The sequence below is a fragment of the Chiloscyllium punctatum genome, chromosome 9, assembly GCF_047496795.1.
Source record: "Chiloscyllium punctatum isolate Juve2018m chromosome 9, sChiPun1.3, whole genome shotgun sequence".
Classification (NCBI taxonomy): Eukaryota; Metazoa; Chordata; class Chondrichthyes; order Orectolobiformes; family Hemiscylliidae; genus Chiloscyllium; species Chiloscyllium punctatum.
This window is the reverse complement of record NC_092747.1, coordinates 16,389,852-16,534,030: the sequence shown is the minus strand read 5'-3', so window position 1 is coordinate 16,534,030 and position 144,179 is coordinate 16,389,852. Positions and strand designations below refer to the sequence as shown.

Genomic DNA, 144,179 nt, shown 5'->3' with positions numbered 1-144,179 from the left:
TTTTAAAATTGATTACACATTTCATGATAGTTATTTGTGTCCTCACCTTCTGCATCTTCTTCAACTTATTCCATAATTCCTTGACATTGTTTGCCAGATTTTCCTCTCAGTTCATAGAAACAGAATAAACATTTTGATTCCAACGTGTCTCTTCTTCAGAGCTGGACTGATATTTGATGCAATACTCTAACATTGTTTCTTTATCCAAAGGATTCTGCCAAAGCAACTGAGTTTCTCCAATCCTTTTGCTTTTGTTTGCTGTCCATTCAGCTTTGCTTCACAATCATCCTTCATGCCCCCATCCTCAAGGTGATAAGCAATTTTCCCATTGTGCTCCACATGGCCACATTTGAACTACTCTCTCTCTCAAACTGATCAATTTATATAAACATAGATTCTACTGTGCCACTTGGTTAACATCAATAGTAGACAAGCAGGAGGCTTGAAAAGCACAACAAGCCAGGCCACATCAGGAGGTGGAGAAGTCAATGTTTCAGGTCCACCCTCCGAAATGTCGACTTCTCAACCTCCTGATACTGCCTGTCCACTTTGGATTCCAGCATTTGCAGTTTTTTTGTCTCTAACTTGGTTAACATCAGCGTTTGTCATCTCAATGGCAGAGATTACATCAGGTTTCATGCTGTGAAATCTTTCAGAAGCTCTCCAATCTGGCTGCTATTTCAAAAGTGCAATCTAATGTTAAGTCCCCTTCTCTTGCCAGTAACTTATGCCTCAACTTTACAGACCTGCAATGTTGGACCACACAATCGAAACTTACAGAATGCTCAGAGGCCTGGATAGAGAAAATGTGGAGAAGGTGTTTTCTCCAATAGGAGAGACTAGGACTCGTGGGCACAATCTTAGACTGAAGGATGACCCTTTAGCACTGAGATGAGGAGGAATTTCTTCAGTCAAAGTCTATGGAATTCATTGTCGCAGAGTGTGTTTAAGACAGAGATAGATAGGTTCTTGATTCATAAAGGGTTGAAGGGTAATGGGGATAAAGCAGGAGAATGGGGTTGAGAAATATGTCAGCCAATGAGCAGTCTTGATGGGCTGAATGGTCTAATTCTGTTCCTATAGCCATCTTCCAGTGGTAATCAGGAACTAAGACAGGAGACTCCTCAGCTCTTTCTACATCTCATGGCCTTATGGTCTTATGGCCATATCTGGTTATTCAGCTTTCTCACAATATGATTACATCCACCTGCCCCCTGCCTCAAATGCGTCACAAACTGAGTTACTGCTTCCCCTTCTTTTCGTTTCATCTGAATGAAAATATGCCTTTGGAGCACATTGTCTCGTATCACTACATAATTGTCCCTTCAAAGCTGTCATTGCACATCTATAATCTTCCTTTCCTGCTCCCTCAGGCAACATTTTGAAAGCCTATTTCAACAACATTATGAAAGCCTATTGGACAGTTATAGGCCCATTGCTGTAGTCTCCGCATCGTTGTCGCCCCCATACTGAAAGCACATCATGGCTATCAGCACACGCTTCAAACTCTCCAAATCACACTTCCCATTTCACACCGACTCTACAGGTATTGCCCAACAAACCCCTGGATCAGCAAACCTCTGACCTCCAGCAAAGGCCAGGGCATAATATTTACCTCAATATTTCCATCTGCATTCTTTTTCTTCACATCTTGAAACAACATTTGACGTCAAAAATTTAACAAATTTTTAAAGAAGATCAATTCTGTGTATTTAAGACTGAGATTGATGAGCTTTCGATCTGTAGAGGAATCAAGGGTGACAGAGAAAAGTTATGAAAGTGGACGTGAAGAATGTTGGATGAGCCGTTATCCTACAGAATTGTGGAGCAGGCTCAAGAGATTGTTGGATGTACTCCTTTTCCTATTTTTTATAGTCTTATGGTCCTCTCATTCTACTTCCATGTGCTGGGTACCTTCTGTGTAACTACCTGAGATTAGAGGACTTCTTATGATGTAGATGAGGGAGATTAGTGTGTTGTAGGAGCTGGTTGGAAGAGGATCTTAGGTTTCCACGTGTTTTTATCAAAAAGTCCATTTGTTCTTTTATGCTTTGGAGAAGTTGACAACAAGTGAAACTTAACTTCTGAATGCAGCTTCAACAATCTTCACAAGAACCTTGATATCTTGCAGGATCAATGTTGCTTGGTCACTGAAGAAGTTAACTCTACTTTCTCTCCACAGATGCTGAGTTTTTTTCCAGCAATTTATGTTTCTGGCTGATCAGTACCCCAATTTAAACACTCCTTCTCCACCACCAGTACACCATGGCAGCAGGATGTACTCGCTAAAATATGCACGAAGTAATTCAGGCTCCATCAACTGCACTTTCCAAACCCACAACCTTTATCACCATAGAGGACAAGGGCAGTAGATACATGAGACACCATACTTTGAAGTCCCCCTCCAAGCCACTCACCATCCTGGCTCAGAAATATATAGTCATTCTCTCAGCTTCACTAGGTCAACATCATGGACCTCCCTCCCTAACAGCACTGCATGTGTATCTAACCCAATAGTTCAATAAGGTGACTAAAAGTTACATTAAGGGTAATTAGAGATGGGCAATAAATGCCCACTTCACTAGCAATGCTCACGTGAACAAATATAAAAATAAACACTTGTTATTGTTAGGAGCGTCCTAGCTGAGTGACGATCACATGTTACTTCACCCTCCTGATACAGCATGAATGGGGTTATTTCTGTAATGGGGAAATCCTCATTACAATAAACTCGATGAGAAAGGCGATCGACTGAAGCATAAACAACATATAAACTGTGCACGTAAGGCATTTCCTGACCTGTAGCACCACTGGGTTTTCTGTATTGCAGTTCTGTCTCAGTTTTACACTGACATACATTGCTGAATATTATAGAGTCATAAAGATGCACAGCACAGTAACAGACCCTTTGGTCCAACTCGTCCATACCATCCAGAAATCCCAAGCTAATCTAGTCCCATTTGCCAGCACATGGCCCAGACTCTTCTAAACTCTTTCTATTCATATATCCATCTAGATGCCTTTTAAATGTTGTAATTGTACCAGCCACCACCACTTCCTCTGGCAGCTCATTCCATAAACACACCACCTTTTTCATGAAAAAGTTGCCCCTCCCTCGCTAAACCTATGACCTCTAGTTCTGGACTCCCCCACCCCAGGGAAAAGACTTTGTCTATTTATCCTATCCATGCCCTTCATGATTTGATAAACCTCTAGAAGGTCACCCCTCAGCCTCTGAAACTCCAGGGAAAACAGCCCCAGCCTATTCAGTCTCTCACTCTCACTCAAACCCTTCAGCCCTGGCAACATACTTGTAAATATTTTCTGAACCCTTTTAAGTTTCACAACATTCTTCCTATAGGAGTTGTGTGATAGGCTGGTGTGGTTTGGAAACTGTGGGAGATGGAGACAAAGTGTTGCCAACTGCCTGGTGAGCAGGTACAGAAAACCTGGTAAACACAGTGGTCAACTGTGTTGCAATGGCTGACCCACAGTTGTCTCCTGGTGGTGAGCAGGGACTGAGACAGAAGTCTCATCAGTGCTCACTCCACACAAACTTTGTTTGAGACAACTTTGTGACGACGCCATCAGTATATCATTTGCAGAGTTGCACTCCACTGCATGAGAAGTCTTTCAGCCCAGCAGCAGACCTTGGGGCTATTGGAGTGAGAGGCAGGAAAGGCAACTTGTGCTGACAAGTGACAGGTAACATTCGTGCTTCACAAATGCCAAACAATGACCATTTCTAATAAGAATCTTTAATAACCACTGACCCTTGACATTCAATGGTGTTACCATTGCTATATTCTCCACTATCAATAACTTGGGGATCACTATTGACCAGAAACACAACTGGACTTGCCACATAAATGCAGTGGTACTGAGAGCAGGTCAGAGACTAGGGATCCAGCAGTGAGTAATTCATTTCATGACTTCCCAGAACCTGTCAACCACCTACAAGGCACAAGTCAGGAGTGTGATGGAATACTCCTACCATCCTGACTGAGTTCAGTACCAATTACCCTCAAGAAGCTTGACACCATGCAGGACAAAGCAAGCCACTTGATTGACACCATATCCACAAGTATCCACTCCTTCCACAGCGATGTTCAATAGCAGCCGTGTTTACTATCGACAAGATGCATGGCAGAAATTCACCAAAAGTCCTTAGACAACACTTTCTAAGTCCACAACCACTTCCATTCAGAAGGACCAGGCAGCTCCCCATCACCTTCCTGAGGATGATTAGAGATAAGCAATAAAAATGTTAGCTTCATCAGAGAGATCCAAATCTCCTGAATGATCTTTTTAAAAAATCTTCTTCATGTTCAGATTGTTATCACGTCAGGGCAGGACATTTGTTGATTCTTCTGTCTCCACCTCATTCTGACCCATTTTAGGGTCCATGACCCAACGTTTGAAATACCTAAGCTGCCTTTTCAACATGAGAAACTTTGTGCTTGTCATACAAACGTAAGAGAAAGTGAGGACTGCAGATGCTGGAGATCAGAGCTGAAAAATGTATTGCTGGAAAAGCGCAGCAGGTCAGGCAGCATCCAAGGAGCAGGAGGATTGATGTTTCGGGCATAAGCCCTTCTTCAGGAAGAAGGGTTTATGCCCGAAACGCCGATTCTCCTGCTCCTTGGATGCTGCCTGACCTGCTGCGCTTTTCCAACAACACATTTTTCAGCTCATACAAACGTAAGCTCTGTTTCTTGGGAATCCATACAAAAGTGTGACATTCCAAAAGATATTTGGGAAATTATGGCTGATCTGTGGCCTAACTGCTTTGACCAGTCTTCAGCCCATATCCCTTAATACCTTTGTTTAATGAAAATGTATCCATCTCAGATTTAAGATTAACAAAAACTGAAAGAACTGCCGATGCTGGAAATCAGAAACAAAAATGAAAAGTGACGAAGGGTCACTGGACCCGAAGTGTTAATTCTGATTTCTGTCCGCAGATGCTACCAGACCTGGTGAGCTTTTCCAGCAATTTCTGTTTATGTTTACGATTAACAACTGATCTTCTTCTCCCTTCAAATGCATCATTCATTTCTTGAGGTGTTTCATCCACATCATTTCGGAATACCTTGTTCTGACCTCACAGGGTAGCAATGTAATGGCTCCTTTGTCTATCCACCCCTGCTGGTTCCAATGCATGGCAGGGTACCTATTACAGACCAAAAGGAAGGGCATTCTCTAGCCTAAGTCATGATCCTTCCAGTATGGAAGCAAAGACAATACGTTAGAAGGGCACTATGAAAATTAGTTAACTGAATTCATTATGAAACTATTCAATAGAAGTATCTTCCCAGCCAACAGTGGGGAACATTTCTGGACTACCCCAGCAGTATAGTGAATGATCTACATCATTCTGGGGCACACTAACCCAAAACATCTCAGGAATGATTCTTGATTTGAAACGCAGATAGCAACTGGATAGCAAATTGTTGAGGCTAAAATAACAAGTCAGAGACTGGGAATTCCCTGGTGAGTAATCCCCCTGACTTCCTGTCGACCCATCCATGCCACATGTCTGCACGAGTGCAGCTCTAACAACACTCAAGAAGCTCAACACTGCTCCAGACAAAGCAGTCTGTTTGTTTGAAACCATGTCCACCCCAATAATCCTTCATCCCTTCTCCGCTCTGTGGTAGCAATGAGTAGTATCCACAAGATGCACTATGGCAACTTGTCCATGATCCTTCAGTAATGTGTTACAAATTTCAACATTATTACGTGGAATCTAGGACTCAGGCAGCAAACACATAGAAAGGCATCATCTGCAAGTTCCTCTCTAAAGGCTACACCATTTTAGCCTGGAGCTACATTGTTGTTTCCTTAGTATCTCTGGATCAAAATCCTGGAACTCCTTCTCTCACCGCATTATACCTGCACTGGATGGACAGCAAGAAGGCTCCTCATCATTACCTTCTTAAGGGCAACCATGAACAGGCCCACATCCCACAAATAAATAAAAATGCACAATTGGATCTTAGACCTTTATCAAATAGAGAGTAGTCAAGCAGGAAAGTTCTTTCTGGATTAGTGGTGCTGGAAGAGCACAGCAGTTCAGGCAGCATCCAAGTAGCTTCAAAATCGACGTTTCGGGCAAAAGCCCTTCATCAGGAATAAAAGTTCTTTGTCAATCTCTGGGCAGCAAACGTTCTCCACCTGAGTGTGAACATTTGCAAAGATCAAGGTGACCTGAGGGGTCACAAAGGAATTACCCTAAGTCTTTTTTACCCTCTTCATGCGGAATATTTCTGCCTTTTTTTTAATTTGCGCATCCAGAAATCTACAGTGGTTGGAAGTGGGGTTTATGGGACAGGAGGGAGGGGTGTAGGGATGTATTGTGTAGGGAGTGTTAGAACTAGAGAAAATAGGAACAGGAGTAGGCCATTCAGCCCTTTGAACCAGCTCTGCCAATCAACATGATCATGACTGATCATCCTACTCAGTATCTTGTTCCCATTTTTGCCCCAAACCTTCTGATCCCTTTTCCCTAAAAAAAAACTATATCTAGTCTTCTTGAAAACACTCTTTGTTTTGGCCTCAACCACGTTTTGTGACAGAGGGTTCCGCAGATTCAACACACTCTGGGTGAAAAAATTTATCCTCATCTCAGTCCTAAATGGCTGAACCTCATAAACCTAGACTGCGACCCCCGCGTTTTGGACTCCTTGGTCATCAGGAACATCCTTATTTGCTTTGATTATCTGAATCTAGCTATTTTAGATCAGACTAAACTATCTCTCTCTTCTCACTGGGATTTCAGCCTTGATGCATCTACTGGTTTTTTTCCTCACCGTAATTTCTGTGTGTTAAAGTTGGACATGCAGCTTTAATGCATTTCACAGTTGAATATTGTGTGCACACAGACTGCCGTGGGTTCATTGCTAACAAAAAACTCTTCAGGGAAGGCTCTGAGGGCTGGGTTTTGGTGCATAGTTGCCTAATCAACAGAAATCTGTGTGGGCAGGACAGCTGCGGAGAAAGGAAGAGCATAAATATCAAAAATCTGTCATACTCCCACTTCAGGCCCAACCTGAAACTTTCCATAAGGAGTAAAGCCATGTGATTTGCTCAAAAGGAGGAAAAGACATCAAGAATTGTTGCTTTCTCCTAACACTTGTCGCAAAGGTTGGATCAGTTCTGATGGGGTGGGTGGGTGACTTGTTGCCTGGTAACCCAGTTCCCATTGAATCATTTTCCACTGTAATGTACCACACTGGAATTCTTTTCTTCAAACACTTCACCTCCCAACTAATGTTGCTTTTAGTTGCTTTTCAAAGTTTTCAATAATCAATGCTTGTTTGGCTCAGTGGTCAAATTTTGATTAATAGCACCCTTCAGAAGCAAGCGCACCACAGTGGCTCAGTGGTTAGCACTACTGCCTCACAGTGCTAGGGACCCAGGTTCGATCCCACCTTCGGGCGAATGTCTGCATGGCTTTCTCCAGGTGCTCTGGTTTGGTGGGTTGGCTATGCTAAATTACCAGGAGAAAATGAGAGTCAGAGTAGATGCTTGTAAAGGTACATCATGAGAAGGGTCATGCCTGAATCAATGACTCTTGCTCCTCGGATGCTGCCTGACCTGCTGTGCCTTTTCCAGCACAACACTTTTCCTACTTATGTCAAATTACCCTGTAGTGTCCAGGGATGTGTAGTTTAGATGTGTTAGCCATGGGAAATGCAGGGTTACAGGTATAGGGTAGATGGATGGCCCTGGGTGGGATGCTCTTCAGAGAGTCAGTGTGGGCTGAATGGCCTGTGTCCACACTGTAGGGATTCTGTAAAAAGAAGTGTTGGGATGCTTTGTGGCCTTGAGGGTGCTACACAAATTCACTAATTGTTGTAATGTAGAAATTAATGCAGGAATCAAGTCAACAGCAATTATTTCAGTAGTGAAGGGATTATTATCTGACCTTTGGTTTTTATAGCAGTAACTGGTTATTTCTGACGTTTCCTATCCTTTTTGTAGCTGAAGGAGAACTGCTATGTTTGAACACCCACTACCTCAGCTGGACATGCTTTCCTCAATTTAGTGTTTTAGCTTGGCACTAAAAGAATGTCAGATTATCATTTATTTCCTGAGCACTACCTTTATCTCATTATCTTTACAAAGAGGAAAATGTTAGGCTGAATAATATCACATGTTGGGAAGGGTAATTTTTAACAAGTTTCATGAAGGGTTTCTCTCTCCAACACCCAGCACGATTGTCCCAAACCCACCTCTTTAATATCTGACCTCACCTCTGAGATGCCCATCATGTCTGATGCCAGCTTGCTTCTATACTTACCAGAGCTGGAACCTCTTGCCAGTCCTGGAATACCCAGAATAGACCGTCCATGGTGGAGGTGCCATTTTTAAAACACTGCAGTCCACCAGGACTGACTCTGACACTCCAGTGCTGTCCTGCACAGCTTGTGACAATTGATCTGGAATTGGCAGAGAAGAGGCATATGACATCCTGTTTCAGGGTCAGGGACCTGGTGGTCCTGCTGGATGGGACAAGTCAGAGGGAGACCATCCTATTCCCCAGGACTGGCACAAGAGGAATAGGACCACACCCTGTCAGCCTGCTCCAGGATAGCACTTTCCACCCCACTCCAGGTTAGTGCAGACTTGGCCATCTGAGGGACATTCAGCATTACTACAGGAAGTCGATGACCCTCCCCACTGTGCCACCAACTTGTTTCTGCTACCTCACATGCAGCTTCTCTACTACTGCACCCACCTCCCACCAAACTACACACTCTACCATTCTCATTATTTCATGCAACATCTTCCCTCACCCGCTTTCTGCCACCCAATCCCCCAACACTGTGATTCATGCTTGGCCTCAGTGCTGCCTACTCACTCACCTGACATCCCCCACCACTTTTTGACTAATGGCAGCTGCATTAATGGCTGTGTCAGTCATTTTCATCTCAAACAACCCTCCCTTTGTCTCAATCTGGAAAATGCTGGTGTATAAAAGGGCAGATCATAGAATCCCTACAGTGTGGAAATGGACCGCCTGGCCCAACAAGTCCACACTGACCCTCCAAAGAGTAACCCACCAAGATCCACTCCTCCACCCCATTATTCTATATTTACCCCTGACTAATGCACTTAACCTACACACCCTGAACACTCTGGACAATTTAGCTTGGCCAATTCACCCAAGCTGCACATCTTTTGACAGTGGGAGGAAACTGGAGCACCTGGAGGCAACCCACACAGGCACAGGGAGAATGTGCAAACTCCACACAGACATTCACCCGAGGCTGGAATTGAACCCGGGACACTGGCGCTGTGAGGCAGCAGTGCTAACCACTGAGTAACCATGCCACCCATATATAGCCAAGTGGATATGCCCAATTTGTGGTTCCTCATCCTATATGAGAAGGTCTGACTCTGACTATCTTCCTGACTGCCCTAAGATAGCATGTGTCCCAAGTCCCAGGGTTTATATGGCAGTCTGCCAGTGACTTACTGTGCTGGGACCCCCTGACTATAGGATGTCTTTCTGAATGTGACTGAGCACTACTTCCATCCAACTTGTAGACATGGCCATTTGGTTGAAGCAGTGTCCCTGCCTCAGCAGCTACTGCAGCATAGTGCAGGTATAACACTGAAGTAACCTGGTGGCTTCCAGCAGTATGTCCACTGTTGACTGATGACTGCTGACAATGCTGACAAGCTGCCTGACTTTGAGTCTGGGCTAAAAGACAATGGGAGGACAAGGCAGAGATGATGTGAGCATGCGAGTAAACACAAGGTGAGTGAGCACTGGGAGAGCAAGCAATCTGCCCTGAGACGCAGCCAGGTCTAACCCATGAGCATATCCATGTTCATATACCATTCTGTCAGTAGCATTACAATGAGAGGTGCCAGTGTGATCCACAGTTATGATTTAGATTTCAAGTGTCATTCACTCCAGGTCATTGAGCACAGGCTTGTGTGATCACTGTCCTAGCAACTAGTGGTATGGTGGCTCAGTGGTTAACACTGCTGCCTCACAGTGCCTGGGGCTCGTGTACAATTCCAGCCTTCCAGTAACTGTATGAAGTTTGCATGTTCTCCCCATGTGTGTATGAGTTTCATTTAGGTGCTCCAGTTTCCTCCCACAGTCCAAAGGTATGCAGATCAGGTGGATTGGCCATGCCCAAGTGTTCAGGGATATATAGGTTAGGTAGGTTTAGTAAGCTAAAATTTGGGGTTACAGGGATATAGTGTGGGGAGTGTGGTATGCCCTTCAGAGGGTCAGTACAGAACCAATGGGCCAAATGGCCTTTATTTACACTGTAGAGAGTATATGAATGCCCTGAGATGTTAGTGCTGGGTGTCCAGACGGTGGTCCAGAAGATGGGATGGACCACTAGGTTCCCACTTTAACTTTCAGGCCAGGAGCTTTCAGTGTCTAATTCCCATCTGGTCTGTGCTATCAGTGGAATCACATATTAATGAGGCAAGGTTTGGTGTCAGTAAGAGTGATATTGTTCTTCCAATGATTTTGACAGACCTGGTCACCAGATTGTCATGATTTGGTTTGATGTTTTGTTTACACAGATGTCCTTGATGCAATTGTTGCAGTACACTCACGTCGAAGGCTCTTCAGAAAGACAAATATCTCATGATCAATTGGTAAATATTCTACTATAATGAGGTGTCCTCTTTGTTTTCATATCGTCTGAAAATGGAATTGTGTGGCACATACGTTGGCCATCAATTCCTGATCCTTCTCACTGAAAGCAGTCTAAAGCTATCCTACCAGCTGTAAAATCCTCCAAATCCAAACAAGAGCCCATTTTACTCCAGGAAGTGTTATTTATACTGGCTTACAAACAATATCATCTCTTCAGAAATACTGTTGCATTAATCATTAAACACCTTCATATAGACAGACCAAAACCCACAAGCTGCTAATCAAAGCTGGAATTTTAAAAATATAGAAATATCAGACACTTTATATTACAGTAAATGTATTTTTACTAATTTGAGGATGATGTGGCTTTAGGAGGTGTATTTTGGCCTGGCTTCTTTTAAGAGAGAAATTGAACGAGAGATGTTGAGCAGTCTGTGGTAACGTAAACAGCCTGTGAGGCCTTGGGATGTTTTTAAAAACTGGAACAATAGAAGCAGCCTGGATGGTTGTAGCTAGTTCTCACAGACCAGGATCATTAGTCTTTTTTTAGCTGTTAGATTTAGCAGAAGCTGCTGGAGTTCTGAAGAAGCAGTAAACATTCTTCTGCCTCTTTTGGTTACAGATAGAAGCTGGGGTTTCTCTTCCCACTGCTTGCATTGATGGAAGAAAATCTGATTTGTGAATTTGTCTTTTTGCCAAGAGGTGTGTTCATGGGATGTTACTACATTGGGACTGTTAATTAATAATAGGTACTATATCTATTATTCTGTTATGTTTTCTAATAAAGTTGTTATTCTAAGCTGTTCATTCTTTTATTATATTTTAACTATAGTGTTTGAATAAATTGTGTTTTGCTTAACATTGAGTTGTTTGACCAGTTGCATCACATCTGGAATATCCACTTCACATCTGCCTTTAAAATAAGAAAATATTAGTGTCTAGGCTACGTTCTTAAAATATTTTTAGGGGGTCTGGTCTGGTCCATAACACTAACTCCTTAGAATTCTAACTGAGTAGATCCATGTGATGTAGGAGTCCATTCAACCCTAGGATTCTGACATTGTCCTCTGTAATTTTTCTGGTATTGATGTGAGGTGGAGGACAATCTGTTGAAATAAAATCTTCCAGATTGTTTTGTGAAGTTTGGGAACAACATCAACTCTTCATCAAGGGATGGTTGTCAAAACCAATACTTGAGACTAGCTTTGTGAAGTTGCGATTCGTTCCTAGTTTTACTTGAATCTCATCAACAGACAACATAGGATGAACTGCATATTCAACTGCTTAATAGTTATACAAAATCAGTTGGGATTTTATACTGGGCCCATACTGAATTTCTGTCACAGCTAATATAATCCCTTTCTTCAATATCAAGTTAACTTCCACCCTTACCTTTGGCAACAGTGAGAAGCAACATTTCTGGGGACGTAAATAGACACACAGGTTTCATTTCAGGATTTGGAGTGATGTGATTTGCTGTTTTCAGTGCTCCACTTCCTGCAGACTGCTGCTGCAGTGCAGCTTTAAAGCATTTAAAGCTCTTTTCTCAGCTTTCTAGTTCTGTGACGGTAAAAAACAGATGTGAGTGAGTACAAGTTTTATTACCTCAGAATGAACAACTCTACTTCTGTAACATACATGTTTTCAGTGATTTTTCTCTCTATATATTGAATATTTGACCTTAAGGTCCTTTGACCTTGAGTTCCATACCTTCTGATCCATGTAGCTTTATATATGATGATTGAAAAGAGCTTCTTTACACCATGGTGAAAGAACTAAAATGGTGCATCTGTGTCCAGCCCAAAGCATGCCTTCTTTCCCTCCACTGAGTCATTAGCACTCCAGTACCTTGTTTCCTCTTATCAAGAAAAGATATCTGCACATTGTACTTCAACGTTGCCATCATTTCAGGGTTTCTCTATTGGTTCAGTCCATGATATTCTTTCCATGTTTGGAAGTGGCCCTTCTTTTCCCAACATTAGCATTCAGTGTCTTTAGTGGGAAGCTTAATTGATGAGATAACTTTCCCACATTTATTTTTACCACCACATTGATAATAGCTGGAGAGGTTGATACACAGTCTTCCTGCATCACTCTGTGACTAGAAAAATATACTCTGATTTGAAACTTAACATAGTTACTGAGTCATCAATGACCTTCCCTCCAACATGAAGTCAGGACTGCGAATGTTCGCTAATGATCGCACAATGTTCAGCACCACTCGGGATTCCTCAGATTGTGAAGCAGTTCATATTCAAATTCAATCAGGTTTAGACAATATCCAGGCTTGGGTTGACAAGTGGCAAGTTACATTCATGACATATAAATGCCAGACAATGACCATCTCCAATAACAGACAATCTAATCACCATGCATTGATATTTAATGGCATTACCGTCACTGAATCTTCCATTATCAACTTCCTGTGGGTGACCATTGACCAAAAATTCAGTTGGACTCACCTCATAACACTGTGGCTACAAGAGTAGGTCAGAGACCAGGAATACTGTGTTGAGTAACTCCCTGACTTCCCAAAGCCTGTCCACCATCTACAAGACATGTCAGGGGTATGATGAAACATTCCCCACTTGCCTGTGTGAGTTCAGCTCCAACTACCCTCATGAAGCTTCACATCATCTAGAACAAAGCAGCCCGTTTGAGTGACACTACGTCGACAAGTCAGGGATGTGACAGTATTCTCCCCAGTTACTTGAATGGGTGCAGCTCCAACAACCCTCAAGAAGTTTGATACTCTGTCATTCATGACTGAGTAACCTGCTTGATTTGCAATATTTCCACAAGCATCCACTTCCTCCAACACCAACACTCAGTAGCAGCAGTGTGTGCTATCTACAAGATGCACTGAAGACATTCACCAAAGATCCTCAGACATCACCTTCCAAACCTACGATGCTTTCCAGCTAGAAGGACAAGGGCAGCAGCCTTTGTGGGAGGCACCACCTGTAGGATTCCTCTGACCACTAACCATCTTGACTTGGAAATATATTGTTCTTCTTTTATTGTTGCTGGATCAAAATCCCGGGAATTCTCTCCCTAAGGGCCTTATGGGCCTACCTATTGAACATGGACTAAAGCATTGAAGAAGGCAGCTCACCACCACCTTGTCGGTGCCAACTAGGGATGGGCAATAACTGATGGCCAGGCAGCGAAGCCCACATCCCTTGAGTGAATAAACAAAACAGGTGGGTCATTTTTGAGATGTGGCTCTTCCCAGTACTCAAAAACATCAATCAGCATTACTTCCTGATCTCAGTTCATCACTCAGTTGAATTATCTTTCTTGATGCTAAGTCATCCCTCAACTTCAAGTATTTAGACAAACCTTCGTCCAAGCCCCTGAGGTAATTTACTTCCTAATTCGGTTTTCTGTTTTTTTATTCCTGATGAAGGGCTTTTGCCCGAAACGTCGATTTCGAAGCTACTTGGATGCTGCCTGAACTGCTGTGCTCTTCCAGCACCACTAATCCAGAATCTGGTTTCCAGCATCTGCAGTCATTGTTTTTACCTCAGTACACTACATATTAATCGGTCACTGATTAAAATAAAACAATACTTTTCTATTATTGAATAATAAATTTAGCCTTCTCAACAAAGGTATATTGCTCACAAGTTGAAGTTGGCATCAAGTGCATTTTTAGCTGTATAGCCTTTTCTTCTTTCAACCAACACCTGTCTAGGTATTGTCTACTTAGCCACTCGTTGCATACAATGACAAAGTGAGCAGCTCACATTTAGCTTCACAGTGCAGCCAAATGAAATGCCAATCTCTTGTAAATCCTTGGCACAAATGTTGCCTCATTGGGATGTGGAACTTGGTCAAGGTTTTCAGTAATAGCAGAGACTTTTCCAAATTCTTTCTTTGCTTGTAGCCATCATAGAATGTTATTGGTGGCATAATACTGCTAAAGAACATTGAGATTTGGCTGTCGTAAGAAGATGTGGAGATGCTGGTGTTGGACTGGAGTGGGCAAAGTCAGAAATTGCTTGACATTAGGGTATAGTTCAACAGGTTTTTTTTTAAACCACAAGATTTCAGAGCATTGCATTACCTGGCAAAGGAACCACATTCTGAAAGCTTGTGATTAACTTGTTGGACTATTATGTGGTGTCATGTGACTTCTAATGTAGTAAGAGAAAACATTTGCTTTATTTAGGAAATGTCTGACTGTCGTTTAATCTTGCTACCAGGCTGCAATAGAGACACAGAGAGAGAAAGATTATGTGACATTGCTTCGCTTACTGTAACGGTGTATACTGCACCTCAATAGCATATCAGATACTATCAGATTTGACTCCTATTACTACAAATACCAGTCGTAATTTAGCAATTCTGAGAAAGTGGTTTACTTACATGCTAAATATGTTTCAAATCTATTTTTAACACTTTCGGTTCTCCCCTAATCTCAGTTTGTTGATCTGTGTCGATGTCAGTCATTGTCATTTCTTGATTGCTTGTGATTTTGTGTAGAAATGCTGTGGAGGTGTCAGTATTGGACGAGGGTAGACAAAGTAAAAAAAAAATTCACATGATGCTAGGTAATAGCTAGGTGCCTGAGGAAGGAGTGGGGCTCGAAAAGCTGGACTGTAACCTGCTGTCGTATGATTTTTAAATTGAATTGAATTTATCGCCATGTGTGCTGAGGCACAGTGAAAAGCTTTGACTCTCTGCAGAGGCATTGCCTTATTGGCAAAGTCAAGTTAATTTGCTGTTTCCAAATTCTTGCAAGTGACCTCTTAATCCTTTCATGACATTATTTCAGCTCAGAAATTCCTCACTCGCCCATTTTCTACCTTTTGCTTGCTAACCTACAATGGTTTCTGGTCTGCATGATTCAAAGTTCTTACAATTTTTTTCAGAACGTCTGTTGCTGCAGTTCACATTCACAGTGTACCTCCTTAAACTATGAATAGCTGTGACACTTCAGCATTCCTCCAATTCTCAACCTTGCTCTTTACCAATATTGCCCAAACCAGCATTTTTGCCTTTACCTGCCTCTGGGACCAAAGTTTTGTAAATTATGTCTCAAAACATCTCCAGTTCACTGTTTCATTTTCCTCATTTCAAGTACTCCTCCAAATTATCCCTTTGACAAACATTTGGGTCATTTTTTTCCAAAGGTGGTTTGGTGTCATATTTGTATTGCCATGCCTCAGTGCAGAGCCTTGAAACAGTTTAATTCAAGAAAGGTGCTAAACAAATGCAAGTTACTGTAACTGTCAGGAAGCATGAGGGGTGAAAATCAAAATGAACAAGGCAACACAACAGAAGGGATTGTGTTTGTCTCTTACTCTACGACAGGCCTGATATTCAGTTTTCCTGTAATATTCTAACAACAGGTCCACAGATCCCTAAAGGTGGCAACATAGGTGGATAAGATGGTCAAGAGGCATACAGCATGCTTGCCTTCATCAGCCAGGGCATCGGACATGAAAGTCAGCAAGCTATGTTAAAGCTGTACAAACCTTTAGGCTACTTTTGGAGTACTTCATACAGTTCTGGTCACCACATTACCAGAAGGATGTGGCTGCTTTGGAAAGGGTGCAGAGAAGATTTACCAGGATGTTTGCCCAGTCTGGAAGGTTTTAGTCATGAGGAGAGGCTGGATAAACTTGGATTGATTTCACAGGAGAGAGCTGGAGAGAGTGATCTGTTAGAAGTCTACAAAATTATGAGAGGCATAGATGGAATGGATAGTCAGAAGGGTGGAAAGATCAACTACGAGAGGGCACAGGTTCAAGGTGAGAGAGGGATGTTTGGGGTAAAAACACAGGGAAAACATTTCACACAGAGGGTTGTGGGTGCCTGAAGAGCTCAGCCAGGGGAGGTGTTGGAAGCAAACAGGTTCGAAACATTTAAAGTATATCTTGATAGATACATGAACAGAAGACAAACAGAGGGTTAGGAACCACACATGGGCAATAAGCAGGCGCTTAAGTAAGGATTAGAATCAGCTAAGGTGTGATGGAGCGAAGGGCTTGTCCCTGTGTTGTGTTGAATTGTATTGTATTGTACTGTATTGGATGCAGTGCAGTGTATGTGAGACAATGCATATCAAACCACCTGCATTCATTGTTAATTGATAAGAAGTGAGGAGAATAATGTGCCAGTTTGAATAGAGAGTGCAGAGGGTTGAGATCAGTATTAACAGATAGTCAGTGAGAATGGGAAAGCGCCAAAATTATCTGATAGAGAGTGAGGAGGGTCGAGGGTTAGTGTTATTTGTTTGGAAGTGTGGAAGGTCATGAACCAGTATGACCAAGGATGTCAATGATGGAGCAGCAAGAACTTAAAGTGTGGCACAGGTCGAATTCAGAAACTTCAGTAAGTTTGAGGGAAAAGACTGTGAGTCTGGATTGATGACAGATAAACATGGTATTAGATGGGAGGACTGACCAGAACAGTGGAGTAAGTTTACAGCTTGCCAATAAGGTGTGAAGCCAGCATTGTCGATCTGTACTTTTTATGGAAAGTACAATTGAATTGCCACTGGAAATGCTGAACTCAAAGCTGCCTTACCAATGTACAAACACATCCCGATAAAACAGACTATGAATATCACCAAAAAGAAGGGCAAATTTCTGGTCTTGAGCTCACCATTATTCCTGTTTGTCCTGGCGAGTGCAAGATTAAAAGCTGTAGCTCCATTGCCCTTTCCTACTATTTTTCCCATTCATCTCATTAATAACCAGTATACTCTGTTGGCACGGTGGCTCAGTAATTAGCACTGCTGCCTTACAGTGCCAAGGATATGGGTTTAATTCTAAGCCCTGGGTGACTGTCTATGTGGGGTTTGCATGTTTTCACTATGTCTGCTTGGGTTGCTTCCCACAGTCCAAAGATGTGCATTATAGGTGGATTGGTCATGCTAAATTGCTCATAGTATCCAGGGATATGCAGGATAGGTGGATTAGCCATGGAGAATGCAGAGTAACAGGGATCAGGTGGGGTGGGGATGCTCTTTGGAGGGTTGGCATAGACTTCATGGGCCAAATGGACTATTTCCACGTTACAGAGAATCTAGGATACTAGTTGGTTCCTGAATTATTCTGTCACCATCTAGTCCATTGGGTTGCTCCTGTTGACCTGAGCAGATTACAATGGCTTTAGTCCCCAGTATTAAGTCTCCGGTATCCTTTGTCAACTTTCTCCTATTGACCTTGCCTTAAATATTATGAACTAAGTCCAAAACTGAAATTTTACCAATTGATGTGGACAAAGCAATAGAAATGTACTGTTTCATAACTTGACATGTCCATTTCTGGCCCTTTGTTACTTATTTAAAATTAAAAGTTACTGAAACGAAACATACCATTTCAATCAGCTGATCTCGGCTGTACCTGTATTCTGTTCCACTTGACTGGACTCCAACCCAATCAATACCTCTTTCTATTTGTTTTTCTCTCGTGTTGAACTAGCTTCTTCTTACACGAATAGCTCCGGTAATGAGAAATAGCAATTATAAGGTTAGATTGTAGACTTTGGGACTACTCCCCTGGGAGAGAGGGAGCCTAAAAAGAGAGCTGATAAAAATGTTAAATTCATGACAGAGCTGGACACGGTGGATAAGGAAGAATTAAAGGAGCAAGAACCAGATGACGCAGATTGATTGTGATTTTCGAAAGAGGCAAATGTGGTGTGGTGTGAGAAAAAAATGTTTTCACACAACAAGTTGTTCAGATCTGGAATGCACTTCCTGGAAGGCAGGCTCAGTTGAAGAATTCTAAAGAATATTGGATAGAAACAATGTGCAAGGATGTGAGGGAAAGGCGGAGAAAGGGCATTAAGCCATGATTAAGCTGGTGCAGACACAATGAGCTGAATGGCCTCTTTCTGTGCTGTATTACTCTGACTATGTGGTTCTGTGAAATGTGTTCTGCCTGTAGGCTCTTCACCTCAAATATTCCATGCCGCAGAGACCTCTGAAATCCATTCAATGCCTGGATCTTTTTCATGAGTTCAATATTGGATTTGATTTGATTTGATTTACTGCCACGTGTCCCGAAGTACAGTGAAAAGCTTTGTTTGTGAGCAGTATGACAGTAAGCAAGGATATACTGATTATGGGTGAAATAAAATGGACAGAGTAAAGCACACAGGTTACACCACACAGGACGTACGTGAGGCAAGATCAACATTAACAAGATCAGCATTATTTGAAGCTAAAGAGTCCATTCATCAGTCTAATAATGGCAGGGCATTTATCAGTGGCCATCTTATACCTCTGTCCTGAGAAGCATGTCAATATTATACTCTGTGTTTTTGCTCATAAAAGCAAAGGTAGTTTATGTGAAATGATAGAAAAACCAGGGGCAGATCAATAAGAAACAAATCGACAGACATTTAAAAGGATTTTTTTTTAGAATCCCAGAACAAGCATATTCCTGTTGTCAAGAAACATTTTGAAGAGGGGACCCACCATCCATGGCTAGCTAAAGAAATTATCAAAAATATCAAACTTGAGGAGAAAGCATGTAACTATGTTAAGGTGAGTGAGGCTAATATCTCCGTCATCAAGTCACTCTTTATTTATGCATGAAGAGTCCTTGACATTGGCTTGGCTTCCTCAGAGCCAGCTCTCAGAGTGAACAGAACCTCTGACAATCCTGTTTATATCTGTCAGCCAGGGCTCTCTGATTGGACAGCCTCAATCAGGGAACTCATATTCTATGATGTCCACCTGGCTGACCCCGTTACAATCAATGCAGTGAGTGACAAGGTCAAAGCATATAAAGGATGGCAGACATTGCCAGAAGATTTATCAGGACAAATACAATTATAATATGGGAAGAAGCTACATATAAGTATAAAAACAGATGGCAAGAGCTTCTGTAGACGCCTAAATAGGAAAATTGTGACTGAAGTGACTGTAGTGAGTGAGCATGAGAACTCGGGGTGGGGGTGTAATAATCGTAGGTAACAGGAAATGGTGGATGAAACAAAAAGATATTTTGTTCCTGTTTTCACCATGGATGTTACAATAGAAGTTCTAGTAATAGCTGCAAATCAGGAGTTGATAGAAGGGAGGAGCAGAGTAAAAATACAATCAGGATGAAAGTGCTACTTGGCAAACTGATGGAACTATGGACTTACAACACTCTGGGTCTAGACAGACCTCACCCTCCAGTCTTAAAGGAGCTGGCTAATGAGGCATTGGATGTGAGTGCTAAATTTCCAAAACTCCCCAGATACAAGAACTGTTCCACCGGACTGGAAAGTAGCAGATATAACCTTTTATTCCGGAGGGGAGGGAGGCAGAAAATAGGAAACCAAAGGGCACTTGGTGAGATGTTTATAGCTGCACACATTGAACAAGTCAAAGTAATCAGGAAGATTTCATGAAAGGGAAGTCATGTTTAACTAACATGTTATGCTTCTTTGAAGTAGTAGCATGTAGAATCATAGAGTCATATAAATCTGCACCATAGCAAAGGCCCTTTGGTCCATCATGCCCATCCTGGTCAAAAGCCACCTCCAAACTATTCTAATTCCATTTCCCAGCACTTGGCCTATTTTCACCTTCCCATCTAATTACTTTCGAAATCTCATAAGGTTTTCTGCTTCTGCCTGTATGCTGTGAATGAAGGCAAGTCAGTAGACATTTTATATTTAGATTTCCACAAGGGCATTTTATGAGATGCCACGTTAAAGGATGTTGCAGGAAATAAAAAACTCCTGGTGTAGGGATTACATATTGTACAGATCGAAGATTGTCTGGCTGACAGAAAACAGAGGGTATATATAAATGTGTGTTTGTCTGATTGGCTAGCTTTGAAGTTTGGGGTCCTGCAGGGATCTATGTATGGGCCTTAATTTTAATCATTGATAATAATGGTGTAAATGAAGGGAGCAAAGGCATTGTAGCTAAGTCTTCGGGCAGCTCAAAGTTAGGTAGGAAAGTATATCATGAAAAAGACATAAGGCGATTGCAGTCATATATCGAAGGATTGAGTTGTGGAGAAAATTCTGGCAAATGAAGCATAATGTGGAAAAATGTGAATGTTTTCACTTTGAAAAGATGAATGAAAGAGTAGGGCATCACTCAGACACAGAATTGCTGCAGAAATCCAGGATTTTGGTATCATGGTGCATGAATCACAGAAAGTTACAATACAAGTACAATCAGAAGGCTATTGGAATGATATCTTATATAATGAGAGATATTGAACATAAAAGTAAGGATACTATGCTCCAGTTATACACAGCGTTGGCAAGACCACATCTCAACTACTGTGTGCAATTTTGGTCTCCTTGTTTAATATAAATATATTGGAGACAGTTCAAGGATTGGCTTGGAATGAGTAGGTTGTTTATAAGGTTAGGCTGGACAGGCTAGATTTGATTCCACTGGAGTTAAGAAAAGTGATTATTGCATGTTTATCAGATCTTGAATGGTGTTGTAAAAGTAGGTGTAGAAATAATATTTCATTCTTGTAGGTCAGTCAAGAACTCAGAGGCACTGGTTTAAGAAGATGAGGAATTTCTTTTCCCCTTGAGGATTTTGTGACTGTGAAATTCTCTGCCCCATAAAAAGTTGTAAGTTGGATCATTGGTTATTTTCAAAACATGTGTGGCTAGATTCTTATTAGGCAGGGCATTCAAGAGTTAATGAGGGGAGATGGGAATGTGGAATTCAAGAAAGAAATAGTTGGCTGTGATCTTATCGTCTGGCATGGCAAGGACTAAGAGGCCAAATGGTCTACTTCTGCTCCTGTCATATATTCTTGTATGCAACAGTGTCAGTTTAAAGACCTCTACTAGATGTGCAGGTTAGGGGGATTGGCCATGATAGATTGCCTCCTAATGTTCAGGCATGTGCAGGCTGGGTCGATTAGCCATGGGAAATGTGGAGTTACAGGGGTCTTGGTCTGGGTGGGATGATTTTTGGAGGTGCATATTCAATGGGTCAAATGGCCTTTTTCCACATTGTTGGGATTCTTTGATTCCAAGATTTGCCATATTTTCTCCTGATAGATATGTCCCAACCATATACTGCATTAGTGGTGCTGGAAGAGCACAGCAGTTCAGGCAGCATCCAACGAGCAGCGAAATCAACGTTTCAGGCAAAAGCCCTTCATCAGGAATAAAGGCCAACCATAGCAGAGCAAATGGCCAGAGGAAATAGTAGCAGCCCTATCACATGCTGTGAATGGTCAATGGGTCATGACTGGAGGTTGGCAAACATGGTGCCACTGTTTAAGAAGGGCGGTAAAGACAAGCCAGGGAACTATAGACCAGTGAGCCTGACCTCAGTGGTGGGCAAGTTGTTGGAGGGAATCCTGAAGATCAGGATGTACATGCATTTGGAAAGGCAAGGACTGATTCGGGATAGTCAACATGGCTTTGTGCGTGGGAAATCATGTCTCACAAACTTGATTGAGTTTTTTGAAGAAGTAACAAAGAAGATTGAAGAAGGCAGAGCAGTAGATGTGATCTATATGGACTTCAGTAAGGTATTCGACAAGGTTCCACATGGGAGACTGATTAGCAAGGTTAGATCTCATGGAATACAGGGAGAACTAGCCATTTGGATACAGAACTGGCTCAAAGGTAGAAGACAGAGGGTGGTGGTGGAGGGTTGTTTTTCAGACTGGAGGCCTGTGACCAGTGGTATGCCACAAGGATCGGTGCTGGGCCCTCTACTTTTTGTTACTCACATAAATGATTTGGATGCGAGCTTGAGGTAAAGTTAGTAAATTTGCAGATGACACCAAAATTGGAGGTGTAGTGGACAGCGAAGAGGGTTAACTCAGATTACAACAGGATCTGGATCAGATGGCCAATGGGCTGACAAGTGGCAGATGGAGTTTAATTCAGATAAATGCGAAGTGCTGCATTTTGGGAAAGCAAATCTTAGCAGGACTTATACACTTAATGGTAAGATCCTAGGGAGTGTTGCTGAACAAAGAGACCTTGGAGTGCAGGTTCATAGCTCCTTGAAAGTGGAGTCACAGATAGATAGATTAGTGAAGAAGGCATTTAGTATGCTTTCCTTTATTGGTCAGAGTATTGAGTACAGGAGTTGGGAGGCCATGTTGTGGCTGTACAGGACATTGGTTAGGCCACTGTTGGAATATTGCTTGCAATTCTGGTCTCCTTCCTATTGGAAAGTTGTTGTGAAACTTGAAACGGTTCAGAAAATATTTACAAGGATGTTGCCAGGGTTTGAGGCTGTGGCTGTTTTCCCTGGAGCGTCGGAGGCTGAGGGGTGACCTTATAGACGTTTACAAAATTATGAGGGGCATGGATAGGGTAAATAGACAAAGTCTTTTCTCTGGGGTCAGGGAGTCCAGAACTAGGGGGAATAGGTTTAGGGTGAGAGGGGAAAGATATAAAAGAGACCTAAGGGGCAACTTTTTCACGCAGAGGGTGGCACGTGTATGGAATGAGCTGGCAGAGGAAGTGGTGGAGGCTGGTACAATTACAACATTTAAGAGGCATTTGGATGGGTATATGAATTGGAAGGGTTTGGAGGGATATGGGCTGGGTGCTGGCAGGTGGGACTAGATTGGGTTGAGATATCTGGTCGGCATGGATGGGTTGGACCGAAGGGTCTGTTTCCGTGCTGTACATCTCTGTGACTCTATGACTCTATGTCGTTTGATATGGCTTACCACTTGTTGGGAATGTACAGCTGATATACCTGGTATCACACCAGCACTGAAATGCATGTTCCACATTATTCGTTTGTGTGGTAGGCAAAATGGTCTTTTTTTGGCTTGACAGCTTAATCCTGTTTGTCGAGAAAACCACTCATGAGTTTATTGCAAAGTAGTAGGGTAAGGCAGTTAGCTTCACCCTGTGTTCAAATTTTCAAGGTTCTGCTCTCTTCTAGGGCACTCTGAGGTACACTGGGCACTGTCCGGGCCGGAAGTGGTGAAGGTAGGTCCTTTTCTGAGTCTTTGCAATGATCAGCAGTGATATTACAATCAGGTTAACTATTATCAAGGGTTAAGGGGATCAAGAGTTACTGGGAGAAGGTGGGAGACTGGGGTTGAGAAACTTATTAATCATGATTGAATGGTGGAGCAGACTCGATGGGCTGAATGGCCTAACTTGTGCTCCTATGTTTTAGTATTATGCAGGAAAGTCTTGCTATGCCCCGTCTCAGCACCGAGCTTCCATGGAAAGCAGATGACCAGACCCTGTAAGGTCCATGATTTACTTTAAAATAGTGTTATGGGATAATTTGCATCCACCTGAGAGGACAGACAAGGGCTCAGTTTACAACCTCATTCAAAAGGCAGTAACTCCAACAGTGCCACACTCCTTCAGTACTGCACTGGGTTGTCAACTTTGATTTTTGTGCTCGAGACCTGAAGTAGGATGACCAGTAGTGATTCCCTTCCTGGGCCTGTGGGGACATCTAGGAAGCACTGGACAGAGGCAATGTCAAATGGAAATTGTACCAATGTCCCATTCTTCTAGATTAATGCATTCATTCAACTCTTATATATTTTCAACAGGAGTGGAGACTAATTAAATTGATGTCTGCTTGAAAATTCCAACAGATAGGCTTCTGACAATATGTTGCCATTTGTTTGCTTATTATACTTTCAACCCATAATTGTCGTGTCCATGACATAAGATAGCCGAAAGGGATAAAGAAATTGGCCATACTCGCATTTTTAAACTTGCCTCAGGGGCCAGATTTTCCTTCCCAGTCGTTATTTACTTCCAAGGAGTGTAGGAGCTTATTCAGAAGATAGAATATTCAAAACACTGCCTCATCACTGGGGAAGCAGCTGCAGCAAAGGTCATGGCCACTCTGTGCCAGAAGCAAGATTTATGAAATGTTTTGGTTTCGTTGTTATTACGATCAGTCTCAATCTCTCCATGAATTTTGGACATGATTTCTTAAGCTGGGGGATGCAAGAATTGTTTCGAGCCAGCATTGCGAGACAGTGGGCTGTCGTTTAGAAATCTCCAAGATGCTTGATGCCTGATTTGCAATGATCTATCAGTTTGACTTACAATCGGTGAGCATTACTTTGAAAGAGATAGTTCATTGTGGTGTTTGCAATGATGACAATCTTGGCTTCATTGTTGGTGAAGATGATGCTATGGAGAATGTAACAGGAATCTGTCACCCTGCCATGTTTTTTTGTTAAAAGGATCGCAGTTGCAATTTTTACTTGCAATTCTTTTCTTTTTACTTCAATGCAAGGTCCAAGCATGAACATCTTTTAGGAGCCTAGAGATATCAGTCAGGGGTTTGATCTCAATCAAAGGATGAGCAAACGCCTGGTAACACCATTGCCCCCATCTTTGAAAACCCCACAATGATTTACTTCTATCAAAATAATGCTTACTGATTGCAAGTCAAGCTAATAGACCATTACAAATCAGGCAACAAACCAAGTTAATTCTTTGTCTTGGAAGCAAAATGGAGGACAAGGGGTTAAACATTGAAAATAAGCCTGAGAGGTATAGCTATCATATAATGTAAATTGGAAACTGTCTGTCTAACTAGGTGAAATTATTAAAAATGTTCTCTTTAACGTGATAACACTGATTGCCATATCATTGTAATCACTGGTTCATTTCAGAAATTTGTCAAAGAAGACACCAAAGTCATGAGTCTTTCACAAAACCAGAGAACACAAGGAAGATCCAGGCCTAAGGCATAGAGTCCTGAAGGGGTCATTCACAGAGGATAAACCTATCGGGAATGAGATATCACAGGGCTAACCTAATACTTTAGATCTCTAGAATAATGGAAGGTCGTAGTATGGTGAACATAATGAAGATGTTTCTGTTTCTTGGAATTAAAGGTGACAGAGTCAATAATAAACTCAATTGGAAATTTGGGAGAAACTCACAGTGAAAGGAATCTAAGGGTAATTTTGACAAAGAATGGATGTGACAAAGAGTGTACGTGACAAATGCATTAAAGAAGATAGAAAAGTACATGAGGAAGAATAAAGGGATATATTGATCATGTTGGAGAAGCATCATGTGGAAGAAGCAGTGAAAAGATCAGATGAGTCAAATGTTGTATTTCTCTACAGTAAATTGTTTAACACAATTGTAAGTAACAAAGGGACCAGAATTAAGGGACAGTGCAAATGGTAAAATTTCAGTTTCGAAAGTAGTTCATAATATTCAGAGTCATAAGAAAGGGAAGATGGACAAAAGATACAGGAGGCATAACACTGGGGTCCCAAGCCAAAGCAGCTGGAATCTACTCAGAACAACAGGAGCAATACAGTGCACTGGATGGTGGTAGATGGTGGATGATTCACTGAGTGCACAAGATATTAATGGGATCAGTAAGGAAAATAGTGGAAAAGGGAATTGCTGCCAAAGCTTATCATCTATCTCTCACCAAGACAAACACAGGAATGATGAAGCTTCAGCAACCTGTCAGTTCAGCGATATTTATTTCATTATTTATTTCATTAGGATGTGTTTGTATGTTGATAATGCAGTTTTGGATTCAGTATTTGCAATGCAAATTAAAACTGTATTTTCGATAATGAGTACAGATCTAAAGTGGCAATTTCTTAAACTATTTCCCTGTTTTGGCTACAACTCCCATTTCATTCCGGTGTTTTATGTTTATGCATCATGAATTCAAGCTCAGTCTTTTTTCCCACGAACCTATTGAACTTTCACAGTCCCACTCATTCAAACAGATCATCTCCACCCGCCCCAGTCCCATAAACATGTCACATTTGTATTGCTGCTCTTTGTTCATCAACACTTTGCTTCCTTATGCTGGCTCACTACCTTTCTGGCCTCCACGTTCTTGTCACTTAATACTGAGTTGATATCTTTCCGTCTGTCTCCTGTTATTTACATGAAACTTCTTATATATAGTGCCTATCATTGTTTGGAATATATATAGTGCATAGTTCCAGTGTGGAAGCAGGCCATTCACCCCATCAAGTCTGCACTGACTTGCTGAACAGCATCCCAACCAGACCTACCCCACCCCCATAACCCTGCGTTTCCCAAGGCTAATCCACTGAGCATGCACATTCTTGGAAACCATGGGCAATTTCCCATGGCTAATGCATCTAACCTGCACATCTTTGAACTGTGGGAGGAAACTGGAGCATATGAAGGAAACCCACACAGACCATAAGACCATAGAGCAGAAATTAGGCCATTCAACCCATAGAGTCTGTTCCACCATTCAATCATGGCTGATAAATTTCTCAACCCCATTCTCCAGCTTTCTTCCCATTCTCTTGATACTCGTGATAGTCATGACCCTATCTATCTCAGTCTTAAATATACTCAATGACCTGGCCTCCACAGCCTTCTGTGGCAATGAATTCCACAGATTCACCACTCTCTGGCTGAAGGAATTTTTCCTTATCTCCATTCTAAAAGGTCTTCACTTTGCTCTAAGTTGGTGCCCTCAGGTCCGAGTCGCTCAGACATGGGAAGAATGTGCTAACTCCACACAAACAGTCGCCAAGGTTAGAATTGAACCCAGGTCCTTGATACTGTGAGGCAGCACTGCTCACTACTGAGCCACTGTGCTGCCTATGCACCAACATAATGCAATAACATATCCTGAGATCCTCCATATCAAAAGTCAACAAGATCCTGAGCCAGAACAGGAAAAATGACCAAACTGTAGTTCAAGGCATGGGTTTAGAGAAACATCTCAAAGGAAGACATGAGATAAGGCAGTGATGAACTGAGCCAGTGATTACAATGAAATGACAACCAGCGCTATCACATTAAAAAGAAAATTTTAGTGAGAGAACTCCTGAAAGTTGGGTCTTACAGGTGCCAGCACCAAATTGACCAAAAAATGAAAGAGTGCAATAGGTTGCATTTGATGGCATGCAGAGATCACAGAAGCTGGTACAGCTGGAGGAAATCACAGCGATAAGAAAGGGTTAGAAGGCCCTACCTGCAAAGATGAGAATTTTAATAGCATTGTGATTCCAGAAATTAAAATAGGTCAGCCAAATCTGTGACAGGGACAAAGGGGTGAAACAATGTCCTGGAAGAGTCAGGACCTCATTTGCAAGAATCCAGGGAAACAGGAAGTTAGCTTCATTTGGCTAATGAAAGAGTGTTAATGCAGAGATGCACAAACAATTGATCAGCTATAATGACGGACATCTGCACAAAAGAACGAATGGAAAATAGAAGGGAACTGAAAGTGTTAAAAATGGATCTGAAAGCAGCATTCAATGTGTAAATAAAGAATTACTAAATTATAATTGACACTCAGGGGATGGTAATCTGACAGAGGCAGAAGCTCTCAGTGCCAAAAACAACAGGAAGTCAAATTTAGCAAAGGTAATTCCTGCTTGGGCAGAGGGCTATAAATACAAAGAGTTCCCCATCAGCAACAACATCGTACAGAAATGCACAAAATTATAGGCACATAGGAACAGGAATAGGCTATTCAGTCCATCAAATCATTCATAAGTCCTCATTTTTTTCAAATTTGAGTAAATCCTATCCCTAAGGATCTTCTCCAACAATTTCCCTACTATTGACTTCAGGCTCACCACCCTGTAATTTCCCAGGTTATCCCTGTTGTCCTTCTTCAACAAAGGAATAACGTTGGCCTATTCAATGTGATCATGGCTGGTCTGTGGCCTAACTCTGTACACCTGCCTTCGGCTCGGATCCCTTAACACCTTTGCTAAACAACAAATTTATATCTATTTCAGATTTAAACAATAATTGATGCAGCATCCACTGCCATCTGTGGGAGAGAGTTCCAAACATCTACCAGCGTGTAGAAGTGCTTTCTAGCATCTCTCCTGAATGGTCTGACCTGAATTCTCAGACTATGACGCCTACTTTGAGAATCCTCAACTCGTTTATCCTTACCTACCCTGTCTTCTCATGTTAATACCTTGAAGACTTCAATGAGATAAGCCTTAACATTCTAAATTCCAGGGAAAACAGGCCTAATTTGTGTAACCTCTTCTCATATCTTGAAATCCTGGCATCATTCTTGTAACACTGTGTTGTATTCCCTCCAAGGTCAACATATTCATCCTAAGGTGTGGTGCCTAGATCTGTACACAGTACGCCAAGTGAGAGCTAACCATGATTTTGTATAACTGCAGCTTAACGTCTGCAATCTTATACGCCAGTTCTCGAGATTTAGAGGTCAGCATTCCATTAGCTTTCCTGATTATTTTCTATAGAAACTATCCAGAGTTAATCCTTGATTACACAGACTCAAGCATAGTTAACCAGTAACTGGCACAAGCACGCTTATCTGAACAAAAACTACAAGTCAATCTGAAGGGCATCAGAGACATCAGGTATCAATCCCTCCACCTCTGAAACCAAGACTATGGACACTCCTGAGGGGGTAAATAATTCTTGTATCAATTCCTGCATTATAACTAGACTTGAATTTATAATGCTATTATCATTTCAAAGCACTGTAAAATGCCTCACGGTGTCGTCATATTGTACAATGCTCGCCCAAGCCACATACCTCTTTGTCAAAAAGATAAAAGAGCAATAAGTAGGGTTTAGGAAACTGACAACAGAGAGAGCCCTCGAAGAATACAATGTTAGCAGGGAAGAACTCTGGGTGGCACGGTGGCACAGTGGTTAGCACTGCTGCCTCACAGCGCCAGAGACCCGGGTTCAATTCCCGCCTCAGGCGACTGACTGTGTGGAGTTTGCACATTCTCCCCGTGTCTGCGTGGGTTTCCTCCGGGTGCTCCGGTTTCCACCCACACTCCAAAGATGTGCAGGTCAGGTGAATTGGCCATGCTAAATTGCCCGTAGCGTGAGGTAAGGGGTAGATGTAGGGGTATGGGTGGGTTGCGCTTCGGCAGGGCAGTGTGGACTTGTTGGGCCGAAGGGCCTGTTTCCACACTGTAAGTAATCTAATCTAAAACTCAAACAAGGAATTAGGAGGGCTAAAAGGGCCCATGAAATGTCTTTGGCAAACAGGGTTAAGGAAAATCCCAACGTGTTTTATATATAAGGAGCAAGAAGGTAGCTAGCGAGAGTTTAGGTCCACTCAAGGACAAAGGGGGGAATTTATAAATGGAATCAGAGGAAGTGGGTGAGGTCTTTAATAAATACTTTGCATCAGTATTCACGAAGGAGATGGGCATGGTGGATAGTGAGTCTTGGAAGAGTGTTTTTCCAACAGGAGATCTGTGAGCAGTGGTGTTCTGCAGGGATCTGTGCTGGGAGCCCTGTGGTTTGGAATATATATAAATGATTTGGAGGAGAATATAGATGGCCTGAGTAGTAAGTTTGTGATGATCTCAAATGTTGGAGGAGCTGCAGATAGTGAGGAGGATTGCCAGAGGATAGAGCAGGATATAGGTAGGCTAGAGACTTGGGCAGAGATAAGACAGATGGAATTTACTGTGGACAAATGTGAGGTGGTACATTTTGGAAGATCTAATGCAGGAGGGAAGTATACAGTAAATGGCATAACTCTTTTAACCTTCAACATACAGAGGGATCTAGGTTTACAGATCTACCCATTCGCTGAAATTGGCAAAACAAGAGGACAAGGTGGTCAAGAAGACATGCAACATGCTTACCTTCATCAGTTGGTGCATAGCATATAAAAATTGGCAAGGCATATTGCAATTGCATAGAACTTTCATTAGGTCATATTTGAAATATTGTATGCAGTTCTGATCACCATTCTACCAGAAAGCATGTGGAGAACTTGAAGAGGGTGCAGAAATAGTTTAGCAGGATGTTTTCTGGTTTGGAGAGTATTAGCTATGAGGAAAGATTGGACAAACTTGGTTTGTTTTCACTTGAACAAAGACTGAGGGGTGACCTGATAGAAGTTTACAAAATTCCTGAGAGGCATGGATAGTTGAAGACCATTTCCGAGGGTAGAAATATCAATTTCTAGGCGACATGGGCGTAAGATAAAAGGGGGCAAGTGTAATGGAGATATGAGAGGCACAGAGGGCGATAGATGCCTGAAATGTGCTGCCAGAGGAGGTGGTGGAAGCAGATACAATAGCAATGTTTAAGAGGCATCTTGACAGATGTAGGAATAGGTAGGGAGCAGAGGGATATGGACTGTGTTGGAGCAAAAGATTTTTAGTTTAGAAAGACATCATGTGTCAGCACAGTCTTGGTGATCTGTAAGGCTTGTTACACTGCCTTATTGTTCTTCTTTCTTTGATTTGAAATTGTATCACTCTTCCTTCACTGTTGCTGGTGCCAAAATTTTAGAAATCCCTCCTGAACTGCTCTATGTGTGCATATATTGTCCATGAATTGCAGCAATTCAAGAAGGCAGCTTGTCGCCATCTTCAAAAGGGTACTTTATCTTGTGCCACTACAGCTGCAGCACATTGAGACATTGGTCTGGATCTTCTCAGGTGTCTGCATATGCATTTTCTCTGAGGCTGCTTGCTTTCAATTTTCAAGTAAGGCCCTTAAACGTCTTATAGGATGTAAGCAGAAGTAGGAGATTTGGACTCTTGAGCCATGTGCCTTTCAATGAGTACATGGTTGATCAGATAATCTTCAACCCCATTTTCCTTTATTTTTCTTATAACCCTCGATACATTTACTCATTATAAATCTATTTATCTCAGCCTTAAGTATACTTAACAACCTGGCCTTTACAGTCTCTGGAAAATACAGCAATGCCTTTACTTCCTCAGGACGGTAAGGAAATTTGGCATGTCCATAAGAACTCTTACAAATTTTTATTGGTACACCTTAGAAAGCATCCTATCTGGGTGCATCACAGCTTGGTATGGCAACTGCTCTGCCTAAGACCACAGGTAACTACAGAGAGCCCAGTCCATCATGCAGACCAGCTTCCTATCCATTTGCTTCATCTATAAATCCAGCTGCTTTGGTTATACTCTCTTCTACCCCCTTCTGTCAGGCAGACATTTTAAGGGTTTACATACATGTATGAACAGATTCAAGAATATTTTCTTCCCAGCTGTTATCAGACTTTTGAATGGACCTTTTTAATGTTAATGGTGATCTCTCACGGCACCTTCTCGGCAGCTGTAACATTACATGCTGCACTCTATTCTGTTACCCTGATGCACTCATGTAGTACAACCTGCCTGCAAAGTACGTGAGACGCCACTTTTCACAGTACCTCAGTGCACGTGACAATCATAAATCAAATCGTTGACGAAATCATTGGCTCATTCGGCTGTTACTTGTTTGGCATGACAAAATGTAACCCTGTCTGTCTTTTGAAATGCCAGCCATCACACTGATTATTGTGCTCTTGTTTTGCACTTTCTGATACCTAGATGTCCCTCAGGGAATTTCTGTAGGATTCTCATTCTACAGTCATACACCTACTGTTTGCAGTACCTATTTAGCTTTAGGCCTGCTGGAATATATTCCAATCACTTTTGCAGATAGAGTTTTCTGAGCTTTCTGTCCTCTTTGTCAATTTTTTGCACAACTTTGCCTGAGATTGCCCTCAGTTGCCAGTGAAGTGCTAATTATTGCCACACAGTTAAGATTATACTTTAACAAGAATAAATCTTCGTCCTGTATGCTGAGTTCACTGCTGCTGTTGAGAGTGCATCAACAGTTACTTACCCTACTTTCCTGGAACAAGGACTATTCCAGAGTCAAATCTTATCAGTCTATTTTTGAGATTTCTTTTGATCCCAGTACAATTACTAAAGGCTTGTGGTCGGTCTTGCCTAGAATTTCAGTCCCATGAGATAGTCTGAAAACCATGGGACTATCACATTTACTTCCCTATGGTTGCCTATATCTGTCCAGTCTCTGTCAAAGTTCTTATCATAAAGTCAACCTGTTTTTGTAATCCGTCAGTTTGCACTTCAGTAAGGACTCCTCTTAATCCTGTAGATGATGCATCTGCAATTATTTTAGTGAGTTAGCCTGGATTGTAATATGCTACAAAATCAATAGAAAGTGACTTCTCTTTAATCCTTTCAAAAGCTGAAATCTATATCCGTTAGCATTATTGCTCTTCCTACAAACTCACTTATGGGCTGACTAACACTAATTAGGTTGGGGATAAATTTTCCCACTTGATTCCCCATGTCTGAGGAACACCATACATTATTTACACACTTCAGCAGCAAACAATTTCTGCTGGCTCTTGTCTTCCTTAGATCCACTGTGGTCCTCTGGAGGACAAAAGGTGTTATTGTTAGACCATTCGTCCAGAGACCCAGTTAATGTTCTGGGGATCAGGGTCTTAATCCCCCTGCATGGCCGATGGTGAAATTTGAATTTAATAAAAATCTGGAATCAAACATAAAATGATAATCATTGTTGCCAATTATTGGGGAAAAGCCCACCTATTTCCAATATCTCCTTTAGGGAAGGTAACTGTCTGATATTCATATCACTGTGGATCCATGGGATTGACTCTCAGATTGTCCTCTGGGTAATTAGGGAAGGACAATAAATGTTGGCTTGGCCAATGACATCCACATTCCATTTGTGCATTTTTTACGAAATGCCCTTGTTACTGGATACTGTACCATCATTCTAGACAATTGACATTTCTCATTGAATATAAGGTCTATGTTCTGTACTGCTTTTAACATTTCCCTAGCCCTGTGATCCATTTATTCCTTTTTCCATATGCAAGGATGTCTTTTCTATTGCAAATATTTTCAAGCTTCCAATCCAGGATTCTAGACATTGCCATATGGGACATCTCTGGCATTGAGAAGGTCGTAAGAAGTAGTCTGTTGATACAATACCAGATGAATAGTGTAATAAGGGCAGTCAGTGGTTTTGTCTTTTAGTCTGAGTCAATAGTTCAGAAATAATTGTTTATAAGTGGTTTTGTGAAAAATTTGGTCGTTGACAATTTTATCAAACTACTTTAAACTGATGAATCTTACTCCAAACTCCTTTGTTTAACTGAGTGAAATCCAGAAACAAACTTGCTTCTCCATTGGATTGGGATCAATTACTAGCTCCACTGTAATGATTTGGAGATGCCGGTGTTGGACTGTGGTGTACAAAGTTAAAAATCACACCACACCAGGTTATAGTCCTACAGGTTTAATTGGCAGCACTAGTTTTTGGAGTGCTGCTCCTTCATCAAGTAGTTGTGAAGTATAAAATTGTAAGACACTAAGGTTTATGATCTTATAATCCAAAACCACCTGATGAAGGAGCAGCACTTCGAAAGCTAATGCTTCCAAATAAGCCTGTTGGACTATAACCTGGTGTTGTGTGATTTTTAAACTAGCTCTGCTATCTCAGTTCTGTCACTATAACCCTGATGTCATTTACACCGTCAAACTCAAATTTTCTTCTCTCATCACAGGCAGAGCAATTTTCCTGAGAATGTACAGGAAGATGGAATTAGCATATTGTGACAGAATAATGCCGCACTTTAAGTAAACCTTTGGATAGCATTAGAGATTCATGCCAATGTTGGTCCTTCTCCATTCTGAAGCAATGTATCCACTCCCTCTCTAAGAAACCGAAACAAATACATTCATTCCTGCTCAACAAGGAGTTTAAAACCAGAAACTACTGGAGAAACTCAGGTCTGGTAACATCTGTGGAAAGAGAAACAGAATAATAGTTTAGAGTCTAATTATTCTTCAGAACTTAGATTTCCAGGTGTTGGCAAACGTACTCAGTTACTCCAGCACTTTACAGTTTTATTTCAGATTTTCAGCAGTGAGACTATAAGACCATAACAATTAAGAACAGTAGGCCATTCGGTCCCTTGAGCCAGTTCCACCATTCAGTAGGACTGTGGCTGATCCAACATTCCTTACATCCACTTTTATGCTTATAGTGATTATAACATGGTCAGGCAGGTGGACATCATAGAATATGAGTTTGCTGATTGGAGCTATTAATCTGGTCCAATCACGGAGCACTGGCTGACAGATAGAAATAGCAATGTTAACCTTCTCCTGTGCTTTTGGTTGCACTTCAGTCCCACGCTCCTGATCTTTGGGCACCCGGTACGGAGGAGGGAGGGCAGGTCTGAAGACCTCCTCGTGGGTCTGCTCCTGGGCCTGGCCAAACTGGCCATCAACAGGTCCAGGCAGCGGGCCGTGGAGGGGGTCGTTAGGGCCGACTGCCTGCCCCTCTTCCGGGGTTACATTAGAGCCCGGGTGTCCTTGGAGAAGGAGCACGCGGTGTCCACCAACACCCTGGAGTCGTTCAGGGAGAGGTGGGCGCCGCAGGGAGTGGAGTGCATCATTTCTCCCTCCAACTCTGTTTCGATTTAGTCCCTACCCTCCCCTTCACTGTCTTGATCACACAGCATTGCCCTGTGGTTTGAAGGGCAGTGCTTGTCACTGGCCACCCGGGTGTTTTTCCTATCTTCCTGGTGGTGGAAATTGAATAAAGATTTGTGCACTTTGTGTCTTTCACTGTGTCTCACATCTACGCGCACACACACACCATGGGTGCTGGGGAAAAAAAAAAGCACTACCGCACTTAGGCGGTAGTGTGGGGGTTAAATAAAAAAAAAAAGAAATAGCAATGTTAACCTTCTCCTCTGCTTTTGGTTGCACTTCAGTCCCACGCTCCTGATCTTTGGGCACCCGGTACGGAGGAGGGAGGGCAGGTCTGAAGACCTCCTCGTGGGTCTGCTCCTGGGCCTGGCCAAACTGGCCATCAACAGGTCCAGGCAGCGGGCCGTGGAGGGGGTCGTTAGGGCCGACTGCCTGCCCCTCTTCCGCGGTTACGTTAGGGCCCGGGTGTCCTTGGAGAAGGAGCACGCGGTGTCCACCAACACCCTGGAGTCTTTCAGGGAGAGGTGGGCACCACAGGGAGTGGAGTGCATCATTTCTCCCTCCAACTCTATTTTGATTTAGTCCCTACCCTCCCCTTCACTATTTGATCACACAGCATTGCCCTTTGATGTGAAGGGCAGTGCTTGTCACTGGCCACTCGGGTGTTTTCCTATCTTCCTGGTGGTGGAACCTGAATAAAGATTCGTGCAACTTGTGTCTCTCAATGTGTCTCTCACCTCCACACACACACCATGGGTGCTGGGGAAAAAATAAGCACTACCGCAGTTAGGCGGTAGTGTGGGGGTTTAAAAAAGAGAAAAGAAAAAAAAGAAAAAAAGAAAAGTAACAGCAGTGTTATCAGCTGCAGTCTGAGTTGAACAATTTTCAGCATACTCATATCTAGAAGATGATGTAATCTGCTAAGTAAGTTTCTTAATGTATTTTTATGCCGTCCATGTTTGTGAAGATGTGCCATTTGTGTCAATGTGATGTATGTCATTAAATACAAAGCTGAAGTAAACAGCTTTGTACAAAAACGAAAAAGGAACAGTAGATGTTTGAGGTTCTGTTCACTCTGAGAGCTGCCTCTGAGGGATCTAGATCGGTGTCAAGGACTCGCCACTGTAAATAAAGGTTGACTTGGTGACGGGATACCAGCCTCTGTGGAGTTATTTCACTTCTTTTTCCCTGTACCCCTTCATTTCCCCATTGAATCTACCTATCTCAGCCTTAAAAATATGCAGAGACTCTGTTTCCACAGCACTCTGTGGCAACGAGTTCGAAAGACTCAACCCTCGAAGAGAAGAAATTACTCCTTATCTCAGTCTTAAATTGGCACCTCTTTATTTTGAGACTGTGCCCTCTGGTCTGTGACTTCTCCCATGAGAGAAAACATCCACTTAACATTGACCCTTCCGAGCCCTTTAAGAATCTTATGATTTGCCTCTTGAGGACTTGAGCCAAAGCAAGATATCTGCCAGATATTGAAGCAGTTGAGCTTACTTTCTGTTTCATACCCTTGTGCCTTCAGCTTATTTGTTTTAAATCTGGTTCACCTCTTGTTGACCTCCTTGAAGAATGCTGTCTTCACGATTTTCTTCAGTATTTTCTTGAACATTTTCCCTTGTTGCACAGTATCAATTTCAATTTCAAGTTCATTGAAAATGTTCCTTATTTCTTTTTGAGGTGATGAAGGTACTGTAATTTGCAATATTTCTGAAGTGTCCCAACTGGCTACGCGTGTAGCACTCTGCACCTCTTGCTGAACATGTACCACATAGTGACTCTGTTTTGAGCCACAGCTCTGACAGCCTAATATTGTTGATGGTGCTAATTTCTACTCTTTCAGCATTAGGTTTGTATTCCACACCCCAACTCTTGTGTGGTCACTAATTAATTCCCTTAAAAGCTCTATACCTGCAATAGCCTGTTGTCTAATATAAAGTCATTAAAAGGTCTTCCATTATTTGTCCTAAATGTTGAGATTACTGCTTAGATCATGCCTATTCTTTCAATGAATTGTCTTTAGTGCTAAAGTAGGCATTAAATGCCTTAAGCAATGCATCATGCCCTGTAGTGCAGTCTTACACAGTTTGTCTTACTAGAATATCATCTGCTATTGGACCTACAGCATATAAGAACATGCTGACTTGCTGTATTTATTCTTTAAAGCTAGTTCAAATGGCCATTGTCAGAGCTCCCACTACTAGTCTCATTGTGGGCCTGCCATTTTGTCAAATAGTTGAGGTAATGGTAAGATCGCTACAAGAGCTGCCATCCATTTGGGCTATAGCTCTTGACTGAACTCTTATGACCACGGTGCACCAATCCTATATCTTCACTCCTCATCAATTGCCAGTTTGTGATGAGATATAGAGGTCTTCCAAGGTATGTTTCCCTGCCATTAGTAGTGTTCTCTGTGTATAAACCTGTCATCAAAATCTTAAAGGGGCTCATTTCTTTCCCCCTGGAATGTTCTCCTTTTCCAACTTTGTTTTCACAAAGTCTGCTGAGGTCTTGGCCTGTATTAGAGATTTCTTGCTCCTTACTCAGATGCACTTTTGAACTGTCAAGGGCTGTACTCCTTTTTTCAGTTGCGTCAGCTCTCTCATTCAATCACAAATTGGAACAGAATCCAGGAGGCCAAGTAGCAAATGCAGGTGTTTTGAGGGGCTGCCTCTCTCTAGCAGATACTCCACACCGGTGGTGCTGGAAAAGTCTGTTCTGGTTTTAAACTTTCCGGACACCTTTCCATTTATCGCTGACCATATCAGATCCTGGTCCTGGCAAAACTAAAACAGTCGGTGGCGATTGGGAGAAACAAATGGGCCATCACAACCAGAACTGAAATCTTTCTGGTCCCACCGAGGCCAGATCGCCGTAGAGGATGGCGTATTAGTATGGGAAGCAATAGTGATTGTCCCGAGCAAAGGTCACCGCCAGATACTGGCTGAACTCTGCCAGGGTCAGCCAGGAGTTTCCATAATGAAGATCTCGGTGAGATGTTTTGTCTGGTGGCCAGGATTGGATGCAATCATAGCTGCATTGGTGGAGCAGTGCCCAGAGTGCCAACAAAGACAAAAATTGCCACTAGCAGCTCCTCCATATTCATGTAAAGTCTGGACTCGGTTACACGGTGTACATACCAGTCCTTTCATGGGCTCAGCCTTCTTAGTCATTGTAGACCCCCACTGAAAGTGGTTTGATGTGCTTAGAGTTCATTCCTCAAACACAGGGTGATGAGAGTAAAGCTGCGGGTATCTTTTGTAATAGGCGGGCTCTCGGAAGTATTGCTGACAGACAACAGGCCATCATTCACAAGTGAATTTGAGCATTTCCTAATGGCAAATGGCAATCAGCAAAACAGGGCAGCTCCATACCACCCAATGGAAAGTGCAGTCCTACCTCTGAAGGTAGGCTAAAAAAACCAGCGTATAGCTTCACTCGATACCAAACTATCTCGGTTGCCATTTGATTATTGGACCACACCCCTCACCCCATGTAGCCCTACAGCTATAACCTTGCAGTGTTGTTAATGGGGAGAAGTCTCCGCACCAGGTTAAATTGGATCTCCCTGGACCAGAGCGCCGCGAGGGTGAACCCACATCAGGAATGCTAATGCTGAACATGAGACTCCTTTAAGCAAGAGAGACAGTTTACTTCAGGGGATGAAAATTGGTTTAGGAGCCTCAGGAGTGGCCGTGCATGGGTTAGATGCATGGTCAATGTGAGGTCAGGTCCAGCAATGTACAAAGTTCAGGTAGGAGAGAGAGGCAGTCGTGAACAAACACGTGAACAAGATGAAGCTAAAACCTGCAACCTCACAAACAGGGCAGGTGACCAACACACCCGGCCCTTCAGAACAGCCATAAAGGTTATCAGAACCTATGAGTTCTGCCATGGGTTTGAGAGTCTGAGATGGACACGGAGGAATCTGCAGTCTTGACAGCTTTAATGTCTGAAGAAGAGGATGAATTTTTTTCCAAGACACCCCAGGTGCAAGAGGCAGGCTGCAGTCTGATACATGCTGTCGGTATCTCAGGAGGAACCTGTCTCGGGGTGATAACGCACCAGGGGAGGCTACAAGAAAAAGATCAGGCCAAAGTCCCCAGAGAAGGGGAAGGAGAGGGACCGAGCGATTGTAATGAGGTCAACCAGATAGATCTCATAAAATATGAGTTCCCTGATTGGGGCTGTTAACCTGCTCTAATCAGGGAGCCCTGGCTGACAGTATAAACAGGAGTGTCAGAGATTCTGTTCACTCTGCGACCTGGCTGTGAGGGAGCTGGGCCAGTGTCAAGTACTCAGTTCATATAAGTAAAGGGTGCCTTAGTGATGGTATACTGGCATGTGGGGAGTTATTTCAGCCGACTTCTGCTCTTGCTCCTTATGGTCTTTTACGGTCCTTGTTCATTATCATTGTACAGGCTCTCCAATAACTCCTCCTTATCAATTTTAAATGCTTCAATGTCTGAATTATTTCCTTTTAATGTGAAACAAATTTAGATACAAAACCAAATAATACATTGGGAAAGACGAATGTCCTATTCTGTGTTCCATGTTCAATGATGAAAGGTTAAGTAGGATTTAAGTAAATCAAAATAACAGATAAGAGAAAATAAATCAAAATTAAAAAGAAAGAATTCCAGAGTTACTACACTACGATATGAAAGAATTCAATAGAAATTAAGTGACTAGACCACAAACCACCCAGTGAGTCACACTGTCAGAACTCAGCCAACTCTTCTAACTTTGCACAATCAGTTTTAAAATAATTGCCTAGTATACTATTTTGTTGGCTACAAATCCTAGTTTATCTACTTGAACTACTGGTTGAATTAACCTCTCGGTTTGTTATGTCCTGTACTTCCCAGACATTGAGATAATGACACTTCCAAATTGCTGAAACTTTCTCTGATTATATTTCGGAGATTTCACCACATGCTTTGGACAGCACCTGACAGTAAGTCAGCTACATGTAGTGTGGCATTCTGGATATACATGCACATAACAAGGGAATAGCATAAACATGTTTTTAATACTGATGATAATAACACTTGCATTGGACTCAAGGTGTGACAACCACCATATTCTGATGTTTCTCTCTCCACAACTTCTTCCAGGTTCTGGACCTTTTTGTCTTTACTTCTCCTGCAGGCATTCTTTCTGATGACTTTAACCAACCTAGGCCGCAAGGACTCCCCAAAAGCTTCATCCAAAGGATTATTCCCTCTATTTGAGCTACAGTGCTGTTAGGAAGGGAGTTCCAGACTTTTAACCCAGCAACAGTAAAGATGCAGTCATTTAATTCCAGCTCAGAAGCGTGTGTGTCTTGGAGGGCAACTTGCAGGCAGGAGGACATGCATGTGTGTGCTGCGCTTGTCCTTCTCAGTGGGAAAGGTTATGGGGTTTGGATGGTGCTGAGGAAGAAGGCTTGCTCGGTTTCAACAGTGCCTCTTGTACATGTTGCTACCATCGACTAATGGTGGTGGTAGTGGAAGTTTAACTGCTGGACAGGTCACTTTGGCTTGAGTGAGTGTAGCTACAGCAGCACTCGTTCAGTGCAGTGGAGAGTATTACATGACACTCCTGACATTTGCCATATTGGTGGTGGACAGACTTTGGGGAGACAGGAGGTAAATCACTCAGTACAGAAATCCAAATTATTTTTAGAGCTGCATTTATTCTTCTAGTTGATATTGGGTTACTTTGTCGCAATCCAACAATGATTTCTGTCCACGTCCAAAACTCTTGCCTTTTTGGCTGAGAGTCTGTTTTTCATTGAATCAACTGATTCAATTGGGATATGACTGTGGTATTTGAATATTTTTGAAACATTTGAAACTCAATCTTCCCATTAATTTCTTACCAACGCTATGCATCACCTTCAAAACTCTGTCCCTCCACTACTGGCACACTGTGCTATCCAAGAAGTACTGCAGCAACTCAATAGTACTTTGAAAACTTGCAATCTTTAGTGCCTCATACGGCAAGAGCAATATGATAACACTGCCATTTGTAAGCTCACCTTGAAGCCACACATCAGCCTGACTTGGAACTACATCAATGTTCCTTCCTCCGGGTCAAAGCCCTGATGAATCTTGATTTCCTGCTCCTCCGATGCTGCCTGACCTGCTATGTTTTTCTAGCACCATTCTAATTTTAACTCTGATCTCCAACATCTGCAGTACTCACCTTCACCTAGTATTATGAATATACCTACACCAGATGCTCTCCCAGGTTCAAGAAGGCAGCTCATCCACCATCTTCAACCGGGCAATTAGGGATGCACAATAAATACTGGCCCAGCTAGATATGCTCCCATCTCACAACAGAATAAAAAGAAAAGGCATTGCTAGGAAATAATTCAGATATGTTGTATAAGAGAGATAGGCTCTGAAAGGCATTACTGATGTGGTTGCCAGTTGGGATAAAAAGAACTGATAACATCTAGCAGTGGGACACTAGGAATGTCACTGGGCTAGTAATCCAGAATTCCAGGTGAATATTCTGGTGACATGGTATGAATCCCACCATGGGATACAGTGAAATTTGAAGGGACTTTTGTAATACAGTGGTAGTGTACATACGTCTGAGCCAGGTGGTCTGGCTTCATGTCTGGCCTGCTCCAAAAGTGTCTCATAAAATCTATCCGAAAGTGTTGATTATAAAATACCTATTCCTGGGAGGATCTTAGTTGTTGCTCTTAGTGTTACTAGCATGTAGCTTAAGTAGTAATATGTACTTACCCTAAACGTAAACCTGATATGTCATAAGAGACAATTATGGACCTTGGATTTAATGGACCGAGCTATTAAGTAATATTTGATAAATTTATTTATAGTTCAAGAAGATTGAAGCTGTCTTCTTCTTCTGATGATGTTATGTAGGCATCCCTTCCCAATGGTCTAGTTTAATATAAACAACAAGCATTGGTGATTATAAATCTACCCAAAATATCTCAGATTATAGTTTACATTTAATACCCAGTAGGCACCAACACAAAATGATCCAGGAAGAAACATTTACAACGATGAAAAGGAGTGTGTTCCAAGAGAAATAGAATTCAAAACATTATACAAAAAATATTTAGCATTTCAGAGATATTTAACATAAATGGATGTTCTGGGCTCTCTTTTGTTTTAAGATTTTTTTACCTAACACTTTGGTATAAATATTAACTTCATAGTGTAGAAGCAGGCCATTTGACCCATCGAGTCCACACCAACCGACTGAAGACTATCCCACCCAGAATCACCTCCATTATGCTATCCCTATAACCCAGTATTCCGCATAGCTAACCCACCTAGCCTGTACACTTAGGGGCAATTCAGTATGGCCAATCCACCTAACCTGGAATCTTTGGACTGTGGGAGGAAACTGGGGAACCCAGAGGAAACCTGCACAAACACAGGGAGAATGTGCAAACTCCACACAGACACACCCAAGGTCCCTGGTGCTGTGAGGCAGCAATGCTAACCACTGAGCCACTATGTGGTACACCTACCACTTAAAAACCCCAACCTGGATATTGGGTTGGTCAGTGGACCCAGACTTCTTCATTATCTGCAAAATTGGAAATAGAGCTGAATACTGTACCATCTTCAGACAGTCTCACTCCTGATTTTCAGGAAGCAAATTCATTGATGAAAATAATTGAGGTTATGCTCTAATCCTTGAGTCATGTTCTGGGGCTGAGATGTTTGGTTTTAATAACCACAACCTAAGTCAAACTGCTGCTGGCAGCTATGATTCCATAAGGAGACATGATGCCCTATAGGTGTTATCACTAAAATATTAATTTACAGTTCCAGGTAATGATCTGGGGACTTGGGTACAAGTTCTGCCAAGGTGGAATTTGAATTCAGTAATATTCTGCAATTAAGTAACTAATGTGACTATGAAACTGCTCTTGATTAACTGGAAAAACCCAACCGGTTCCATAATATCCTTTGAAGAAGGAACTGCTGGTCTGATGTACATGTGACTTCAGACCCATAGCGATGTAGTTGACTCTTAAATGCCCACTGGGAAATTGTAGATGGGCAATAATTGCTGGTCAAGCAAGTGACACCCACAGCCTGTGATGAATTTTAAAAATTATGGAGAGATTTCACTCTAAAAGCATCATAGAATCAGACAGCACAGAACAGACCTTCAGCCCATCGAGTCGGAATATACCACTATCTATTTCCCTTTTTTCCTCATTGTATCCCTCCTGACTAGCTGAACTATGGCAGGGATAGCTGAAATGGTGATGTTTTATAGAAAGTTTCATAACTTCTGTAACTTCTCTAATAAAAATACATTGATTCCTATTCTACAAAAAGTCTAAAATCTAAAGATGACAGTTGTGCGCGGTACAACCGATTGAATCTGATTCGCATGACAATTTCCACTACTCTAATGCAGTAATGTGACGTCTGGGTCTCCAAACCCCAAGGGATAAAAAGCTGCACGGCCAGAATTGTGACTGACTGATGTCTCATTGGGTGAAACAAGAATCTCGGACAATAGATTATAAAAAGGAAAGTGTCTGTTATCCATAACTCAGCTCATCTTCATTGAAGTTAGTTAGAAACATAGCGCAGAAGCAGGCTATTCAGCCCATCGAGTTCCACAAACCCTCTGAAGCGAATTCCATCCTGACCCACCCAATCCCTGTATTTTCCATCTAACCTGCACACTTTGGGCAATTTAGCACAGCCAATCCAACTAGCCTGTACATCTTTGGTTTGTGGGAGGAAACCCATGCAGACACAGGGGGGACATGTGCAAACCCCACAGAGTCACCCATGGGTGGAATCAAACCCAGGGTCTTGGTGCTGTGAGGCAGCAGTGCTAACCACTGAGCCACCCTTGCACCAGAATTTGTTGATGTCACAATTGGCTAAATGCTATCTTTGGTATGCTCAGAATTTGCGTCATGCTGCTTTATCCTTTGTCACTTTGTATCTTTGTTTTTCCAGTATTCGGTTGCAGCAGAACTTTAAGAGATAACTGCTACCTTTCCTCATCTGTTGTTTCCAAAGTCCTGCCTCCAACTGTCCAGTGTTACTGAAAAGTGCTGTACCAGGAGTTATCCTTGTTTCTAAGTGCTACAAGAGGAACTGTGAGCCTGCAATGTGCTGCTGGGACTGCAATAACTGACCAAGGCCCTCGAGTCCTTTGAAAAGAATAAAACTCCCGGAAGCGACGGCTTACCGGTCGAGGTTTATTCCGCTCTTTGGGACTTGATCGGCCAGGACCTGCTGGAGGTGTATGTCAGTATGCTTCGGGCAGGTACCATGAGTGAATCCATGAGGAAAGGCATCATCACCCTCGTCTACAAGCGGAAGGGGGAGAGGGAGGAAATTAGAAATTGGAGACCGATCTCACTGTTAAATGCAGACTACAAAATCTTGTCAAAGGTCATCGCCAACCGGGTCAGGTCTGCTCTGGGATCAGTGATCCACCCGGACCAAACCTGTGCTGTACCGGGCAGGAAGATCTCTGAGAGTCTCGCACTCCTCAGGGATACGATCGCCTACGTGCAGGACAGGGGGGTGGACACCTGCCTCATCAGCCTGGACCAGGAGAAAGCCTTTGACAGGATATCGCATACATATATGAGGGATGTCCTCTCCAAAATGGGCTTTGGGGAGGGAATCGGAAATTGGATCAGACTGCTCTACACCAACATTGTCAGTGCAGTCTCAATCAATGGGTGGGAATCAGATAGCTTCCCTGTAAGATCTGGAGTCAGGCAGGGATGCCCCCTCTCACCCGCCTTGTTTGTGTGTTGCATAGAGCCATTTGCCGAATCCATCAGGAAGGATGCGAGCCTGAGAGGGGTGACTATTCCTGGCAGCGGGGGCCTGCAGGTTAAGGCCTCCCTGTACATGGATGACGTCGCTGTTTTCTGCTCGGATCCGCTGTCCGTGCACAGACTCGTGTGCATCTGTGAACAGTTCGAACGGGCCTCGGGGGCCAAGGTAAACCGAGGCAAGAGCGAGGCCATGCTCTTCGGGAACTGGGCCGACCAATCCTCTATCCCCTTCACCGTCAGGACTGACCACCTGAAGGTGCTGGGTATTTGGTTCGGGGGGGCTGGGGCGTGCACCAAGACCTGGGAGGAGCGGATCAGGAAGATGAGACAGAAACTAGGCAGATGGGGGCAACGGTCGCTCTCCATCGCGGGAAAAAACCTGGTCATCAGGTGTGAGGTACTCTCAGTATTGCTATATGTGGCACAGGTCTGGCCTATCCCCAGGACCTGTGCTGCCGCAGTCACCCGGGCCATCTTCCAATTCATTTGGAGATCAAAGATGGACCGGGTCCGAAGAGACTCTATGTACAAAGACCGGTGCAATGGGGGAAGAAACACGCCCAATGCCATCCTCACCCTGATGGCCACCTTTGTGTGTGGCTGCATCAAGCTGTGCGTGGATCCCCGGTACGCAAACACCAAGTGTCACTACGTACTGAGGTTCTACCTGTCCCCGGTGTTGTGAAGGATGGGCCTGGCCTCGCTGCCGCGGAACGCTCCGAGTAGTTGGACCGTTCCGTATCACCTGTCCTTCGTGGAGAAATTTATGAGGAAAAACACCTTTGACCACAAGTCCATCAGGAAGTGGTCAGCACGTAGCGTCCTTGAGACCCTTCGGGAAAAGGAGAGGGCGGATCCTGTTGAGCGGTTCCCTGAGCAGACTGTCAAAGCCATTTGGCAGAATGCCTCATTGCCAGAACTTTCCAACAAGCACCAAGACGTGGCTTGGCTGGTGGTGAGAAGGGCTCTGCCTGTGAGATCCTTTATGCACGCCCGGACTCTCTGCCGCACCGCACGCTGCCCTCGAAGTGGCTGCGGGGGGGACGAGACTGTCACACACCTCCTTCTGGAATGTGCCTATGCAGAGGAAGTCTGGAGAGGAATGCAGTGGTGCTTGTCGAGGTTCGTCCCGAGCAGCGCCGTGACGCGGGACTCCGTGCTCTACGGCCTGTTCCCCGGGACTCACACCGAGACGAACATTAACTGCGCCTGGAGGATCATCAACTCGGTGAAGGACGCTCTCTGGGCGGTCCGAAACCTGTTGATCTTCCAGCTGAAGGAGTTGACCCCGACCGAATGTTGCAGACTGGCACATTCCAAGGTCCAAGACTACGTGCTGAGGGACGCGCTGAAGCTTGGGGCAGCTGCCGCCAAGGCGCGGTGGGGAAAGACCACCGTGTAAGATCGGCCTGCCTAAAGAAGAACAGGGGGCCCATGCGGACGTTTTTTTGGGCTCTGCTGATGCCACAGCCAAATAGATGTATATGTACAAGATTGAAAAATGCACAGGATTGTAAATACGAATGACAAGGATAAAGTCGAATCTGTGTTTGTAAATATGGACATATGTATGGCATGATCAAATGTACAGACCATAAAATCATTCTATGAATAAAGTATATTTTTGAAATAAAAAAAATTAGTTGAACATACAAAACTGATCTCCATGTGTTGAGTCGGGTACATATTGTCTGTACGAACTCCCAACAGCGTCCAGCAGATGGAGCTAAGGGAGCAGTGTTTATATTCACGTCTGGGTGCCTTTGAACATATTTAGGGAACTTCCTGTGAACGTGTGGAATTGAATGAAGTTTGTGAAGTCCATGACACCAGCAGCAGTTGTAATCATATTTAGTGGCTAGACATTGAGGTTCTGAGTTAAGATGATGCAAGATAAGCTAGAAGAGATACCTGTTAGGAAGGAAGATGTGTTGGACATTTTGAACAACTTGAGGATAGACAAGTCCCCCGGGCCTGACGGGATATATCCTAGGATTATGTGGGAAGCAAGAGAGGAAATTGCAGTACCGTTGGCAATGATCTTCTCGTCTTCACTGGCAACTGGGGTGGTACCAGGGGACTGGAGAGTAGCGAATGTTGTGCCCCTGTTCAAAAAAGGGAATAGGGATAACCCCGGGAATTGCAGGCCAGTTAGTCTTACTTCTGTGGTAGGCAAAGTAATGGAAAGGGTACTGAGGGATAGGATTTACGAGTATCTGGAAAGACACTGCTTGATTAGGGACAGCCAGCACGGATTTGTGAAGGGTAGGTCTTGCCTTACAAGTCTTATTGAATTCTTCGAGGAGGTGACCAAGCATGTGGATGAGGGTAGAGCAGTGGATGTAGTGTACATGGATTTTAGTAAGGCATTTGATAAGGTTCCCCATGGTAGGCTTATGCGGAAAGTCAGGAGGCATGGGATAGAGGGAAATTTGGCCAATTGGATAGAAAACTGGCTAACCGGTCGAAGTCAGAGAGTGGTGGTAGATGGTAAATATTCAGCATGGAGTCCAGTTACAAGTGGAGTTCCGCAGGGATCAGTTCTGGGTCCTCTGCTGTTTGTAATTTTTATTAATGACTTAGAGGAGGGAGTCGAAGGGTGGGTCAGTAAATTTGCAGATGATACAAAGATAGGTGGAGTTGTGGACAGTGAGGAGGGCTGTTGTCGGCTGCAGAGGGACTTAGATATGATGCAGAGCTGGGCTGAGGAGTGGCAGATGGAGTTCAACCCTGCCAAGTGTGAGGTTGTCCATTTTGGAAGAACAAATAAGAATGCGGAATACAGGGTTAATGGTAGGGTTCTTGGTCAGGTGGAGGAACAGAGGGATCTTGGGGTCTATGTACATAGATCTTTGAAGGTTGCCACTCAGGTGGATAGAGTTTGTAAGAAGGCCTATGGAGTATTATCGTTCATTAGCAGAGGGATTGAATTCAAGAGTCGTGAGGTGATGTTGCAGCTGTACAGGACTTTGGTTAGGCCACATTTGGAGTACTGTGTGCAGTTCTGGTCGCCTCACTTTAGGAAAGATGTGGAAGCTTTGGAGAGGGTGCAGAGAAGATTTACCAGGATGTTGCCTGGAATGGAGAGTAGGTCGTACGAGGATAGGTTGAGAGTTCTCGGCCTTTTCTCGTTGGAACGGCGAAGGATGAGGGGTGACTTGATCGAGGTTTATAAGATGATCAGAGGAATAGATAGAGTAGACAGTCAGAAACTTTTTCCCCGGGTACAACAGAGTGTTACAAGGGGACATAAATTTAAGGTGAAGGGTGGAAGGTATAGGGGAGATGTCAGGGGTGGGTTCTTTACCCAGAGAGTGGTGGGGGCATGGAATGCGCTGCCCGAGGGAGTGGTAGAGTCAGATTCATTGGCGACCTTTAAGCGGCATTTGGATAGGTACATGGATGGGTGCTTAATCTAGGATAGAAGTTCGGCACAACATCGTGGGCCGAAGGGCCTGTTCTGTGCTGTATTGTTCTATGTTCTATGTTCTATGTTCTAAGATTATTTCAATGACAATAGTGAAATTGTGCAACATGTTTTTGAGAGAAAAAAATAACTTTGGCTTGGAGATTAACAAATTTTGTGGTACATTAGTCACAATAACCTTCAAAATATGCAATCATCCACTTCCCAATTTATAGTGGCACAACAAAATAGTTTGACAATTTGGAGTGGATTTGAACAATGTTATTCATTTTATTGTCAGATTTTCCCAAAGCTTGCAAAATACTTCAGGATTCCTGAGGTTATGAAAAACTCTAGATCCTTCAAATGTAAGCCTTTTCCCAGTTTTCTCAGATAAGTTTTGCAATAGATACAAGAAAAGCTTTGCTTTTATGGAAAATTTCATTAAGATGAAGATGCAGGCCAATTGTGGAGTTGAATATTTGCTTCATAGGTTTAATTTTAAAGTTATTTCATAAACAGTTTTGGTCTCTACTTAAGAAAGGACACAACAATGTTAGAAGCAGTTCAAGGAGGTTTATAAGATTAACTTTGAAAAGCGAGCTTACTGAAAGATATAAGATCCTGAGGGGACTTGGTAGCGTTGATGCAAATAGCAGGCTTTATCATGTGAGCGAGGTCAGAAATCAGGTCACATTTTAAAAATAAAAGATCCCCCATTTAAGAAATGGACCAAGTGAATGTTTTTCTTGCATGGAGTCATGAAACTATGGAACTTTCTTCCACAGAAAGCAATGGAGGCTGGGGTATTGAACATGTTTAAGACAGACGTAGACAGATTTTTCACTTACCACGGAGTCAAAGGGTCTTGTGGATTGATAGGAGAGTGTAGTGGAGGCCACAATTGGGTCAGCCTTGTTTCTATTAAATGGTAGAATTGACACAACAGGCTGAGTGGCTAACTTGTACTCCTAATCTGTAATTTTGATTTCAATGATTTTATTCATTCAAGCAGATGAACGCTCCACTGGCCCAGGCCAACATGTATTGCCCATCCGAGAGGGCAGTTAAGAGTCAGCTACATTGCTGTGGGTCTGGGTTTGCACGTAGACCGGACTAGGTAAGGACGGCCATTCGCAGCATCGGCGAGAGTTTAGGTCCCTGGTGGCTTCTGCATTGAGGAGGCGGTCCCAATGCTGCTGTGGTGGGGCAGACTTTGGCCTCCCCACGGTGTTTGTGTCTGGTGTGGATCCATGGGCACTGTGGTGGAGGTGGGTTTGGGTTCAGTACAAGACCTGACGGCTGCATCGGCGAGGTGGGCCTGAGGTGGACTCCTGGTGACAGCCGAGTCGAGTTTGGGCCAATGCAATACCCGGTGGCATCTAAATTGGTGAACTCCCGCAATGACTCAAAGAGACAATGGTGTTGGGTAGAGAAGAATTGGCACCGAAGACTGGCAACTTCTGTTCCAGCAGCTATGGCACAGCGAATGGATTCTGGCCTGGCCATCATGCACATGACGGAACATTTAACAAGATAGATTGCAAAGTTGCACACTTTTCTTTATTTCTTTATTCTACTGCCTTTATATTCTCTGTTTTGGTTTATTTTTCTGTGTTTTAAGATGATGATGAGCAGTGGTGATTGTTTTCACTGTATTTTGTCAATCAAATAAAGGACATTAGTGAACCAGATGGTTTTTTTCCAGCAATTAACGATGGATTCAGGGTCATCATTAGACTCTTAATTCCAGATTTTTTAATTGAATTCAAATTTCACCATCTGCCATGGCAGAATTTGAACACAGATCTCCAGATTCTCTTGATTAATGATCCAGCAAAAGTGCCACTCGACCAACTCCTTCCCTAACGTTAATATTTCATATATGGGGTGGCATGGTTCTTAATATGGGGTGGCACGGTGTCTCAGTGGTTAGCACTGCTGTCTCACAGCACCAGGGTCCTAGGTTCGATTCCAGCCTTGGGTCTGTGTGGAGTTTGCATGTTCTCCTCGTGTCTGTACTCTGGTTTCCTCCCACTGTCCAAAGATGTGCAGGTCAGGTGAATTGGCCATGCTAAATTGCCCATAGTGTTAGGTGCATTAGTCAGAGGGAAATGCGTCTGGGTGGGTTACTCTTCAGAGGGTCAGTGTGGGCTGAAGGGCCTGTTTCCACATTGCAGAGAATCTAATGTTTATAGGATCATATATTTGCAAACATCTGCCTTACTTTCATTTGGGAGACAGAGACATGCAGATAGGCAATGGCCAGAATAGGAATTATTTTTCCTCCCTCCCTCCCTAACAAAACCATGGGAAAAATTATGCACCACATGGACTGCTGTGGTTCAAGAAAAGCAGCTCACCATTTCCTTCTCAAGAACAAGTAAGGATGAGCAATAAGTGCTGATCCACTTTGTAAAGCTGAACTTCCATGAGCTATTAATGGAAAAAGGATTGCATAAGATTATGTTGGTTACATAGCAAGATTATGTTGGTTATACAGCTGGCTTTCAGCCCAGCCACTCCATACCAGTTTTCAAGCTCCATACAAGCTTCCTCTATCTTTATTTTTCTCCAGCTAGTGCCATAATCCCTATTCTGCTTCCAAGCCGAATGAATTGTTATCTATGTGCACATGATGTTATAGACAAGAGCCAACCCTTTAAAGCTAGCAGCATTAAATGTTACAGAATTGTTATCGCCTTGAGGTTCACAGAACAAAACAGCATTGAGCGGCTAATGATTTTAACCATATTTAGATGAAAAATCATTAAAACCACATGAAGGCAAAGTGGAAAGAAAATTAATGCTGCATATATGGTTTAATGTCAGATAGAGGCCAAACATAACACAGGATTTGACAACTTTGAGGAAATACATCTTAAGCTACAGAATTGTTTCCAAATTAAATACCAAATCTGAAGCTATTGTATTCAACATATCCATCAACAGGCGATGTTATGAAATGCCAAGATATTTCAAAGATATTTTTGAAAAATTGCCAACTGAGTTTGCTATTGTAGTTTTAATCAGAGAACAAATAAAGTCCTTGAAGTGTGAATGTTTAACAGAACAGTTCATCATTCAGAGTAAACTGTGGATAGTGTTATTAATGATCTTTACAGGTTAATGGAGAACCAGGACCATGGTGTTTTGAAAGCAGAATTCACAAAAGACAGAATTGCTGCTGTAATTAACTGAATCTTTTTCAGATTGATTATAGTACAAAAAGGATTTGACTTTGGAGAGAGGGGAAAGATTTAAAAGGGATCTAAGGGGCAACTTTTCACGTAGAGGGTGATGTGTAGAATGAGCTGTGAGAGGAAGTGGCGGAGGCTGGTACAATAACAACATTTAAAGGGTATCTGAATAGGAAGGGTTTTGAGGAATATGGATGAAATGCTAGCAACCGAGACAAGATCAATTCAGGATATCTGGTCAAAATGTGCTTTTGCAGGCTTGGAAGGTCAAAGGGCTTTGTTCCTGTGCTGTTTTGTTCTTTGTTCTCTTAGTTCTGGTTGGCATGGATGAGTTGGACTGAAGGTCTGTATTCATGCAGTATGACTCTATGACTCTAAAACTATTCAAATTGTGCCAGAATCAGAAACTGGGAGGACTCATAGAAATCTTGAGAGGAAATAGACAGTTTTATCACGAGAGAATAACAGAACCTATCCTCTTTATAAGATGTAGACACTCCAATGTCACAGGATAATCTATACAAAGTGTGGCCCGAAAAGAATTCAGGTCATCACAGCACCTCTTGTAACTAGGCAATAAGGTCAACTCATTTTCACTGCCTAAAAAACATAAAACCTAGAGCTGCAGATGCTGAAAATCTGAAACAAAAGCATAAATTGATGGAGAAACTAACAGGTCTGCCATCATCTGTAGAGAGAAAACAGAGTCAATATTTTGAGTCCAGTGACCCTCCTTCAGAACAATATTTTCACTGCTACCCTATTACAGTGACCTATTCAACTCAAGAATTTATAAAACTCCTTGAAATCCCAAAATTAAGTCTCCTCCTTCATTCACAAACACAATATTAAAAACACAAATCAAATCTGTCAACTTCAGAACTCAAGATTCCAAATAATAATATTATGAACCTGCATCACAGGCTAATTAGATAGGCCCTTAGCTCTGCACAGAAAGGAGGATTGTTCTTGTGGGAGAAAAACACTCCCACTCTGCCTACCTACCACAGACTCACAGAAACCATGTCTGTTCTCAGCCAAACAGAGCCTACCCATAATGCCACTGGCACCTCGACTTGACTATACTCAGCTCAAGAACTAACAGTGAAACAAGACATTACCATAAGCAGTTTTCCTGACTGTAGGAATACACTACCTAGATGATCTGCTAACTGGTTTACCTACCTCACAATAGTATCACCGCTCCTGAAGCCCCGAGGGCATTCCCTGACTCCCCAGGTACTCAATCCCCACAAAGCCCACACAGACCAGGTGACACCAAGATGCCTGATATGAATGAACACTATCCTAGGGACATATTGAAGCCAGGATGCTAGCCATTAGCACCTATTTCTGCAGATTAGCTAAACCTCCTGTTACAATTATTAACTGATGGATGTTCCCGGACAAGCAATTGTTTTAGGGTGATAGGGGAAAGACATAAAAGACACTTAAGGGGCAACGTTTTCATGCAGAAGGTGGTACGTGTATGGAATGAGCTGCCACAGGAAGTGTTGGAGGCTAATTTGATTGCAACATTTAAGAGGCATCAGGATGGGTATATGAATAGGAAGGGTTTGGAGGGATATGGGGTAAAAACAATGACTGCAGATGCTGGAAACCAGATTCGGGATTAGTGGTGCTGGAAGAGCACAGCAGTTCAGGCAGCATCCAAGGAGTTTCGAAATCGACCTTTCAGGCAAAAGCCCTTCATCAGGAATAAAGGCAGTGAGCCTGAAGCGTGGAGAGATAAACTAGAGGAGGGTGGGGGTGGGCAGAAAGTAGCATAGAGTACAATGGGTGAGTGGGGGAGGGGATGAAGGTGATAGGTCAGGGAGGAGAGGGTGGAGTGGAATGGTGGAAAAGAAGATAGGCAGGTAGGACAAGTCCGGACAAGTCATGGGGACAGTTACTGAGCTGGAAGTTTAGAACTAGGGTGAGGTGGGGGAAGGGGAAATGAGGAAACTGTTGAAGTCCACATCGATGCCCTGGGGTTGAAGTCTTCTGAGGTGGAAGATGAGGCGTTCTTCCTCCAGGCATCTGATGGTGAGGGAGCGGCAGTGAAGGAGGCCCAGGACCTCCATGTCCTCGGCAGAGTGGGAGGGAGAGTTGAAATGTTGGGCCACGGGGCGGTGTGGTTGATTGATGCGGGTGTTCCAGAGATGTTCCCTAATGCCCTCTGCAAGGAGGTGCCCAGTCTCCCCAATGTAGAGGAGACCGCATCGGGAGCAACGGATACAATAAATGATATTAGTGGATGTGCAAGTAAAACTTTGATGGATGCGGAAGGCTCCTTTAGGGCCTTGGATAGAGGTGAGGGAGGAGGTGTGGGCGCAGGTTTTACAGTTCCTGCGGTGGCAGGGGAAAGTGCCAGGATGGGAGGGGGGGGGTTGTAGGGGGGCATGGACCTGACCAGGTAGTCACGGAGGGAACGGTCTTTGCAGAAGGCGGAAAGGGGTAGGGAGGGAAATATATTCCTGGTGGTGGGGTCTGTTTGGAGGTGGCGGAAATGTCAGCGGATGATTTGGTTTATGCGAAGGTTGGTAGGGTGGAAGGTGACCACCAGGGGCGTTCTGTCCTTGTTACGGTTGGAGGGGTGGGGTCTGAGGGCAGAAGTGCAGGATGTGGACGAGATGCGTTGGAGGGCATCTTTAACCACATGGGAAGGGAAATTGCTATCTGGTGTGTTCTGTGGTGGAACTGGTCCTCCTGGGAGCAGATACGCTGGTGGCGGAGGAATTGGGAATTTTTGCAAGAGATAGGGTGGTAAGAGGTGTAATCTAGGTAGCTGTGGGAGTCGGTGGATTTGTAAAAAATGTCAGTGTCAAGTCGGTCGTCATTAATGGAGATGGAGAGGTCCAGGAAGGGGAGGGAGGTGTCAGAGATGGTCCAGGTAAGTTTAAGGTCAGGGTGAAATGTGTTGGTGAAGTTGATGAATTGCTCAACCTCCTCGCGGGAGCATGAGGTGGCGCCAATGCAGTCATCAATGTAGTGGAGGAAGAGGTGGGGAGTGGTGCCAGTGTAATTACGGAAGATCAACTGCTCTACGTAGCCAACAAAGAGACAGGTATAGCTGGGGCCCATATGTGTGCCCATGGCTACCCCTTTGGTCTGGAGGAAGTGGGAGGATTCAAAGGAGAAATTGTTAAGGGTGAGGACCAGTTCGGCCAAACGAATGAGAGTGTCGGTGGAAGGGTACTGTTGGGGACGTCAAGAGAGGAAAAAATGGAGGGCTTGGAGGCCCTGGTCATGGCGAATGGAGGTGTAGAGGGATTGGATATTCATGGTGAAGATGAGGCATTGGGGGCCGGGGAAACGGAAGTCTTGGAGGAGGCGGAGGGCATGGGTGGTGTCTCGAATGTATGTGGGGAGGTCCTGGACTAGGGGGGATAGGACAGTGTCGAGGTAGGTAGAGATGAGTTCAGTGGGGCAGGAGCATACTGAGACAATGGGTCGGCCAGGGTGGTCAGGCTTGTGGATCTTGGGAAGGAGGTAGAACCGGGCAGTGCGGGGTTCCCGGACTATGAGGTTGGAAGCTGTGGGTGGGAGATCTCCTGAGGTGATGAGGTTCTGTATGGTCTGGGAGATGATGGTTTGGTGATGGGGGGTGGGGTCATGGTCGAGGGGGCAGTAGGAAGAGGTGTCCTCGAGTTGATGTTTGGCTTCAGCAGTGTAGAGATCAGTGCGCCAGACTACCACTGCGCCCCCTTTATCCGCTGGCTTGATAGTGAGGTTGGGATTGGAGCAGAGGGATTGGAGGGCTGCGCGTTGTGAGGGTGAGAGGTTGGAGTGGGGGAGGGGTGTAGACAGGTTGAGGCAGTTAATGTCCCGGCAGCAGTTGGAAATGAAGAGGTCGAGAGCAGGTAATAGGCCAGCGCGGGGTGTCCAGGTGGATGCAGTGTGTTGGAGGTGGGCGAAGGGGTTCTTGGAAGGTGGGCGGGAATCTTGATTGTGAAAGTAAGCTCGGAGGTGGAGGCGACGGAAGAATTGTTCGAAGTCACGGCGTGTATTAAATTCATTGATGCATGGATGGAGGGGGGTGAAGGTGAGTCCTTTGCTGAGGACTGATCGTTCAATGGGCCAGGTGCTGGCAGGCAGGACTAGATTGGTTTGGGATATCTGGTCAGCATGGATGAGTTGGACTGAAGGGTCTGTTTCCATGCTTACATCTCTCTGACTCTATGATTCTGTAACGGTAATCGAAACTGCATTGTCTTGTAATTAACATTTGACTACTGTAACCTGATAAGACCTGTCTGTATCTGAAGCCCAGGGAAGAGAATCTTTGACTCAACTGTACAAAGTGTCTATTTTGTGTCAGTCCAGTCAGTTTCTCTTCCTCACAATATCGTGCGAAATAAACCCGTGTTCATCAATTTCACATGATCTGTTTGTGGCCTCGATTTGTAATTGGACAATTCTCCAAAGGTTCTGTTCAGTTTTATTGCATTTCTACTGACTATTTGGTTGTGATTTTGTTCCAATGCCCCACCAGGGGCTGTCTAACCTAATTAAAGTTTTAAAAGGGTAGAAAAAAGGATATATGACTGGAAACTACCTTAAACCCAAGTCACCAGTTGTTTTACTAAAACATACAACAGTTTTCCTCATGGGGTATCTCAACTGAGGAATAAGAACCATAAAATCAGCAAATAATCCAGGTGAACTTGAATCATAACAAACATCAGGACCACAAGTACATTGACAGCATATCCATACAAATCAATATGTGGAATCACTTAACATTGTATGAGTAAATCACGTTGAGACAATATGACTGAAAGCTAGCACTTGCTTACATATTAAACTTAGACACACACAGGGCATTTTTGTTGTTGTTAAAAATTAATTTAACACATTGACCTTTTCACTCACAATAAACAATAAGTGTTAAGGCAATACATAGTCCTGAATAATTGCCACATTTCTCCACACAAAAGTCGCAAAGCTGCTTTAAAAACACTGGTAATAAGAATAGTTGATTGCTGTCAGCATATTTAGTTCCACATTGTATGTTGCTGTTGCTGTAATAGTGATGTGCGCACCTAACAAATTTACAAAACTGTTGGAAAGCTTCACATGGAAGCAGTTTTTGGTAAACATTTTCTTACAGGATGTGAAAAACCTGCTGAAAGTCCAAGTTAGCTGCAATAATGCAGCTGTAGAAATCACTGATTGCATTCTTAACTATTATTATCCTTTTAAATAAGTATCTAATTGAGGTTAGTTTGTCCTGTATTTCAGCAATTGCAGGAATCCAATTAAATGTTAGACTTCAATTAAAATAGTGCTAGCGGGTAAGGAAGAGTAACGTTCAGGCCTGACATAAAAGCAGGAAAATCTGGAGAAGTTCAGCAGTTTTGGCACTTTTTTTGGAAAGAATAACAGTCTGATATCACAGTTAGTCAGAACTGACCAAAGAGTCCCATTGCCCTTGAAACTTGATTTCTCTCTCCACAAATGTTGCCAGATATACGGAGATTCTCCAGACATTTCTGTTTATATTCCAGTCCAGTATCCCACCGTTACTATCAACTGCAGCCTCTTTAGAAATAATAGAGTCTGACAGCAACCTACGGTCTTTGTTTGTCTCGGAAATCTAATATTATTACTAACAGGTAAATATTTGTATGAGAAATAAAAAAGTTACATGAGAAATAAAAAAAATTAAAAAGTTGCACTGATTTATGAGATAAAAACTGAAGAGTAAAAGATGAAACTGCCATGCTCCCACTCTCCCATTAGAGAGAGATAACTCCTGGCAGTTTAACTAATGGTTCATCACACCTCGAGTGAGGGAAGAGGTAGAGAAGGAGAGTCCTTCATGGTAACCAGTGTGGAGATTGAACCTATATTATTATCATCACTCTGAATCAGCCATCCAGCCAACTGTGCTAAGGAGCACTTAAATGGAAGAGGACCTCTCTGAAGAATGGTCATTGGTCCCGAAATGTCAACTCTGCTTTCTCTGTACAGACACTGTACAGACCTGCTGAGTTTCTCCAACAATTGCAGGTTTTTTGTGTTTCAGATTTCCAGCATCTGGAAGTCTTTGTTTTATTCATTCCCTAAGTTGAAGGGTAGAGGTAAAATAAGAGACCCAATATCACAGCCCAATATACAGTGCAGTGAAACAACTTTACTCATTTCCACCGTGTACTCTTTCTGAATATTGTTTTTCTGCATATCCTCAAAATCATTTCACAAAGGTTCTTTGCAACAGTAAGGGAATGGCGATACTTTTATCAATGAGTTTAAATTTGCTCAGAACCCTCAATCGCTGAGGAACATTTTCAATATCCTACTGTATCATGGGGACACAGTTGCAATTTTTCAAGAACGTCCAACATACGCACAATATTCTCTTTCTCTACTGTGCCATTTGTAGATTGACAATCAAATTGGAAAATGCATGACTGAGCATTGACATTGGTCATTCTCATTGGATAATCAAAAGATGATCATTATTCCCTTAAATTCAGTGAGATGCTGGCTGATATGTGACTCAATCCCATTCCTTTTTATCAAAAACGTTTGTCAGGGATATAGGCGTTATTGGCTGGACTAGCAGGTATTGCCTGACCCTTGAGAAGGTGGTAGTGATTTCCCTTCTTGAACTGCCACAGTCTATGTGCAATAAGTAGACCCATAATGCCATTCAGGAGGGAGCTGCAGGATTTTGATCGAGCATAGTTGAAGGAACTGTGATATAGACTGATCTTCGCCCCCTATCACTTCATACATTCAGTTACCAGAAAGTTATCAATCTTATATTAAAAATTATTAATTCACTAAGTTTTTGATTATTCATATTTTTCTCTTTCTCCTTGCCTACTGATAGTTGGAAATAATCCCGGGTCTGCATATTCAGGTGTACATAGTTATTTAGCTGCATATCATTATTTATTGGCTGTTCTGTTGTGAAGAAGCTCTGTTAGACAATTTGAGTGATCCTTGCTTTTAGTGTAATGGTGGCTCGGCTTCTTAGATTATTTTGTTTCAAATGACTTACAGTACTCCAGTCAAACCCATGAGTTGAACATTTGCTTTCAACTTCTTGTCTTCTCTTCCTTGATACATTAAGACCAGCATTCTTGCAGTTTTTCTGATTATATGTTGCTCCTATCCATTTTACATTTTAACAATCTAGGTGCATGCATATGTATCCTTAAGCTTCATATCATGTAATGTGTACACTGATCTGTCCTTTAAAGTCTAAAGTAGATGACCTTACACTTGCTTACACTGAAAACCAGCTGCTATCCTTTGCCTATTCACTCAATATACTTTTGCAATTTTATGACCCTCATCAACACTGTTTACAAAGCTCCTTTCCCTGTGTATTTGGGAAAACTGGCTGTGTAGTCCCTATTCTATCATCTCAGTTGATTGATGCAGTCGATTGCTGATATCCCAACACAGAAACTTGCATGTTGCCACTAGTAATGTTCTGCTCATTAGAGCCCCTGACCATTACCCAATTCTATCTCTTGTCATTCATCTATCTCCAAGCCAGGTCTATTGTTTTCACTAAGTTCCATGAGCTTCAACTTTAGATCAATGTCTTTAATGACAGACTTTATCAAATGGCTTTCATAAATCTGTATAAGCAACATCAATGATGTTGTTACCTGGAATCATAGAATCCTTATAGTGTGGAAGCAGGCCATTCAGCCCATCGAGTCCACACTGACCATCCAAAGAGCATCCCACCCAATCCCACCCTCCCAACTCTAACCCTGTAACTCTACATTTCCCATGGCTAACCCGTCCAGCCTGCACATGCTTCAAAACTATGGGCAATTATGGCATGTTAGCTTTTATTGGAAGAGGGATTGAGTTTCAGAGCCATGAGATCATGCTGCAGCTGTACGAAACTCTGCTGCGACCACACTTGGAGTATTGCGTACAGTTCTGGTCATTGCATTATAGGAAGGATGTGGAAGCTTTGGAAAGGTTTCAGAGGAGATTTACAAGGATGTTGCCTGGTATGGTGGGAAGGTCTTATGAGGAAAGCTTGAGGGACTTGAGGCTGTTTTCATTAGAGAGAAGAAGGTTGAGAGGTGACTTAATTGAGACATATATGATAATCAGAGGGTTAGATCAGGTGGAAGTGAGAGCCTTTTTCCTAGGTTGGTGATAGCTAGCACGAGGGGACATAGCTTTAAATTGAGAGTTGATAGATATAGGACGGATGTCAAAGGTAGGTTCTTTACTCAGAGAGTACTAGGGGTGCAGAATGCATTGCCTGCAACAGTTGTAGGGTGACACAGTGGTACAGTGGTTAGCACTGCTGCCTCACAGCGCCAGAGACCTGGATTCAATTCCCGCTTCAGGCGACTCTCTGTGTGGAATTTGCACATTCTCCCTGTGTCTGCTGGTAGATGAGAGTAAACTGGTGTATATGGATTTCAGCAAGGCATTCAATAAGTTTCCCCACAGTAGGCGATTGTACAAAATGTGGAGGAATGAGATTATGGGCGATATAGCAGTTTGGATCAGTAATTGGCTTGCTGAAAGAAGACAGAGGGTGGGTGGTGGTTGATGGGAAATATTCATCCTGGAGTCCAGTTACTAGTGGTGTACCGCAAGGGTCGGTGTTGGGTCCACTGCTGTTCGTCATTTTTATAGATGACCTGGATGAGGGTGTAGAAGGGTGGTTTAGTAAATTTACAGGTGACACTAAGGTCGGTGGAGTTGTTGGTAGTGACAAAGGATGTTGTAGGTTACAGAGACACATAGACAAGCTGCAGAGCTGGGCTGAGAGGTGTCAAATGAAGTTTAATGTGGACAAGTGTGAGGTGATTCACTTTGGTCAGAGTAACCGGAATGCAAAGTACTGGGCTAATGTAGTGTAGATGATCAGAGAGATCTCGGTGTCCAGGTACTTGAAAGTTGCCACCCAGGTTGACAGGGTTGTTAAGAAGGCATACAGTGTTTTAGCCTCCATTAATAAAGGGATTGAATTCCGGAACCATGAGGTTATGCTACAGCTCTGGTACAGCCACACTTGGAGTATTGTGTACAGTTCTGGTCACCGCATTATAAGAAGGATGTGGAAGCTTTGGAAAGGGTGCAGAGGAGATTTACTAGGATGTTGCCTGGTATGGAGGGAAGGTCTTACGAGGAAAGGCTGAGGGACTTGAGGCTGTTTTCGTTGGAGAGAAGAAGGTTGAGAGGTGACTTAATAGAGACATATAAGATAATCAGAGGGTTAGATAGGGTGGACAGGGAGAGCCTTTTTCCAAGTATGGTGACGGCGAGCACCAGGGGGCATAGCTTTAAATTGAGGGGTGATAGATATAGGACAGATGTCAAAGGTAGTTTCTTTACTCAGAGTAGTTAAGGCTATGGAATTCTTTGCCTGCAATGGTAGTAGATTTGCCAACTTTAAGTACATTTAAGTCATCATTGGACAAGCATATGGATGTACATGGAATAGTGTAGGTTAGATGGGCTTCAGACTGGTTTCACAGGGCAGCACAACATCGAGGGCTGAAGGGCCTATCCTGCGCTGTAACATTCTATCTTCTAATTTAGCAAGGCCAATCCACCTAACCTGCACATCTTTAAATTCAAAAGATTTAATTATGTTTATCAAGCACGGTCTGTCATTTCAAAGATGCAATTCTCTCCTAAGATATTAAGCCACTCAATCATCACTGTGGAATATAGCAAATTCTTGACACTAGTGTCAAACTTCCAGCTCTCACTAATATGAATGGTGCATTCACATGTTGTTTCCAATTTAAAGTATTGGTTCAAGTTGGATTGTCTGCGATAGAAGCAGCAGCCACAATCCTACTGTCTCATTAGAAAAAGACAACTGACGATAGATTTAATCTCAGGGTTGCCATACCTCAGGCAAAAGGTGAAGTCAGAAATGCAGGAATTTCACGGTAATGTCAGCTGGTATGGGAGCTGAACTCAGTTAGCATGACACTATAAACCAGTCTTAGAGCAAATTTATTCCATTCATACTGGCTACAACAGCCTCATCCACACCCATTGATAACTTGAGGTGGAAATCACCTGTTCCTGGGATTTGAGCTGAAAGTGTGTTGCTGGAAAAGCGCAGCAGGTCAGGCAGCATCTGAGGAACAGGAAAATCGACGTTTTGGGCAAAAGTCCTTCATCAGGAATAGAAGTAGGAAACTTCCAAGGTGGAGAGATAAATGGGGGGAGGGGGTCTGGGGAGAAGGTAGCAAAAAGTACAATAGGTGAATTGGGGTGGGGATGGAGGTGATAGGTCAGAGGGGAGGGTGGAGTGGATAGTGCATCTCAGATAGTTTACAATTGCACAGCTTAAAAGAAAATACAAATTGTCAGCAAAATACAATTTAAAAACTTTTAGCATGATTTTCCCATTGTTCGGGTTTTGCAACATTTCAATCACCATTTACCTATTGACAGACCAGAAAGCAAAATCTAGGCAAAAGTGAGGACTGCAGATGCTGGAAACCAGAGTTTAGATCAGAGTGGTGCTGGAAAAGCACAGTAGGTCAGGCAGCATCTGAGGAGCAGGAAAATCGACGTTTCGGGCAAAAGTCCTTCATCAGGAATAGAAGTAGGAAACTTCCAAGGTGGAGAGATAATTGGGGGGAGGGGGGTCTGCGGAGAAGGTAGCAAAGAGTACAATAGGTGAATGGGGGTGGGGATGGAGGTGATAGGTCAGAGGGAAGGGTGGAGTGGATAGGTGGGAAGGGAGATTGGCAGGTAGGATAGGTCAGCACTGTCCTCGGATGCTGCCTGGCCTGCTGTGCTTTTCCAGCACCACTCTGATCTAAGCAAGCAAAATCTGTCAGAGAAATGGCAGAATTAAGTAATTATCAAAACCATAGTTGAATAGACAAAGCTATATGTTTACAAAATGCACATGCATTGCGAGAAATGGCTTTAATTTTAACACATAACAGAATAAGTTATAATTAAACTGAGCATCTGGAAATACTTAGCAAGCCTGCAGGAAGGAAGAAGCAGAGTGAATGGGCAGAGATTTCTTCTACCTTTGTAAACCTGGTTTTGAGGAGATGCAGGGTCTGCACTTACCGAGAGTTAGATCTGCTCAACACTATTCTAAACAGCAGCCCTCTAACTGTTTGCCACCAGGTTTGTCATCCCATCAAATTCATTGATTGGGATTTTGATACCATTGGCCTAATCATATGGCAGATATTGTGGTAGCTGCATACCCTCAGCAGATCCTTGCCAGGATAGGCAGACATTGCCAGTGCAGCTGGGTGACTGTGGGTGTGAGTCAGCATGGATATGATCTCAATGGCCTGCACAGGATATATGGAAAAGTCACCATCTGTGTAAATAGGTATTGGTATGGACCAGACCAAATCCCTTTAAATATGTTAAGGGGACAGCCTAGACACTAACTTTTATCTTATTTAAAGGCAAGTGTAAAGTGCAGTGTTCCAGTTATAATTCAATTGGTCACACTGATCAGTTTTAAGCAAAACCAACTTTATTTTCCCTTCCAGTTAAAATGCAAATCAAAGGAAAGAAGAATTGGTATAACTTTAACCCTATTGAAAAACTTAACAGAATAACAGTTAATTAACTACTAAACAACAACAATCCCAATATAGTCACAGCCCATAAACACACCCTTAACAAAATATTGTTAAAGTAACAATAATTTCCATCTAAACAATCTGATATTTTCAGCTTTAATTTTTTTTCCAAAAACATTACGGAGTTATGATCAGCATATACAATTCTCTCAGATACATTACCAGCAACATAAATATTGAAATGTAGCAATGCCAATACCAAACTCGAGGTCTCCTTCACAACAGTGGCATATTTCTTTTGATGAATATTCAACTTGCTGGAAAAATACCCTATTGGTCTTTCTTACTTCCCAGCACTTTTTTTTTCCCAAGAGTACAGCAATGACACCCAGATCACTCGCATCGATAGCCACCTTGAATGGCTTTGCATAACTAGTTGTGGCCAAACTGGGGAAGTGATTATTACAGCTTTCAGACTGTCAAATGTCTTCTGACATTCTTCCATCGACTGAAATCTTATGCACTGACTGACAAGCCAGGTCAGTGGAGCAACTACCTCTCCCACTGCAACTCCCAGGTCATTTCCTCTGCTCTGAAGCTCTTCAACCATGTTGTGAACTCTATGCTACTCTCTCCCCACCCCCACCCTCCTCTAGCTTATCTCTCCATGCTTCAGGCTCACTGCCTTTATTCCTGATGAAGGGCTTTTGCCCAAAACGTTGATTTCGCTGCTCGTTGGATGCTGCCTGAACTGCTGTGCTCTTCCAGCACCACTAATCCAGTAACTACACTCAATGTCTGTTTGAATTGATAAGGCCCACTTAACTTTGCTTTTAAAGGTTCACCATCACTGGCAGTAAAAGTAACACGTTATCTTGTCGAAAGAAACCACAAAGTTTGGATTTCTTGTCTGTTTCTGCTGCTGTGCTAGTTTCAAATGTTGTCAAGCTAACTCACTCATTCTGTTTAATCTTTCCCTAAAATTTAACACATTAGTCCAAATAAATGACTTATGAACTCTGACTTACCATCTTTTCTTTAATTAATTTCAGTGGTCTTCTCATTCAAATTGATTGAATTTAGTTGATTTGTTTGGTAAATGCATAATTGCAAAATGCATTTCTCCCAATCCTCTGGATAGTCTTGACTATAAGTCCTCAACATAGTATTTAAAGTATGATGCCATTTTCTAATGCTCCTTGCAATTTTGGACAGCATGTAGCTGATTTAAATTGTTTTATTCCTAAACCATCTTATAATTTTGATGTAAAGTTTGACCCTTAATCTGATTGCATTCTGTGGGTAATTTATATCTTGTTAAACATTTGAGTAAACTCTTCTACAATCCTTTTAGCCATTATATTGCATAATGGAGTGGCCTCTGGAAATCTAATTGGCACATCTATTGTGGTCAACAAATATTGATTCCCACTTTTTGTTTTGGGGAGGGGCCCCACACAATCAATTAAGACTCTCTTGTAAAACGTTCCTTCAATGCTGAATATGTATTAAGGGTACTGGTTTTATCACTGCCTGAATTTTTCGTATTACTTGACATGTGTGACATGTCTGGCAAAATTCAACCACATTCCTATGCAGTCCAGGCCAATTCCTTACTTCCAAATAACATCTTACTGCTACCTCATGTGCTACCTGCAACACCTCTTTTCTATAATCCACCAGTAATGCAACTTGCTGAACTTCTGCCCATTTTCCATTTGACTGCATATGTAATAGTCTCTATTTCCTCATCAATACTTTATTTTTAAGATTTGCAACTTTCTGGGATAACTCAGATTCCTCTTCTGTGTAAGCTCGTTGACACTCTGCTTTATTTTTCCTTCTACTTGTTGTAATTCAACCACTCTCTCTGAATTTAAAAATCCACTTTGTCCTCCACCTTTTTTGTTTTATTTTCTCTCAACTATTTGATCAAATGAGGTTTCTGATAATTGAACTTCAACTTCCTCTTTGCTTTCTCTTCCTGTTTCAACCTGTGACTTTGTGACCTCATTACTGCACAGTCAGGAAAAATCCCATGACATACTTCCTGTAACTCTTCAGTTGCCTAACTTTCCACTGGCTTTTAAACTACAATAGGCATCACTCCCACCTGTGATCCAGTTATATCATTCCTGAAGATAAACTATATCTCCAGGACACAGAATTTCTTCTACCACCATTTCACCACTTTTCACTGGAGTCTCCAACCTCACCTTATACAACAGAACACGGCTCTTCTCACCATGAATTCCACATATTACCACCTTTTCTAGCAATACTTCTTCTAATGCACATACGTACTCCTCTTTTCCCATCAAAGATTGACCTGCTTCTGTACCTCTTAAAATTTTAATTTCTTTACCTACTCCTCCTGGGACACATAAGTAAACCAAGTAAATTCTTTGAAGAGGTCTGGCACTTTCTTATTAACTAATCCCTGACCAGACTATACTTTCTTTTACAGCTTTTTAGCTTCTGCTTGAATCCCCTTTATCACTTCAACAAATTCACTGGCTTATCCTGTTTTCCCACATTTGCTTCCACAGTGCTTTTCTTAAACCACCAACACTGCGACTTCACGTGTTCTATGTTCTTACACTGAATACATCTGAGCTTTTTTGTTTTTCTTTCCCCTTCTTGGGTTTCCTTTTTACTCTGTGGTAAACTGTCTTCATTACCTTCAATGAGATCAGCTATTCCCTTATCATCTGAGGATTTCTCTTTTCCCTGATTTCTATCCCTTACAGATTGAAATTGATGTTAGAAGCCAAAACTTGATTTGGACTAACACATAATTATCAGCCATTTCTGCTGCTAACCTTGCAGTTTGCATTTTCTGCTCTTCCACATGAGTTCTCATTACTTCAGGAAGTGAATTTTTGAACTCCTCCAAAGCAATCATCTTTCTAAGAGTATCATGTATCTGATCTATTTTCAATGCCCTAATCCACCAATCAAAGTGACTTTGTTTGATTCATTCGAACTCTATGTACGTTTGACCAGGTTCCCCCCCTTAGATTCCTAAAATATTGTCTGTAAGCTTCTGGCACAAGCTCATATGCACATAAAATGTCGTTTTTCACCTCATCATTCTCCCCGCATACCTCCTCTGATAGTGATGCAAATATCTTGCTAGCTCCAACTGCAAATTTTGTTTGAATTAACAATACCCACATAGTCACCAGACATTTCATTTGTTTATCCATTTTCTCAAATGAAATGAGAAAAGCTTCCACATCCTTCTCATCAAATGTTGGTAACACTTGAATATGTTTAAACAGGTCTTCACAAAGCTTTTGACTTTGTGTTTTCTCTTCCTCACCGTCCTCATCATTACTCCTACCCTCTACCTTCGCCTCCGCCATTTTAAATTGGCTTTCTTCTTTCATTGCCAACTTCTGAAATTCAAAAACTCTCTCTTTCTCCCTCCCTACTCTGTCTTCTTCTTTTCTCTCTGTTTCTCCCTTTTTTTTCCTGCTCGGGCTATCTTTTCTTTTTCTTTTAGTTCTGTTGGGGCCAATTTTCCCTTTGGTTTTTGTTCTGCCAGCGTCATTCTTTACTTTTCTTTTTCCTCTTTTTTTTAATCGTAATTCAAACTGTTTCAGTTCCTTTTCTCTCCCTTTTCCCTCACTGTTGCCTCAAATTCAAGCTGCCTCATTTGCAATTAAATTTTAGCAATTTCCAATGATTCTGAATGCATTCCTGGCAATTGTAAATGTTGAGTATTGCTGCAATTATCTCCCCTTTCCTCATGGATACAGTCAACTCCAACTGCAGCTTGCTTGGGCAGTTGTAAAAGTTTTGCTTTGCTCACTTCCTGTAAACTACCCAAAGTGACATCTTCCACCCGCAGGAACCAAGAGACTAAAAAGCCATTACTACACAAGTCAGTCTCTGTTTAAACCAACTGAATGAAAACAAAAAAACACCAACACTCACTTTGAGTCCAATAATCTTAAACCCAACCTGGACACAGAGAGTTTGATCCTGATAAGAGCCCCCCATTTGTTGTAGACCAGTCCCAACTCCCTTCATTGTCTTATTTCAAGGCAAGTATAAGGTGCGGTGTTCCAGATGTAATTTAATTGATCACGCAACTCAGGTTCAGGCAAAACACACTTTATTTTTATCCCTAATTAAAATACAAACAAAAGAAAAAAGAACTGGGATAACGTTAACCCAATTGGAAAACATAATAGAATAATAGATGACTTGACTTTAAACAGCAACTGTCCCAATATAGTCACATTCCACAAACACAGCCTTGGCATCTTCAGTAAAATGGATTGATTTGCATGCAAGGTTTCTCTAGTCTAGGAGAAAAGAACATCAGGAGAAAATTCTGGCAGAGAGAGAGAATGCCAGCTTATTGTTGTGGCAGAGAAACATATAGCAGCTTCCACAGCCAACGTCCAACCCCAACAACTGCTTAAAACCCTGGTGCTTTGGGAGCCTGACTCCACCACCCATTCAGGCTGCTTCTGTTGTTCTCACATTAAAAAATAACCAGGGCCTCACAAACTGTTCACTTTACTGGTTTGGAAGAGATAGCTCTCCATATCTATCTCAACCTCTCTTCATAAACAAAAGGACAAAATACATCTCTTTAAGCCATTGGATCGTCACAGTATATATCACCATAGAAGGGAAACTCCTCAGTTAAATCCAATAGGCCTTGATTACGACATTCGCTGCCAAAATCTCAAATCACCTTTAGCTCATTGATGGACCTACAGGTCTCAACCGAGCTTCAACTGAACGGGGTAGATGGGGTCAAAAGCAGAAATTGCTGAGAAACTCAACAGGTCTGGCACCATCTATGGAGGGAGAACAGTCAATGTTTTCTGATTCAATGACCTCTCTTCAGAATGGACCTCAAACCTTGACTCTGTTTTCTCTCCACAGATGCTGCCAGATCTGCATAGTTTCTCCAACAATTGCAGTTTTAGTTTCAGATTTTCAGCACCTGCAGTTTATTTGTGTTTTTTTTTCCTTTTAGTGTAGATGGGGTTGTTGCTGGGCTGCTCTGACAAAATATTGATGTATTCATTAAAATCACCCCAGCCTGCAGCCTTGAAAGATGTGAATTGGCTTTTCATCTCCAGAGGGCCAGCAACCAAAAGATTTCTTTGGCTTTCCCCAAAACTTCATCATCCCATAGCTCCTCGCTATTTTTCCAGCCCAACCACCATTATCCACTACCATGGTGCCAAGTAAATTCAATGCAATATTTCTGCTCAATGCCATTGGTCTTGAACTAATATGAGCCCTTGAATCTTGAATGACAATAATTCACAGTTTACACGTAATAGATACGTGAATGGAGAAATTAAGCATTAATGCGCACATGATTATGTCAGTTTGCCAGATGTATGGAGTGGTGGTGGTGAAAGTTTCTTATTTTATGCTTCAATGTGGGGACTTTCTTCAATGACAGCTGGATGGCATTCATCAAGCTCTGTGACTGGTACCTGACAGTTCATCCAATTCTGTTAAAGAAAAGAAAAGGCTGACTTTAGTATGAAAGGTTTTTGCTTTTGTGTTAGTTTTCATAGCATCGTACACTGACATTCTACAAAAGTAGGTCATGCCATCTATCATGTCTGTTCTGGCCGATTGAGTCATGTCATGGTGATAGTTCAGAAGGTCACAGTTTGGCCCACTGTGTCTGTGCTGTCTCTCTGTAACATTCAAAATAATATTCCCTGCCTTCTCCCTGTAGCCCAAGGTAGACAGGCAGGAGGCTGGAAATACGCAGCAAGTTAGGCAGCATCAGGAGGTGGAGAAATCAAGCCCAGCACATTTTTCCTTCTTGGATGATAGTCTAACTCCCTCTTGTCCCCTGCACTATTTTTTAATTAAAATCTGATTACTCCATCTACCTCCAATAATGTTTTACCCCTTTCTTCTTTATCAGGAATCAACTACCTCTACATGGTGGCTCAGTGGTTAACATTACTGCCTCACAGCACCAGGGACATTGGGTTGATTCCAGCCTCAGGCGACTGTATAGAATTTGCACATTCTTCCCGTGTCTCATGGGTTTCCTTCAGGTGCTCGGGTTTCTTCTCACAGTCCAAAAGATATGCAGGTCAGGTGGATTGGCCATGAGAAATTCAGGGATAGGGTAGGGGTATGAGTTTGGATGGGATGTTCTTCAGAGGGTTGGTATGGGTCCGCTGGGCTGAATGGTCTGCTTCCACACTGTATGATTCTACCTGTAAGATACTTGGTGATTCCGCTTTCACCACCTTTTGAGAAAAAAGTTTCAAAGGCTTGCGACTCTGAGTAAAAGAACTCTCCCCATCTCTGCCTTAAATGGATGAAATGTTACTTTTTAACCAGTGACACAAAGCTGCTGATACTTGTCCAAAGGAAACACCTTTTCCAGATTGGCCTCATCAAGGCTAGTCAGGATCTTAAATGTTTCAATTATGTAGCCTTTTACTCTTCTGATCTCTGATGGATACAATCATAACTTGTTTAAATTTTGTTCATAAAACAACCCCATTTCAGGTATTAATCTAATGAACCTCTCTCAAAACTGTTTCCAAAGCATTTGCACTCTTTAGTAGTTAAGGTGACCAATACCATACAGCATACTCCATGCATGATCTCACCAATTCCCTTCATAACTGAAGGACAATCTCACATTTGTCATCAGTTCTCCTGAAAATAATGTTAACATTCTATGAAGTTTCCTAATTACTTATTAAATTATATTAATTAAATAATCTTTATGATTTTGAATACATCACTCTAATCCCCTCCCAACATTCCCTTCTTCAAGAAAGGTCTACCGTACCTATATACCAATGAAGTTTGTCATTTCTGGAACCATTCTCATGAATCTTCAATTCCCCCTCTCTCTAATGCCTCCAGAGTTTCTGAAAGTCCCTTTCGTTGCATGAACTCTAACTTTACTCATATGTCAGATCTCTGGAACTTTACCAAATGCCTTTTGGATGACCATATCTGGACCAATACTCCAGCTGAAGTTGAACCATTGACCCACAGGGAGACTGTCTCATTTGAGAGCGATAACTGGTGATAGGCCACCATGCCTCAGGCAAGGAGAGACATTAAGCCTTTCATGGCAATCTCAGCCAATGCAGGAACTGAACCCATGCAAACAAACTGTAAAACTAACTGAGCGAACCAATCCCCTTCCCTTGTTTAATCCAGGCCTAACATTACTTCCTTGCTTTGTACTCTCTGTGTCTCTGTTAACAGCTCTCTCATCCTGTCCTCATACCATCAGTGATTCATGCACACATACACCTGGGTCCCTGCGTTCCCGCAGCCCTTTCAGAAACTTTATGTTGCCTGCCTGCGCACCATTGTGCTAAATTACATCAGCCACATGCCTGCCAAGTCCAACAATCTTTCTATGAAACTTTAAAGTTGAACACTATCTTCCTTGGATTTTGCAATGCTTCAAAGTTTTTTATGGTCTGCAAGTTTTGAAATGGTGCCTTGAAAATTACGCTCAAAGACATAATTAATTATTTGATAAAGTTTCTAACGTCAATCCCTGTGAAATCCCGCTTTGAATGTTCCTCCAGTCTGAAAAACAACCAGTAACTGCTATCATTCAGCCAATATTTTATCTGTTTTGCTAATGTCCCTTTCATTGCATGAACTCTAACTTGACTCACACGTCACTTCTCTGGAACCTTATCAAATGCCTTTCGGATCTCTAAGTAAATTAACCCTCACCTTTCTGTTACCTCTTCAAAAAACTCAAGAAATTTTGTTAAGCATCATTTACCCTTAACTAATTCATGCTGGATATCCTTAAATTCACCTATGTTCTCCCAAGAGGCAATGTCTTTTGCCCTGAATCATCATTTCTAGAAAGTTCCCCACCATTGAAGTCAAACTGACTGATCAAGTTTCTCAATTTTCGAGTAACCTATTCTTTTTTTTGAGCTCTGTAATTGTTTTCCTTCAAGTATTTAGCTAAGGTTGTTCTGAATGTTACTACAAAATGGATTTTTAGGCTCTCTTCAGGTTACACAACCAGGTTAAAATACTTGCGGCTATTTGCTCTGGTTCTTTTACCAAACTTGGTGTAGTGAACAGCGAAGAAGATTATGTCGGATTACCATGGGATCTTGATCAGATGGACCTATGGGTTGAGAAGTGGCAGATGGAGTTTAATTTAGATAAATGCAGAGTGCTGCATTTTGGGAAAGCAAATCTTAGCAGGACATATACACTTAATGGTAAGGTCCTAGGGAGTGTTGCTGAACAAAGAGACCATGGAGTGCAGGTTCACAACTCCTTGAAAGTAGAGACACAGGTAAATATGATAATGAAGAAAGCATAGAACATAGAAGAATACAGCGCAGTACAGGCCCTTCAGCCCTCGATGTTGCGCCGATCAAAGCCCACCTAACCTACACTAACCCACTATCCTCCATATACCTATCCAATGCCCGCTTAAATACCCATAAAGAGGGAGAGTCCACCACTGCTACTGGCAAGGCATTCCATGAACTTACGACTCGCTGAGTGAAGAACCGACCCCTAACATCAGTCCTATATCTACCCCCCCTTAATTTAAAGCTATGCCCCCTTGTAATATCTGACTCCATACGTGGAAAAAGGTTCTCACTGTCAACCCTATCTAACCCCCTAATCATCTTGTACACCTCTATCAAGTCACCCCTAAACCTTCTTTTCTCCAATGAAAACAACCCCAAGTGCCTCAGCCTTTCCTCATAGGATCTTCCTACCATACCAGGCAACATCCTGGTAAACTTCCTCTGCACCCGTTCCAGTGCCTCCACATCCTTCCTATAGTATGGCGACCAAAACTGCACACAATATTCCAGATGCGGCCGCACCAGAGTCTTATACAACTGCAGCATGACCTCAGGACTCTGGAACTCAATTCCTCTACCAATAAAAGCCAGTACGCCATATGCCTTCTTCACTGCACTATTTACCTGGGTGGCAACTTTCAGAGATCTGTGTACATGGACACCAAGATCCCTCTGCTCATCCACACTACCAAGTATCCGACCATTAGCCCAGTACCCCATCTTTTTGTTACTCTTACCAAAGTGAATCACCTCACACTTAGCTACATTGAACTCCATTTGCCACCTTTCTGCCCAGCTCTGCAGCTTCTCTATATCCCGCTGTAACCTGCCACATCCTTCCTCACTGTCTACAACTCCTCCGACTTTCGTATCATCCGCAAACTTGCTCACCCAACCTTCTAACCCTTCCTCCAGGTCATTTATAAAAATGGCAAACAGCAATGGTCCCAAAACAGATCCTTGCGGAACACCGCTAGTGACGGCACTCCAAGATGAACCTTTGCCATCAACTACTACCCTCTGTCTTCTTCCAGCCAGCCAATTCCTAATCCAAACCTCCAACTCACCCTCAATGCCATATCTCTGTATTTTCTGCAGTAGCCTACCATGGGGGACCTTATCAAACGCCTTACTCAAATCCATATATACCACATCTACCGCTTTCCCCTCATCTACCTCCTTAGTCACCTTCTCAAAGAATTCAATAAGGTTTGTGAGGCACGACCTGCCCTTCACAAAACCATGCTGACTATCCTTGATCACATTATTCTTATCCAGATGTGCATAAATCCTATCCCTTACAATTCTCTCTAAGACTTTGCCCACAACAGAAGTGAGACTCACTGGCCTATAGTTACTAGGATTATCCCTACTCCCCTTCTTGAACAAGGGAACCACGTTTGCTAGCCTCCAGTCCTCCGGCACTACTCCTGTAGACAAAGAGGACACAAAAATCAAGGCCAATGGCTCTGCAATCTCCTCCCTTGCTTCCCAGAGAATCCTAGGATAAATGCCATCAGGCCCATGGGACTTATCTATTTTCACCCTTGCCAGAATTTCCAACACCTCTTCTCTACATATCTCAAAGCCATCCATTCTACGTATTCATGCCTCAGTATTCATATCGACAACAATGTCCTGTTCCTGAGTGAATACTGACGTAAAGTATTCATTCAGTGCCTCCCCAATCTCTTCAGCCTCCACACGCAACTTCCCATTACTATCCTTGATTGGACCTATTCCTACCCTAGTCATTCTTTTATTCCTAACATACCTATAGAAAGCCTTAGGGTTTTCCCTAATCCTACCAACTAAGGACCTTTCATGTCCCCTCCTTGCTGCTCTTAGCTCTCTCTTCAGGTCCTTCCGGGCTACCTTATAACTCTCAATTGCCCCTATTGAACCTTCACACCTCATCTTTACAAAGGCCACCCTCTTCCATTTAAATAGGGATTCCAATTCCTTATTAAACCACGGCTCCCTCACACGACCCTTTCCTCCCTGCCTGATAGGTACGTACTTATCAAGGACACTCAATAGTTGCTCCTTGAAAAGGTTCCACATATCAATTACGCTCTTGCCTTGGAATCTACTTTTCCAATCCACACATCCTAAGTCATGCCTCACCGCATCATAATTTCCCCTCCCCCAGCTATAACTCTTGCCCTGTAGTACACACTTATCCCTCTCCATCACTAGAGTAAAAATCACGTTACATAGCATTCGCTCGAGTCCTCGGAATTTCTGCTTCAGTGCCATAGCCACTCTGCCACTTCAAACATTCCTTGTTCTACTCCTACTCCCCACCTAGGACACTTTTTCCCATACATTGATAATTTCTTCTGGGCTGTTTCCTGCCTCACCATTTGGAATTGGAAAACTTCATCAGTTTTGCTTCCAATTTCAAACCTTCTCTCACCATCGCGTGGTCCATCACTGACTCGGGCCTTCCCTTCCTTGACTTCACTGTTTTCATTTCTGAGGATCGGCTGTTGACCTGTATCCATCACAAGCCCACTGATTCCACAGTTACTTTGATTACACCTCCTCACTCCCTCTTCCTGCAAGGATTCCATTCGCTTTTCCCAGTCTCTCCATCTCCATCGTATCAGGTCTGATGATGACACCTTCCACCAGTCTGGCTCAAACATGGCTTCTCTTTTTCTCAATCAAGCTATTTCACACACCCCCCTCTCTAATTGTGGTTGACAGGGCCCTCAGCCACATTTGACCCGTCTCCCACACTTCTGCCCTCAACTCTTCCCCTCCTGCCCAGAATAATGAAAGGGTTTTCTGCTTATCCTTACTTTTTACCCCACTAGCCTCCCCATTCAGAGGATCATCCTTTGTATCCCACAGCCTTCAGTGGGATGCCATCATCAAATACATCCTCACCTCCCCAGCCCCTGCATTCCACAGGGAACATTCATTCTGTAACCTTATGGTTCACTTGTCCATCACTCCGATCACTTCCTCATGGGACCTTCCCCATGTAATTGTACAAAGCGTAAGACTTGCCTGTTCATTTCCTCATTCTCTCCTTATAGATCAACCAGGTGAAGCAACATTTCACTTATACTTCTTACAATCTAGTCTACTGCATTAGTTGATTACAATGGGGCTTCTTTTGTATTGACGAGACCAAATGCAGACAAGGTGGCTGCTTTATAGAACACCTCCAGTCTGTCTGCAGGAATGACCCTGACCTCCCAGTTGCTAGGCATTGCTACCATGCTGACATTTCTATCCTGGGCAGTGCTCCAATGAAGCACTATGCAAGCTCGAGGAACAATGTTTCATTTTCTGCTTCACCACTTTATCATGTTGAATAGCACAGCAGGCTTCAATCGCCAAGTGGCTTACTCCTGCCTCTAGTCTCTATGTAATTTTTACAAGATCTCTGTCTCGTGAGTGACAGATTGCCACCCATACAGCAAAAATAAACATTTGACCCCTAAACACTCCACCTCCAATCGTGTTATTTCTGTTTTGTTGGGTAGCAAACTGTTTGAACCCTGGGGATTTCTGACATTCCAGATAGTCTCAATATTAATTCCCAGTTGAAACACAGAGTGATAACTTGTAGCAGTTTGTACTTTCACTCAAAATTGAAAGCTACTACTTGTAAAAGATTGACAATTTATAATGCATGCCTGAAGATAATTATTTCTAAAACTAAAGATATTTCACTTGAAGGCAAATCACAAAGTGCAACATTACCTCAAAATACTCAAGCAACTAATCTTGGAAAACGTGGCCATGAGGCATATAGCGTCACATTAGCACCACCTACCTGGAAATCTCCATTGTATTCTTCAAACAATGCTTTGAACTTCTTTTGAGGATCGGGAATTGGTTTGAATGCAACTTCCAGTACTCTGTACCTAAGCAGGTTCAATGTATTAGATTAATCCACATTAGCTTCACATTATTTTGCATTTAAATACACTTGTGTTTTGTGGTAGATCACAACTTTGTACGATAACAGAGAAAATATGTGCTATCAGGTTGGCAGCCCAGTTCTGATCTCTCCCCTTTACTATTTTCATTGAAGTCCATGGGAAAGATGTGAAATGATCTGCCAATTCACATACACTCATTTTTGCTATCTCACAAAGTCAAGATGGACCTTTCGTTCATGAACACAAATTCAAAATGCAAGTTAAAGTGATAGGATTTATACTTTACTCCAATAAGAGAAGACTTTACATTAGTTTCACCATTGTAAATTATTTAAAGAATGATAGAGAGAAAGAAAGAAAAAAAGAAACAAAGATAGAAAGGAAGAAAGGAAGGACAGAAGGAAGGGAGAAAGAGAGGAAGGAAGATGTTTCGAGACACAAAAGCATAGGGTAAGAATCTGCTGTTGAGATAGAGGACCAGCCATTCATATATTAAGTGGGAAAGCAGGTTTGATAGTCAAATAGTTGAGAGTGTGGTGCTGGAAAAGCACAGCAGGTCAGGCAGCAGTCTAGGAGCAGGAGAATCAATGTTTTGGGCACAAGCTTGTAGCAGCTTGTAGCGAAAACTTGTAGCAGCTTGCACTTTCCACTCAAAATTGAAAGCGACTACTTGTAAAAGATTGGCAATTCATAATGCATGCTGAAAGAGAATTATTTCTAAATGACTCCTGATGAAGGGCTTATGACCAAAACATTGATTTTCCTGCTCCTCGGATGCTGCCTGACCTGCTGTGCTTTTCCAGCACCACACTCTCGACTCTGATCTCCAGCATCTGTGGTCCTCACTTCCTCATTGTTGATGGTCAAATAGCCTATTACTGCTCCTTGTTGTAATTAGTTCACAGGATGAGGGTGACATTGACTGGGGCAGCAATTATTGTCCACCATTAATTGTCCAGAAAGCTGTTAAGTGTCAATCATATTTCTGCTGGGTTTGGAGTCACATGTAGGCCAGACCGTGAAAGGATGACGGATTTCCTTCTCTAATGGACATTAGTAAACCAGATGTTCTTATAGTATGGCCACCATGTGGCTAGTTATTTCCTAAACTCAAATTTCACTATCTCCCATGACAGGATTTAAACCTATGTCCAGAATATTGGATCAGTGACATTATCACAGTGCAACTGCCTCTCCTTCCCCTACTTCCTTTATTTCTCTAAGTGCAGTGTTTTCTGAGTTGGGGGTTTAATTCAGGTTATTATCCAATTAGATATCACAGTGACCCTGGTTTATGAAATGGAAGAACAGCCAAGACTGTCACAATTGACAGCCAGATACATATCCCTTTTATACATTACACATGCAAAATGTAAAAAGAACTCAAGTATGATGTTTCAGCTTAGCAATTTGCAACAACCCACCATCTTGTTCATTATGACTTAGCTGAGGCAGCAGAGGAGACTGGAGCCAAGACCAAGTGAGCACATTCAGAAGAGAGGGGGGGGGGGGGGGGTGGTCAGAGTAAAAATTGGCAACGTCGGGCTTCTGGGTGAAAAGTATTCCTCAAATCCCTAACAAACCTCCTGCTTCCAACTATACCACTTGGTTATTGACCAGTCTAATAAGGGGAAAGGTTTCTCCCTATCTACCTGGTCTGTGCTCCTCAGAACTTTGTATACCTCAATCAGATTCCTTTCAGTCTTCTTTGCTCTAATGAAAACAGACCCAGTGTGTCTAGTCTCATTTTACAGTTGAATTTCTCCAACTCAGGCAACATCCTGATGGATCTCCTTTGAATCTTCTCCAGTGCAATTACATGGTTCTTGTAGTGTTTTGACCAAACTGCACACAGTACACCAGCTGTGACATAACTAATGGTGTATACAGTTCCATCATAACCTCATTGCCCTTGTATTCAGTGCCTTGACTAATAAAGGTGAGTATCTCATATGCCTTCTTAACCACCTAATGCAGCCGTCTTGCTGCCTCCAATAATCTATGGAACCAAGGTCCATTTGCACTTCCAAGGGACCTACCATGCAACATGTACTTCCTTGCCTTCAGAGTCTTCCAAAAATGCATTGCTGTGGAGTTTTCAAGGTTAAATTCTATTTGCTCCAGTTCAGCCCATCTGACCAGCCTGAGGTATATATATATATATATACATATATATATAAATAACTTAAGCCCAATAAATGAAAAGTAAGGACAGGGATTGGGGAGCAGCAAGTCCTGGCAAAATCAAGAGGATCAGCTCGGTGAACCATGTCGACAGGGATCATTAAGCTGAGTTCCCAGTTTTTCCATCCACCCATAACACCAATATTTTTTGTTAGCCTGAATGAGTGAGTCAGGGGAGTCTTAAAGGTGGGATGAGATTTTTCACTGAAAGTGTTATACAGCAGTGGTTCAGAGCTGTTTACATGTCACTAGAATCTAGTTATTTGTAATAAATAGGAGATCTGGTTAAGTATAGAAACCTGGTCCATGTTTTCTATTAGGCTGCATCTAAACCACAGGTCAATTTGGGAATTTTGTGCACTTTGTTAAAATCATTAACTCCCATGACAATGCCAGAAATAATGGAGCTTGACTTCCAATGTGCTACCCGAGTGAGCCGGGAAAATAGTGCATCCATTTCTTTCAAACTGGATCAATGCCTGCAGCAGAATTCCCCATGAAGGGCCACTGTGGGACCCTTGCCTCTGATAATTCATATCATGACATAGGTTTTAAAGTGCAGGGGCTAATTTCCGAATTTGCGGGCAACACAACTGTTGAAAACATTTTAAGCTGTTCAGTAAGGCATTCGACAAGGTTCCCCATGGGAGACTGATTAGCAAGGCTAGATCTCATGGAATACAGGGACAACTAACCATTCAGATACAGAACTGGCTCAAAGGTGGAAGACAGACGGTGGTGGTGGAGGGTTGTTTTTCAGACTGGAGGCCTGTGACCAGTGGAGTGCCACAAGGATCGGTGCTGGGTCCACTATTTTTCATCATTTATATAAATGATCTGGATGTGAGCATCAGAGGCATAATTAGTAAGTTTTCAGATGACACCAAAATTGGAGAAGTAGTGGACAGCGAAGAAGATTACCTCAGATTACAATGGGATCTTGATCAGATGGGCCAATGGGCTGAGAAGTGGCAGATGGAGTTTAATTTAGATAAATGCAAGGTGCTGCATTTTGGAAAAGCAAATCTTAACAGGACTTATACACTTAATGGTAAGGTCCTAGGGAGTGTTGCTGAGCAAAGAGATCTTGGAGTGCAGGTTCATAGCTCCTTGAAAATGGAGTCACAGATAGATACGATAGTGAAGAAGGTGTTTGGTATGCTTTCTTTTTTTTGGAAGGAGTATTGAGTACAGGAGATAGGAGGACATGTTGCGGCTGTACAGGACATTGGTTAGGCCACTTTTGGAATATTGCATGCAATTCTGGTCTCCTTCCTATTGGAAGGATGTTTTGAAACATGAAATATTCAGAAAAGATTTACAAGGATGTTGCCAGGGTTGAAGGATTTGAGCTATAGGGAGAGGTTGAATAGGCTGGAGCTGTTTTCCCTGGAGCATCGGAGGCTGAGGGGTGACCTTATAGAAGTTTATAAAATCATTATAAAATCATGATTTTATAAAATCATAAAATAGATAGGATAAATAGACAAAGTCTTTTCCCTGGAATGGGGGAGTCGCGAACTAGAGGGCATAGTTTTAGGGTGAGAGGGGAAAGATATAAAACAGACCTGGGGGCAACCTTTTCAGGCAGAGAGTGGTACGTATATGGAATGAGCTGCCAGAGGAAGTGGTGGAGGCTGGTACAATTTCAACAATTAAAATGCTTCTGGATGGGTATTTGAATAGGAAGGGTTTGGAGGGATATGGGTTGGGTGCTTGCAGGTGGGAATAGATTGGGTTGGGATATCTGGTCAGCATGGACGAGTTGAACTGAAGGGTCTGTTTCCATGCTGTACATCTCTATGACTCTGTGACTGCGAGAAGAGACAGTGTAGAACTTCAAAGGACATCATCAAGTTGGTGAAGTGGGCAGTTAGAGGGCAGATGAAGTTCAATGAGGACAGGTACGAAGTGATACATTTTGGTAAAAAGAACATTGAAAGACAGTATACAATAAAAGCGTGTGCAGGAGGAGAGAGACCTGCATGCTTATGTCATGGCATGGTGGCTTAGTGGCTAGCACTAATACATCACAGTGCCAGGGACCCAGGTTCAATTCCAGCCTCGGCTGACTGTGAGGAGTTTGCACACTCCCCTGAGTCTGTTTCCTCCGACAGTCCAAAAATGTGCAGGTTAGGTGGATCGGCCATAGTAAGGTATCCTGCGATGTGCAGACTCGATAGCTTAGATGTGAGAAATGCAAGGGTAGAGGGATTGAGTCTGGATAGGATGCTTTTCAGATGCTGGGTGACTTGCTTCCACACTGCAGGGATATGATATGCAAATATCTAGTTTGAGGATAATAATGACATGCCTCTGACATTTCAGTTCTCCCACCTTGTCCTTAACTTTCAAAAGTGGTAAGGGATTTTCTCTGTTAATTCCTTTAAAAATGCTTAGGGTAAACGTTCCACAATCAGATCACAGTGTAACAATTGACAATTCAGCATATCCAGCACTGGAAAATGATGACTGCATTAGTGTCATAGAAATATGGTTGCAACTGGAAGATGCCCAAAAGACACAACTGAGAAGATACCACTGTTTCACAGGGTCAATGAGGTCCAAACATAACAACTGAAGTTTTGTATATTATTTAGTGGATTTAGTGGAGGACTCTCAATTATTGTTCTTAGTGTTCACACTAAAGAGAGAAGTGAAATCACGTCAAACAGACTTGGACTATCTTTTAAAAAGCAAGCAGCGTAAAAAGATTGGATGAAAAAGAGAGATGGAAAGAAAATGAAGGGAAGAAAGAAATAAGGAAAGAGAGGGAAAAGGGGGAGGGAGAGATAGAGTGTTTGCATTTATATAGCATTTTTCATGACCTCAAAGAGTCAAAATGTACTTTGCAACCAATCCAATGACTAAACATGACTGAGAAAAAAATACATGAAGTCAAAGCTTTTCATTAGAATTGAAACATGAGAAAATCAAATAGGGAACAAAAATTCACTAAGCCTGGAAAGGCGGGGGTGATTGGTTGGACAATGGTTGGCACAGAGATGCAGCTGAAAATGTTTTTTTAAATTAACCTATGTTTCCTGACCGACCTGCGCAGAAATGTTACTATACACCTCTGGAGCAGGTGGGACCTGAACCTAGGCCTCATGTTACAGGGCTTGGGACACTGTCACTGCATAGCCAGAGGCATGCCAGAAAAAGCTGTTAACTGTGTCAGTTAATTGAATAAAATCAAACCAGACAAATTAATCTGATCAATCAAGCCTGAATGCATATGCACTTCTTGTTCCCCAGTTAGTTGATAATCGGCTGTCAGTAAACAGCTTCTGTTTTCACACGAGTCATTGGTTTCAATATGAGACTGCACTTTTTTCTCTCTCTCTATCCACAATTGTTGTGTTTCCACAGCACTTCCTGTTTTAATTCCAACTTCCTGCAATCCACAGTCTTTCCTTTGATTTGAGCCTCTTTTTTAACCCTATGTCTGACATCTTAAAAAACAAGGAGAAAGTGAGGACTGCAGATGCTGGAGACTAGAGTTGAAAAATGTGGTGCTGGAAAAACACAGCAGGCCAGGCAGCATCCGAGGAGTAGGAGAATCGATGTTTCGGGCATAAGCCATTCTTCAGGAATGAGGTTGGTGTGCCAGGTGGGCTGAGATAAAAGGTAGCGGGGGAGGGAATTTGGGGGAGGGGCGCCGGGAATGCGATAGGTGGAAGGAGGTGAGGGTGAGGATGATAGACCGGAGTGGGGGTGGGGGTGGAGAGGTCGGGAAGAAGATTGCAGGTCAAGAGGGCAGTGCCGAATCCAGAGGTTGGGACTGAGATAAGGTGGGGGGAGGGGAAATGAGGAAGTTGGAGAAATCTACATTCATCCCGTGTGGTTGGAGGGTTCCTAGGCGGAAAATGAGGCGCTCTTCCTCCAGGCATCATGTGGTCAGAGTCTGGCGATGGAGGAGGCCAAGGACCTGCATGGCCTTGGCGGAGTGGGAGGGGGAGTTAAAGTGTTCAGCCACGGGACGGTTGGGTTGGTTAGTGCGGGTGTCCCAGAGGTGTTCCCTGAAACGTTCCGCAAGTAGGCGGCCTGTCTCCCCAATGTAGAGGAGACCACATCGGGTGCAATGGATGCAGTAAATGATGTGTGTGGAGGTGCAGGTGAATTTGCGACGAATATGGAAGGATCCATTGGGGCCTTGGAGGGAGGTGAGGGGGGAGGTGCGGGCGCAAGTTTTGTACTTCTTGCGGTTGCAGGGGAAGGTGCGGACCTGACGAGGGAGTCGCGGAGCGAGTGGTCTCTCCGGAACGCTGATAGGGGTGGGGAGGGAAATATATCCCCGGTGGTGGGGTCTGTTTGAAGGTGACGGAAATGACGGAGGATGATACGATGTATCTGGAGGTTGGTGAGGTGGTAGGTGAGGACCAGTGGGATTCTGTCCTGGTGGCAATTGGAGGGGCGGGGATCAAGGGCGGAGGAGCGGGAAGTGGAGGAGATGCAGTGGAGAACATCGTCGACCACATCGGAGGGGAAATTGCGGTCTTTGAAGAAGGAGGCCATTTGGGTTGTTTGGTAGTGGAATTGGTCCTCCAGGGAGCAGATGCGGCGGAGGAAAAGGAATTGGGAATATGGAAGGGTGTTTTTACGGAGGGCAGGGTGGGAGGAGGTGTAATCTAGGTAGCGCCCTCCCCCAAATTCCGTCCTCCCTACCTTTTATCTCAGCCCGCCTGGCACACCAGCCTCATTCCTGAAGAAGGGCTTATGCCTGAAATGTCGATTCTGCTGCTCTTAGGATGCTACCTGGCCTGCTGTGTTTTTCCAGGACCACATCTTAAAAAACGAGTCAAGTGAAGGGCTATTCTCACTCTGGATTGTTCACCACAGTGAGCTGAACGTTGGCTTCAACTCCTGGGAAATGCCAGGGCAATCTTATTTCCCACTGTGATTCACCATGAGATTGATAGCACTCAATGGGAAGTGTTGCCGAACAAAGAGACCTTGGACTGCAGGTTCACAGTTCCTTGAAAGTGGAGTCACTGGTGGACAGGGTAGTGAAGAACATGTTTGGTACACTTGGTCACTGCATTGAGTATAGGAGTTGGGATAGTAATTTGTGGCTGCACAGGAGATTGGTTTGGCCACTTTTGCAATACTGCATTCAATTCTGGTCTCCCTGCTATAGAAAAGATGTCGTGAAACTTGAAAGGGTGCAGAAAAGATTTACAAGGATAATGCTGGGGTTGGAGGGTTTGAGCTACTGGGAGAGACTGAATAGGCTGGGACTATTTTCCTTGGAGTGTTGGAGGCTGAGAGGTGACCTTATAGTGATTTATAAAATCATGAGGGACTTGGATAGGGTGAATAGCCAAGGTCTTTTCCCCAGGTAGGCGAGTCCAAACCTACAGGGCATAGGATTAATATGACAGGGGAATGATATAAAAGGGACCTAAGCGGCAAATATTTCAAGTGGAGGGTAGTGTGTGTATGGAATGAGCGGCCAGAGGAAGTGGTGGTAGCTGGTACAATTACAACACGGATCCATAACTAGGAAGCGTTTAGAGGGAAATGGGCCAAATGCTGGCAAATGACAAGATTAACTCAGGATATCTGGTCACCATGGCTAAATTGGACCAAAGAGTCTGTTTCCACGCTGTACAACACTGTGAGTCTATGATTCTTCCCCACTCCCAGTGAATGGTATGTGTAACTAGTGAAGATACCTTCCAGCGGGTTCTGCTGGTCACACATGGTACACTGGCAAGACTCTGGGCATACCACTGCTGACCTTCAGGATCCTTGACCTTTAGCAGGGCATAGGACAATTAAATCTATTTTGAACCTGAACCCCAGGCCAGTGAGTTCCACGAGGTACAACTCAATGAACCTTTCTTTGGAGAATTAATTTCTCAGTGTAAACATTTGAATCATTCCTATCATCACAAATATGGCCATTATAGCCAGCATCTGACAAAGATTAAAAAGCTAGCCAGGTTCCGTAAATAAAGAAGGCAGACTTTATAGATCACAAGGAAACTTTGGATGTACACTTACTTTCCAAATGCAAATATTAGAAGCAGTCCCACCATAGTTACAAGTACGACCGACATATGCACGAACCAATGCATATTAAGTGACAGAGTGCGTTCTGTAAATAAACAAAGCAGTTATTATAGGTCTGAAATAATGTTTATTTATTCAAGTGATGTGAAAGTTTCTTAAAAGGAAGTTGCAATGCAATGAGACACAATGAATAACAGATTAGTACAAAACACACAGAGAATATGAGCCTTAGAAAGTGGATTGCATTCTTATTAGGCATGCTTTGTAGAACCAGGAATCCACCCTTACTCTGTGTAATCAAATCTTCAGGTGATCATCACAATAAAATGAGCAGGTTAGGAAGTTGCCACCAACTGGTAACGTGAAGATGACCATGGAGTCTGTATTTATCATGTTAGTTGAGGAATAAGTCTTCACCAAGAGCTAACTCTGCTGCTCCTTTTTCGAAATACTGCTGTGGGATCATTAATATCCACAAGAGAGAACACTCAAGTCTCATTAAAGGTGATGACACCTCTGGCAATGCAGCACTCCCTCAGTGGAAGCTCCAGTCTAGCTGTTGAGCTCATGTCTCTGGAATGGGACCTCCTGACTCAGAGAAGGCAGCGATGTTGCCTGACTCAGAGTATTCTCCTTATTTCCTGTGGTCCATTGTTTCAGGATGTGGTTCCAATTGATAAGAACGGGAGTAGAGATAGACCAGGGAACGGTGGACTGGTGAACCTCACACCCAGGGTTGAGAAACTATTGGAGAAAATACTGAAGGAGCAACTACTGAAGATTAATCCCCATTTCAAAAGGCAAGGTTTGATCAGGGATAGTCACCATGTCTTTGACAGAGAGAGGGCAGGCTGAACAAATCAGGTAGAATTTTTTTAAGAAGTTAACCAGTTTTGTAGATGAGGGTAGATCAATTGATAGTTTACATTGATTTCAGCAAGATCCCAAGGACAAGGTCTCACATGGGAAACTGATAAAGAAGGCAAAAGCATGTGGGAACCAAGGCAATGTTGCAAATCGGATCCAAAAATGGCTTAATGGTAGAAGACAGAGGCTGGTGGCAAAAGGCTGTTGTGTAATTGAAACCTGGTGCATAATAGCATACCACAGGAAACAGTACTGGGTCCCTTATTGTTAGTGATATTCATATATGATATAGGTGAGATCGTGAGGCGTATGATAAATAAGTTTGCAGATGACACAATGATTGGCCAGGTGGTTGACAACAAGGAGGAAGGTCTTACGTTACAAGTGAATATAGATGGATTGGTCAGATGGGCAGAACAGTGACAGATGGATTTTAACCCTGATAAGTGAGAGGTGATGCACTTTGGAAGAGGTAAGGGAATACTCAAAGAATGGCAGGATTCTGGGAAGCTCAAAGGAACAGACAGATCTGAGATGCTTGTCTACAGAACCCTGAACTTGGCAGGGAATGTTCATATGGGAGTTAAGAAGCCATAAAGGATGCATGCTTTAATCAGTCTTTGATAACAAGCGCAGGGATGTTAAGCTGGAGCTGTACAGAACGTCAGATAGGCCACAGCTGGAATACAGTGTGCAGTTCTAGATCATAGAATCCCTGTGGAAACAGGCCATTCAGCCCAACAAGTCCACACAGACCCTCCAAAGAGCATCCCACCCACACCTGTTCCACTAACCTACACATCCCTAAATTCTATGGGCAATTTAGCATGGCTAATTGACCTAACCTGTATACCTTTGGACTGTGGGAGGAAGCCCACACTGACACAAGGGGAAATGTGCAAACTCCATACAGACAGTCACTTGAGGTTGGAATCGAACCTGGGTCCCTGGTGCTGTGAGGCAGTAGTGTTAACCACTGAGCCACCATGCCACCTAGTTTCTGTGCTGTAGGGAGGATGTGGAGGGGGGGGGGGGTGCAGAGGAGATTCACCAGGATGTTGCCTGGAATAGAAAACCTTAGCTCTGAAGAGAAACTGAATAAGCTCAGGTTGTTTTATGTGGAGCAGAAAAGGTTGAGGAGATAACTGATGGAGCTATTAAATAACAAGGGGCATAAGACAGGATGAATAGAAAGGCACTATTCCCCTTCGTTGAAGAGTCAACAACAAATGGACATAATTTTAAAGTGAAAGGCAAGAGGCTCAGGGGGGCTTTGAGAAACATTTATTCCACTCAGAGGGTGGTAGAGTTCTGGAATGCACTGCCTGGGAGGGTAACTGAGTTGGGGAAACCTCACAACCTGTAAAAAGTATTTTGAGGAGCATCTTTAGTTTCATAACATTCAAGGCCATGGGCCTACTGCTGGAAAGTGGGACTAAGTTAGACGGTCGAGCAATTTTTGGTGATAGAGACTCAATGGGCTGAAGGGCAGCTCCCCAACTTATGATTCTATTGATTCGATAACAGAGGACTGGATTGATTGATGTAATAAAGAAATGGCATCTCTTTACAAAAAAGTATTGTCAATGGGATTTTTAAAAATGAGCATTTTTAAAAGTAATCATAATCTGACACATATCAAGAGGCAATTAGTGATTCATGAATAACCATGATTATAAAGTTGAGCAAATACTCATTATAAAACTTTCTTTGCTATCCATTTTGTTTTATAACAATGCAAAAAAGTATCCATATTTCTTGGACAAACTAGGGTTAAAGCAGTCTGTTTTTAAGCGCAATTAGTACAAGGTGCAGCAGTCACAGGACAAACTGGATTGCTCTTTCTTGGAGCTAACAGATGCAATGGGCCAAATGGCCTCTGATTCTTGTGGTATGGTTCTGTGATTGACTCTTCAGTCATGCATCGTTGCTTTCTTCAGCATGGTAAGTTCTCCTGATTAAAACAAAAATACTTCGCTGTTTTGACCGTGCAGGTGTAGAAGGATCAAAAGAGAGAAAGAAAAAGGCATTATGTTGTAGGAGATGGTTAGTGTTCAGCAATAAGGCACCTGATTGTTTTCTGCAGGAACGGCGCTGGTTACATTCAGGTCTGCTCGCAAATCATTTCAGACAGTCTTCAAGAATGGAATGGAGGAGGGAAACTGGGTGGTGAATTCACTTCTTTAATTTTTATCTCATTGTGACCCCCATTCAAGCTGAACAATGACAGAGAAACCTTTAAACAAAACAGTCCTCAACTTGACTGATACCAAAAGCTCTCATATCTCATAAATGTTCAATCCGTGCTGCAAAACAGAAAACATAGGAAATCCACAATGCACAGAACAGTTAGAAAAGGTTCAGGAAAAGCAGAAAACCAGAATTCTTACCAATAAAAACTTCATTGCTCCATTCACTCCAATACTTATTCTCCCCGCAAGTTGATTTTGACTTTACTCTTACTTTCACCGAGTAACGTTCTGTGAGGTTGATACTTTGAAGGCTATATTTTGTTTCTTTCTCAACAATGAAAAACTAAAAGCAAAACAATTAGTCATGCAGATCTCAGGTTCTATAAAGAAACCAGAAAATAAAGTACAACCATTTTCTGTTTCTTTCACAGTGAGCTATAATGATCTGGCATTCACTGCCTGAAACAACTGGAAGAAAATTCAACTGTAACTTTCTCAAGACAATGGTATCACATTCCTGAGAAACAAAAGTGTCTTATAGAGATGGAGAAAGAGCAGGCAAACAGGATCATCAGCAATGAGACCTTCAAATGAAAGAGTCAGCCATGCACGATTGGTTGATTGGCTTCTTTCTGTGCTGGCTGGTGGAGTGAAGTGAAGAATGATGGGAAAATACTCATGTGGAGCATGAAGACCACCATGGACCTAGAGAGCAGAATGGCCTGTTCACAGTGCTATAAATTTCAATATAATTTAAATTTAAGTGAATTTGTGAAGATTGCTCATTATTAGCATCAATTGGAGAAACACAGATAGAACAGTGCAGCAAGATGAATGGCCCAAATATTAAAACTAGCGCAACGTAGCACATATGTTTGACTTATTTGAATCCAATTCACTACTAAGTGAAGAAGGGTCACAGATCTGAGACATTAACTCTAATTTCTCTCCACAGATGCTGTCAGATCTGCTGAGATTTTCAGCAAGTCCTGGTTTTGTTTCACTACTAAGTGTGATCTTTTTTTCCACCGGATGGGTAATATTTATCATTCACGTTGTGAACTAAGATTAAACATGGATGTTGCATTTACTATATCCCAATCTTCTCATACTCTTGCGAAATCTGTAGACCTCTGGAAAATCACAGTCAGTACATTCAATTCTTTTTAGATCTCTAGGATATTAGCCACCAACAGCCAGGGACTTGTCAGAACTTAATACAGTTATTTTTATCCAGCTTCTTTTTTCCTGCTGACATCAATTTCCATAATCTCCAATCTCTTATAACATACGGGCTACCCCCTCTGACTCGTGTCTACTACAAGGTAAAAACAATGACTGCAGATGCTGGAAACCAGATTCTGGATTAGTGGTGCTGGAAGAGCACAGCAGTTCAGGCAGCATCCAAGGAGCTTCGAAATCGACGTTTCGGGCAAAAGCCCTTTTGCCCGAAACGTCGATTTCGAAGCTCCTTGGATGCTGCCTGAACTGCTGTGCTCTTCCAGCACCACTAATCCAGAATCATGTCCACTACAGTCAGTTCAGCTATCACACGGTATTTCCATTCTCGTGCAATCCTGTGTTATGAGAAAGTCACGTAATAGCATCACCATTTAAATGAATGGGGCCGGAACCACATTATAATCCAATACACGCTTTAGAAACAGTGTCCCCAATTCGTCATAGCAAACTTGATTTAATGAAATGCACGTTATAGAAGAACAACCTGCATTTAAAAGACAAACACAATTTTTTCAGGATTATTTCTCCAGTTTCCATATTTTCAAAATGTGAAGTGTCACTTTAGCTACTCTTTTCTTTTCTACACATCTGTAAAAGCAACTATAGTTGGTTTTTACATTTTTGGCTTTGATATATTATAACTCTCCATTTATCATCAACATATGGGGAACTATTTGTTGGTTTCTAAAACATCCCAGTTCTCAGTCATGCTCCAACTCCCTTGGGAACCTCAGACATTTCCTTAACTAATGCACACATTAACTTCCTACGTATTCCTTCGTGGATGGATTTTTCTCACTGACGCTCTGTTTTCCAATGCAATGCATTTTTGTTGAATATTTTCAATAACTTCTGTAAATATTTTCTACTGCTATTTGCCACCAAATCTTTGAATCTTTTTATATAATCAATACTAGCCAGTTTACCCCTCATACCTCCAAGCAATTGGCTTTGCTTAAGTTTAAGATTCATGGTTGTGGTTGGGATATGTTATATTTAAACCTACCATGAGATTTGAAATTCATTACTAAACACAATAATGAATTTTTAAAAAAATGTTAATTGCTTGAAACTCAAGACAGTAAAGGAAGGAATATGCATATTTACCTCATGATGACCTTGATCCAAATTTGTAACTTGCAATTGAAATTGAAAACATCTACAACAATGAAGCATTTCCCATGTCACAGACAGATTTAGTAAAACCTTAAGGTTTATTGGTGCGTTGAATATCTCTGAAAATTAAGATGTAAAAAAGCATTCACAATCAGTTGAACATTTAAGCGATGAAAACCACCTCAACCCAAAATATTAGGAAAGGGAGTATCTCATACCATATTCCCATGGGCTAAAGTCTGTATAATATGCCTGAATCAGTGTAGAATAACTCGATCCATTGACACAGATTGTAACGTTCTCAGCATTAACTTCGATTTGAGAAACGTGGCAGCCCTGTCTGCCATCTTCATCCAAAAAATAGGAGGTACATTGACTGATGTTCCCACCCTGTCTTAAAGAGAAAATATTTGCAATCAATATAAAACAAATTAACAGTAAATTGTATTAAATATCCTCATTTGATACCTACCTGTAATACATTTCATATCGGGTATCATGTGGTGCTTTGCTGCCCTGATTCCACGTACAATTCATCAGTGAATTATTATAGACAATACATGAGACATTAGAAGCCAAGGTTTCACGGTCACCTGCAATAACAAATAGGGCTTTAATTAAAAGAATATTCATTAAGCATATTTTTATTAAACAGGAGCTTTGAAAAACATGTAATAGCACAAAGCTATGTTTTCTTTTGTAAAAATTAGTCTTAATGCATGTAGCTGCAATACATAATGGAAAGCATTATGCAACCTCCGAAGAAGATCAGAAGGACAATTATAAACTTCATTTACATAAGGGATCATTTCCTCTCTCTGGAGGTGGCCAGCTGGAGAAATAATTGTGCAAATTTACGCTGGAGAGAAATACATGCATCTCAGAAATACATGCACTTTTGTGCTAAGCATAAGGCAAGAAGTAGCTCTGATGAAGAGCCACCAGATTTGTTAACTGGTGTTAACTCAGCTTTCTCTCCACAGAAGAAATGTTAACTCAGCTTTCACTCCACAGATGCCACCAGACATGCTGAGTTTCTCCAGCAATTTTGACTTGTGTTTCAGATCTCCAACATCTGCAACTCTTTGTTTGATTTTCAGGAAGAAGCAATGTAGCCTCTAGGCTGATTGGTTTGCTAACACCATTCCCAGCTTTGACTACTGCTTTCGGACATCACTGCTGAGCACAGTTCTCAGAGGACTGTACAGAATAAAACAAAATTAGGGGGAATGTGAGGGAATACGTCTGTGGGCTTTGTCTCGTACCTAGTAATTACCTTAAGAAGTACCCAGGGCAGTTTTGTTCTATTAACAGCCCGATATAAATGGAAGGGTTGTTCTTTCACATGTTTTGATTTGAAACTGCACATTGCAAAGAGGGAATTACCAGCAACTAAAATGGTCAAATGTTGGAAGGTCATGTTGGGACTATACTGGACTTTGGTTTGGCCACTGTTGGAATATTGCTTGCAATTCTGGTCTCCCTGCTAGAGGAAAGATGCTGTGAAACTTGAAATGGTTCAGAAAAAATTTATAAGGATGTTATCAGGGTTGGAGGATTTGAGCTATAGGGAGAGGCTGAATAGACTGGGGTTGTTTCCCCTGGAGCATCAGAGACTGAGGGGTAATGTTATAGACATTTATAAAATCAAGACGGCCATGGATAGGGTGATAGGTCTTTTTATCTGAGAGTAGGTGAGTTTAAAACTAAAAGACATAATTTAAGGTGAAAGGGGATAGATTTAAAAGAGACCTTAGGGCCAACGTTTTCTCCACAGAGGGTGGTGCATGTATGGAATGCGCTGCCAGAGGAAGTGGTCGAGGCTGGTACAATTACAACATTTAAAAGAAATCTGGATGGGTATATGAATAGGAATAGTTTAGAGGAATATTGGCCAAATGCTGGTAAATAGGTTTAAAAATGTATTTTCGGATATCTGGTTGGCATGGATGAATTGGACCAAGGGATCTGTTTCCATGCTATACACCGTGACTAAATAGCCAGGCAGGAGGCTCAATTTTCCACCTGATCACCTACCGCCCTGATGAATGGGAAAGGTGGGTCATTTCCCAACTGGGAAACCGTAGTAACCCTCCTACCAAATTATGGGGGGAGACGGTCTTCAGTGTCCCAACTCTGGTAGGAGCCTAGCAAGCGCCTTCTGAAATCCAACCCTCTTTCCCTTCCCTAAGTCCCCTCTCCCAGCACCCCAGCCACAAAATATTTATTACAACCCCAGTTGCTTTTGTGACTTCAGTGATAAACCTTCTTCTAAAAACACTGCAGTTAGTCTCAAGAAGGCATCAACAACAAAATATGCAATAAGAATGTCTGGAACATCATCCCTTGAAAGTTAGGTATGTGGTCTACAGAGCTTTTTAAAATCTGCAGCTTTCTGTACATCAGGTTAACAGAACAGAATGCGCAGGTACAGCTATAGAGAAGATGCAGAGAAAGATCAACTCTAACATCTGAGAGGTCCATTCATAAGTTTGATAAGAGCAGGGAAGAAGCTATTCATAAACTGGTTGGCACTTGTTCCCGAGCATTTGTATCTTCCTGGGCATCAGTGGACTCTTCATTCAAGACTTTTTTTAAAATTCAAATTCTACTATCTGTCATGGTGGGATTTAAACGTAAGTCCTCAGAAGATTACCTGGACGTGTAGATGAACAGTTCACCATTCATACAACTGGGCCCTCACCTCCCCAAGACAGCAGCATGTCAGTAAATTCCAACAATATACAATAAGGAGTTCTGTACAGGTGAGTAATTCCGTCTCTGCTATGTGCTGTTTCAAACCAAAACATGTGGAAGAACAACCCTTCCATTTATATCGGGCTATTAACAGAACAAAACTTCCCTGGGTACTTCTTAACATAATTACTAGGTACTAGGCACTGAGCCAACAATGGAGACATTACCACAGAGCCAAAAAGAGAGAGCAAGGTGGAGAGGGTTATAAAGGAAGTTCAGACTTCGGAGCCGAGTTGGCTGGACAAACAGCAATTCATACTAGTTCAGAAAGGGTTTCTGGACCTTGAGCAATCTTGCGACAATGTCACAGAGCTGCTTCTCACTAAACATAAATAGTACAGTATGGGAGGAGTTAAAATGTTGCTGGTTGGTAGAAGTCTATCTATTGGACACATGGAGGAAAACATGCAGAGAAACGTGTAGAATAGACCGACTAGAACCTAGACAATAGAGTAGTGGTGGAGGGTTGTTTTTCAGACTGGAGGCCTGTGACCAGTGGAGTGCCACAAGGATCGGTGCTGGGCACTTGACTTTTTGTCATTTACATAAATGATTCAGATGCGAGCATAAGAGGTACTGTTAGTAAGTTTGCAGATGACACCAAAATTGGAGGTGTAGTGGACAGCGAAGAGGGTTACCTCAGATTACAACAGGATCTGGACCAGATGGGCCAATGGGCTGAGAAGTGGCAGAAGGAGTTTAATTCAGATAAATGCAGAGTGCTGCATTTTGGGAAAGCAAATCTTAGCAGGCCTTATACACTTAATGGTAAGTTCTTAGGGAGTGTTGCTGAACAAAGAGACCTTGGAGTGGAGGTTCATAGCTCCTTGAAAGTGGAGTCGTAGGTAGATAGGATAGTGAAGAAGGCATATGGTATGCTTTCCTTTATTGGTCAGAGTATTGAGTACAGGAGTTGGGAGGTCATGTTGCGGCTGTACTGGACTTTGGTTAGGCCACTGTTAGAATATTGCATGCAATTCTGGTCTCCTTCCTATCGGAAAGATGTTGTGAAACTTGAAAGGGCTCAGAAAATATTTACAAGGTTGTTGCCAGGGTTGGAGGATCTGAGCTACAGGGAGAGGCTGAAGAGGCTGGGGCTGTTTTCCCTGGAGTGTCGGAGGCTGAGGGGTGACATTATAGACGTTTACAAAATTATGAGGGGCACGGATAGGATAAATGGACAAAGTCTTTTCTCTGGGGTGGGTGAGTCCAGAACTAGAGAGAATAGGTTTAGGGTGAGAGGGGAAAGATATAAAAGAGACCTAAGGGGCAACTTTTTCAGGCAGAGGGTTGTATGTGTATGGAATGAGCTGCCAGAGGAAGTGGTGGAGGCTGGTACAATTGCAACATTTAAGAGGCATTTGGATGGGTATATGAATAGGAATGGTTTGGAGGGATATGGGGTGGGTGCTGGCAGGTGGGACTAGATTGGGTTGGGATATCTGGTTGGCATGGATGGGTTGGACCGAAGGGTCTGTTTCCATGCTGTATATCTCTATGACTCTATAATAGACCTAATGCAATCAACTTTTTTGTAATGTAGCAGGAACATTTGAGCCAGATATACCTCTGAAGACCGTGTACTGCAGTATTTAGTCTTTATATGTAATAAAGAGTGTTATAAAGAAACTCAAGGGTGAAGACTGTTAGTGACATTGACTTTTCCTCGGCCAGTCTATCTTGAACCAAAATTCATAGCTGTGTGTACAAAACAATACAAAAGAAGTCTCCCTCAAAAGAAACAGAGAATTGGGATAGAAGGGTTGCTTTCAGTTTAGCAAACAGAAACCAATGGCATGCCACAGAGATCAGCTCTTTGGCCTCAATTATCTACAACTTATTTTCACTCAAACTAAGGGGTATTGGAGCCAAATTTGCAAACAATGCAAATGTACACAGTGAAGCAAGTTGAGAAGAGGACATAAGGTGGCTGCAAAGTGAGGCAGGTAGATTGAGTGAGCGGGCAGAAATAGCCTGTCTGCCAGCAATTTTGGGGTACAGGCAGAAATAGCCAATTGTCCTCTCTTGGTTAAACATCTCTGCCACCAAACCCACTGAGGAGGAGGACGCAAGACTCCTAATCTGTAGGTGATTGCCTTTCTTGAATTTACTCTGAAATCCACAACACGGATAAAAGGCCATTCAGCCCAACGAGTTAATGCTTGTGTTGCTCTTTGTGTGTTCATCTATTCATCGAAGATGGAGGCTGTTGATTTTATAAACATTAATATATTAGATTACATTACTTACAGTGTGGAAACAGGCCCTTCCGCCCAACAAGTTCACACCGACCCGCCAAAGCGCAACCCACCCACACCTATTCCCCTACATTTACCCCTTCACCTAACACAGCATAGGCTGTCAGGGAAGGATGTGGTGGAAATGTGGGACTTTTTCAAGGAGCAGATACGACGTGTCCTTGATATGTATGTACCGATCAGGCAGGAAAGAAATGGTCGTGTGAGGGAGCCTTGGTTGACGAGGGAGGTTGAATGTCTAGTAAAGAGGAAGAAGGAGGCTTACATAAGGTTGAGGAAACAAGGTTCAGACAGAGCAGTGGAGGGATACAGGATAGCCAGAAGGGACCTGAAGAAAGGGATTAGGAGAGCTAAGAGAGGGCATGAAAAATCCCTGGCGGATAGGATCAAGGATAACCCCAAGGCATTCTATGCGTATGTGAGAAACCTGAGAATGACGAGAACGAGGGTAGGTCCGATCAAGGACAGTGGTGGGAGACTGTGTATTGAGTCGGAAGAGATAGGAGAGGTCTTGAACAAGTACTTCTCTTCAGTATTTACGAACGAGAGGGACTGTATTGTTGAAGAGGAGAGTGTGAAACGGACTGATAAGCTAGAAGAGATATCTGTTAGGAAGGAAGATGTGTTGGACATTTTGAACAACTTGAGGATAGACAAGTCCCCCGGGCCTGACGGGATATATCCTAGGATTATGTGGGAAGCAAGAGAGGAAATTGCAGTACCGTTGGCAATGATCTTCTCGTCTTCACTGGCAACGGGGGTGGTACCAGGGGACTGGAGAGTAGCGAATGTTGTGCCCCTGTTCAAAAAAGGGAATAGGGATAACCCCGGGAATTACAGGCCAGTTAGTCTTACTTCTGTGGTAGGCAAAGTAATGGAAAGGGTACTGAGGGATAGGATTTACGAGTATCTGGAACGGCACTGCTTGATTAGGGACAGCCAGCACGGATTTGTGAAGGGTAGGTCTTGCCTTACAAGTCTTATTGAATTCTTCGAGGAGGTGACCAAGCATGTGGATGAGGGTAGAGCAGTGGATGTAGTGTACATGGATTTTAGTAAGGCATTTGATAAGGTTCCCCATGGTAGGCTTATGCGGAAAGTCAGGAGGCATGGGATAGAGGGAAATTTGGCCAATTGGATAGAAAACTGGCTAACCGGTCGAAGTCAGAGAGTGGTGGTAGATGGTAAATATTCAGCATGGAGTCCAGTTACAAGTGGAGTTCCGCAGGGATCAGTTCTGGGTCCTCTGCTGTTTGTAATTTTTATTAATGACTTAGATGAGGGAGTCGAAGGGTGGGTCAGTAAATTTGCAGATGATACAAAGATAGGTGGAGTTGTGGACAGTGAGGAGGGCTGTTGTCGGCTGCAGAGGGACTTAGATATGATGCAGAGCTGGGCTGAGGAGTGGCAGATGGAGTTCAACCCTGCCAAGTGTGAAGTTGTCCATTTTGGAAGAACAAATAAGAATGCGGAATACAGGGTTAATGGTAGGGTTCTTGGTCAGGTGGAGGAACAGAGGGATCTTGGGGTCTATGTACATAGATCTTTGAAGGTTGCCACTCAGGTGGATAGAGTTTGTAAGAAGGCCTATGGAGTATTATCGTTCATTAGCAGAGGGATTGAATTCAAGAGTCGTGAGGTGATGTTGCAGCTGTACAGGACTTTGGTTAGGCCACATTTGGAGTACTGTGTGCAGTTCTGGTCGCCTCACTTTAGGAAAGATGTGGAAGCTTTGGAGAGGGTGCAGAGAAGATTTACCAGGATGTTGCCTGGAATGGAGAGTAGGTCATACGAGGATAGGTTGAGAGTTCTCGGCCTTTTCTCGTTGGAACGGCGAAGGATGAGGGGTGACTTGATAGAGGTTTATAAGATGATCAGAGGAATAGATAGAGTAGACAGTCAGAAACTTTTTCCCCGGGTACAACAGAGTGTTACAAGGGGACATAAATTTAAGGTGAAGGGTGGAAGGTATAGGGGAGATGTCAGGGGTGGGTTCTTCACCCAGAGAGTGGTGGGGGCATGGAATGCGCTGCCCGTGGGAGTGGTAGAGTCAGATTCATTGGCGACCTTTAAGCGGCATTTGGATAGGTACATGGATGGGTGCTTAATCTAGGATAGAAGTTCGGCACAACATCGTGGGCCGAAGGGCCTGTTCTGTGCTGTATTGTTCTATGTTCTATGTTCTAACACTACAGGCAATTCACCGAACCTGCACATTTTTTGGATTGTGGGAGGAAACCGGAGCACCCAGAGGAAACCCACGCAGACAAGGTGAGAATGTGCAAACTCCGCACAGTCAGTCGCCTGAGGCGGAAATTGAACCCGAGTCTCTGGCGCTGTGAGGCAGCAGTGCTAACCACTGTGCCACCGTGCCACCCACATGCAAGTTGTTTTATATATATTGCACATTTGCAACCTGTAACAGGATACAGAAGGCTGCATATACTCATTGATTAATTTTATTCATGCATACAACCTTTCAAAAAAAATTATTCCTTCACACGAAGCAAATGGTGCTGGTGAGATCAGCATTTGTCACCCACCTCGAACCATTATTAAGAAAAGACCATACCTGGTGGTGGTTGGATATCAATTACAGTCCAGTCGCTTTCCACTTTTTTAATTTTGCGCAGATCCTGGACCATAGTTTTAATTCGTACGGAAACCCCCCGGTGTAATTCAAATGTTTTCCTATATTCTGACTCCTGAAGCCTGGAATCCTGTGGTAGAAGTTCAATCAAATAATTACTGTCATTTCTGACCATCCCCATTTTTATCATGTCTTTTGTGCATTTTAAATTTTGCTCAATCATGGCATGAACGTGTAGGTTGACTGTGGTAACACATTTGCTCCTAAATCACAAAGTTCTGGAATCGAGTCTCCATTACAAGTCAGTGCTGATAAGTGCAGTGGGGCACTGAATGAATTCAGTTCCTCTTTATTTGCTCTGACCACAGCCCTCTATCAAAATAGTCTTTCAGCCTCCTTTTCCCCAAGGGAAACAGTCCCAACTTCTCCAATGAATCTTCATAACTGAAGTTTCTCATTCCTGAATCTTTCTTGGGCTCTCTCCGGATTTTTCATGAAATGTACCATCTAGAACTGGACAGAATGCTCAGCTGAGTTTCTCCAGCAATTTCTGTTGCTTCAGATTTTTAGCATCGGCAGTTCTTCATTTATATATTGAGGAATATTAGTGTTTTGTTCAACATAACCTCTTTGTTCTCATACTCTATGTGCTATTAATTAAGTCCAGGATCCTGCATACATTCTTAACTGCTCCCTCAAACTGTCCGGCCAGTTTTAATGACTTATGGACAAATGCCCACAGGTCTTTAGACAGGATCATCTCCGTCTGCACAGTCTTTCAAATTGCATCCTTTATTTTGTATTACCTCTCTATGCTCTACCTTCCAAATAAATTAACTTCCAAAGGAATCACTTCACATTTTTCTGCGTTGAATTTAATTCATAACTTCTCTGCCCATTTCACCACTTCCAAGGTGTGCACTGATATCCTGGACCAAGCTGATCATCTAAATGCCACAATCAATTAACTTACTCCTTCTTCCCTTCTCTATCCCTACAACCAGCACAACTGAGCACAAGAACTGGTTCATGAAGGAACTCAAGCTGTTGAGTCTATTTCCTTAGGAAAGATGTGGGCAGGCAGGCTTTAAGGTAAAGTCAGAAGCAGTATGAAACAAAGAAGGCCAATCATCCATTAAATCTATTACTGTTGAATGACAGTGGTTGTTGGGGGTTGGGAGGAGTTGCAGAAATGTAATGGAGCAAATCTGACAGTGTGGAGGCAGGGTTATTACATCAGTCAGTGATTCCTGTCATCAGGATCTTGAGTGCCAGTGGCTTGACACCATGCAACCCACAGTGGGACAGAGGTTAAAATTGTGTGATCGATACTTTTGCTATTTAATGAAGCCCTTTTCCTCTTAAACAGGCACCTTCCATGCCTCATATCCGAACCTCAAAAATGGTGAAGGGCCATTCAATCCCATTCTCTCTCCCATTATATTCAAGATTTTGAGCAAAAAAAATGGGCAAGACGTGAGGAAGAACATTTTTATGCAGGCGTAATGGTCATATCTTGGAACCTCTTCCTGAAAGTGGTGGAAGTGGAGAGGATGCAGGACTTAAGAAAACCCTTGGGGAAAATAAATGTGATTGAGTGAGAGAGTGGAATTGACTGAATTTTTCCGCAGAATGTCAGCACAGAATTGATGGACCAAAGGGCCTTCTTTGTGTCGTAATGCCTCTGACTTTAACCGACATTATTCCCAAGAAAATAAATCCAATAGTTAGAATTCCTTCACCTATCAAGTTCAATTGTGGTTGCAGAGATAGAGAGGGGAAGAGAAATAAGTTACCATTTTCAATTGATTCTAACATTTAAATAGTATCTAACTTACCTGGTCAGAAATACTAAAACACAGCTCAGAAGGAAGCAGGACTTGAACCTGAGCTGCCTAGCTCCAAGCGTGGGTCACTACCATTGTGCTACAGGTGTCCACCTGATTGAATCATTTATCGTAGCTTTACAATTGTGACAATCAGTCTATTTTAAAGGGAAAATAGGATCTCTCAGGGAAGTAGGGTAAACAGGTTTGCTATAATCTCATCAAATCCTTCAGTAAACAAAAGTTCTCAGATTGCAACAATTTGGGATTAATTTTAAAGATAAAGAGAAAAGAACAAACTCTTACTTCTTGCCAAGTTTGAGAATCAAAGTATTTGTACTGAAATGGATATCTAACTCTTGTAGAAGCCTTGATGATTTCACTGAGGCCATCATTCCAAGAAATTGTCACTTCCCCAAGCTGCCTATCCACAATCGTGAGGTTGGTTGGGGGATTAAGCTCGGCTGTTTAATGACAAATGAACAAAATTAAATAAGTAGAAGAGAAAGCTGTAAATATGTTCAGTTCAGTTGACATTCTAGCTGCAGTTAAACATTAGCAGCCACTGAACGAAAACAAGATGTCCTCCTGGAGACTTAGCACAATTCTTCATCATGACACAAAACAGAAAAGTCTATTTCAGCCCCCATTCAAAACTTTACTTCATAGAAACTTAGAAAATAGGAGCAGGGGTAGGCCATTCAGCCCTTCGGGTCTGCTCCACAATTGGTTATGGTCACGGCTGATTATCCGACTCAGCAGCCTGTTCCCACTTTTCTCTCATATCTTTTGATCCTTTAGCCCCAAGTGTTATAGCCACGTCCTGCTTGAAATCATACAATACTCTGGCCTCTACAGTTTTCTGTCATAACGAATTCTACAGGCTCACCACTCTTTGGGTGAAGAAATTTCTCCTTAACTCAGGCTCCTTTTTAATGGAATTTTGTAAAGAGTGGAAAAATATCCCCCTCATTGAGAAGGATCCACTCATTGTTTGATCCACAATTGTGTCACTTGTTCAATACAAAAAAGTTAGACCATAACCCTATAAGACAGAGGAGCAGAAATTAGGCCATTCGACCATCGAGTCTGTTCTGCGATTCAATCATGGCTGCTTTCTTCTTGTGACCTTTGATCCCCGTGATAATTATAGTTACTTAACTTTACAATTTTCCTTCAACCCCATTAACTGTGCTTCAAATTCCATGCGAGAAATCAGTTTGCCCATCAATTAGTTCTACCATTGAAGATCTATTACATCCTTCCGTATTTTGCAAGAACATACACTGGAGGAGAAAATATTTCTTATTTTAGCCTAGGTAGTTTAGGAATCAATTTTGAGCCTATTTTCTTGACTCACTACAATACCTTCAATTCCTTTCCTGTAGCTCTTTTCCTATGCTAACCACTGGGGAAGCAATGGCTTAGTAATACCATTGCTAAACTATTAATTCAGTAAGAGTCTAGATTTACAGTGGTGCTGGAAAAGCGCAGCAGGTCAGGCATCTTCCAAGGTGCAGGAAAATCGACGTTTTGGGCAAAAAGCCCTTCATCAGCTGACCTGCTGTGCTTTTCCAGCACCACTCTAATCTAGACACTGATTTCCAGCATCTGCAGTTCTTACATTTGCCTATTAATCCAGCAACCCAGCTAATGCCCAGGATTCAAATCGAGCATGGCAGATGGTGAAATTTGAATACAATAAAAATCTGGAATTCAGAGTTTCATGATGATCATGAAACTGCTGTTAATTGTCAGGAGAAAATCTGATCTGCTTCATTGATGCCCTTCAGGGAAGAAAACAGCCATCCTCACCTGATCTGGCCTATTTGTGACTCGAGACCCATAACAATGTCATTAACTCTTAACTGCCCTCAGGACAATTATAGATGGGCAGTACACCTTACATAGGATAATGTTGAATGAATGAATAAAAAATAATTTGAAAGTTAGGTGCAATTCAGAATTGCTCCTTTTACCTTGGGTGTCACATCCCTGGATACAAAACAGAAACTTTCCTGACTACCTCTTAACACCAAATGAACAGTTTTAGTGACCAGTCCACTGAAGCACTTAAATCTCTTCCCTGCTTTGTTACGACAAGTGCACATTAATATCTATTACAATAATTGCACACTAGTCTATTGTACACTAATACTAATCTGCCAAATCTCATCATTTTACACTTGTTTGTGTAAAGATCCACCTTCCATTTGTTTAGCTGGTGACCTTGGGAGTTCAGGTCCCCTTAGTTGACAGGCATAAGCGATGTATAACAACCAGTATTGCCCTACTTACAAACTTAAGCACCAGCATTGCTAATCTGTCCTCCAAGCCTTTGTTAAAATGGTAAATGGCAGGCACTTAACAACTAATCTGTGTGGGTCTCCATTCTGACAGCACCCTGATTCATCCGACCAAATGCATATCTTGCCATATACCTATTCTGAGAGAAAGTGAGGACTGCAGATGCTGGAGATCAGAGTCGTGAGTGTGGTGCTAGAAACGCACAGCAGGTCAGGTTGCATCCGAGGAGCAGGAGAATCAATGTTTTAGGCCAAAGCCCTTCATCAATCCTGAAATGTCGATTCTCCTGCTCCTCGGATGCTGCCTGACCTGCTGTGTTTTTTCAGCACCACATTCTCAAGATATATCCATTCTGTACCATTCATATGAGATATAATGTTAAATGGTAATCACTATCATGGTCTTACACTGAAAGACTGAAGTGACTGGGCTTGTATACCCTTGAGTTTAGAAGACTGAGAGGGGATCTGATTGAGACATATAAGATTATGAAAGGATTGGACACTCTGGCAGCAGGAAACATGTTTCCGCTGATGGGTGAGTGCTGAACCAGAGGACACAGCTTAAAAATACGGGGTAGACCATTTAGGACAGAGATGAGGAGAAACTTCTTCACCCAGAGAGTGGTGGCTGTGTTGAATGCTCTGCCCTGGAGGGCAGTGGAGGCCCAGTCTCTGGATTCATTTAAGAAAGAGTTGGATAGAGCTCTCAAAGATAGTGGAATCAAGGGTTATGGAGATAAGGCAGGAACAGGATACTGATTAAGGGTGATCAGCCATGATCATATTGAATGGCGGTGCAGGCTCGAAGGGCTGAATGACCTACTCCTGCACCTATTGTCTATTGTCTATTGTCTAGATAATGTTAACTACGTCATCCTTTATTGTTGACCCTGCGATCATCATCAAGCTTCTGATTGTTACTCAAGTGTAAAATGAACTTTTGTGGTACTATGGTAGGGTCTCTGCCTCTAAGTCAGGGGGTATATGTTCAAGCATCACTTATGCTGGAGGTGTCAATGCCGTCTTTGAGCAGGTTGATTTGGGGAAAAAAGCATTTGCTCATACTTAATGTAGCCCTTAGAAACTGAAGACTCTTTCTAATCAGTTATTGTTTTATTCTAACTGTTGTTTATAAGTACCCTTTTCAATTGCTTCACCCCCTCATTGCATTGGTCACACATCAGTCATTTGAAGAATCTCCCTAGCTTCTTTTTATAAAGATTGGGTGACACATTTTCTAATTCAGTTCATGTTGCTCTATTCAATTAATCTCTGGAGAAAAGTAGCATCTTTTGCACTCATGGGACATTGTGGTCAATATGACTATTTTTGAAGGGTCATTAAAGATTTATTCTCAACACAAGGACATAAATTATGAGCTAGTCTGGTTTTTGCTGTCTTTAGATGTGGCTGAGTGTAAGTCAGAACACTGAGGGTATTTCCTGTCTCTTCCAATTGTATCAAGAGGTGTCTTACATCAATCTGACAGAGTAGCATTTCCTAGTCACTGACAGATTGTGCATCCAAAAAGACAGCATTCTCTTGAAATTACACAGAAGTACCAAAGTGTTTTGTGTGCTCAAGTGTCTGTAGTGGGGTGTGAATCTATTGTCTTCCGTTAGAGAGTCAAGAGTGCAAGCATTGAGCTGAGATGCAGAATATGGATGCAAATGAGGTGATTTGAAAATCTCCTCAGTCAAATTATCCTATTTTTCAGGGAGCATCACGACATTGTTTCTCTTAATGTTACTAAACTTTTTGTCTATTCCTTCCAGTGTTGCTAAACCATTCCACTCTGCCCTCTCTCATGTTCTTCTCGCTTAATTCAGACATCACTCTTCCTCTTTTTGGTGGCTAATAGTCAAAACATAATGATTTAGCAATTCCACCACTTCTGCTGGGTGTTGGTTGTGGGCACAGCAACCTCTTAATTTTACATGTCGCCCTTACCTTTAAGCCTTCTGGGGAAGGTGAGGGCAAAAATGCCATCCCTTTCTGGAGATGTTCGTAAGTATTACCTTGGAAAAGAAGGGTTTTAGGGAATATGGATGAGGGATTGAAAAGAAGGTGCTAATGTTGTTGAAAGGAAATGGGATAAAAACAAGCTGCATAACTGGTATAAGTTTAATACTTACAAATGTTTTTTAGGACTTGCATGTCTGTGTTACTTAACACCACCGGTAAAACAAAGGAGATTGCAAGGCAACAGGCAAATGGGGCCATAGTGTATAAACCTTCATCAGAAACACTACCAACTCTGAAAGAAGGTCAGATGCTGATCAAGAAACACCCTGAAAATAAACAACAACAAAAAATTGTATTACTAAAATAGAAGGAAAATTTTAAACACAATTTTGAAATAATGGATTGCATTTTACTAAACTTTAACTCAGGGCTAGCAAGGAGGCAAGTGCAGTAAGCTTTCATGCAAAGGATGACACCTCAGTCAGTGTCAGTCTGGCTCCCAGCTGTAACTCAGATGTGAGAATGCCACAATATAACCATGCCGACCCAGTAAGCTGCCACAAAGCGAGAGTAGAGGAAACTTGTAACAGAACTGAAGTTGAAAACCACTGGTCTAGTTGTTTACAATGATCTTATGATAGTCTTCTGCAATGAGAAAGTCTGTTTCTATAACAGAATCGCAAAATTGTTACAACACAGAAGGAGCCCAAAGTTCCTGGACTGGCTCTCCAAATAAGCAGTACACCAAGGGCCACTTGCCTGTCTTTTCCCATTTTTCCTTTTTCAAATAATTATGCTTTGATTGAGTGTGCTTCCACTATGACCTTGGCCAATGAATTCTAGATCTCACAACCACAACAACGAGCACCCGAGCTACGAATCTTCTCCCAAACTTTGAAGATCTTACCCATTTGTGCTTTGGAGCTGAAGATTGTCTTTATCTCAGAATGGGACTATCATACTCCATTGGTTCCTGTCCAAGTACTCTATGTTGACTCATGGCATCAGGAATAAGCCAGAATCAGATCAATACCAGCTGTACCATGCTACTGCTATTGTGCATCACACAGGACTTGTAGACATCCTGATGAAAACCCTGACTCTGTGCCATGGAATCACTCTCTCTAAAACAGATGGTCTACATATTTAATATGCCATAGACCAGATGAATTTTAGCAAAGGCAAGCCTGTGGTGCCAAGCTTTTACAAGTATAAATAAAAGCAGAATACCGTGGATACTGGAAAACAGAAATAAAAACAGAAATAGAAATGTTGCAGAAACTCAGTATCATCTGTGAAGTCAGAGACAGAGTAAATATTTTGAGTCTGACTTTTAAAAAGCATCTATTCACTCATAGGGTTTGGCTGTCCCTGGCTGGATCAGTGTTTATTGCCCATTTCTAGTTGCCTTGAGAAGGTGTTGGTGAGTTGCCTTCTTGATCCACTGCAGTCCATGTATTGGAGGTAGACTCACAATGCCACTGCTTAAAGGGAAGTTTGCAGGTGATGCTGTTCCCATGTATCTGCTGCCAATGTCCTTCTAGATGGATGTGGTTGTGGGTTCGAAACGTGCTGTCTGAGGAAGTCTTGGTGAGTTTCAGCAGTGCATCTTGCAAAAAGACAACAAATGCAGGCCCACATGGCAACATCCACAACCCACAAAATAAATGCACAAAACACTGATGTACAGAGTGTCGGTAAAGGAGGGAGTGGAGGCTTGTGAATTTGGTACTAATCAAGTGGGCTGGATAGGACCAAGCTTCCTGAGTGTTGTTGGAACTGCCCCCATCCAGGCAAGTGAGGAGTATTCCATCACACATCTGACTCATCTTTAGAAAAAGTCATATCAGGCTCAAAATGCTAACTTTGTTTCACTCTCCACAGGTGCTGCTAGACCTGCTGAGTTTCTCCAGAAGTTTCTGTTTTTATTTCTCCAAGTATTCTTCTCCTTTAATAATGGACCATAAATGGAATAAGAGTGGTGTACCTTAATAACATATATCAAGAGGGGTAAAGGTTCTGTTCCTTGATAACGTATCACATTCGAATGGTGCACCTTAACATTATGATGCTCTTATTTGTGAAAGCTGAACTCCTTTCCCATTGGCACCACCCATCATGAGGGTACCATAAGTCATCATCTGAGAATTATAAATAGTTGTCACATCCAGCAACTAACAATGATAACGATCTGGTGTGTGTGTGTGTATATGCACGTGTGTGTGTGTATGCGTGTGTGTGTGTGTGTGTATGTGTGTGTGTGTGTGTGTATGCGTGTATATGCGTATATGTGCGTGTGTGTAAACGTGTGTGTGTGCATATATGTGTGTGTATGCATGTGTGCGTGTGAATGTACGTGTGTGTGTGTGTGTGCGCATGTGTGCGTGTGTGTGTACTTGTGTGGTGGTGGTGGTTGTGAAGTTACAGAATTAAAGAAGGCCTGAACAACATTAACAGAAGAAGACAATGAAAGCCTTTAGAAATGAACATAGTGAGGTTTGAAGGTCTGGGTGAGTTTCCAGCCACAGATGGTTTATCACACGTACTCCTAATGTGATCTTGAAAAGAAGCTGCATAAAAGCAAATGGTGGCTAACAGGAACCTCACTGCATTTCATCAGTTCGAAGCAAGAATAGTTTTTATTGAGAGAGAAAAGATACTATCAGAATATTGACCATTGACTCTTTAATAAACTCATCCTATCCATTGAACTTACTCCTATCCATCATTCTGATGAAGGGCTTTTGCACGAAATGTCGATTTTCCTGCTCCTCGGATGCTGCCTGACCTGCTGTGCTTTTCCAGCATCACTCTAATCTTGTCTCTAATCTCCAGCATCTGCAGTACTCACTTCCGCCTATCCATTGAGCAGCCTAAAAGGTTTAACCAGGTTGACCAATGAACCCAACAATAGAGGTAAATGAATGATTTTCTTCGTATGGAGAACAACTGTAAAGACTTACCATAGTTCTCATTGTAAAATAGAATTAACTGCGCATAGTTAGGAAACTTCAATATAGAAATCTGTGGATTTTGTTTTTTTTTTAATACACTGCAGCTGGATATTGCGAGGGGCATTTATTGCCCATCTCTAATTGTCCAGAGCGCAATTAAGAGTCAGCCACTTTGTTGTGGTCTTGATGCCCTGCCTTTTCCTGTTAATATCTTGAAGATTTTAATCAGATCACCCCTTAACCTCAAAATTCTAGAGAAAATCGGCCTAATTTGTATAACTGCTTCTCATAACCTAACCCCTAAAATTGAGGTATTGTTCTTGCAAACCTATATTGTACTCCTTCAAAGGCCAATTTATCCTTCTTATGGTGTGGTGTCCAGAACTGCTCAGAGTATTCTGAGTGAGATTTAACCAGGGTATCGTATAGGTGCAATTTAACTTATACTCCAGTCCCCTACTTATAAAGGGCAGCATTCCATTAGCTTTCTTGATTAGAAATTGAACCTGTGTTGTCTGTGTTTCAGCTCGCACAGCATCAGTACACTTCCAAGGTCACCCTAAAGTGTGTAGTAGATAATGTGTGCTGGGACAGATTCTGACCTTGCTATTAGGGTCTGATTCTCCCAATTCAGTGTTCTGAGGCACTCTGAGTCCAAAGAACAACACAAGCCTCCTGATGTATCATTCCATAGAAATATTGAAAACTAAATGACCTGTGAGCTTCAGCATCCTGGGCATTGACTGTTTGCAAGTATAGAGTCTTAGAGTCATACAGCACAGAAACAGATCCTTCGGTCCAACCCAGTCCATGTAGAACCTAATCCCAAACTAAGCTAGTCCCACTACCTGCTCTTGGCCCATATCCTTCCAAATGTTTCCTATTCATGTATCCATCAAAATGTCTTTTAAATATTGTAATTGTACTCGCTTCCACCACTTCCTCAGGAAGTTCATTCCATACTCAAACCACCCTCTATTGTAAAAAATCTGCCTCTTATGTCTTTTTAAAATCTCTCTCCTCTTATCTTAAAAATGTGTCCCCTCACCTTGGAATTCCTCATCTTAGGGGAAAAAAAAAACTATCATCAACTCTCAATATACCCCTCATTATTTTATAAACTTCTATCAGATCAACTCTCAACCTCGTACACTCCAGTGAAAAAATGTTTGTGAATCTATTCCCGTGTTGATTTATAGATCTGCCTTTCCAGAAAAGCTCTTTGTTTCACTTTCTCTTTCATTAAATAGATGAGAAAAAGACAAGAATCCCCAGGGGAAATTTCCCAGATATTTCCTTCAATGGAAATTTCTAAACTAGAAAGATTTATGATTGCAACTTCCAAATGAGGCTGAGGCGATTTAAAGTTTCAAAAAAGCAAGAGAACAAATTGTAAATAAAATCAAGTCTCCTGGATCCATGAAACTCTGCATGTAATGTTTAAAGCTGAAAATGTGTTGCTGGAAAAGCGCAGCAGGTCAGGCAGCATCCAAGGAGCAGGAGAATTGACGTTTTGGGCATGAGCCCTTCTTCAGGGGTCATGCCCGAAACATCGATTCTCCTGCTCCTTGGATGCTGCCTGACCTGCTGTGCTTTTCCAGCAACACATTTTCAGCTCTGATCTCCAGCATCTGCAGTCCTCACTTTCTCCATGTAATGTTTAAAGTCAATTTGTTAGACTTTGGGTTGTAGAATGAAAGGTATAGGTGGAAAGGGGTTGGCTATCGGTAAAGAATGAGGGTCAATTTGATTTTGAGGTCAATGTTACTCCCTGACTGACCCCACGTGAATTTCCTTTACCTTGCTGGGGTTGCTGAGCCCTTTAAACAAATGGTCCTGGAGAAAGGGAACCTGGAGTTGTCAATCCACAGAAGATACACCTTAGGTTCATTCATGTTCCCAACGCTTCCCAGAACCTCTAAATGGAAGTTGGCACCAAGTGCTAGAAAATAGTAGAACAAGATAGAGTGTTCCCCTGTTGAAGGTAGAGCGCAGCAGGTCAGGCAGCATCCAAGGAGCAGGAGAATCGACGTTTCGGGCATAAGCCCTTCTTCAGGAACATTCTCCTGCTCCTTTGATGCTGCCTGACCTGCTGCGCTTTTCCAGCAACACATTTTTCAGCTCTGATCTCCAGTCTCTGCAGTCCTCACTTTCTCGCTGTTGAAGGTATCAAACTCCTTTCCCTCCAAACTTGAAGGGGGAGCATAGGAATGTCAGAGGTGAGCCGGTAGACAGGCAGGAGGCTGGAAGAACACAGCAAGCCAGGCTTTCTGTGGTGGGTGGGTAGCAGAGGATGAGAGAGAGGAAAGTGAGCAGGCAGGAAAGCAAAGGTATCTACAGGAAATTCAGAGCTAATCATAGATGACCAACATCCAAGGGGGGGAAGATTTAAATGGTCAGTCATTCCTCAAAGCCTCCAAGGAATTTTACATCTGGATATCTATGTCACTGTTTGGGATTGTGATGCTATGAATGGGACTGGAGTCAGAGAGTCATCCAGCCGTACAGCATGGAAATAGACCCTTTGGTCCAACTTGTCCTTAATCATCATGTGTCTCAAGCTAAACTTGTCCCGTTTGCCTGCATTTGACCCTTATCCTTCTACACCTTTCCTATCCATGTACCTGACGAAATGTTTTTTAAATGTTGTAACTATACCTGCATCCATCACTTTCTCTGGCGGTTCATTCTCCACACGAACTACCCTCGATGTAAAAAAGTTGCCCCTCGTGTCTTCTTTAAATCGTTCTCCTCTCACCTTAAATATATGCCCTCCAGTTTTGAACTCTCTCAACCTGCGTGAAAAAACCTTTGCTATTTACCTTATCTTTGCCCCTCATGATTTTATAAACCTCTAAACTTTCTATGCTTCAGTTAAAAAGGTGTCAGCCTGTTTAGCCTTTCCTTATAACTCAAACCCTTCAGTCCTGGTAACATCCTGGTAAATCTTATCGGCACCCTCTCCAATTTAAAAATACCCTTCCTATAGCGAGGTGACCAGAACTGTACCCAGTACTCCAGAAGTGGCCTCACCAACATCATGTACAACTTCAACATGACATCACAACTCTGATACTCAATGGTCTGAACAATGAAGACAAGTGTGCCATATGCCTTCTTAACCACACTGTCTACACGTGAAATAAACTTCAAATAACTATGTGAAAGTGGATACTGCAGATGCTGGGAATTAGAGTCAAGATTAGAGTGGTGCTGGAAAAACACAGCAGGTCAGGCAGCATCTGAGGAGCAGGAAAATTCCTGATGAAGGTCTTTTGCCCGAAACATCGATTTTCCTGCTCCTCGGATGCTGCCTGACCTGTTGTGCTTTTCCAGCAACACTCTAATCTTGACTTCAAGGAACTGTGTGCCTACACCTCTAGATCACACTCACCAAATCCATACCTGTATTGGTCCTGCCCTTGTTTGTTTTACTAAAGTGTAACCCTCACATTTACCCATGGGCCTCGGGTGACTATCTATGTGGAATTTGGATGCCCTCCCCATGTCTGCATGGGTTTCCTCTGGGTGCTCCAGTTTCCTCCCACAGTCCAAAGATTAGGTGGATTGGCCTTGCTAAATTGCCCACAGTGTGTAAGCAAGGTGGGCTAGCCATGAGAAATGAGGGGTTACAGGGATAGGATATGGTGTAGATCTGGGCAGGATGCTCTTCAGAGGATCAGTGTGGATTCAATGGGCCAAATGGCCTGCTTCCATACTGCAGGTATTCTATGATAATGTGTGATAATGTTTTCTGGAACCACTTGAGATGCCATTAGTAGATTCACTGCCAATAATCCCTTTTTAGTGACATTGGTCGAAATTTCTGGAACCATGTTGGAAAGGATGCTCACATAAAGTCTTCAATAGAAGGGATGTTCAATATAGCTGTTTTATTACATGGCAATTAATACTGAGTTACAATACATTTGATACCTGAGATGAGCTCCTGTGTGTTGGTGAAGAGTGTGCACACATTACCATTGGCTATATGGGAAAAGTGAGGACTGCAGATGCTAGAGAGTCAGAGTCAGAGTGTGTGGCGCTGGAAAAGCACAGCAGGTCAGGCAGCATCTGAAGAGCAGGAGAGTCGACGCTTTGGGCATAAGCCCTTCATTAGGAATGTCGGAGTGGGGTTGGATGTGGTGGGGGGAGTTGGTGTTGGTGGGGAGGGGGAGTAGTAGGTGGGGGAGAGATAAATAGGAAGGGGGATGGGGCTGGAGGGAAGGGAGCTTGGAAGGCGAGAGGTAGAAGCAGGTTTAGTATGACAACAACAGACACGTTTTAGAATAGTGGGTTGGTTTCTCTCAGGAACAGTCCTTCTTAGCCTACTGGATGGAGCTTATCTTGAGGAGTCAGTGAACCCTTTCAGGTACTCACTGTCTTATACAACACTGAGGAGAATGGAAAGTGATAAGGAGGGTCATCAGTGCCTGGATAGAGGGCTGGAATGGACGGGAATAAGGGAATGATCAGGACTTCAGCAGAGGGGAGCAGATCTGAAAGTGTAAATATTTATTGGAAGAGCTGCAATCCTAAACTTGTTCTAAATTAATCAGCGTTGAAAGCTGAGTACATTGTGGGCAAACACCTTAAGTTCACATGCTGACGTAGCCCAGATTGGACCGTCAGAGAGGGCTCCCTCAGAACCATTTTTAATGACAGAATATTCCAGGTGATCTCCCCTGAACCTTTGATGCCCCTTTGACACTCAGTAACATGGAGCATTCCAATATTCACTGCAATTGTGAAGACCTTTACCCATGGGAGGGGTCTCTCGGTTCCACGATCAGTCAATAAACACTAGCAATTCGGTCTGGCTCTGTAAGATTTTGCACTTTGTTCAATCTCAGCCGAGCAGGTTGTCCAGTAACACAGAGGCTAAACACTTCCGTGTTCCTCGGAGAAACTGCACACATGGCTTAAAACAAAGACATTTTTATACTTTTCTTAAAGAGAGGTACAGGCCATAATCATAGAGCACATTCAAACAATTATCGATCAATTTTAATGAAATGATTTTCTTGACAGCAACTTAGCCCAATGATATTTCCTGGGAACCAACTTTATTTTCCAACATCCAAGTACTCTATTTCATGAACCTAGTCTCTGCACAGGCACTTGAAGATCAGTTAGGGTGTCCAGTAGTGTCTTATCTAGTCGAGTTATTTATTTGCTATAAAGGAAGCATTGTCTGCTATTCTCTGTAGAAACAGACTATGATTAAGTAAATTATGCAGCTTTAGATTAGATTCCCTACAGTGTGGAAACAGGATCTTTGGCCCAACCAGTCCACACTGACCCTCTCAATGTAACCCACCCAGACTCATTTCCCTTTGACTAATGCACGGGTAATTTAGCACGGCCAATTCACCTGACCTGCACATCTTTGGACTGTGGGAGAAAACCGAAGTACCCGGAGGAAACCCACACATACACGAGGAGAATGTGCAAACTCCACATAGACAGTCGCCCGAGGCTGGAATCGAACCTGGGACCCTGGTGCTGTGAGGCAACAGTACTAACCATTAGGGTTAAAAGCCATTTTATGCAGCTTTAAGCAAAATTGTCAATTTGCAGCCTGGAAGCCATTTTGTCATGTTATTTGCAATAAGAAGCCATTTTATTGCTGTCTATGCTAGTAAGAACATGTATTAAATGGCTGTTCCTGACAACAACTAGTTACTTCAGCCTGTATTCAGATTTCAGATCCTCATCTCCCCACTTTGGTCACCATAGGATGGGAGGACCTAGATTAGGTCAATCCAATCAAATGGCTGCTAGAGACTACCATACGTCTTTGTCCTCTGAGGAGGAAGTAAGGGTAAGCAATCACACCTCCTCATCTTCATTCAGATGGAGAAGTAGCATTTTCTGGGGGAACTGATGTTGTCAACAGAAGTTATTAGCTTAGCAATAATATATTTAACAATAGCAATGCCAGCAAAGAAACAACTAAAACAATACCACTACACATGGCCAAATTTATCAAGCAGTTGAACCATGAGCCAAAACTCCAATCCCCCCATCCCACGCTTTCTGTCATTTGACTGACGAAGGTACGAATGGTATCTACATGCCTGGTAATATTCTCAATGAGGTCAGTACCCCCATCATGGATTTGCCTTTAATGAACAAAGAACAAAGAACAAAGAAAATTTACAGCCCAGGAACAGGCCCTTCAGCCCTCCAAGCCTGAGCCAGTCCAAATCTACTGTCTAAACCTGTCACCCAATTCCTCAGTATCTGTATCCCTCTGCTCCCCACCTACTCATGCATCTGTCCAAATGCATCTTTAATGAGTCTACCATGCCTGTCTCCACCACCTCTGCTGGCAATGTGTTCCAGATGCCCACCACCCTCTGTGTGAAGTAATTGCCACATGTACCCCCCCTTAAATTTTCCACCTCTCACTTTGAAAGCCTGACCTCTCATTATTGAATCCTTCACCCTGGGAAAAAGCTTGTCTCTATTCACCCTGTCTATACCCTTCATGATTTTGTAAACCACAATCAGGTCCCCCCTCAATCTCCTTTTTTCTAATGAAAGCAAACCTAACCTACTCAGCCCCTCTTCATAGCTAGCACCTTTCGTACCAGATAACATCCTCATAAACCTTCTCTGCACCCTCTCCAAAGCATCCACATCCTTTTAATAATGTAGCGACCAGAACTGGACGCAGTATTCTAAATGCATCCGAATCAATGCCTTGTACAATTTTAACATGACTTGCCAGCTTTTATACTCAATACCCCGTCCAATGACGGCAAGCATACTATATGCCTTCTTGATCACTTTAACCACCTGTGCAGCAAGCTTCAGGGTACAATGGACCTGCACTCCCAGATCTCTCTGCCCATCAACTTTTCCCAAGGCTCTTCTGCCCATTGTATAATTCGCTCTAGAATTAGACTTGCCTAAAGGCGTCACCTCACATTAACTATGGCGCAAACTCCACCCTCTTTGGCAAGTAAGTAGTCAAGGGTGTATTGGTTTTGTTGGCACAATAGACGTTAATTCTGAAAGCATGTCCTTAACCCTTGCTAAGGCCGCAGCCATCTGCGAGACCACAAATAAGATAATTTCGGTTTTGATGGCTAATAATTCCTGCAGATCCACCTAAGGAAAAGTGTGGGCATTTGTGTCACAAATTCATTGACCTTGAACGATGTGTATCACTGAGCTGGTAATCTAGAATCCCAGGTTAATGTTCTGGAGAAATAAAAACTCCCAGAGGTTTTGCAGATGCTAGAAATCAGAAACAAATCCAGAAATTGCTGGAAAAATCAGAGGCAGAACTGTTCTGAGGAAGGGTCACCGGATGTTAACTCTGATTTCTCTCCACAGATGCTGCCAGACCTGCTGAGCTTTTCCAGCAATTTCTGTTTTGGTCATGCTCTGGTGATATGGTTTTAAATCCAACCATGGCCGATGATGAAATTTGAATTTCATGAAAAGTCTGGAAGTAAAAGCGAGTCTAATGACGGCCAAGTAACCACTATCAATAGACATTAAAAAATTAATTTCTTTCTTATTGGGAAAGAAATCTGACATTCTTCCCTGGTCTGACCTCCATGTGACTCCAGACCATGTGATTGATTCTAAAACTATCCACTGGGAAATTAGCAATGGAAATAAATACTGGCCTTGCCAGCAATGCCCATGTCCCACAAGCAAAGAAGCAAGAATTTCAAAACATAATGGGTTTTGTGGCAGTGTGACATGAGGAGTGCATGTTTACATACAATCTCTGTTATATTACGCATGAATGCAGCAGTGACATTACCATCAACATAGGGAAGATTATAAATGGAAATTGGAACAATGTTGGCTTGACAACATCTGTTCAAAATATTACCATTCCCACTTACAGCACAAGCATCTGGCAGACAGAAATACACGTATTTGGCTATTGGCAGTGTGTTAAATATTAGTGACATGGACATTTACATTGTTCTAACAAAGCAGCAGATACCGGTGAATTAAAAAAATGTTTTCAAAGTTGACTCTGCTGAACAAACAACTCCCCTTGAGGGTAACTTTGTGTGGTATTTAAGAAACACAGGTTGTGAGGTAGTGTTTGTGTGCATGTGATAATATAGGATGGGCGATAGTCAGTCAGTGGTCCTTTAATGCCTCTCCAACCTTTTAGTTCCAATTATGAAAGTGAGCTTGAAAGCGTGGTGCTGGAAAAGCACAGCAGGTCAGGCAGCATCCAAGCAGCAGGAGAATAGATGTTTCGGGCATAAGCTCTTCATCAGGAATGAAAATGAGTTGTCAAGTAAGCTACCAATTTGCTATCATTCATTTAGCATCTTATGTACTTAGTACCATCAGACAATGTCAAAATAATCCTAGCTGTCCTCAACTTGTAACATGTAAGAGATGAGCTATAACTAGTACGCAATTCTTCATGATTATGCAATGACAGATGTATTAATTGTGCTGACAACTGAGGGTTTTTGCCCAAAACTTCAATTTTCCAGCTCCACAGATGCCACCTGACCTGCTGTGCTTTTTCAGCACCACACTCTTGACTCTAACTTCCAGCACCTGCAGTACTCACTTTCTCCCTGTCAATTTAGGAAAGCAGGTGAAAGTGAGTCCAGCAGATGCTGGAGATTAGAGCCAAAAGTGTGGTGCTGGAAAATCACAGCAGGTCAGGCTCCTCAGATGCTGCCTAACCAATTATGGAAAGCACCCAATATTGCTTTCCAAGAAAGGAAACTTGCATTGACGTTACGCATTTCATGACCACAAGTGATTTACAATATCTCACAGATAATTAAGTACTTTTGAAAAGTAGTCACTGTTTCAGTGTCAGAAGTCTGGCAGCCAATATTGCCACAGTGAGCTCAGTCAAGCAGATGTGAGGCAATGACCAGATGATCTGTTTCACTGGAATTGAGGAATAAATGTCTTCCAGAACACCAGGCAGAACTGACCTCCATTTCTTCTTACTGCTTCATGTGGTCATTCACATCACCTGAAAGTGTAGATGTCAGTCATAAAAGCCTACAGCTCAGAGAAAAGCCTTTCAGCCTGATCCATTTGTACCAGTCAAAAACAACGACCTAAGTATTCTAATCCCATTCTCCAGCACTTTATCCATAGTCTTATATGCCTTGGACAAAGTTAAAAATCACACGACATCAGGTTATAGTCCAACAGGTTTATTTGGAAGTACTAGTTTTTGGAGTGCTTTTCCTTCATCAGGCAGGTAGTGGGGCAGGATCATAGGACACAGAATTTATAGTGAAAGATCATAGTGTCATACACTGCTGCAATATATTGAACAAACCTAGATTACTGTTAAGTCTTTCATCTTTTAATATGGGTTGCAGGTTTTCAAGAGTGTCTCTCTCTCTCTCTCTCACACACACACACACACACACACGCACGCACGCACGCACGCACACACATCCTGTCACTCTGTCTCTCCCTTACCCGCACAGACACACACTCATATAAGGCTATGGGTTGAATTTGCATTTGCAGAATTGTATGTGCAGATATATTCTATCTTGTTCAAAAAGCACACAATCTGTAGGCAGTCAATATTTTTCATAATCATTTTATAAATTCCTACTTTGGAAATAGAATCAGTCTGACTCAAGATTGGAATACATACAGACTCTACCGTCATACCTTTAATGCATTGTTTGAGCTGACATATCACATTTTTTTTTAATAAAGCCTTAAATTATCTCGATAATGTGACTTGAAAGAAGTTATTGGATTTACATATTAATCAACCGAAATCTGCAACCCATTCTAAAAGATGAAAGACTTAACACCAATCTAAGTTTGTTCAATATATCGTATCAGTATATGACACTATGATCTTTTGCTATACATTCTGTGTCCTATGAGCCTCTTCCACTAGCTACCCGATGAAGGAGCAGTACTCCAAATGCTTGTAGTCCAAATAAACCTGTTGGACTATAAACTGGTGTTGAGAGATTTTGAACAATTTTTCTTCATAACTGAAATTCTCCAGGCCAGGCAACATCCTGGTAAATCTCCTCTGCACCCTCTCTCCAGTGCAATCACACACCTCCCATAATGTGGATTCCAGAACCATACACAACACTCTCACCGTGAATTGTGAGCCGGTACCTGTGAAATTTCAGCACTTCCTTGGTCCTCTTCTGGAATTCCAGACTTACCTTTGCGCTCAGATGGTTGTAATGAGTTTGAAACCAGAACCCTCAGACTAAGGGAGCAAGAGAGCAGCTGGTGGTTTTTTTAAATTAGAACACTCATTGTAGACTGAAATGTGGCTGCCTGGTCAGGTCCATGCCCCCCTTCAACCCGCCCTGGGGGGGGGCGCCTCATCTTCCGCCTCGGGGCGCTTCAGCCCCGGGGCGTCGGTGTGGGCTTCGGTAGTTTCCTCGTTTCCCCTTCCCCCGGCTCGGCGCTGTCCCCATGGCTTGTCCTGCCTGCCTGCCTTCTTTTTCCGCCTGTCCGCTCCCCCGCCCGGCCCGGCCTGTCGCCTTCATCCCCTCCTGCGCTCGCCTGTTGTGCTCTGTGCTGCTTTCTCCCCACCGCCACCCTCCTCTTGTTTGTCTCTCTGCCTGTGTTCCTGGTGGGGGGCTTTTGCCCGGGGCATCGATCTTGCTGCTCCTCGGATGCTGCCTGGGCTGCTGTGCTCTTCCGGCACCACTAATCTAGAAGTTGCATTTCCAACCAAGGTCAAAAATGAGATTTTCATTAGTAAGCAGCAGGAGTCTTAATAGTAGGGATTATCACTCATTTCCACCCTCAATTCATTAAAATGCACGTTGCCACTCTCCCATCCACTGGATACAAACAAGATACAGAGAATTCCCAACATGAAGTTCTGAGTAAGTATCTGGTAACTGCAGTTTGCGGCTTGCTTCTTTAGATCTTAAGGTTGTACACCCAGCATCAACATCTCAGGGCATTCTCCATAGGCAATGGCTGCATGCACACCGGGTTCTCACATACTGGCATCCAACTTGTGACAGCCTCTCGCATCATCATGGTACATATCCGATCCATTTATCGTACAGTTCTACACTCAAGTGCTGCACTTTGGAGTGCTGTGCCTCCATTCATTAGAACATTGCTGCAAGGATACTTTGAGCATAGGGACAGGTATCTAGGCCATGGACAGGACCAGGCTGCACCTCAAGGCCGTTTAATTCTTTTAGTGATCACTCACTTTGCATCTACCTGGATACTCACAGCATCCCTGACGGTTTGAGCTTTGCCTTGCATTTTACGCTTTGCCCTCTCAGTCACACCTTAAATGTTGGCAAGCCGTCTGTCTTGTCTTAGAATTTAACTCTGACCCAGCCGTTATGCTTGCCACCAGTCATTAATAAGGAGGGTGTGCCAGCTGCATAAATGCCAAACACAATGCATTTACATCAATTGAGTGGCCATGTCTCAGGATCTGAAGGGCATAGCCTCCAGTCAAGTCCAGGGAGACATTCTTCAGTCAGGTGTCCTGAGCACAATAATACTATACAATATAGCACAGGAACAGGCACTTCAGCCCGTCAATCTTGTACCAATTCCTAATCCCTATTTAGACTTACGACGTATTAGCCTGCGTGGTTTCTATCCCTCCTGTTTGCCTTAAACATTGCTAACGTGCCTACTTCAACCATCTCCACTGGCAGTGCATTCCAGGCACCCACCATCCTCTATGTGAAAATCTTTCCTTGCACTTCTCTCTAACCTTTCCCCTTTTCACTTTGAACCTGTGGATTCTTGTAGTTGACCTTTCGACCCTGGGAAAAAACGTCTGACTGTCCGCCCTGTCTATGCCTCTCATGATTTTGTGGACCACTGTCGGGTTGCCCCTCAGCCTCTGTCTTTTCAGCAAAAGCAATCCAAGTTTATCCAGCCTCTTCTCATAACCAAAACCCTCCAGACCATGCAACATTGTGAAGGGCAGATTGTGCCTCACAAACCTTATTGAATTCTTTGAGAAGGTGACTAAGGAGGTGGACGAGGATAAAGTGGTAGATGTGGTGTATATGGATTTTAGTAAGACATTTGATAAGATTCCCCATGGTAGGCTACTGCAAAAAATACGGACGTATGGCATTGAGGGTGAGTTGGAGGTTTGGATTAGGAATTGGCTGGCAGGAAGAAGACAGAGGGTAGTAGTTGATGGTAAAGGTTCATCTTGGAGTGCAGTTACTAGCGGTGTTCCACAAGGATCTGTTTTGGGACCATTGCTGTTTATAATTTTTATAAGTGACCTGGAGGAGGGTCTAGAAGGTTGGGTGAGCAAGTTTGCAGATGATACGAAAGTTGGTGGAGTTATTGACAGTGAGGAAGGATGTGTCACGTTACAGCTGCATATAGATAAGCTGCAGAGCTGGGCAGAAAGGTGGCAAATGGAGTTCAATGTGGGTAAGTGTGAGGTGATTCACTTTGGTATGAGAAACAAAAAGATGGGGTACTGGGCTAATGGTCGGATACTTGGTAGTGTGGATGAGCAGAGAGATCTTGGTGTCCATGTACACAGATCTCTGAAAGTTGCCACCCAGGTAAATAGTGCTGTGAAGAAGGCATATGGCGTACTGGCTTTTATTGGTAGAGAAATTGAGTTTTGGAGTCCTGAGGTCATGTTGCAGTTGTATAAGACTCTGGTGCGGTCGCATCTCTAGTATTGTGTGCAGTTTTGGTCGCCATACTATAGGAAGGATGTGGAGGCACTGGAACGGGTGCAGAAGAGGTTTACCAGGATGTTGCCTGGCATGGTAGGAAGATCGTATGAGGAAAGGCTGAGGCACTTGGGGCTGTTTTCATTGGAGAAAAGAAGGTTCAGGGGTGACTTGATAGCGGTGTACAAGATGATTAGGGGTTTAGATAGGGTTGACCATGAGAACCTTTTTCCACGTATGGAGTCAGCTATTATGAGGGGGTATAGCTTTAAATTAAGGGGTGGTAGGTATAGGACAGATGTTAGGGGTAGATTCTTTACTCACCGAGTCGTTAGTTCATGGAATGCCCTGCCAGTAGCAGTGGGGGACTCTCCCTCTTTATGGGCATTTAAATGGGCATTGGATAGGTATATGGAGGATAGTGGGTTAGTGTAGGTTAGGTGGGCTTGGATCGGCGCAACATCGAGGGCCAAAGGGCCTGTTCTGCGCTGTATTTTTCTATGTTCTATGTTCTATAAATATCTACACCACAGTATCAACTATATTTTGACAGCTCAGGGTGTGGCAAGAGCCACAAAGCAACTTAAAAAAGCAGTTAAAAAGGATAATGACAGGAAACATGCACGATACATAAAAGACAATATGAAGAAAATGTATAGCTGTGTAAATGAGAGCAGCTGGTTAAGAGTAGTATTAGGTAAAAACAATGACTGCAGATGCTGAAAACAAAATACTGGATTAGTGGTGCTGGAAGAGCACAGCAGTTCAGGCAGCATCCAACGAGCAGTGAAATTGACGTTTCGGACAAAAGCCCTTCATCAGGAATAAAGGCAGTGAGCCTGAAGCATGGAGAGATAAGCTAGAGGAGGGTGGGGGTGGGGAGAGAGTAGCATAGAGTACAATGGGTGAGTGGGGGAGGAGATGAAGGTGATAGGTCAAGGAGGAGAGGGTGGAGTGGATAGGTGGAAAAGAAGATAGGCAGGTCGGACAAGTCCGGACCAGTCAAGGAGAGTGTGCTGAGCTGGAAGTTTGAAACTAGGATGAGGTGGGGGAAGGGGAAATGAGGAAACTGTTGAAGTCCACATTGATGCCCTGGGGTTGAAGTGTTCCGAGGCGGAAGATGAGGCATTCTTCCTCCAGGCGTCTGGTGGTGAGGGAGCGGCGGTGAAGGAGGCCCAGGACCTCCATGTCCTCGGCAGAGTGGGAGGGGGAGTTGAAATGTTGGGCCACGGGGCGGTTTGGTTGATTGGTGCGGGTGTCTCGGAGATGTTCCCTAAAGTGCTCTGCTAGGAGGTGCCCAGTCTCCCCAATATAGAGGAGACCACATCGGGAGCAACGGATACAATAAATGATATTAGTGGATGTGCAGGTAAAACTTTGATGGATGTGGAAGGCTCCTTTAGGGCCTTGGATAGAGGTGAGGGAGGAGGTGTGGGCACAGGTTTTACAGTTCCTGCGGTGTATTAGTCCATCAAAGGCTGGGAGTGCGGATATTGTCAATGACCATGGGGAAATGCAGTCAATCTGAATGATTGTTTTGCTTCAATATTCACAACAGAAAAGGAAGATAGCCTGCTATGAGTCTCAAAGAAATTAACAGATGACCAGGGATAAAGTCTCAATAAAATTAGCTGAAGTAAATGATCAATAATGGGGACATTAGTGGTAATGCAGATTAATGAATCACCACTATGGTTTCCAACCATAGGTATCAACTGAGGTAGGAAAGCCAATTGCCGACGCCCTAACCATAATCGTTCAGAGTTACCTGGATTCAGGAGCTGTACTTCTGGATTGGAAATTTACTTTCCATTCTTTAAGAAGGATGGCAGAGGGAAACCAGGGATTTACAGACCAGTTAGCCTAACATCTGTGGTGGAGGAATTGTTGGACTCTATTACCAAGGATAGGGCAACTGATTACCTCGAAAACTCCAGGTAATCAGGGAGAGTCAGTATAGTTTCATGAAGGGTAGGTCTTGCCTGATAAACCTCCATAGAGCCTTTTTGAAGAGGTGACAAATGCGGTGGACAGAGGTAAGTCGATGGATGTTGTTTATAAGGACTTCCAGAAGACTTTTGACAAAGTCCCATACAAGAGACTGTTAGCCAAGTGAAGCAATTACTGACATTGATAAGCAAGTAATTGAAAATGAGTAGAAAGAAACAGGGAATTATAATAATGAATAAGTAGTCAAATTGGCAGGGTGTGAGTAATAGTGTCCCACAGGGTTGCATGTTCAGGCCTTAATTATTCACAGTATTCATTAACAACTTGGATAATGGCATAAAAAGTCACATATCTGATTGCTGAAGACACAGCATTGTAGACAATGTTGACAACAGCATAAAATTGCAACAGAAATATTGATAGATTAGGCGAATGGGCAAAGCTGTGGCAAATAGATTTTAACCTAAGCAGATGTGAGGTTATCTTTTTTAGAAAAAAAGTGTTTTGTTTTTGGAAGGCACAAAATTAAATACAGTGGATGCCCAATGAGATTTGGGAGGGAGAGGGTGGGGGGTGGTTCAAGTGCATTACTCTCATTAAAATGCTATGACCAACTGCAGAAAATATTTGATAAGGCTAATGGAGTACTGTCATTCATTTCTAAAGGGCTGGAGTATAAGGATGCAGAGGTTAAGCTGCAGTTATGCAAAACAATACATATACCTCTCTTAGAGTATTGCGAGCAGATCAGTGCACCATGCCATAGGGAGGATGCTTTGGCCCTGGAGGGAGTTCAAGCAAGTTTACAAGGATGACACTTGGACTTCAGGGGTTAATTTATGAGGAGAGATTAGATAAATTACGCCCTTATTCTCCAGAAATTACAATGTTAGGTGTTGACCGAATCGAGACCTTCAGGGCATTCACAGGAAAAGACGGAGTAGATAAAGATGATCTAGTTGCACTGGCTCAAGATTCTAGATAATAGACCATAGTTGAAGAATTAGGGCCAGGCCACTCAGGAGAGATGTTAGGAAGCACATTTACACACAAAGAGTAGAGGAGGTTTGGAACTCTCTTCCTCAAACATTGGTCAATGCTTATTCAATTGTTAAATTTAAATCTGAGATAGACAATATTTTGTTAAGCAAGGATATCAAGGGATATGGGCACAATGCAGGCATATGGAGTTAGGCTACATATCAACCGTGATCTTATTGAATGACAGAACAGCTCAAGGGGCTGAATGGCCTACTCTTGTTCCTATGTCTCACTGTTCCTAGAAGTTCTAAAATACAGGTGTTCAGCACCATGGCTGGAATGTTGACAGGGTCCATGACCTTTGCAGTATCCAGTACACCCAGTTATTTCTGTATATCACATGGAGTGATTGAAATTGGCTGAAGTCTGGTATTGATGATGCTGGCGACTTCTAGAGAAGGTCAAGATGGATCATCCACTTGGCACTTCTGGCTGAAGATTGCTGTGAAAGCTTCAGCCTTATCTTTTGCATGTATGTACTGGGCTCCCCTATCATTGAGGATGGTGGATACTTGTGAAGCCTCCTCCTCCAGTGACTTTGTTAAGTGTCCTCCACCATTCATGACTGGGTGTGGCAGGATCACAGAGGTTAGATTCAATCTGTTTTCAGCGGCCCTTTATACAATTTGCTGCTCATGTGGTTTGGCATGGAAGGAGACCTGTTTTGTAGCTTTATCAGGTTAACATAAAATCATAGAATTCCTGCAGTGTGGAAACAGGTCCTTTGGCCCAACAAGTCCACATCGACCCTGCCAAGAATAACCTCCCCCGACCCATTCCCCATACCCTATATTTGCCTCTGGCTGATGCACCTAACCTACATATCCCTGAACACTATGGGCAATTTAGCATGGCCAATTCACCTAACCTGCACATCTTTGGACTGTGGGAGGAAACTGGAACACCCAGAGGAAACCCACACAGACATGGGGGGAATATGCAAACTCCATCGAGACAGTCGCCCGAGGCTGGAATCGTGCCCGGCTCCCTGGAGCTGTGAGGTAGCTGTACTAACAACTGAGCCACCATGCCTCACTTAGACATGCCTGATGCTCCTCCTGGCATGTCACCCTGCACTCTTCATTGAGCCAGGATTGATCCTTTAGCTTGATAGTAATGATCGAGTGGGGGATATGCTGGGGCCATGGGGTTGCAGATTGTGCTGGAGTTAATATCGCTGCTGCCAGCTCTCAAGGCCACAGAGATGTCCAGGGTTACGTTGCTCGATCTTTGGAGCCTGAAGTTCGATGTCTGTACCATTTACCATGGTGATAGCAACACACAACATGATGGATGGTGATATCAACATGTTCACCTCCACAAGGACTGTGCAACAGTCACTCTTAGCCGTACTATCATGGACAGATGCATCGGCAGTGAGGGAGAGATCAGTATGTTTTTCTCTCTTGTTTGTTCCTTCAGCATATGCCACAGACCCATTCAATCAGCTTTGATTCTTAGGTCCTGACCAGCTCAATCAACAGTGCTGCTTGGCTTCTCTTGATGATGGGCATTACGGTCTGCCATCCAGAGTACATTTTGTACACTTGCCACCCTCAGTGCTTCCCTCAAGTGCTGTTCAACATGGAGGAACACTGATTCTTAACCGAATGGAGGATGGTACATGGTAACCAGCAGGAAGTTTCCATGCCTATTTTTGATCGGTGCCATGGGGTTTCCTGATGAGGCCACCCAAGACAAATCCCACCTGACAGTGTACCGCTGTGCTGCCAGATGGGCTTGACCAGAAGCACCGACATTTTTCTTTTTACCATAATTGAGACTCGCTTTATATTTCAGATTTATCGCTCGAATTTAAACTCCATCAAATGCTGTCGTGGGATTTGAACCCATGTTCCCAGAGCCTTAAGTTAGTTTTTCGATGCATAGTTCAAAGGCAAAAAAAAACTTGCAATTATGCAATGCCTTTAACAATCCAAAAACTTCCCAAAGCACTTCTAGCAATTAATTAAAGTACTGTCATGACTGGAGTGTGGGAAACATGATAGAGAATTTGTGCCTGGCAAAAATTCCACAAATAGCAATGAGATTGGTCAGCAGTTAAGTTGTTTCATGATGTTGTTTGAAGGATAGACCTGCTGTTTTTCTTTGGAATAGTGTCTCAGTGCTCTGTTTTTATGTCTGTCTGTACATTTTATTCAAAAGACTTCTGAGAAAGGGCTATCTCAGCCTTGAACCATTAACTCTGTTTCTCACTCCACAGATATTGCCAGACCTAGAATACAATAGAAGAATATAAACCCTATAGTGTAGAAACAGACCCTTCAGCCCAACAAATCCACATCAACCCTCCAAAAAGTAACTCACCTGACCCATTCTACTACTATCCTATTTTTACCCCTGACTAATACACCTAACCTACAAATCCCTCAGTACTTTTAGCAATTTAGCATGGCCGATTCACCTAACCTGCACATTAGATTAGATTAGATTAGAATCCCGACAGTGTGGAAACAGGCCCTTTGGCCCAACCAGTCCACACCAACCCTCTGAAGAGTAACCCACCCAATCCCATTTCCTTTGACTAATGCACCTAGCACTATGGCCAATTTAGCATGGCCAATTCACCTGACCTGCACATCTTTCAACTGTGGGAGGAAATTGGAGCAACCAGAGGAAACCCATGCAGACACAGGGAGAAAGTCACCCGTGGCAGGAATTGAACCTGCGACCCTGTTGCTGTGAGGCATCAGTGCTATCTTTGGATTGTGGGAGGAAACTGGAGCGCCCGGAGGAAACCCACGCAGACACGGGGAGAATGTGCAGATTCCACACAGAGAGTCGCTCAAGATTGGAATTGAACCCGGGTACTAACCACTCAGCCATTGGGCCGCCACCTACTAATTTTCTATCGCTTTCTGTTTTTTAATCTCTTTCAGTGTGGAAGCACAATATATTTGTCCAAAAGTTTAGGAGATTTGGAAACTGACTATAAAAGAAGACACCCGTTCACTATCTAACTCCAAAACAGATATCATACATTAATGTTTACTCATTATGAGAGGGATTTCTTATAACTGCACAAGCAAGGGTGACTGAAAATATCATGTAAAAGCCTCAAGTAAGTCATAATTAGCCACTGCAGCAAGAATGAAACCATTTGTTTTTCATTCTAATGAAAAGCTACAGACATTTTCCTTTAATGTGTTCATTGAGATAATGAGTTGGAGATGCAATTTAGTTTCAAAAATATATGTTGCACTCAGGGTGCACATTTAATGAAAGAATGTCATTATATTGGGTAAATGGTGATGAAGACAAGGGTAACAATGACTTCATGGTTATCAGTAACAAGTTTCACATAACGTAGCACTTTCAATGCAGTAAAACATGCTAAAACACTTCACTGGATGATAATCACATTAAATCTGACACCAAGTCTCATGACGAAGGGCTTTTGCCTGAAACGTCAACTTTCCTGCTCATCAGATGCTGCCTGACCTGCTGTCCTTTTCCAGCACTACTTTAAACTTGACTGTAATCTCCAGCATCTGCAGTACCCAATTTCGTCTGCTGGAAGATGGGAAGTCAACCAGGACTGTATTGGAAGTGTCAAGTTGAGAGGAAACATCGGGAGGGATGTGTGTTTCAGCAGTAGTTGAACTCAGCCACAGACAGAGTTGGATGACGTCCAGAGGTAGAAATTGGCAGCTTTGATGATGACAAAGACATATGGCCAGAAGCTAATCTTAGACTCAACATAATTCTGGATTAGTGGTGCTGGAAAAGCACAGCAGATTTTACTGCTCCTTGGATGCTGCCTGAACTGCTGTGCTTTTCCAGCACCACTAATCCAGAATCTGGTTTCCAGCATCTGCAGTCATTGTTTTTACTTTAGACTCAACATAAGTCCAGTTCAGAGTCAGACAGTGGCCAGGGACATGGATGGGCTCAGTGGTTAGGGAAGGAATTTGTAGCAGAGACCAAATATCATGAGGTTGGCCTTTTCAATATCTATTTTGAAGAAATTTTGCCACATCCAGAACTAAATATCAGATAGACATTGTGATAACTTAATGTCAGAGGAGGCATCGAGAGAGTGATGGCTTAGAGCTGGATACCATCAGCTTCCATGTGTGAATGGATGTGATGTTTTCAGATCTGTGGTCAAGCGACAATGGATTACAAATGGGAGTGATCTAAGGAAAACACAAAAGCAATCATTTAGGAGAACAGAGAGAAACGTTTGGAGGTGAAACAATGAGATTAACTGAATAAATAAGAATAATGCCAACTGAGAGCAGTCACACCCAGATAGACAAAACTAGAGTGGCCTTGAAGTGGGATAGTGGCATTATCCATGTCAAAGGCTGTAGACAAGTCAATTAGGACTTTTGGCCCAGTCATGTTGAATATTTTTGATAAGAAGTATATCAATGCAGTGGCCAGTGCAGAAACTTGACTGGGGGCTATTCAAATATGAAGGTCCAGAGTAGATTAATCTTCAGTTTGTTTGGTGACAGCCAGCTCACATATCTGGGAGAGAAAAGGGAGATTGGACATAGGGTTGTAGCTTTCAAAGGCAGAAGAGTCAAGGGTATATTTTTTTGAGAAGGGGTATGTGTGTGGTGCTGCTGGAAGACATGGATAACGGGGCAACAATACCTGAGAAGCAGGAACCATTAAGAACATCAATTAAAATGGAGACCCAGGAAAGGAATTTGAGTGGTCAATAGAACAGTGAGATTGAGTTGTGGGAACAGAAGGGAAATCTTCTGGAAGAATGAGGGGAGATAGAATAAAATGAGAATAAGATGTGAGTACAAGGCCAAGACTTAAGGAATAGCTTAATGGTTCCTGGGTTGAGGAAAGTGGAGTCGAGGAGGGGGTATCAGCAGAGGCAATTGAATGGATAGTCTTATTCTTAGTGACAAAGACATTCATAAGCTCTTCACATGTTGGTGATAAATGTGGAGGAGATAGGGGAGAGGGTTTTAAGAAAATTCTTTGTAGAAGAGAAAGTTTGCAGACTTATTGCAGCATGATGTATATGGTCCAGTCAGATATGACAATTAATGTTGAAATAGTCTTCTGCAGTGTACAATCAAGTCAGCAACCTTGGACGTAAGGGAATGAAGATGAAAGCACTACTGAGTGAATGGCCAGGATGTCAGAGACAGAGTAACGTGTTAGTGACCAATTGTTAGCTACAAAATGCTGTGGCAAAAGGAAAGCCAATGTCTAGACAGATGGGATCTTGAAAATTTAGCTGTTAGTGAATTGAGAGCAAGTTGTTTTAGAGTCATAGCATCATAGAAATATACAGCATGGATACAGATCCTTCAGTCCAACTCCTCCATGCTGGCCAGATATCCAAAATTAATCTAGATCCATTTGCCAGCATTTGCCCCATGTTCCTATTCATTTTCCCATCCAGATGTCTTTTAAATGCTACAATTGTATCAGCCTCCACCACTTCTTTGGGCAGCTCAGTCCATGCACGCACCACCCTCTGCATGAAGAGGTTTCCCTTTAGGCTCCTTTTAAGTCTTTCCCCTCTCACTTTAAACCTATGACCTTCAGTTTTGGACTCCCATACCCCGGGGAAAAGGCCTTGACTATTATCCCTATGCATGCCTCTCATGATTTTATAAACTTCCATTTCCAGTGATGGCCAAAAACGATTTAATATCGGGAAAGAGAGGGGGAATGTGGATAAAGACTGATACAACATAATCTTGTCCTTGAGTGATATGATGGTAGTAGCAGTGCCACATGAGATGGAAAAGCCACGTGGGCATTTGTGAATATAATTTGTGAAGTTTATGGAAGTCAGAAATTAAGGGCCAATGAGAGATCAGTGAACACAATATCCAATCCTTGCGATCATATGTGGAGGGTTAGCAAGCATGTCAAGACCTGGTGTATCACGGAAGCTCTTTAACATAAACAGATACTTGATATTTATTGACCAGGATATTTGGTTGAGATAACAAAAATGGGTGAGGTCTTTGGAACCTTTGTCCAACAACCTAGATATTCAGTTGTTGGGGGATTGACGGAGAACAAATAAATTGACATAATTGAAATGTACCTCTTGCTTTTCATCTCAGATTCACAAAACCCCAAAGTAACTGAAGTGCAGTCAATGACAGAACTGAATCAATGTATACACAGGAGGATCTCTGATTAACGTAAAGGTTGGCGTGGATTAGGAGCACTTTCTTTCTTTCATTCACCAGATGTAGATGTCACTGGCCAAGCTAGCTTTAATTGCCCATCTCTAATTGACCAGAGTACAGGTAAAAGTCAGTCACATTGTGTTGGATTTATAGTCGCATGTAGACTAAACCAGGTTTTCTTCCTAAAATACATTAGTGAATCAGGTAAGATTTTACAACAATTGACAATAGTTACATGGTCAGTTTTAGGCTAGGATTTTATTCTGAATTTTTTTTTAATGAGTTCAAATTCCATAGTCTGTTATAGTGGGATTTGAACCCATCCCCCAAGAATTTTAGCATGGTGTTCTGGGTTACAAGTCTAGTGACACGGTTTAACATGACAAATGGTTTGAAAGTAGAAAACAAGGACAAGTACAAAAGGGAACACGAGCCCTGATTGCGAAAGTTTATAACATTAGGATTTACTGTAAAATGCTTTGCTAGTAAATCAGCAAAGGATGACTAACATGCTGGAAATCAAAAGGGGTTAGCAAGAAAGAAGTGCCCTTTGACAAATCCTGATCTTCTACAGAAACAGTCTTACACCTGTTATGGACCAGACCAAAACTCTCTCAAAATATATGAAGAAGATAGTCTAGGTTTTTGCTTATTTTAAAAATAAGTGTAAGCCTTTGAGCAATTCAATTGGTCATGCTGTTAGGCTTGAAACAAACACAGAATTTATTCATATGCTATAATCGAAATACAGACAAAACAAAAATAAAAGAACTAGTTTAACCATGACTCTATTGAAAGACTTTACAAAACAATATCTACATCTTAACTACTAATTAACTGCTCCAATAGAATAACATTCCATAAACACACCCTTAGCAAAGACAAATTCAGTAAAATAGATTGTCTCACATGTGATTCTAACAGCAGGAAGAGAACCCCAGCTTTTAGCTGTAACAGAGACATGAATAAGAGCTTCCACATCCAGCTTCAAGACCCCAGCTACTGCTGAAAGCTAGAACTAAAAATCCTGGTACTGTGGTAGCTTGACCCCACCCATTCATGTTGCTTCTATTGTTCTAACTTAAAAAAAACTAAGGCCTCACAAACTGATTATTTTGTTGGCTTTGAAGCAGACCACCCGTCCCTTTAGTCTCAATATTATTTCATCAAAAAAAAGAAAAAAAATGCACCTTTTAAAGCCACAGTGTTGTCAAACATTCTGGGGGGTGAAGATGCTTTCAAAAGATATACCTTTATTCTAAAGTAATTTGAAATGTTGTTTCCTTTGAAGCCATCAGTTAGCCAGGATTGACTGTTATAAAAGTACCAATGTTCTATTATTCCATGGAAAGTGGGGCATCACTGGCTCGTCCAACAACTGTGATCCATCCCTAGTTCCTCTTCCAACCAGACTCCTACTTATTGACTACAGGTTCACCTTCAACACCTTAATCCCCATCAGACTACTCGCAAAACTCTGAGACCCTAAGTCTCAGCTGCAGCCTCTGCAACTGGATCCTTAGCTTCCTGACCCACAGATCGCAATCAGTGACAATAGACAACAATACTTCCTCCACAATGATCCTCAACAGTGGTGCCAAGTAAGGATGCATTCCCAGCCCCTGTCTATACCCTCTGTACACCCACAACCGTGTAGGCAAATTTTGTAGGAACACCATCTACAGATTTGTTAATGACACCACAGTTGTCGGCCGGATATCAATGATGAGTCAGAATACAGGCAGGAGTTAGACGACTTGGTGTCATGGTACAATGATCATGATCTCACTCTCTCAATGTCAGCAAAACAAAAGAACTGATTGTTGATCTCAGGAGGAAAGGAGGGAAGCATACCCTTATCTACATCAATGGAGCTGTGGTGGAGAGGGTCTCGAGGGTCAAGTTCTGAGGAGTGACAAAAACCGATAAACTGTCCAGGACCTGCCACATAGATTCGACAGTCAAGAAGGCTCAGGAGGCTAAGGAAATTTGGTATGTCCATAAGGACCCTCATCAAACTTTACAGATGCACCATAGAATATAATCAGCTTTATACGGCAACTGCTCTGCCCAGGACCGTAAGAAACTATAGAAGTTGTTCTGCACAGCCCAGATCATCACAAAAATCAACCTCCCATTTATGGAGCTGAAAATGTGTTGCTGGAAAAGCGCAGCAGGTCAACTGATCTCCAGCATCTGCAGTCCTCACTTTCTCCTCCCATTTATGGACTCCATTTACGCCTCTTGTTGCTGTGACAAGGCTGCCAACATCATGAAAAACCCCTCCCACCCCATTAATACACTCTTCCAACCTCTCCCATCAGGCAGAAGATTCAGAAGCTTGAACACACGCACCCACAGGTTCAAGAACAGTTTCTGCCCTGCTGTTATTAGATTGCAGAATGGACCTCTCTAATTTCAATTTAATGTTGGCCAAGCTTTTGTGCACTTTTGTGCAGTTGAAACTTTGTATGCCTCACTCTGTCTAAACACCTTTAATCTGTATGCCCTTGTTTGTTATGATTAGCCTGTACTGCTTGCAAAACAAAACCTTTCACAGTACTTAGGTACTTCTGACACACATACTGTACTGGGAGGTAGGGAATTCCAGGATTTTGATTCTGTGGCAGTGAAGGAATGGTCGCAATATTTCCAAATCAGAATGATGTGCAGTTTGGTTAAAAACATCTAGCTGTTGTTTACATGTATTTACTGCCCTTGTCCTTCCAGATGGTTTTATTTGGTGTTTCTTTTGAGAAACCTTGCAGAGTTACTGCAGCGCACCTTGTAACTTGCACACTCAGTTGCTACTGTGTGTCAATGATGGAGAAGTGAATGTTTAGTTTGATGGATGAGGTGTCAACCAAATAGATGCTTTGGCCTGGAATGTGTTGAGCTTCTTGAATGTTTGTTGGCGCTTGCCCTTACCCGGATAAGTATTCCATCACATTCCTGACTTGTGCCTTGTAGAAGGACTTTCTTTGTGGAGATGGGAGATGTGTTGCTGTCACCAGGATTCCTAGCCTCTGGCTAGCTCTTAATAGTCACAGCATTCATATAGCCAGTCAGATTAGCTCCTGGTCAATGTCAGGCCCTAGGATTGCTGAAAATGGGGATTCAGTGATGGCAATTAAGTATCATGGGGTTATGTCCAGAATCACTCGGTTGCAGATATTGTTAGAGAAAGTGAGGACTGCAGATGCTGGAGATCAGAGCTGAAAATGTGTTGCTGGAAAAGCGCAGCAGGTCAGGCAGCATCCAAGGAGCAGGGGAATCGATGTTTCAGGCATGAGCCATTCCTGAAGAAGGGCTCATGCCTGAAATGTCGATTCTCCTGCTTCTTGGATGCTGCCTGACTTGCTGCGCTTTTCCAGCAACACATTTTCAGTGCAGATATTGTTGGCGTGGATCTTGCCCAGGACCGTTAAAAAACTACAGAAAGTTGTGCGGATGGCCCAGACCATCATGGAAGCCAACCTCCCAACCATGGACTCCATTTCCACCTCTCATTGCCACAGAAAGACTGCCAGCATCATGTATAGATATGAATGCTATTGCCATTAACAGCATAAGGTTAAACACTGAGCATCAGATGATTTAAGGAACTATAATGCAAGATATAAAAGCTGATCTGCAAGCAGTGTGATTAAAACATGGTTTCGCTAAGCATAGAGTATTTTCACTCACCATGACTCATCAGTCTGATTCCAGGCACAGGATATGATTTTATTTCCTTTTATGTCACCACTGAAGTTCAGAAAGAAATAATCACTGTTGCCTTTCCAAATTTTCATTCCAATGAGTGATTCACAACTCTCCCTCACTGACCCCAACCTCTAACCTACTCCAATAATGGGATTTAATGCCCCGACCCCACCAGATTGGGGGGTGGGGGGGGTGGTGAGATAGGAGGGGAAAGAGAGAAGATCCCACTTCATACCAGTATTCTTTGTTCAAGCTCAGAGCGGGGAGGTGAGGAAGGGAGTTTCCTGCCCAGAGGCCAGAAGTAACCATTTAAGACTCACTTAAAGGTTACTCTACCAGCTGTAGGTGTGGGACATGGGATTTGTGAAATTCACTCAGAAAATCTGGTTGGGTGTGCTTATTGCTTATTAGAGGGGATTGGGTAGAGGGGGATGGTGGGGGAAATCCCTGCAGACAGCCCCAATTAAATATCCCAGGATTAAGAACAGAGAAAGAGTGGATAAAGAGTGGAGCTGGAAAAATCACAGCAGGCTAAGCAGCATCAGAGGAGAAGGGGAGTCGACCTTTCAGGTCGGAACCTTTCATCAGGACAGAGGAAGAGAATCCTTGTTGTCAATTTCCCCTATGCAGCTCACTCACACACCACCCAGCCAACTGGGTCTCCTTCAGTATAGATCCATTTACATCACATATCCCCAGTGAAGGGCTGAGTGGAGTACCAGCAGTGGCCACAGATTACAGTAGTACTCTGAGTACCAGAGAGCTGCTGGCCTCTGATTGGCCTGCAGTTTCCAAGGCCAGGGGGTGCAGGGTACAATTTCTGTTCTACCTGGGGATGAATTCACTGGAAGGTCCAACACTGTCCAGGTGAGTACTCGTGTGTCTTGAAGTAACACCGGGGTGACACAGTGGTAAGCACTGATGCCTCACAGCGCCAGAGACCTAGTTCAATTTCCACCTTGGGCAACTCTCTGTATGGAGTTTGCACATTGTCTGCGTGGATTTCCTCCGGGTGCTCTGGTTTCCTCCCTCACTCCAAAGGTTTGCAGGTTAGGTGAACTGGCCATGCTAAATTGCCCGTAGTGTGAGGTGACGGGGTAAGTGTAAGGGAATGGGTCTGTGTGGGTTGTTCTTTGGAGGGTCAGTGTGAACTTTTTGGGCAGAAGGGCTTGTTTCCACACTGTAAGTAATCTAATAAAGTAGTCTGCATTGGGGTTCAGATCAACTTTGCAGCCAATGGGCATGACCATTAAATCATGCCCAAATATTTGTTCAGCCAGGATTCATAACATTGAGAGTTACAGATGGACAGCAGGATCAGATTTGGCTGTAATACTGAGTTCCTGGATCATTACATGGAATGCATAATTCAGAAACAAAACAGTTGTTCCAACCACTTAAATATTCTGACATTTTCTTCATCTTAATCTACCATTATAACCCTCTACTCCTTTCTGTTTCAATTATCCAGCTTCCCCTTAAATCAATAAACACTGTTCATTTCAGCTCCTCCTTGGCCCAGAGCTTCACATTTTTGCCACTTCTTCAAGCTGTTTCATTTCTGCTGTGTTGCAGAATGGAAAATGGAAGTGATTCAAATGGAGTCTGTCTCTTCCAGGAATTAAAAGCAGCTTGAAAACTCCCTCAGCCCCACTTCATGGGTATGAGAATATTCCAGCTCAAAACGGCAGCTGTTGGCCACCCCATCAAAGAATTTGAGATGTCTTCAAAAGTTCCAGTTGTAACATCAGTTCACCTGGGGTTTCCAACAGTTTCTGCAGAGAGAGAGAGAGGGGCCAAAAGGCCTACTCCTGTTCCTATTTCTTCTGATCTTATGGTTTCACAATAGGCGCCAAGATTTCTTTGCAAAGCAAATTACTATAGCACAAGCCCTTTTCAAAGAAAGACACATATCAGCAAACATTCATAAAGGTAGATGTCTTGGCTTGCAAATGTGAGCAAAAATAATTTGCGTCAGAATCAAGTACTGTGTGATCATTAAGACAGGAGATCAGAGCAATAGCTTCTCAGCAATAAGGCACAGTTATACATTAAAGATGTACACGTTAAAGATCAAACTAATATGTGGGATGGACAAGGACCATGCCTCCCTCAACTATTATACTAGATCCTTTATTGAATTTCTCCCTTGCTAAACTCTTGCTTGACAATAATGTTTCTGCCTCATTTTATAGAATGCGGAGTGTAACCATCTTAAAGTAAAGCATTTGTACTCATTTGCAGAGCATCAACATGAATCACATGGAATTACCAGATGTTGTTTTCATTCAGACGTTAAAAATGATGTGCTTTGCTTGCTAGAAACCAACAAATACTCACTCACTTAAAACCTTGGTTTTTCAATTTACCATCCTGTGTGTAAAATGAGTCACACAAGCAAGAATATTACTGGTCTGTGCTGTACTTGGAAAGACAATTTCATCCTTTCATGTACTACTGTATATGTATTAACCTACCAGACTTGACTGCCTGCTGTTCTCCCATTCTTTTACCCATGTTAGACTTCATCCAAAATACTGTTGCAATATTCCACCTTGCTTCAAGTGCTGATTGCTCATATATCACCGTATTGTCTTTACAGTGGTTTCCAGTTCCTTAGTCCATTACATTTCTCAAATAAGAATCTCTCATCCACATGTTTGAATCTATCATGGTGGTACCTTATCTTATATATACAATCTTCTCAATCCTACAAGACTGTGCACTGCTTCAAAGTTGCTCCGTTTATGCTATCATATCTAATCTTCCACTTCATCTCCACTTTCCTATCTACTCTCCAATTGTCAGACCACAATTCTGTCTTTCACAGCCTTGAGAATACTAACTGATGGACCATCAGTAGTCAGAAATTTCCAAAAATTCATAAGCCTTGAGGCGAAATAATTTCTCCTTATCTGAGCCCTAAATGATCAAACCCTTATCCTGAAATTCTGTCCCAGTCTTGTGAATTCTCCAGCCAGGAAAAACAGCCTCTCAAAGGTAACAGCAGCTTTAGTACCAACTGAGTTTCAATGTGATCAGCTCACATTAATTCCAGATGATCTAGGCCTAATTTGCTTAGCCTCTCACAATAGGATAGTCTCTTCATCTCAGGAATCAAATTAGACAACATTTCCTTATTCACCTTGAAAGTAAATATATCCTTCCTTAGCGATGGATACCAAAACTGGACCTTGCAATCAAGTGATCTAACCAAAGACCTGTAAAATTGAAGCAATACTTGCTTATTTTTGCACTCCAGTCTCCTCGTAATAAATCTTACTTGCTTTCATAATTGTTACTTTAACTGCATTCTAACCTACTTGTTTGAGTACAGACAGGTGTTAATAGTTGTAAGTTTCAAATCTCTTACAAAATATTCTGCTATTTTTGTTCTTAGACTCCCATTCCTAGACGTGATGGTACAGAGAACACCGAACGGAGAATTCACCACAAAGGTTTACAGGAAAGCCACACACACAGACCAAGTCCTAAACTATGAAAGCAACCACCCCAACACACACAAACGAAGTTGCATCAGGACATTATTCAAAAGGGCCACAACACACTGCAGCACACCAGAACTACAAAAAGAGGAAGAGGAACACCTATACAAGGTATTCGCCAAAAACAGATACCCTCGCAATTTCATCAACAGATGCCTAAGGGAGAGACAACGGAATGAGGACATGCCACAACCCAAAGGACTAGCCACACTACCATACATCAGGCGCATTTCTGAACTGACAGCCAGACTACTGCAACCACTAGGACTCATAACAGCACACAAACCAACAGCCACGCTCAGACAACAACTCACTAGAACCAAAGGACCCGATACCCAGCATGAGCAAAACTAATGTAGTGTACAAAATCCCATGCAAGGACTGCACAAAACACTACATCGGACAAACAGGAAGACAGTTAACAATCCGTATACATGAACACCAACTAGCCACGAAATGACACGACCAGCTATCCTTAGTAGCCACACACACAGACGACAAGCAACATGAATTCGACTGGGACAACACTACCATTATAGGGCAAGCCAAACAGAGAACAGCCAGGGAATTCCTAGAGGTATGGCACTCATCCACAGACTCTATCAACAAACATATCGACCTAGACCCAATATACCGGCCACTACAGTGGACAGCTCGAACTGACAACCGGAAGCGGCAGAGACAGGCCACTATAAATACCGGAGAAAACAGCACAGAAGCGCTTCACAGGAGGCTCCCAAGCACTGAGGATGTCACCTAGACAGGGGACGAAACGTTTGCAAGACAAATTCCCAGCTTAAAAAGGATAATCCAGCCACTTATTGCCCTATCATTCGACTCTTGAAATCATCAACAGTGGTATCCAGCAGCTCTTGCTTTCGATTTGGATTCTGCCAGGGCCACTCAACTTCTGACCTCATTATAGTCTTGGTTCAAACATGGGTCGATTTTCCTGCTCCTCAGATGCTGCCTCACCTGCTGTGCTTTTCCAGCACCACTCTGATCTAAACCTTGCAAACCCAAGGCCACTAGAAAGACAAGGACAGCAGATACATGGGAACACCACCACCTGCAAGATCCCCTTCAAGCCATTCACCCATCCTGACTTGGAAACATGTCATTATCACTTCACTGTCACTGAGTCAAAAATGTTGCAATCCCCTCCCTAGCATTGTGGGTCTACCTAGACCAAATGGACTGCACCAGTTCAAGAAGGCATGGCATCTCACCACCACCTGCTCAAGGGCAATGGTGGCTGCACAATAAACACTGGCCAACCAGCGATGTGCATACATCACAAGTGCATACAAAATAGCTGACTTTGATCATACTCTAACGTTCTGAGTGCTTTGTTTAAGGTGTACTCAATACAAGATGTCAGTATTTTCACTGGCCTGCAATTCCCTATTCTCTCTCTCTCACTTTTCTTCAGTGCTACCGATACTCAATGACAAAATGCTGCAAACTATTCCAGAATCTCAGATCGTTTGGAAAAGTATAAATGGTGCATTCATGATCTCTGGAATAGTTTTAGAATGCTAGGATCAACATTGTAAATTCATTGCCCTCATATATCTGAGCTGGACAAATACCCCTCTGATTTAGAAAGGGGATTGAATTGGAGCAGCAACAGAGACACAGAATGGAAGAAAGGAGGAACTGGCTTGAATTCTCAACAATTAATGACAGGTGAACAAGATTAGTCTTAACTGTTCAAAAAAAGGGTCACTAGGTTATGCTTTCTCTCCACAGATGTTGTCAAAAGTGCTGTGTTTCTCCAGCAATTTCTGTTTTTGTTTTAGTCTCTATCCTGGCTGTGATAGCCGTACCTAACTAATACCTGTACAGCTTGTTGGTTAGCGTGTAACGAACGATACCTTAGAAATAGCATATTGCTTGAGGGTACAAGAGCACTGCTTGAGGAGACAAATTCAGAAAAATCCCTTAAATCAAGCAGCTTTTGACAAAAAATAAACACTAGAGATTAGTTAGCACATTTAAAGCACTAGGACCAAGAGATCATGCAATAACATGAATTAAGGACTAGCAAACAGACAGGAAACAGAATCATAGGATCCCTACAGTGTGGAAGTAGGCCATTCAACCTATCAATTCCCAACCCCTATCCTATCCCTGTAACCCTGCATCTCCCATGGCTAATCCACCTGGCCTGCATATCTTTGGACTGTGGGAGGAAACCAGAGGAAACCCATGCAGACAGGGGGAGAATGTGCAAACTTCCCACAGGCTCTCGCCTGAGGCTGGAATCAAACCAGGTCCTTGGCACTGTGAGGCAGCAATGCTAACCACTATACCATCGTGCCACATCAGAGTGGTTCATTCTCATGCTGTCAAGCTGTGACTAGTGAGGTTCCGAAAAGATCTGTACTTTGTTGCACTGTGAGTACAATATATATCAGTGGGCAGCAGGGTGGCACAGTGGTTAGCACTGCTGCCTCACAGCACTGGAGATCCGGGTTCAATTCCCGCCTCAGGCGACTGACTGTGTGGAGTTTGCACATTCTCCCCGTGTCTGCGTGGGTTTCCTCTGGGTGCTCCGGTTTCCTCCCACACTCCAAAGATGTGCAGGTCAGGTGAATTGGCCACGCTAAATTGCCCGTAGTGTTAGGTAAGGGGTAAATGTAGGGATATGGGTGGGTTGCACTTCGGCGGGTCGGTGTCGACTTGTTGGGCCGAAGGGCCTGTTTCCACACTGTAAGTAATCTAATCTAATGATTCTGATCTGGTGAAAAATGTAATTTTCCAAGTTCACAGATGACACAAAACCAAGTGGGTATTCAGAGTATTTGAGAAGATTCGTAGTTCAGGTTGTGGATGAGATTGTTGACTTGCTCACTGAGCTGGTAAGGTTACTTCAAACTGAGCGTGACCCATGAGCACCTCCACTTGCTGCATGGATGTCTCAGAAAGCAGGTGCGACCACACTGTACAAAATACAAGGCACCTCTCAACATCGCACAGCAAGTAGCAGGACAAAACAGCCACAGGATGTTATGGGCATAAGTTAACGATGCCCACAACTGCCTCCACAAATACAAAAAGGAAATTCTGCGCCAAAAAACTGCACACAAACTCGACCAACTATGAATGGACCACAACACTAGAATTAGCCATCTTTGTTAAACAGCAGAAGATGAAGACAAAGAAAAGACTGGCCTTACAGGAGGAACTGACTAAACTCACCCACAACATCAACAAGGCCAAATCAGGCATTTGGATAAAGAACCTGTCAGACCAACCATTAACAGATACTGAAGCCCACTGGTAGGCAGACTGAATTACAACCACAGAGACACCAATAAAATGGACTTCCTAGTGGCATTAGAAGCCACTCTCAAGAACGGCTGACTCAGAGAGGAAACCCAACAGATCATTAGGCAGACAGTAGCCCCAAAGTTAAGCAGAAAAAGAGAAGACACCCTCAACACACAAAACAGGAAAACCCTAGAAGGACTCAGGAGGACAAAATCATTATAATCGAACCAGCAGACAAAGGGCACATGACTGTCATACTGAACAGAGATAATACATTGAGAAAGCAAGCATACTACTAGCAGATACTGACACTTACCAACAAATGGCAACAGACCGGACACCACAACTGCAAAACAGCATCACAGTTGCCCTGAGAAATCTACACAGGATGGAAGAAATCAGCAAGATGGATTTCCAATAAAGTGAAGCCATAGGGATCCAACATATCCCACTTCTATGGACTCCCAAAGGTACACAAACCAAGGGCCCTCCTCAGACCCATAGTTTGATTCCCGGGAAAACCGACATACAGACTAGATAAGGACTGCATCAAAGACTAAAACACCTAGTGGACAACTCAACCCACTCCATCTACTCTCCACCCAAGAATTCCTGACCACCATCAAGGACACCAAACTAGATGAGGGCGAGATTAGGGTCTCCTTTGATGTGACAGCATGTTCACCTCCATAAACACTCTCTTAGCCAAGGAAGCATGAGGTTCGCTACTCAAAGGACCAGGCAACATACAACACCAACAGCAACAGCAAAGGCAGCACCATCAAACTACTGGATCAGTGCCTCACAACCCACTTCATCATTAATCACCAGGTACACAGACAAATCAATGGAAAACCCGCGGGATCACCGATATCAGAACTAATAGCAGAAACTGTCATGCAAAGACTAGAACAGACAGCACAGCCCACAATCCAGCCAAAACTATGGATTCACTATGTTGATGACACATTTGTCATGACCAAATGCTCTCAGCTAAAGGAAACCCATCAACGCATAAACAACATCCTTATCAGCATAAAATTCACTAAAGAAGAAGAGAATAACAACCACCTCCCTTTCTTGGATGTAATGGTTGAACACAACACCAATGGGGAGCTTCAGATTTGCATGTACAGTAAGGCCACCCACACTGACAAACAGCTACAACAGCAACTATCCCAACACCCACAGGCAGAGCTGTATTAGAGCATTGTTCAAGTGAGCCATAACACACGGCAGAACCCCAGATCTGCACAAAGCTGAAGAAAAACAACTACTCAACATCTTCAGAAATAAAGGATACCTAAAAAGCATAGTCTGCCAATACCCACATGACAGACCACAACAGGAAGACACAACACTCCTGGACTCACTGGGCACACTGCCAAACAGTAAGGGCATATCAGAAATGATCACCAGAACACTCCAACCCTGGGTATCATGGTTGCCCACAAACCGACTACCGCACTATGACAGCTATTAACAAGTATAAATGGCACGGTGCGGCATGGTGACTCAGTGGTTAGCACTGCTGCCTCACAGCATCAGGATCCCAGGTTCGATTCCAGCCTCGGGCGACTGTCTGTGTGGAGTTTGCACATTCTCCCCGTGTCTGTGTGGGTTTCCTCTGGGTGCTCCAGTTTCCTCCCGCAGTTCAAAGATGTGCAGGTTAGATGAATTGGCCATGCTAAATTGCCCATAGTGTTAGGTGCAATAGTCAGAGAGAATTGGGTCTGGGTGGGTTACTCTTTGGAGGGTAAGTGTGGACTGTTTGGGTCTGTTTCCACACTGTAGGGAATCTAATCTAATCTTAACGATCCCATATCCACAACTAACAGTACATTACGTATGAAATACCATGTAAAGACTGACAAAAGCACTAGATAGGGCAAACAGGAAGGAAATTACTCACCAGGGTACACAAACACTAACTAGTCATCAAGGGACATGACCAGCTATCACTTGTATCCATACACACGGACAATGAAGGACACTAATTCAACTGGGACAAGGTATCCAACCTAGGACAAGCCAAACAGAGACATGCCCCAGGAATTTCTGGAATTCTGGCACTCAACCTGGAACTCCACTAACAAACATGTAGAGTTGGACCCCATATCCCAACCATTAAGAAACATAGCCAGAAACTGGAAATGACAGCAGCAACCCCATCAGACCCGGACACATAAATAGCAAGTGGGACAGAACACCGATGCTTCACCGGAAGTGCATTGATGATGTTACCAAGGATGATGACAAAACATCTGCAAACAAACTCACCAGCTCAGCAAGCAAGTCAACAAATAGGTGGAAATGTACGCTATGAGGAAGATACAAAATGGCTTCAACAGAGTTTGGATGGTGAACAGGCAAAGACATGGCAGATGGGTTATAATATAATTCTTTCACATGAAAGAATGCAATGTTTCCCAGTTTAATAAGAGGAAAAGATGTGAAGTGTTTTTCAAAAATAGTAAGACATCCAGAGTTACAGGACTCGAAACGTTTTCTCCACAGATGCTGCTGCTTGCTGAATCTTCTGTTATTGTTTATTTTGGATCTCCAGCATTCATAGTTCTTTGGTTTATTTTAGGACAAGTATTATTGCCATGGAGAGGGTAAGTTCCACTAAGTTTGTTCTCAGAATGATGAGACTGTCCTGTGAAGATAAATTGGGCAAAGTGGATCTGTATTCTCCAAAGTTTTGAAGGGTAAGAAATGATCATATTGAAACTTACAAAATAGTTAAATAGGTAAATTTGGATATTTCCCTAGGTTGAGGAGTCCAGAACCACGGGACATAATTTAAAACAAAGGTGAAGTCACTTTAGATTGATATAATTTACTCAGGGAGCTGTGAATCACTGTGAATAGTACGTTTCTGCTTCTATGTTCCTAATTCAAGCTCAATTACTGATGGCCATGCTTTGCTGGGCACGAGACAGTCACCAGGAGGTCAGACCACTTGTGACACATTGCTTTTTGTTTACTTAGAATTAAAGGACAATTACGTAAGAATAAAGTGTAATATAGGAGGGAGGAATAATTTTTTTCTCTCAGAAACCCATTAGTCTTTGGAATTCTCCACACTAGAGAACAGTCAAGACTAAAAACATTGAATATACTTAAGGCTGAGCTCATCAGCCCTTTGAACAACATGGACTCAAGTGTTAGAGGGGAACGGGCAAAGGTGAAGTTGAGGCCACAATCAGGTCACCAACGACCTTATTGAACAATGGAGCAGACCTGAAGGGCCAAATGCTTCGATTTCTTATTATTTTATCCTTGAAAGTCCAACAAAATAAAATCTCACACTCTTTTTCGCACATTATCAAATACTGAGAGAAAGTTAAAAAAAAAACTTCCAAAGAATTAAAGTGTTCCAAATTTGCTACAAAAATTAAACTCATACAAATCTAAGTCAAGTCAATAAAACGATGATTGCTGCAAGTTTGTTCTATGGCAAATTTACGTTGTGGCAGTTGAAATAGCCAATCAAAGTCTCACCTTTAACAATGGGCTGGAGAGAGAACTGTCCCTTTCCTTTCCAAGACAGGTACCTGAAACGTTAGGAGCTCAGTGACAGTACAAGTGGCTTCGCCTCCAAGTGTATACACTATCATGTGAAGCACAGTACGACAGCTTCTATTTAAAAGGGAAGTCCCTATGCATCATGCTGTTGTTGTGAGGTCACCATCTAATCAGCAGCACTTCCTGTAAGTCTATTTACTGTAATCCATGAAACCGGGGTTTATACAACAGAGACCACTGAACAAGTTACTTATCGTCCAGATTTCACTTATCCTGAAGGAATTCAATGCAGCAAATGCATGGGAATATAAATATTTCCACATTAAAATGAGTCACATTCCATGTCAAACACTTTGAATTTTACTAGCATTCCTTAATTGGCACTGAGTCTAAACTTCCTCCCTAACAGGATTTATTTATATCTTTATATAATTGTTTATGCTTGAGCATCATATTGATTTTTAAAAATATTTTTCTAGGGATACTTTGGCAAGGCCAGCAAAAAGGGCTATTTCTAAGAACATAAGAACATAAGAACTAGGCTCAGGAGTTGGTCATCTGGTCCCTCGAGCCCGTTCCATCACTCAATCAGATCATGGCTGATCTTTTCGCGGCCTCAGATCCACTTACTCATGCTCTCACTGTATCCCTTAATTCCTTTACTGTTAAAAGAAAATCTATGTTAGTTTGAAAAGCGAGTACTGATTTAATGTCAACTGCTTCACTGGGCGGGGACTTCCATAGATTTACAACAGTCTGGGTGAAGAAGTTCCTTCTGAGTTCAGTCTTCAATCTGTTCCCTCTAATCTTGAGGCTATGCTGTCTTGTCCTAGCTTCACCTACCAATGGAAACATCCTCTCTACTTCTACCTTATCTATTCCCCTCATAATTATATATGTTTCCATAAGATCCCACCCTCATTATGCTGTATTGCAATGAATATAATCCCAGCCTACTCAGTGTCTCCTCATCAACCAACCCCCTAAATTCTGGAATCAACCCAGTGAGCTTCCTCTACACCCTGTCTAGTGCCAGTACAATCCTTTCTCAAGCAAGGAGACTAAAACTGCACACAGTACTCCAGGTGTGGCCTCACCAGCACAGCTGCAACATAACCTCCCTGCTTTTAAACTCAGCCCCTGCTGAAGAACAAATTTTCATTTGTCTTCTTAATTACTTGTTGTACCTGCAGACCAACCTTCTGTGATTCATGCACAAGGACACCCAGGTCCCTCTGCATAGCAGAATACTGCAACTTTTTACTGTTCAAGTCATAGTCCTTTTTACTGTTACTCATACCAAAATGGATGACTTCTTAACATCGTATTCCATCTGCCAGGCCTTTGCCAATCACTCAAAGTATATACATCCCTTTGTAAAATGTCATTGTCCTCTGCATACTTTGTTCTGCCACTCACCTTAGTGTCACACTACACATGATCCCTGAGGAACACCATTAGTCACTGATTGCCAGCCAGAATAGTACTCATTTATCCCCACTCTGCTTCATGTGAGTCAACCAATCCTCTGACCATGCTAATACTTTACCCATAATGCCATGCATCCTTAACATATGCAGCAGCCTCATGTGTGGCACCTTGCCGAAGGCCTTTTGGAATCAAGGTACACTACATCCACTGGGTCCCCATTGTCCACCTTGCTTGTATTGTCTTCATAGAATTCCAAAAGATTTGTTAAGCATGACCTGCCCTTCATGAACCCATGCTGCATCTGCCCAACAGGACAGTTCTATCGAGATGCCTTGCCAATTTTTCCTCAAAAATAGACTCAAGCATCTTCCACACTATAGAGGTTAAGCCAACTAGTCTATAATTCCCCATCTTTTGTCTACCTCCCTTTTAAAATTGTGGCATCACATTTACTGTTTTCCAATCTACTGGGACTGCCCCAGTGTCCAGCGAATTTTGGAAAATTACCACCAGTGCATCTGTTATTTCTCCTGCCATCTCGTTTAGTACCCTGGGATGCATTCCATCAGGGCCAGGAGTCTTCTCTATCCTTAGCTCCATTAGCTTGCCCAACACTACCTCTTCCGTAATAATGATTGTTTCCAGATCCTCACCTACCTTCATCTCTTTGTCACTTATTGGCATGTTATTAGTGTCCTCACTGTGAGGACCGATAAAAAAAACTATTCAATGCCTCGGCCATTTCCTCATATCCCACATCCAAGTGCCCCTTCTCATCCTTTAAAGGACCAATGTTTACTTTAGCCAATTTTTTTTGTATAATATATTTATAGGAAATTTTGCTATCTGTCTTTATATGCTATGGCTAGCTTTTTCTCATGTTCTATCTTATTTTTCTTTATAACTATTTTTGTGGCTTTCTGTTGACCTCTAAAGGTTTCCCAATCTTCTAGTTTCATGCTGTTTTTGGCCACTTTGTATGTCTTTTCTTTTAGTTTGATAGCCTACCTTATTTCCTTAGATACCCATGGCAGATTACCCCTTTTCTTACAGTCCTTCCTTTTCACAGGAATATACTTTTGCTGAGCACTTTGAAAAATTGCTTTGGAAGTCCTCCACCACTCGTCAACTGTCCCACCATAAAATCTTTGTTTCCAGTCTACTTTAGCCAAGTCCTCCCTCATTCTATTGTAGTCTCCCTTGCCTAAGCATAGGACCCTGGTATGGATTTTATCTTCACACTCTCCATCTGTGTTCTAAATTCAACCATACTCTGATCCTCCTTCTAAGAGAATCCCTAACTATGAGGTAATTAATTATTCTCTAATTAATGTCTCATTACACAGGACCAGATCTAGGATAGCTTGCTTCCTTATCTGTTCCATTATATACTGTTCAAGAAAACAGTTGTAGATACACTCAATGAGGTACTCTCAAGGCTACTCTGACTGAGCTGGTTCGACTAATCGACATGTAGATTTAAAACTCCCCCATAATAATTGCTGTACCATTCTGCTATACCAAGAGGTGAGCTGCCTCTTTGAACTGCTGCAATTCACATGGTGTAATATCCACAAGTTCTCTTCCATTGGCAGGTCCGGGTTTCTGACCCAGCAATGCTGAAGGTACGGTGATGCATTTCCAAGTCAAGATGATGAGGGGCTTGGAGAGGAACTTGC

At 42.7% G+C, this 144,179-nt stretch overlaps 1 protein-coding gene across 1 annotated transcript; it reads right to left on the bottom strand.

The window, feature by feature from the left end:
• Positions 1-66,863: 66,863 nt before the first annotated feature.
• On the bottom strand, positions 66,864-141,152 carry LOC140481160 (interleukin-5 receptor subunit alpha-like). Its single transcript, XM_072576925.1, has 11 exons — positions 141,046-141,152; positions 102,487-102,642; positions 98,349-98,506; positions 96,199-96,346; positions 89,084-89,204; positions 88,830-89,005; positions 88,603-88,730; positions 86,452-86,596; positions 83,186-83,279; positions 74,884-74,974; positions 66,864-68,249 (listed from the first exon to the last, which is right to left on the bottom strand). The coding sequence occupies exons 2-11, from the start codon at positions 102,572-102,574 to the stop codon at positions 68,163-68,165; spliced, it is 1,236 nt and encodes a 411-aa protein (XP_072433026.1). The 5' UTR covers positions 102,575-102,642; positions 141,046-141,152; the 3' UTR covers positions 66,864-68,162.
• Positions 141,153-144,179: the final 3,027 nt, after the last annotated feature.

Coding starts and splice junctions, on each gene's coding strand:
- LOC140481160 (XM_072576925.1), bottom strand. CDS start 102,574: ATGGCCCCATTTGCCTGTTGCCTTGCAATCTCCTTTGTTTTACCGGTG. Junction 89,006..89,083: donor CGATATGAAATGTATTACAG/GTAGGTATCAAA, acceptor TTTCTCTTTAAG/ACAGGGTGGGAACATCAGTC. Junction 86,597..88,602: donor TGGATCAAGGTCATCATGAG/GTAAATATGCAT, acceptor TTTTGCTTTTAG/TTTTTCATTGTTGAGAAAGA.